General features: G+C 50.0%; 3 protein-coding genes across 9 annotated transcripts; 2 read left to right on the top strand and 1 right to left on the bottom strand.

Moving 5' to 3' along the window:
* The first annotated feature begins 1,275 nt into the window (after positions 1 to 1,275).
* CCR9 (C-C motif chemokine receptor 9) lies at positions 1,276 to 19,288 on the top strand. 3 transcript variants are annotated; one of them, XM_088831622.1, is made up of 3 exons: positions 1,276 to 1,410; positions 8,205 to 8,249; positions 18,038 to 19,288. In XM_088831622.1, the coding sequence occupies exons 2-3, from the start codon at positions 8,229 to 8,231 to the stop codon at positions 19,118 to 19,120; spliced, it is 1,104 nt and encodes a 367-aa protein (XP_088687748.1). In that variant the 5' UTR covers positions 1,276 to 1,410; positions 8,205 to 8,228; the 3' UTR covers positions 19,121 to 19,288. The 3 variants fall into 3 exon arrangements, with proteins under 3 accessions (XP_088687748.1, XP_088687749.1, XP_088687750.1); XM_088831623.1 differs by lacking the exon at positions 1,276 to 1,410 and adding an exon at positions 1,426 to 1,562; XM_088831624.1 differs by lacking the exon at positions 1,276 to 1,410 and adding an exon at positions 1,450 to 1,588.
* Positions 19,289 to 30,451: 11,163 nt separating this feature from the next.
* FYCO1 (FYVE and coiled-coil domain autophagy adaptor 1) lies at positions 30,452 to 113,387 on the bottom strand. Of its 5 annotated transcripts, none has more exons than XM_055413622.2 (18): positions 113,237 to 113,387; positions 102,538 to 102,680; positions 99,416 to 99,522; positions 97,473 to 97,598; positions 94,033 to 94,139; positions 91,113 to 91,256; positions 87,614 to 87,704; positions 84,301 to 86,658; positions 83,204 to 83,296; positions 82,302 to 82,420; positions 79,780 to 79,947; positions 78,195 to 78,344; positions 77,265 to 77,476; positions 73,221 to 73,365; positions 50,152 to 50,247; positions 46,190 to 46,400; positions 36,744 to 36,853; positions 30,452 to 34,717 (listed from the first exon to the last, which is right to left on the bottom strand). In XM_055413622.2, exons 2-18 carry the CDS (start codon positions 102,590 to 102,592, stop codon positions 34,642 to 34,644), a joined length of 4,368 nt encoding a protein of 1,455 aa, XP_055269597.2. In that variant the 5' UTR covers positions 102,593 to 102,680; positions 113,237 to 113,387; the 3' UTR covers positions 30,452 to 34,641. The 5 variants fall into 5 exon arrangements, with proteins under 5 accessions (XP_055269597.2, XP_055269598.2, XP_088687942.1 ...); XM_055413623.2 differs by lacking the exon at positions 113,237 to 113,387 and adding an exon at positions 103,193 to 103,329; XM_088831816.1 differs by lacking the exons at positions 30,452 to 34,717; positions 36,744 to 36,853; positions 46,190 to 46,400; positions 50,152 to 50,247 and adding exons at positions 68,081 to 68,733; positions 70,702 to 70,825.
* Positions 56,315 to 61,622, top strand: CXCR6 (C-X-C motif chemokine receptor 6). The gene is made up of 2 exons (XM_055413626.2): positions 56,315 to 56,450; positions 59,865 to 61,622. Exon 2 carries the CDS (start codon positions 59,886 to 59,888, stop codon positions 60,906 to 60,908), a length of 1,023 nt encoding a protein of 340 aa, XP_055269601.2. The 5' UTR covers positions 56,315 to 56,450; positions 59,865 to 59,885; the 3' UTR covers positions 60,909 to 61,622.
* Positions 113,388 to 115,636: the final 2,249 nt, after the last annotated feature.

Raw genomic sequence — 115,636 nt, forward strand, 5'->3', positions numbered from 1 at the left:
GGGCTCCCTGTTGGCCTTTCCATCTAGATAATAAACCCAGCTGCATCTTCTGCATGGCTTTGTTCTGTAGGAACTGATGGTGGCTGTGATGGATGGGTCCTGTGCCTGGAAGAACACTGCGAGGCTACAGGATGATATACAATATACTGGACAGGTGAACTCGGTCTCACTGCAGTGCTGTGGGGACTTTTCCCCCAGAACAAATCTAAAAAAAAAAGTCTTTGCCATAATGATAACAAAGAATCAACTTGAGTCTTTTCTCTGTTCTGGACATCAGAGGCTGTTGACTGCAGCTTCTCTTTCACAATTATTCCCCAAATGCCCTCAAATGCCAGGGATGGTGCCTGGCCCTGGGACCCAGAGAGGTGCAACTGTATCCTGATTGAAGGCCCCACTGTAGCTGCTATGGCCGGTGAAGACTTGCATGTGTGACTTCGTTAAAAATATAACATCTGTTTGTTTAGGCGTTTTTCAAAATGTCACCTGAACACCCATGATCAGTAAGATGAAATGCATCATCGACGTTGATACATCTCATGGACAGTGGTTACGTCAGAATAAAATCTTACTGTATCTGACCTCAGTTTTAAGGGGTTCCTGGCTCTCCAACACTCCCTGTGTTCCCAGATGTGTCTGTCCCATACATGACCTTGGAAGGTGGCACTACCATCCGATGGAACTTTCAGAGATGATGGGCCTGCTCCTCACCTGTGCCATCCACCACGGTAGCCACGGCCACACACGGCTGTCAAGCACCTGAATTGTGGCTACTGTGACTAAGGAACTAGTCACATTGTAATTAATTTGAATTTAAACAGGCAGACGTGACTAGTAGCTATGGTTCCATAGCAGCCATGGTATTAGCACAGCTGTACGGGTTGAGGTAGATCTAAGGTCTAACGAGTCACACTGTGATGCCCAGGGCAGGGGGTAGGGGTCATAACCACCCCCTCACAGGCCTGTCCAGACAATGAGACCTCATAAAGATACACTTGGGCCAGCCTGATCTCTCTCGATGGGACTCTCCACCTCCCCATACCCTGAAAGGAGCCATGCTGTCTAGGAAAAGAAATGGCTGTCAGACAGTCGGCTCGTCTGAGCGTCTTCAGAGAAGACGGTTTTCCCTTAGCCCAGCACTTCTGGGCTGTTCAGTCCTGGTTGCACATCGCCGACTCTGCTGGTTGCTGGAAGTTGCAGCTGGCGACTCCCTCTCCCCACCCTCCTGGCCACCCCCACAGTGACAACTCAGGCAGGGGTGGCCTGGCTTCCTTTCTGGTGTTTTCTATGGGTAGCAGCCTGCTCAGAGCTCACAGAAGGCTTGCCCCTCGTCCCAGGCAGACAGCAAGCCAGGCCCTTCCCCAGAGCTGGCGGGGCCGCCTCCTCCTGGAGCCTCAATCGCTGCCCTCCCCGGTGAGTGTCGCCTTCCTCCTCCTCCCCATCCTGGGGCACTGGGTCCTCAGCTGTGTGCTGCCACGATGGCTTCTAAAACCCACTAGTTTGCTCAGTGGCCTTGAGCACCAGGTACTTGGCGAGAAGCTGCCAAGGAGGTGGAGGTGAATCAGGTGGGTGCCTTGCCCAGGCTTCCAGGGTGAGTAATAAGACTGCCTCCCACCCACACGTGTGAGGCTCGCGCTCAAGACAGTTTGTTTGGTGATCTGTTCCTTGAAGGAGGGAGAAGCAAGAGTAGGGGACGGGTGACAAGAAGGTGGGCCGGGGCTGGGAAAGTGAAGCCCCGATGAGGTCCCTGGGTCTGAGGGGCTGTCCCAGGGAAAGTGTGTTTTTGGCCGCATTCTCTGTAGCAGCGAAAAACTGGAAACAAGTGAACTCTGCAGCAAGAGGTGACTGGTTAAATGAATCATATAGAATCCAGAGAGTGGAACACTTGGCAGCCACTGAATTTGGTGACATAACTTCACACTGAACTGGCATTAAAAGTGGTCCGTGAGAGGCTGTTAACTAGACAGCAAGACAGAAAATGCTTTGGGTAGTCTGATTTCCTTTACAGGTTATATGTGTTTGTATGTGGGATTGTGTTAGAATGTCTAAAAGACCGCATCTCAGAAGATTAACACTGGCCATACTAGGAAAGGGGTGTTTGGGGGAAATTTTATTTTCTTCATTATATATGCTTGCTTTGGGGGATTATTTTTTCTTCACTGTGAATATAGTCCTTTACAATCAGATAAAAGTAAAGCTGCTCTATTGGAAGTGACTCCTCACTGACTACTGCTTTGTCCTGCCAGCAGCCTTGTCCTCATCATCTCTGAGCTGGCTGTGGCCCCCTGGACCCTCTGTGGGTGGGCAGCTGCTGGGTGCGGGGCTGGGAGGTGGTGCAGCCACCAGTGGGTGAGGCCTGCTCCTCCCTCCCCTCACCCAACAAACCCAAGTTCACCTGCCATTTCAGCATCTGGCGTCTGACAGCCTATTTTTCCGAATATCTGTCCATCTGCTCTGAAGGCCCCTCACATGCCCCTCACTCACAGCCCCGGGGCCGGCACAGTGCCTGCCCAGCGAGGGCCGGACCCCTCACCCAGGCTGGGGGAGCAGACAGCCTGAGGGGCAGCTCAGAGTCCCTGCTGCCGTGCAGCGTGAGAAAGCTGAGCTTCCAAACAAAAACAAAACGCAAGAGGTGACTCAACTTCCGTGCAGCCAGTTGGACAAAGAGCAAAGTCAGGACCTGCCTTCCTGACCCACTTTAGCATCAGGATCCAGTTTACTGGGGCTACGATGAGTAGCTCCACGCGGATCCTCACGCTGACCACCTTGAAGGGCAGCAGAGAAGAGACTAATGACAGATACCGGTGGATTCCAGGCTAACCCTTCTAACAGGCACGTCCCACTCTTAGAGGCAAGCAGCTCCCTGCTTCTCAGGACCCTGCCCATCCTGCTGCTTTCCGGCATTCACACCTCTGTGGATATCTTTGACGTTTCCCTGACCTGGAGTCATGTTTTCTCCCTTCACTGAATGCCATCATGCTCTTCAGCCTACATGTGTGCATGCTAAGTTGCTTCTGTCGTGTCTGACTCTTTGCGACCCCATGGACTGTAGCCCACCAGGTTCCTCTGTCCACAGGATTCTCCAGGCAAGAATACTGGAGAGGGTTGCCATGCCCTCCTCCAGGGCATCTTCCCGAGCCAGGGATCGAACCTAGTTCTCCTGTGTCTTCTGCATTGGCAGGCAGGTTCTCTACCACTAGCACCACCTGGGAAGCCCTCTTCAGCCTACAAGAGCCAGCAAAATTGTTGCCTTCTCAATGAAGCCCTCCTGGATTTTCCCCAGTGCTGGGGACTCGGCTTCCTTCTCCCAACTCCAAAATCATCTCATAGCATTTCCCATTATTGGTATTTGCAGTCATGATGTATCCACTGTACTTGAATGTGAGCTTCCTGAAGACATGGATCATGTCTTGCACAGTATTTAAGCCAAGAAAGTGTATCCGGTGTCCAGGCACATTGTGTAAGTGAGCTGTGGGGTGAAGCCTGCTTTCTCATCATTGCCGAGTTCTCTGCATCCCGCTAAGAGCCTTAATGCACAGCACTGCACTTGACCCTGGAAACAAGCCTTTAGAGTAGGTCGGGTGATCACGTCCATTTTACAGACAAGGAAACCAAGGCTAGGGGAGGGCAGGTCGCACCTTGCTAAGGTCCCACAGGCAGCAAAGGATGGGCCAAGGAGCAGATGGGGGCCGGCATGCTCCCCACCTCACTCCCCTGGGAGGCAACACACAAGCAGGCTTGGTAGATGGGGTGGCTCCCGCACCCCAGCGAGGCTGCATGGAGTGGCGGCGGGGAGACCTGGGGTGATGCTGAGCCCAGCCCCCGTGTTCTCCCAACAGACGGTTGAGAGGTCCCTTGCTTTCAGTGGGTTTTGTCACTTGTGGGTTTCCCCCTTCTGTTTTTCTCTCCTTCTCAGGGGTCAGAAGAAAATGAAAGCAAGCTCTGATACTTCTGCAGTTTGTGGGATAATACAGATGAAAACCACGTGACAAAGGGCAGGAGGAACAGATGAAAAGGCTCGAGGTGGGGTCTTTAGGTGGTGGATCTAGGGAGGAATATTTTTCATTTTCATTTTCACCCCTGGGCCCTCTCCAAGTCTTCTATGAGCCCAAAGCACCTTTATAACGGAAGGAAGATAAACCTTTACAGAGAGCCAGTGTAGGATTCCAAAATCGCCAATAGTAGCCGCAGTGAATTTACTTGCTAGATTTATTCTTCCAGGGTTAGGAGGAGACGAGTTCCTTCTATGGACAACTTTTGCAAACAGGTGTACAGGACGGAAAAGCGCTGGGGCTTCTTTTTTTCTATTTTTAGGCTGACAAGTTATTTTTAAGATAGCCCTTAAAATAAAATGTTGTACACAAAGTAGAATATGTAAATAGGTTACAAAACCTAAAGGAAAAAAATGAAAGTCTCACTTTCCACTGGTCATCCTTGTTTAATCTCTTTCCAGAAAACACTTCAGTACTGACAGCTATCAAGTGTATAACCTTTTATATATTTTTTAAAAGATCATGCATCATAACCTACATTTTGCATGTGTATACCTAAAATACTTGGTGACCTCCTTGTATCAGTGTGAGGTCTAATTTATTCTATTTATTGGCTACATGTCGTTTACTGAATGAGTATATTAGAACATTACCTACTGCTGGATACGTAGGTTGCTTTTAGTTGTTTTGATTCTGGGGGGCTGGGGAAACAAAATATAGGATCTTGTGTGTTAGGTGCTCAGTCGTGTCCGACTCTTTGCGATCCCATAAACTATAGCTGACCAGGCTCCTCTGTCCATGGGATTCTCCAGGCAAGAATATTGGAATGGGTACCCATTCCCTTCTCCAGGGAATCTTCCTGACCCAGAAATCGAACCTGGGTCTCCTGGATTGCAGGTGAACTCTTTACCATCAGAGCCACCAGGGAAGCCCATTCATGTACCTTTATGTTCTTTTGTGTGAGTACTAGGAGGGCGTGTTCCCAGCAGATGAACAGCTGAGTCAGAGCTGCTGTGCTCTGTATGTTTTGACAGACACGGTTTAATCCTCCGAAAAGGTCACACAAATTTACACTCCCCACTGCTGTGTGGAGGCCTTTCCCTCAAACTGTCACCAGCATCATTACCATCAATCCTTATTTTCAACCTATAACTAGCTATAACCAAATCCATTCTTTATTCTTCGTGTGGCCTCCTCCTTTGGGAATTTGTTTTCTCAGATATTATCTGGTTAATATTTAGTCTTTTTATGCAAGTTAAAAGGAGGTGACATGGGATTGCAAAGAGTCTGGGGCTACATAGATACTAGAAATATATGACGTGTTTTCTAACAAATGTCTTAAAAACTATCTCCCTATTCCCCAAGATGTAATTAGATGAGTTGAGATTTTTCTATCTTAACTAGTCAACTTTTTACAAAGATTTGTTTCAGAAGAGAAAAAAGATCATAAAGTCAATGGGGCAATATGTAATTTGGGGGGAGATCCTTTGAGACTAAATAAATTTCTTATCAAATGTTCACCTGCTAATTTCATCATCCATTGGTGATTTTCTAATTACAGTAATCCTCTGTACTTATTAGTTGGCACCATAAGGAGAGCTTAGTTTTCTCATTTGTTTTTCTCAGTATGGATCCACAGATCCTTATTTAATTGGATGTGCTAGAATGACTGCCATCATTATTTAATGTGATGCTCACACTGCCTCAGATTTGGCTAGTGGAACCCTATCAAGTGGGTGCCTCTGTCCTTTGACAAGTCCTCGATGCCATTAAACACTTGCTTTCTGGGTTAAAAATCAGTCCCAAGTTCATCTTACGCTTTCCGTGCCCTAACTCTGGAATCAGGCTTTTCTCCATGGGGTCCTGGTTCCTTGTCAGGAGGAAAGGTATTTAGAAACCAAGATCTGGGCACCCGATGGTCATTATACTGTGTGTCCTTGCTTTTACGTCGTCTCAGCAGACAGAGTCAGGAAATAAGCTAAAATACATAACACCTGTGGCTCAGTGGGTAAAGAATCCATCTGCAATGCAGAAGCAGGAGACGTGGGTTCGATTCCTGGGTCAGGAAGATCCCCTGGAGGAGGAGGAAATGGCAACCCACTCTAGTATTCTTGCCTGCAGAATCCCATAGACAGAGGAGCCTGGTGGGCTACAGTCCACGGGGTAGCAAAAAAGAGTCGGCCACCACCGAAGTGACTGAACAAAACACATCCACACAAACTTATCTGTATCTATTTACCAATCGATTGACTGATCTATCAAACATCATCTGCTTAATCTCTTCTAACCCTAAAAGCCATGAGCTCATACTGAGCCCTCAATTCCCACCGAACAGCCCAAGGCACTTTGGAGGAGCTACTGGCAGGAAGGCTACAAGAAGGAAGTCCTAGGTGTCTTTCCCCCCACTGCTAACGGCTTGATATGACCCTGAAGAGGGACAGAAACAAGAAAGTTTTCATCAGATCTTGCTGTTTTCCCTTTCTTTACTTTAACCACTTTACTGAGATCCAGCTCCCAGCGCTGCAAGTCTGAAGTACAGAAGCCGAGTTCTGACACACGTGTGCCCCCATGAGAACACCGCACTATCGGTTCAGTGAACACGCCGCTCGCCCCAGAGGCTCCTTGGCCTGCTCATGTCCCTTCCTGCCCTCTGCCCTGCCCTGCCCTGCCCTTCTCTCTCTTTCCAGGAAATCACTGATCTGCTTTCTGTCACTATCAATTAGCTCCCATTTCCTAGAATTTTATACAAGTGGAATCACACAGTATGTACTTTTTTTTCAGGTTATTTTGAAATTCATCCACATTGCTGCGTGTAGCAGCAGCTGTTCCAAATTCACTGTATAGATACTCCACGGTGACTTATTCACTGTACTTGAAGGACAGTTGAGCTGTTCCCCGTAGTTGGCTATTACAAACAAAGCTGCCATGAACATTCATATGTCAGTCTTTGTATGGATGTAAGCTTGCATTTTTCTTAGGCAGTCACCACATGATGTGTGTTTCACGGGTTTCCATAGTGGCTATCCCACATGTTTCTTTTTCTTCCTTTTAATTGGAGTATAGTTGCTTTGCGGTATTGTGCTGGTTCCTGCTGTACAGCAAAGTGAATCAGTTAATACATTCACACCCACTCTTTTTAGACTGCCTTCCCATTTAGGTCACCAAAAAAGCATGGAGTAGTCCCCTGCACCACACAGTAGTTCCCGCTAGTTCCTGTCTATTTTATACATAGTCGTGTATATATGCAATCTCAATCTCCCAATTCACATGCTATGTTTTTAAAACGACTACACTCTTAGAAAAGCATGGAGAGTCACGAGGCTGTGTTATGAAAACAAGGATAAAAAAAGCCCAACAGGTTACGTTTGGATGTATAAGGGAGAAATTTCCTTCCAGAAGCTTGGGGTGTGGGCTGAACATGTTTCTTGGAAACACACTCGTTGAAGATGTATAAAAAAAGAAATGCCCCACTTGGGCACAGACCCCTTCCTTGAAAGGAACCAAGCTGTTGTTTGCTTTGGCCACATAGGGGTGGGTTTTGCAGAGATTCAAAACACAAGAAAACAACAGTGGAGATTTATCTCGGTTAGTTTGGAGGCCCTCTGCACGAGACAACTATGTTTTCTTTGGTAAAGAAATGGAGGACTTCCTTTTCCTGCTGAAGTCAAGGTACAGAGCAAACAGGCCCTGAGTTTGTAAACTGAGCATGCAGGGAGGTGCTGGGGCACTGGGCCCTTCCTGGCGAGGGACTCTGATGCTGGCAGAGGCCACCTCACTCTGGGGTTCTGGCCACCTGGTTACTGAGAGGCCCCTCCAGCAGTCAGCTGGAGCATTCTTTTAAGTCTGCTGTCCTGCCGTCTTCAGGGGACACTTGGTGGATAAAATTGGAGTAGCGGCACCTGATAGAGAAGCTGAGTTGTGAAAAAAAGGGTTAAGGTAAAAAGGACGTGCTGGTAAGATGTCAAAACCCCCAAGTGCTCTCAAAGGAGAGGTTTCTTTCAACTCTAGGTTAACAACCTAGATGACTGTGAAATCTAGACTTGACTTGAAATCTATTTAACTCAGCATCAGTAAAACATGGATTCTAACTCTAGCTTGGCAGTTTTTTTTTGTTCACGAGAACAAACAAATTGAATGCTTCATCTCCATCTCTCGGTACTTGCTACTGTTTGGTCAAAGCCAGTCCGCGTTCTGATTTTTGCCCTCTCTTTCTAGAAGCAAGTCTGAGTCTGACCCACCATGGTCCCCACAGAAGCCACAGTGAGTATGGCCACACCCTTGGGCTCCTTGAAATACACTGCATTTGGGGGCCTCTTTTCAGGGAGTGGGAAGGGCTCCATTGTGGAGGGAAGGAGTGCTCTGTGGTTTCCCAGGGCAAGAGTTCTGCTGAGTGGTGCTCCAGACAGGTGGTCAGTGCCCAGCACAGAGGGCTCTGCAGACACGAAGCTCTGGAAGAGCTCTGCAGTGTGTGTGTGTTGGGGGGGCAGAGGAGAAGGCTGGCCAGGTTTTACTCAGAGGTGAGGGTTTTATGATCTTTACAATGTGCTTAGTCCCATGCGTCTGTTCTGAAACTCAGACAAAAGAGGGCAAGGGAGAGTTCATTTGTTTTTAGAAGACCCATGGTGGGCATGTTAGTCATGTTTCTTATCAAACATTATATAATCTTTACAAAAAAGCAAATAATGATATATATTTCCCTGAAAGAGGCTAATAGAAATGAGTGGGTACAGCTATGATCCAGAGAATCATTCATGATTTTATAGCCAAATATAATTAACTATAGAATCAAATAAAATTCCTACGCTTTATGATATTAAATGCTCACAAAAATATCTGGGATTTTAATAGCTCTTTCTCAAAGGGAGAATCTGGGTTTTACATGTACGTATTGAAGGCAAACATTCTTAGTGGAGTTGATAAATGTCCTTCATACTGTAGGTTCCCCCCCCACCTATGGAGAGTGGTGGTTGCCACCACTAATATCAAGTAAGTTATTTATCGTGTGCTGATGATATTTAGCATTGCATATGTCATCATGTTTCCCGTAAGAACACCAACAATAACAAAAGACAATTATCTGGAGCTTGCTGAAGCAACGAGGTGCACATCAAGTCACTTCAGTTGTGTTTGACTCTGAAACCCTGCGGACTGCAGCCTGCCAGGCTCCTCTGTCCATGGAATTCTCCAGGCTAGGGCCTGGGGTTGCCATGCCCTCCTTTAGGTGATCTTCCTGACCCAGGGATCGAACCGAGTCTCCCATGTCTCCTGCACTGGCAGGCAGGTTCTTTACTAGTGCCACCTGGAAAGCTGAAGTAACAAAATAAGTCTCCATTTTTCTGAACAAAATCAGAACCATAGTTTCTCGTGAGACAGAATTTGTTCTTTATCCCTGATTCTGGAAACAGGGCTGATAACGTCAGTCATTCGGTTTTATCATTTGGGATCTTGGAAAAATATCCGAACTTTGCAAGGCAGCCCCAGAAAGGAAGAAAATGCACTCAGATAACGACCTTTTGTGGTCAAGAGGTGTCCAGCGCCACCTACACGGGGAGAAGCTGTGACCTCTGTGGCTATGACCTTGGTCAACAGCCATGACTTTCCTGTGGCCACTCTTCTGAGGACCGGCCGTGTGACAGTCACTACCCAGGTGCTGTGTTCCTCCAGTCTCACAGTAAACGTGGAGCTGTGCTAACAGATGAGGAAACTGAAGCTGGGAGAAGGGACAGGGGTTCAAGGTCAAATGGCTCAAAGGAGGAGGAGGAGGTGGGCGGTCTTGGCCCCAGCTTCCCTGGGTTCCTCCCTGAAGGCAAGTGTCCACACGGCTCACTGGCTGAACATCTCCCCTCCTCAAGGTGGGGACTTGCCCACTCCCACCAGTCCACTCTCCAGGTGCCCAGCCTGGTATAAGGAGCAGGGAAGGATATGGCCTTGGCCCTCCACAATGGCCTTTCCCCAGAGGTGCCTGGAGCTGGGGGAGGGTATCCCAAGACAGGAGTCAGGAGGGAGGCCTTGGAAAGTCGGGGGAAGATGGAGTCCAGGAGCTGTAGTGTCTGCAATGCCTGGGCCGCAGCTTCTGGGCCAAGGGCTCCCGAGGGGAGGAAGACACACCTGCACGGGCTCGGGAGCTGGGACCTGTCAGGTAGAGCCTGGTGGCGGGCACTGGCGGGCAGGCCAGGCCCCTTATCTGCTGTGCACTGAGGCTTGGCCCCAGCAAAAGGCAGTTCCCGGCTGCCCTGGGCAGAAGAAGCCACAGGGCATCCTCTGGTGCCCACAGTCTTTCCGGGATGGGTGGGGGGAGGATGCAGGTGGGGATCTGACAGCCACTCAGCTCAGGTGCTGGGACTCAGACGCTGAGGCTCAGGCTTGGTGTGGCCACTGTGAGCTATGGTTTTTCTGGCAGTCACGTACAGATATGAGCGTTGGACCATAAAGAAGGCTGAGCAACAAAGAAATGACGCTTTTGAATTGTGGTGCTGGAGAAGACTCTTGAGAGAGTCCCTGGGACAGCAAGGAGATAAGACCAGTCCATCCTAAAGGAAATCAACCCTGAATATTCACTGGAAGGACTGAAGCTGAAGCTCCAATACTTTGGCCACCTGATGCAAAAAGTCAACTCATTAGAAAAGACCCTGATGCTGGGAAAGATTGAGGGCAGGAGGAAAAGGGGATGACAGAGGATGAGATGGTTGGATGGCATCACCAACTGGATGGACACCAGTTTGAGAAGACTCCAGGAGACAGTGAAGGACAGAGGAGCCTGGCCAAAGTCAGACACGAATTAGTGACTGAACAACAACAGCACGTAACAGTGACAACATCGAAGGTGGAGCGCAGGTGCCGGATCTGGAGGGGTTACAAGTGCCCCAGCGAGGGGCTGAGGGGCAGCGGGCTGGCTCCAGCCTTGACCACCCCTGGGGGGTGAGGGTTTGGGCCAGAACCTTCTGTTCCTTGGGTCTGTCTTCTCCTCTATAGTGAAAGCCACTCAGTCATGTCCAACTCTTTGCAACCCCATGGACTGTATAGTCCATGGACTTCTCCAGGCCAAAATACTGGAGTGGGTAGCCTTTCCCTTCTCCAGGGGATCGTCCCAATCTAGGGATCGAACCCAGGTCTCCCGTATTGCAGGCAAATTCTTTACCAGTTGAACCACAAGGGAAGCCCAAGAATACTGGTGTGGGTAGCCTATCCTCCAGCGGATCTTCCCCACCCAGGAATCAAACCGGGTCTCCTGCATTGCAGGCGATTCTTTACCAACTGAGCTCTCATGGAAGCCCTCCTCTATAAGATGGTCTCTAACATCTTGTGGATGTGACTGATGCTAGAAGCAAGGTCCGATGCTGTAAAGAGCAATATTGCATAGGAACCTGGAATGTTAGGTCCATGAATCAAGGCAAATTGGAAGTGGTCAAACAGGAGATGGCAAGAGTGAACGTCGACATTCTAGGAATCAGTGAACTAAAATGGACTGGAATGGGTGAATTTAACTCAGATGACCATTATATCTACTACTGTGGGCAGGAATCCCTTAGAAGAAATGGAGTAGCCATCATGGTCAACAAAAGAATCCGAAATGCAGTACTTGGATGCAATCTTAAAAACGACAGAATGATTTCTGTTCGTTTCCAAGGCAAACCATTCAATATTACAGTAATCCAGGCCTATGCCCCAACCAGTAATGCTGAAGAAGCTGAAGTTGAACAGTTCTATGAAGACCTACAAGACATTTTAGAACTAACACCCAAAAAAGATGTCCTTTTCATCATAGGGGACTGGAATGCAAAAGTAGGAAGTCAAGAAACACCTGGAGTAACTGGCAAATTTGGCCTTGGAGCACGAAATGAAGCAGGGCAATGGCTAATAGAGTTTTGTCAAGAGAACGCACTGGTCATAGCAAACACCCACTTCCAACAACACAAGAGAAGACTCTACACATGGACATCACCAGATGGTCAACACCGAAATCATATTGATTATATTCTTCGCAGCCAAAGATGGAGAAGCTCTATACAGTTAGCAAAAACAAGACCAGGAGCTGACTGTGGCTCAGATCATGAACTCCTTATTGCCAAATTCAGACTTAAATTGAAGAAAGTAGGGAAAACCACTAGACCATTCAGATATGACCTCAATCAAATCCCTTATGATTATACAGTGGAAATAAGAAATAGATTTAAGGGTCTAGATCTGATAGATAGAGTGCCTGATGAACTCTGGACGGAGGTTCGTGACATGGTACAGGAGACAGGGACCAAGACCATCCCCATGGAAAAGAAATGCAAAAAAGCAAAATGGCTGTCTGAGGAGGCCTTACAAATAGCTGTGAAAAGAAGAGAAGCGAAAAGTAAAGGAGGAAAGGAAAGATATAAGCATCTGAATGCAGAGTTCCAAAGAATAGCAAGGAGAGATAAGAAAGCCTTCCTCAGCGATCAATGCAAAGAAATAGAGGAAAACAACAGAACAGGAAAAACAAGAGATCTTTTCAAGAAAATTAGAGATATCAAGGGAACATTTCATGCAAAGATGGACTTGATAAAGGACAGAAATGGTATGGACCTAACAGAAGCAGAAGATATTAAGAAGAGGTGGCAAGAATACATAGAACTGTACAAAAAAGATCTACACGACGAAGAGAATCACGATGGCGTGATCACTCACCTGGAACCAGACATCTTGGAATGTGAAGTCAAGTGGGCCTTAGAGAGCATCATGATGAACAAAGCTAGTGGAGATGATGGAATTCCAATTGAGCTATTTCAAATCCTGAAAGATGATGCTGTGAAAGTGCTGCATTCAATATGCCAGCAAATTTGGAAAACTCAGAAATGGCCACAGGACTGGAAAAGGTCAGTCTTCATTCCAATCCCAAAGAAAGGCAATGCCAAAGAATGCTCAAACTACCGCTCAAATTGAACTCATCTCACACGCTAGTAAAGTCATGCTCAAAATTCTCCAAGCTAGGCTTCAGCAATATGTGAATCGTGAACTTCCAGATGTTCAAGCAGGTTTTAGAAAAGGCAGAGGCACCAGAGATCAAATTGCCAACATCTGCTGGATTATGGAGAAAGCAAGAGAGTTCCAGAAAAACATCTATTTCTGCTTCATTGACTATGCCAAGGCCTTTGACTGTGTGGATCACAATAAACTGTGGAACATTCTTAAAGAGATGGGAATCCCAGACCACGTGACCTGCCTCTTGAGAAACCTGTATGCAGGTCAGGAAGCAACAGTTAGAACTGGACATGGAACAACAGACTGGTTCCAAATAGGAAAAGGAGTATGTCAAGTCTGTATATTGTCACCCTGCTTATTTAACTTATATGCAGAGTACATCATGAGGAATGCTGGGCTGGAAGAAGCACAAGCTGGAATCAAGATTGCTGGGAGAAATATCAATAACCTCAGATATGCAGATGACACCATCCTTATGGCAGAAAGTGAAGAGGAACTCAAAGGCCTCTTGATGAAAGCGAAAGAGGAGAGTAAAAAGGTTGGCTTGAAGCTCAACATTCAGAAAACGAAGATCATGGCATCTGGTCCCATCACTTCTTGGGAAATGGATGGAAACAGTGGAAACCATGTCAGACTTTATTTTTTTGGGCTCAAAAATCACTGCGGATGCTGATTGCAGCCATGAAATTAAAAGACGCTTGCTCCTTGGAAGGAAAGTTATGACCAGCCTAGATAGCATATTAAAGAGCAGAGACATTACTTTGCCAACCAAGGTCCGTCTAGTCAAGGCTATGGTTTTTCCAGTGGTCATGTAGGGATGTGAGAGTTGGACTGTGAAGAAAGCTGATCGCCGAAGAATTGATGCTTTTGAACTGTGGTGCTGGAGAAGACTCTTGAGAGTCCCTTGGACTGCAAGGAGATCCAACCAGTCCATTCTAGAGATCAATCCTGGGCGTTCATTGGAAGGACTGATGCTAAATAAAGCTGAAACTCCAATACTTTGGCCACCTCATGCGAAGAGTTGACTCGCTGGAAAAGACTCTGATGCTGGAAGCGATTGGGGGTAGGAGGAGACGGGGACGACAGAGAATGAGATGGCTGGATGGCATCACCGACTCGATGGACATGAGTTTGAGTGAACTCCGAGAGTTGGTGATGGACAGGGAGGCCTGGCGTGCTGTGGTTCATGGGGTCGCTAAGAGTCAGACACGACTGAGCGACTGAACTGAACTGAACATCTGAAAATCATTCTAAAATCTGTTGAGCCTCTGAAAGCTCAGTCCGGGGCAGAAACCCAAGCCTATGTGAGCAGAAGGCAGCCCACGCTGCTGAGTTCCAGGCCAGTCTCCGGGCATGCTGTGAGACAGTCTCTCGTTTACTTAGATCTGTGACTGTAAGGCACTTCTCTTTTTGATCAAAATTCTAAAAATCATCCGAATGATATAAATACTCCAATTAAGTAGCCCCCTGGGAATAACAGAGCCACCCCACGATACTGCCCTGTCTAGGGCACCTCTGTGCTGTGGAGTTCAGGACCCCTCATGCAGGCAGACCACCCTCCCCCCCATTCCATGACAGGTGAGTCAAGGACTTTTCTCATGGTTTGCTCCACTTCTGTTACCATCACTGACAAGAACACTGTCCTCTGGAAGTGGTTTCCTTGCCTGGCATGTAGTCTGTGCTCAGTAAATACTTGCTGAATGAGTGAACAAATCACATTATTTATCGCCAACGAACAAGAAATAAAGAGATGTTTCTCAAGCTTAAGGTGAGCATGGTGACCTCTTAGTCAGTCAAGGAATAAGATGGTGGGATCTTCACATAAACATCATCCATCCTGGCCAGGTCTGAGCCCACCCACCCCCACGGACTGCTGCTCCTCACAGTGGGAGAAGATTCTAGATCTGGCTCAGATCACTGTTCATGGGGGACCACAGACTGTGAGCAGTGGTCTAGTTGGTGAAGATGTCATGTTTTAAAAGGATCTAAGAACAACACAATACTCTGGCCACCTCGTGCGGAGAGTTGACTCACTGGAAAAGACTCTGATGCTGGGAGGGATTGGGGGCGGGAGGAGAAGGGGACAACAGAGAATGAGATGCTGGATGGCATCACAGACTCGATGGACATGAGTTTGAGTGAACTCCGGGAGTTGGTGATGGACAGGGAGGCCTGGCGTGCTGTGATTCATGGGGTTGCAAAGAGTTGGACACGACTGAGCGACTGAACTGAACTGAACTGAACTGAAGAACAACACAGTTTGCGAAGAAATATTTCAAGGGAAACCGTGGGAAAGAGAACTTGTAGACGTTCCAGTGAGACGTGGAAGAGAATGGTCAGCCGCGTCAGAGAGACTGGGCGCTCCCAGCAGGGGTGACACCCTGTCTCACTGTGTCCCCACGGCCCCTGTCATGTTCCAGAAGAGGCATGAGGCAGTTACTGAGCGCGCACAACGGAAGAGAAAGGACACGCACTCAAACAGGGCCAGAGAAGACTGAACAGCGAGAAAAGAGGAAGGGCTAGAACCTGCGTTTCCAGCCTAACACTGAGCTGTTGGGTGCGGGAGCCACAAGGCACGCAGGGCCTGTAAGCACTCGAAATGCGGTCACTCCGACTAAGATGTCCCCTGATTGTCACATGCACTTAGTCCAAAAATAGTCTATGCAACAAAAGGATGTGAAATATCTTGGTAATTTTACACTGCTTGAAAGAAAGAAAGTGAAAGTGAAGTCGCTCAGTTGTGTCCGACTCTTTGCAACCCCTTGGACTGTAGCCTAACCAGGTTCGTCCATTCATGGGATTTTCCACACAAGAATACTCGAGTGGGTTGCCATTTCCTTCTCCAGGAGATCTTTCCGACCCAGGGATTGAACCCGGGTCTCCTGCATTGAAGGCAGGCACTTTACCGTTTGAGCCACCAGGGAAGTCATTGCTTACATAATGAAATAATATTTTAGACATGCTGCTGCTAAGTCACTTCAGTCGTGTCCGACTCTGTGTGACCCCATAGACGGCAGCTCACCAGGCTCCCCCGTCCCTGGGATTCTCCAGGCAAGAACACTGGAGTGGGTTGCCATTTCCTTCTCCAATGTGTGAAAGTGAAAAGTGAAGTCGCTCAGTCATGTCCAACTAGTAGCGACCCTATGGACTGCAGCCTACAGGCTCCTCCGTCCATGCGATCCTCCAGGCAAGAGTACTGGAGTGGCTTGCCATTGCCTTCTCCGATTCCTACGGCAGCACTGGTCAAAGGGTTTTACCTGGTTACTATACTTGGGCTACCAGTTTGACTGAGCCTCCCAATTACAAAGGGAATCCTCATCAGTCACAAAATTTATACAGTTCATGAGTTAAAAAAGACTCTCACTTGTTCTTCAGGAAATATGAAAGCCTTGCTTCACATCTCTTTTATATGTAAATACCAAACGCACGTTCGGTATGTCCACTCATCAAGACCTAGATGAAAGGCCCTTGGAGATGGGGTGCACGGCGAGCTCCTTAGAAGCCAACTCGACACAGTCCCTGGGATAAACTCAGGGCAGCTTGTGGGAAATCACTCAACCCAGTGCTCAGGCCAGGGGGCTCTAGTGCGTGCTCTTGGATGGAAAGTGAGTGGGAAATGAGTGGATTTCAGATGTTTACAGTGATCTCTCTGGGTCTTATTCTGACCCAGACCTTGAGAACAGCCTTTGTGGGTGGCTTCTCCAGCACGAGCAGTGTCTCCATGGCTCAGAGAGCAGAGAGGATGGAAGAAATGGCCGGGCACCTCAGAATTCCTCCTGGAAGCCAGCTGCCCCTCATCTGGAAGAGGGGTCCACCGCCACCTGGAAGGTCCAGGATTAAACACATGCATATCCTGTACCCCACACCAGGTCTGACATGCACTCGGGGCTCTGACAATAGGGAAGCAGATAAGCTGGTAAATAACTGACATTTCTATCTGCAGGGAGATTTTCAGAGGATCCTGTGCTGAGATCCAAAGGATGTTTACACCAGTCATGGACAAAGCTATGAGCATAAGTCTTGACACAGGTGGACAGGTGTGTCCAGGCTTCCCCGAGCCTAGGACATGAACTCTTCCTCTGTCATTGTCACAAGGATGGCTGGCACTCTGATCCTGAAAGGATGATACAGGCTGGCCTTGTGGTCTTGACGAAATTCATTCAATTCCAGGTTTTTTGTGTGTGAATTCAATCACTCTGAAAATATGCCTGGAGAGTCCTTAGCTGTATCAAAGGGTGTGTGTGTGTGTGTGCATGCGTGCTGGTGTGCACATTGTGAGGGTGTGAGCGCGGGTGTCTGATATGTGCATGTATGTGCAGGGGTGTGTACATGTGAATACGTATGTGTATTCGTGTAGGCATGCTCGTGTGCATGTGTGTCTGTAAATGTGAGGGCTTGTGAGGGCTGGCTTCATGGGTGGGTGGCACAGGGCCTCAGGCTTAGAAGTGTTACTTGCTTGATTTAATGCTCTGCTGTCTTGAGATTCGTAACAAATTCTGAACAAGGGACCCTGAAATCATGCAGCCTGTGCTGGTTCCTGTGTGTGTGCATGTACGTGAGGGTGTATACATAAGTGTGTGTGCACACGTGTAAGTGGGGGCGTGTGTGACTGTTGCTGCTCAACAGAGGATCCATAGCGTTCAGAGGATTCAGGGGAATCTGGACGCAGAGAAGTGTGAAAGCCTCTGAGGACCTTTTAGGGAGCGCAGAGTAGACAGGAGAAGGGACAATCAGACTCGTGCACTTAGTTGGATAGGTTCGCCCACCAGGGGCCCTGAGACCCTCTCTCCATCCCGATGGAGCAGTCACGCGGCCTGTGACTGCTCCTTCGCTTGCATGTCTCTTCCCAAAGGAGGAAAGCTCCACAGAGTGGGAGCCACACCTGACTCTTCAGCACCTGCTTAATAAACATTTACTGAATAAACGAATAATTTACAATCTAAGCAGATGCTCTCGGAATTCCTACTTCCTACACACACATTTCTTCTGCCTCCTCACAGCCTTTTGGGGTTGGAAGGTTCAAGGGCTCCGTGCCTCTGCATCAGACAGAACCTCCAAGGGCCAGCCCTTGACCCGGTGTCGCCTGTGTCTCCTTGCAGAGCCTAAGCCCTAGCCTGTTAGATGACTACGGCTACGACGGCACGCCGCCCATGGAGTACGACGGCAATTTCACGGACTACTTCTGCGAGAAAAGCCACGTCAGGCGGTTTGCGGGCCACTTCCTCCCGCCCCTGTACTGGCTCGTGTTCACCGTGGGGGCCGTGGGCAACAGCCTCGTCATCCTGGTCTACTGGCACTGCACGAGAGTAAAGACCATGACCGACGTGTTCCTGCTCAATTTGGCCGTCGCCGACCTCCTCTTCCTCGCCACCCTGCCCTTCTGGGCCATTGCCGCCGCTGACCAGTGGAAATTCCAGACCTCCATGTGCAAGGTGGTCAACAGCATGTACAAGATGAACTTCTACAGCTGCGTGCTGCTCATCATGTGCATCAGCGTGGACAGGTACATCGCCATCGCGCAGGCCATGAGGGCGCAGATGTGGAGGCGGAAAAGGCTCCTGTACAGCAAGATGGTCTGCTTTACCGTCTGGGTGACGGCGGCCGCGCTCTGCCTCCCGGAACTCCTGTACAGCCAAGTCAAGGAGGAACACGGAGCTGCCATCTGCACCATGGTCTACGCCAGTGACGACAGTACCAGACTCAAGTCGGCCGTCTTGACCCTGAAGGTCATCCTGGGCTTCTTCCTCCCCTTTGTGGTCATGGCTTGCTGCTACACCATCATCATCCACACCCTGATCCAGGCCAAGAAGTCCTCCAAGCACAAGGCCCTGAAGGTGACCATCACTGTGCTCACCGTCTTCGTGCTGTCTCAGTTTCCCCACAACTGCGTTCTGCTGGTGCAGACCATCGACGCCTACGCCATGTTCATCTCCAGCTGCGCTCTCTCCGTCAGGATTGACATCTGCTTCCAGGTCACTCAGACCGTGGCCTTTTTCCACAGCTGCCTGAACCCTGTTCTCTACGTCTTTGTGGGCGACAGGTTCCGCCGGGATCTTGTGAAGACCCTGAAGAACCTGGGCTGCATCAGCCAGGCCCAGTGGGTTTCGTTCACGAGGAGAGAGGGAAGCCTGAAGCTGTCATCGATGCTGCTGGAGACGACCTCAGGGGCTCTCTCCTTCTGAGGCGGCTTCTCTGAGGTGGGCGGTCCTTCTGGAAGTGTCCAGAAATTCAGACACAGCTTCCCTTGCTGATAGGCCAGAGGGAAAGTGGAGAAGGAGAAGGAGAAAGGGGAAACAGAAAACTCAGAAAGGGATGAATTTGAATAGCATTATTACTTTTGGTCAGCATTTGCCAAGTTGGACTCTTTAAAACTGACTGGCCATCCCAGGGGACTGCTGCCTGGCTCCTGGTTGCAAAGCCCGTGGTTTCGGAGGAGGGTTAATGAACGACAGACACCGCAGGCCTCCGCGGCTTTGCCATTTGCCTAAGCGTTAATGCAGCTGAGCCCTGGAGGAGGCGCTGGATTTCTCAGAGCCCTGGGAATCGCTGTGGCTTCAGTTCTGAGGCCATCTCTTCCAAAAGAAGACACAGAAGCAACGGCCATCGCCACAGTCCATGAATGAACAAGGCTTCATGAAAGTTTCTGTCTTTGGAGAATCTCTGCTCTGGTTTTGGGGGCTGATACCCATGCCAGGTGTTGATCTAGAATCCTTCCAAACAATCTCAGATCTAATTCTCTTCTGCTCTCCTTGATCTACTTGGGACCAGTGAGGGTCCCTGTTCCTGTTCTGAAACTATCTGCAGCACTGGTCAATGAGTCTTCGGGCAATTAACCGTACAAGCATGTCACCTGAATTCTGTTGGCTTCCAACCCACGCCTTCTGGAGGCTCCGTGATTCCTCATCTGGCTGCCACGCTGATCCGGGCAGGATTCAGCTTGTCCCCTGGTGCCATGGAAGTGGTCTTCACAACCCGTGCAGGGAGATTAAGAACTGCGTTGGTGGGGACCTGGCTCCACTGTGGGCTCACTCAGCTGAGCGGCTGGTGTGACGGTCCACTCTGTCTGCTCCCTATACAATGGACTGGCCCTATCTGCCCTCTTGTTTCTGAGGCCACTGGAAGGATATTTGCCTCTATGCTTCTCTTTTTCATACTGTATAATGCTAATTTTTTTTTTTAAAAGAGCTTTCAACTTAGAGATTAGGCTGTAAAAAAATAATGTAATTTACCTTTGTGTCTCTTTTTACTATTTGGCAAATTATCACATTAAAATTTTTCATTTATTAGAAAAGTGCTTTTTAAGTGACTGTTTACAAATATCCATTACTTTCTACTTTTTTTTTACCCTGTCTCTATATTTTAAATGTGTATAGAGATCAAACAGCCATATTAGAGTATGAAGAGTAAGAGACTGGGATAAGGAAAGAACACCTCCAAAATACCATAGAACCATTTTGGCTGAACAATTTCTAATTTCTTCTCTGGGCAAACTTATCTTCCAAGTTTCTCCAGGTGAGTTCATTGGTATTCCCAAAGAGGACGATCAGAACAGGACCGTGAACGGTCCCGGCTTTGCCACTTGCTTCAGAGAAGGCATCTCATTTTCCCAGTGGGCTGTGAATTGCTGTGGTTTCAGTTCCAAGGCCATCCCTTCCAAAGGGGACACCAAAGCGCTGGACTCTGCAACAGCGTCCTTTTCCCCGCCCACTTCTAAACTATACGTCAGTGAAGAACAAAGTGAGCAGAAAGCAGACAGCAACAAGGGCAAGAGACAAAGCAAAGGCCTTGTCAAGCCCTGAGCGTGGGCAGCTGGTGGCAAACAAGCACTGGCCTGGGACCAGCAGGTCAACATGGGTCCCAGCACGATAAGAACCACCTACAGTCAAGGGGAGGATGACCTTCCCAAGGCAGTCCACGGACAGAGCTGTCCATGTGGCCACCTCTTCCAGAAGACTCAGATATCCTTTGAGGAACCTAGAATAAGCAACAGGAATGGGCCAAACCTAAGTAACCCTGTGCGGTTCACTGGAAGAACTTGACTGGCTTTGGTTTATTCATCCCATGCCCTTTTGATACTGCGATTCCAGTACTATATGTCCTGGGGGCTCCACTGGAGCTGGGGCTTGGGGGAGGGATGGAAGGAGGAGGAGTGAGCCACGACTGTGCTTGTTCAACCTCCTCCAGCCTACAGTCACTTATGGGACAGCATGACGGAGATTAAGAGGCAGTTCAGAGGTAGTTTGAACTCAACTACATGTTAGTTTTGCCAACAAACGTTCACATAGTCAAAGTTATGGTTTTTCCAGGAGTCACATATGGATGTGAGAGTTGGACCATAAAGAAGGCCGAGGACCAAAGAACTGATGCTTTCAAGTTGTGGTGCTGGAGAAGACTCCTGAGAGTCCCTTGGACTATAAGAAGATCAAACCAGTCAACCCTAAAGAAAATCAACCCTGATGACTCATTGGAAGGACTTATGCTAAAGCTCCAATACTTTGGCCACCTGATGCGAAGAGTGGACTCACTGGAAAAGACCCTGAAGCTGCGAAAGATTGAGGGCAGGAGGAGAAGGGGCAATAGAGGATGAGATGGTTGGATGGCATCACTGACTCAGTGGACTTGAGTCTGAGCAAACTACAAGAGATAGTGACGCACAGGGAAGCCTGGCGTGCTGCAGTCCATGGGGTCACAAAGAGTCAGACATGACTGAGCAACTGAACAACAACAGTAAGGCTTTGACCAATGAACATGAGTTGAGAAAAAAATGTCATGGACTCTACTTTTCCCTGCTCTGATTTGGAAAGGAGAGGAATGCCACAGAAACCACGAACCCTGCACTGAGCACAGTGACTGCACTTAGTTCCACGGGCCTCCTTTAGCAGCCGCCAAACTGTCCCAGCCCTACCACAGCTTCAAAGCAGGGTTACAGATACACTGCAGCTGTGTTACGTTTCAAAGATTTTAAGTATCCTTTGTTGGTAAATTGGTTTTTAAATGATTGCATAAATAGGACCATTTTACATTCAAATTAAACCAGGTCTCAGAAGCAGATTTATCCTAAGATAAAAACACTGGAAGAATGAGCAAGGGGACAGTCACCAGGACACCCATTCAACATTTCTAGAAAATATGTGAGTATTTTTCTGAAATAACGATAAAAGAGGATTATAAGATCATTTCATTCTACAGGAATTCTACAGATCAGAAAAATCAGGAAACTGAATGAAATATATAAAAAAAGATACTGCTTTTCCTATTAAAATTTTTTTAAAACTAGTCTCAAGTCAGTGTATCACAATGTGTACATTCAAAGGGGAATGCTGTTTTGATGAGAGATATGGTTGTGAGAGTTGGACTATAAAGAAAGCTGAGTGCTGAAGAACTGATGCTTTGAACTGCGGTGTTGGAGAAGACTCTTCAGAGTCCCTTGGACTTCAAGGAGGTCAAACCAGTCAATCCTAAAGGAAATCAACCCTGGATATTCATTGGAAGGACTGAATACAGCCTGTCTCAAAGTGAGGTCTGGTCAAGGGGTGCTAAAAAACCTTGACAAAAGGGAGATTATCATGCCTCCAGTATCTGCACCTCACACATTCTAGACGCTCCAAAGAAATCTCTGTCTTCATTTGATAAACAGTTACTGATTGTTCACTATGAGTGACTAATATATAGCACGGCTTTAGAATTATCATCGCAACCAAGACATGGTGGTTCTGCAACAGTTCCCTTGGCCCAACTCCATATGGCTCTCCTGTTCCAACTGTGGTCTGAGCCCAGCAACCTCCCAGGACAAGGAATGTCTCTCTAATCAATTCTATATTGTTGTTACAGACAGCCCAAATAGCTAATGTCCCTTTCAACGTCTGTATTATAAAAACCTACGAAAGACAAGCAAGTGTTTCTCTGCAACATGTGACTCTTTGAGAGTTCCCCTCCACTCTTGACGTATTTGGGCTTTCCAGATGGCACAAGTGGTAAAGAACCCTCCTGCCAATGCAGAAGATGTAAGACACACGGGTTCAATCCCTGGGTTGGGAAGATTCCCTGGAGGAGGGCGTGGCAACGCACTCCAGTATTCTTGCCTGGAGAATCCCATGGACGAGGAGCCCGGTGGGCTACAGTCCATGGGGTCACAGACAGTTGGACACGACGGAAGTGACTTAGTATGCACACAGCCTCATGACAGGCTGGCAAGGTTTCTCTGCCCAATCCTATTTCCTCCTACTTCCCTTCACAGTTGGCAATCCCAAATAGACATTTGCCCCCAAGATTCCATCTCAGCATCTGCTTCTAGAGAAGTCAGCTTGCCACAAGCTTTTCATCAGGGGCTAGTAATAGCAAAAATACATTTGAGACCTGTCGGGCAAAGAGCACATCGTACCCAGAACTACAGTGTTCTGCGAGTGTCCATCACAGAACTCATCTCAGGAGGCTGGGGCAGAGGCCTGCCTGATCTTAATTCAACCATCAGCAGAACACTGTGCACACTAACGCCTGCCAGGCCCCGTGGGCACCGGACAGACACGGGCTCTCTTCCGGCTGTCATCTCCTGCTTGCTCGCTTTGTGCCAGGTAGATAATACAGTATGTAACTCAACCATTTTACAGATGAAGGGGCTGAGCGCTTCAGAGATCAGGAACCCACCCAGCATCACACTGTAGCAACCAACAAGGCCAGGACATCCCGGGCACGTCTGGCACTCAAGCCTTGGCTTTTGCCCACCAGGCTGTCCCACCTTGCATGTGTGACACGGTCAGACGGCTTTGAAGGGTTGACCACCACTGTGCCGAGTGCCAGGCTGAGTACCAGGGTCTGCAAAGATGCATGGGCACAGACCGGGCCGGAACTGCTGTAGACAGCACTGCACACACTCTCAACAGTGCATGCAGCAGCTGAGGCCCCGCTGAGCCCTCTGTCGGAAGTGGGCCACGGGACGATGACATCATTCTCACAGCCTCGAGAAGGTTCCCCTCTTCTCCCTCTCACAGGCTCCTCCCCAAACACGTGCAGTTGTGGAGCCTCAAATTCTTCGTGTGGGAGCCATAGATTCCACTGCAGGTCTGAGGATGCGCAGATCCAATGACTCTGCACCCAAACCTGGCCAGAATCCTGGACACCCCCCTGTCCTCCTCACCCCATGCTGTCCCCGCTGGTCTTCCTAGCTCCCTTCTCACAAACAGTCCATCTGCCCGCTGGACGCCACCTCAAAGTGCATCAATACCACAGGAACAGAAGAAGCATCGTGTCAAGCCCTACTGAAACTCCTGACCCATAAAATCATGAGACGCAATAAAATGGTTATTACTGTTTTCAGCCACTGAGTTTGGGGGTAATTTGTTACATAGCAGTTGATAAACAAAATACCGAGGAGCCAACAATTTTGCCATTAGTCTTTCAAATCCAACGCAATAACACGACCAACCTAGGCTGAACCTGCAGGAGCTCATGGCACAGACCAGCGTTACAGAAGAGGCTGGACAAGGCGTCAGACAGTTCACCCCGCAATCCCCTAGGTGACTCTGGCCGGATCTTTCCCAGCCACATGCTTCCTTCGCGACCTCCTTAGGTCTCTGCTTAAACACCACCTTCTCCCCCAGGCCATGCCAGCCCATCCACAGTCCCCTTCCCTGCTCTGCTCTTCTCAGCGCTTGGCACCACCTGACGCTTAATGAGTATAAATTCGGGCAGGGACTGTTCTTCTTTTCTGTTCACTGCTATTTCTCAAGTGCCTACGACAGACCTCACATAGGACAGACACTCAGTAAATGTATGTTAAGTGAATCAACGGCCCCTCCAATTTCAAATATTTGGTTCTGGGAAGTGCACTTACTGTTGTGAAATCCTGTTGTCTTGGGAAAATACAGCAATTGATAACGATATTTTACCAATCTCATTGAACAAAAACTTATGGAGCATTTTCTACGTGTCAGGCGCTGGGCTGAGGTGATGCTAAGAAAAAGCAGACACACACCCAGTGCCCACGGAGCTCACAGTTCACAGATGACAAATGTGTCATCAGACTGTCATGAAGAGAGGGTTTCATGCTAATGAGTGTTTTACAAGAGGCTCTGACCTTCTGTGGGGACGGGAGGCAGGGAAGGTTTCCCCGAGGAAATGGCATTAAGCTGAGAGCTGAAGGATGAGCAGGAATGAGCTACAGGCGGAAGGTGAGGGAGGAGGGTGCACTGGGAGGAGGGTGCACTGGGAGGAGGGGGTAACATGTGTTAAGGCCCTGCGGTGCCCATGTCTGTGCGGCACTGCCAGGCTAGGTGCCCCCGCCACTGAGTTAGTTCAGGTTATCACCACTCATGCTCTTTTCAACATCTTTAAATATGAAAATTAAAAAAAAAAAAAAACACATACAGGGCTTCCCTGGTGGCTCAGCAGTAAAGAACCCTCCTGCCGATGCAGGGGACACGGATTCACTCCCTGATCCCGGAAGATCCCACATGCCTTGGAGCAGCTGAGCCTGTGCACCACAACTACTAAGGCTGTGGTCTAGTCAGGGCCTGGGAACAGCAGCGACTGAGCCCGTGCGCCCTGGAGCCTGTGCTCTATGAAAGCAGCCCGTGCGCTGCAGCTGGAGAGGGGCCCACGCACCGACAACGACTCAGCACGGTCAAAAAAGAAACAGAATTAAATAAAAAAGCACTTACACAAAGGTGGCCAGAGCAGCACAGCGAACCTCCTCACAGCCCTCACTCGGCCCCAGCAGTGGTCAGCACTCTGCCTTCTCCTCCTGCCCGCAGCGCCACTCCTCCTGCTCCCTTTCTCTTCACTCTGCTTCACTCGCCTGCCTTCCTTCATTTGCTCCTCCCCCCCTTTCTTCCTTCACTCCTACTTTTCTCCGTTAGCTCGTCCCTTTGCTACGGTATTTTAAAGCAAACCCAAGACGTCATATACTTCCTCTCAAAAATCATGCTCTTGGGGCTTCCCTGGTGGTCCAGGGGACACGGGTTCCATCCCCGGTCCAGGAAGATCCCACATCCTGTGGGGCAAGAAAGCCTGGCTGCCGCAGCTACTGAAGCCTGAGTGCCTAGAGCCTGTGCTCCGTAACTAGAGGAAGCCTGCGTGCAGCAACAAAGATCCAGCACAGCCAAAATAAATAAAAATAACAATAAAATCATGCTCTTACCCTTACAAAGCTCCAGATATAAGTGAGTGAATGAATATCTGATGGAAACTTCCTGTTTGGCTGGGCCACCTCTTACCAAAGGGACCAAGGGAGGTATAAAGCTAGTTGGGAATGAGTGAGCAGACGCTAAAAGGTCTCACACTGTGGGTGACACTTTCTCAGTGGGACTAACAGTCTAGGGAACTCAGGATATTCTGGCAAGGCTAACAAAGGCAGAGTGAGCCCCAGCACTTTCCCTTGTTCAACTTTTGGAATCCAGAAAACCTAAGGGCCAGAAGAGATCTGATCCACTGAGACAGTGTGGGACTATGAGCTGTAATTCTCAGTACATAACTGATAAACCTCTTGTAGGGAGGATGATGCATTGTAAGGCTTTACAGGTCAAGGGCTGCCACAGCATAGCGTGGTTTATGGAAGGTTTTTTTTTTTTTTTTAATCATTGGAGAATCTATTTTCCAGTGAAATGAGAATGGTTTGGAGAAAACTACTCCCACGTAGTAACATGTTCTCCAAATGGTTCAGACTTACCAGTTTCCCCAGGTCTTCAGTTTCCTCATCTGTAACAGGTGGCTGACTTATGGCAAGAGCCTATTAAATTACTTATGCTGCTATTAATTATGTTATAAATAATAAACCAGCGCTGCAATGAGCTGATCTTTCTCTTCTTTTCCATGAAGACCTGCCAGAACCCAAAGGTCCTTAACCATTTTTTCCCTCATGTACCCCTTTGACAATCTGACAAAGCCTTCTCAGAATGTTTTAGAATGAATAAAATGAATACAATTACAACGGAAACCAATTACACTGAAGCATAATTCTCTATTAAAATAAATTTGTGAACTAGTAACACAGGTCTCTTCATGAACACGGTTAAAAAAAACCTACAGCAGGTCTAACAACAACCTTCATTTCACAGTGAAGATGAGCATAAATGCTATCTAAAGGGTCTGCAACAACTTTTAAGTAACAAGAAAATATATGTCAGTTCCACCAGGGGCAGAGTCACAGGTCTTGCTAATGCATCCTCATGCGGCATGTAGTCTATATTCATAATTGAAGGAAGATCTAAATTTTAGATAGATAGTAGAGGAAAGGTGTCATTTTCCGAAGTTCAAAGACCTTCTGAATTCTGTGTATGGACCACTTTAGGAATCCCTATTTAACCCAGATCCCTTGATACCAAGCTCGTATTTCTTCCTCTAAATCTTAAATTGTGGACATGCATGGAACTACTTCAGGTTTGGGAAAGGGAATGTTTTTTCATTTACAAATGACCGGTTGGGTAACATGCCCCTTGAATAAGAACATAAGCCATAAAAAAATTATGGTTGTAAAAAGGTTTTACCTGTAGGATAGTTTCATACCAGGTGGTTCATTTGGAAATATCTTCCTCTCTAAGAATGACATTTCCATCACTGCATCCCAGTGCTTGGACCAATGAGCTGAGGGAGAGGTCCTGGCTCCAAGATTTGAGGGTCACTGGCAAAGTTGAATTAGGAGACGGATTCATTAGCTGATTTTACCCCCTTCCTCAAGTTCTAACCAAAGCGGTGACAGAGCGGTGATCATCAAGGACTTTCTGGCATGGTCCATGGATCACCTCCACCAATATCATCATCTGGCAGACTTGTGAATGAACTGGACCCAGTGAACCAGAGTTGACATGAGGCGTGCCCATGACTCTGTATTTTACTGTGCCACCAGGTAACCCAAAGAAGAGGACTTTCTTCTAAGAAACTCTCTGCTACTTGCTTTGTATTTACTGACACTTAATAAATGAACAGTTTGACTCTGGAGCAAAATTGAGCCCTGAGTGAGTCTTGGGCTTTTCCTGATAAAACTTGAACCCTTGATAACCAAGAAGCCCGTGCACCTGATCTGGGCCTAATGGGTCCCTGTCCCTCTTCCACAGGTTCATCTTGAGGGCATGAATGTGTGGTCCCTCTGAGAACACACAACAGGTCTGTGGGGGCCCTTGCTGATGCAGAAGGGCTGTCTTTACAAAGACCTCTGGTTTCACACATAGACCCTGTCTGTTGTGCAAAGGCCACTTGAGGGCTGATGCTGTGGCCACTTTGTGAAAGCATGTGGGGCCTTGAAGTCAGCCTCAGAGTCAGAGGAACAAATTGGATTTCTTTCTCCAGCTCTGCAGTCACTGCCTTTGTTGTCTGTTCGGTAAACCTGCCATTCCCCCACCGCTCCTTCCCTCCCACGAGAAAGGTGGCTTCTGCTCACCTGGCCTACGGTGTGGCCCCGGGGAAGGCCCTTCCTGCTGGGGACCCTCCTTTCTTACCCCTCCTTGGCTCTGCTATCCTTTGGGCCTCCCCCAGCCCCCACCTGCTTTCCTTTCTCATGCCAAAGAGAAGACAGCGCCTGCCCCACTGACCTGGCAGACGGATGGGTGACCTCCCAGAAAGGGTGTCCTTCTCTCCTCAGGGCTCAGTGGGAGGTCTCCCTGAAATCGCCTTTCCTTTGAGCATCCTGCCGCAGCCACAGGCCTGAAGCCAAAGGCGCTCTGGAATTGATGCCTTCCCTAGGGAAGGACACTCACGCACCTCAGGTTTGGAGAGGCCTGGCTCCCTTTGTTCATTATGGAGCTAAGACAACTCATTCCAGGCTTCAGATGGGGCTGCCGAGTCTGCGATAAACCTCAGCACGAACCTGCCAGAAGGCGTGAGGAAACCACACCAGCCTCCAGCCTCCCCCCGGAGCTCGAGGGATGGGGGAGGGACGAGGGGACACACATCAAAGACCAGAGATTGGTGATCATACTTCGCTCGGCTTTACAATCTTTCTTCAGAAACCAGCGAGTGTGGGAAAAGTAAAAGGCTGACCTTTCTTTCAACCCTAACCCACTTTGAGCAGCTTTCACAATAGCTCTGCTCTCCCCTGGGTTTTGATGGCTTCAGCTTTAACCGCTCTCTCAATAAAAGTCCGTTTTCTCATTTCAGGCGACAGGTTTCACCATCTATTTGCTCTGCAGATGTGTGTGGGCGGCGGGCTCCACTCGCCTGATTTTTCCCACGCATCTTCAAACCGAGAGGGCTGACCCTGGCTGAAGTGTCCTTCTGAGTCACCCGGGGAATCGGTACATCCTCCGGGCGGAAGAGGCACCGGAGGCAGCGGCACGCGTCTACGGACACCGAGAGGGGCCAGAATTCCCGGAATCGCGTGGGGGCTTGGAAAACCAGGAGCGGAGGTTTGGTTTGCTCACCTTGGGGCGGCTCAGCAGGTGGGGAGAGGTGCACCAGGATTGTGGCACGGAGGCCCCGGAAACCAGCCCAGATAGAGCAGCCTGTATCTGTGTGTCCCGGTCAGTTCTCCTAGGCTCAGTCCACGTGGCCTCTCTGCAGGGCCTTTCCTATGAACACAGAATTCCTTCTGCTGTGCCGTTTCAGGCACTTGGATAGAGCACTCTTCCATTACTGGGCAGGAGAGGCTTGAGGACACAGGCGGCTATACGTGTCCGATCCAGTAACCAGCTCAGCTCCATCCTCCCCAAGTCGCCCCTGTGGGCTTGACCTTTGTCCTTCTCTACCATGGGGGTTTTGGGAGTTAGTCTCTGGCCAAGTTGGCCAAGTTGATGGCCTAGGGCTGACCATGGTGCCCAGTGTCCTCGCTGATTCAGAGGCTGGTGAGCACCGTGCTCTGTGCTCGATGCTGCGGGGTGAGGCAGAGGAGGGAGATGAGGATGAAAGAAACAGGGTCCTGGACCTGCAGGGACAATACACTTACGGAAAGTGCAATCGACGCCTGAGTAACTGATGAAAGAAGAGGCCACAGGAGAATCCGAGGCAGGAGGAAGGCTAGAGGAAGGGAAGTGGAGGGAAGGAGGGCTGGGAAGACCCTGTGGGGCACAGGGCGCTCCAGAGGTGAGTGCGAATGGACTGCCTGGCCCAAGCGCAGTCTGCCCAGGGGAGGAGTGACTGGGACACGGCCCTCGGGGCCCACGTCAGGGTCTTCGCTGCCCTTCTCTGCTGCCTCCTCTAGCAGCTCTGCCTAGATTTGGATCCAGCTTGACTAACCATGGTTTTAGGCTACCCGTGACCTCCTCCCTGACTCCATCATTCTGGTAAATCAGGCTGCTCTTCGTGGTTCAGGGGAGGGCTGGGGAATTTCGCTGAATGCAGAAGCTCTTCTGGCACAGGGCAGTGGGTTGGTGCACTGCATTGGCTGAGGCAGGTCTGAACTTGGACCTCAGCACAGACTGTGGGTCCAGATACCAGGCCAATTTGGCAACCTCTTAGAACAGCTGCTTTTTTTTTCCCTTTTGAAAAGTCATAGGACTTGACATGGCCCAACAGCTTTGCCCCAACTCTGCTGTGTGCAACTTCCTCTCTCACCTTATGTCTCAATGGAATGAAAGGTGACGCCACTCTCAATGTCATAGTGTTTATTTAAATCCTGAGATTAAAAATAAGACATTCCCAAATGGTGCAGCAGATGCTATACGGACTATGTTTTGGGATACAAAAGTTCCTCACCCCCACTGGGCAGGTGGAGACTTGGCATTTGATGTGCTTCTGGTAATTCTTTGGCAGATAAAAAAGAGATGGGTTCCCAGACCCACTACCCGGTAAGGCCGTGAGCATTGAGGATAGGTCAATCAAAGTGCAATTCTGATTTGGAAGCCACCCAACTGAGGCTTCGCTGTTGCTCTGCAGCCATGGGAGGACAGGAGCATCTCTGGACAGCCCTTGTCCTCAGGTTCTGAGGAAGTCTTATCAGAAATGCCTCCCCAAATTTAAAGATGGACTATGTTATTTTGAAAAAGTGCTTGAGAAAGAAAAGGCATTATTAACTTTGTTTCCTTGGAAGCACCACAACAGAGAAAAATTCACCAGGGTTCCACTGAAAAGAACCTTTTGGGTGTTTTGTAAATGCAGATGGCTGACTCCACATTCTCTGTGCTGGGTGACCCTTGGTTTTGAGCATTGCAGAGGGTGGCTCTGCTCTCATTCTCAACACCTCTGAGCTGAGGCTGGGATTCTCCAAGGTGGAGTCACCAAGGTGGGCTTCTAAAACTGAAACTCCTATAAAAACGTATGGTGGACAGCTAACCAGAATGATACAACACAGACTCTGAGATTTCATCCCCAAATGGGGATTTCTATTCAGATGAGTCTGGAATGGCTTCACCACTGAAGGTGAGTGACAACTGAAAATAATTTTTAAAAAACCATCTCTTTATCTCTGAATTATCTAGTGTGGCTTTGCATTCGTACTTTTCAGACCCTATGTAGTGTTTCAGTTCCAGATTCCTGTTGGAGAATTTCCTTGCCTGCTCTTGGTCCAGCAGATGTGGAATAGGTGGGCTCCAGCCAGAAGTGCTCTGCAGGGGCTATGCTCTCTCCCAAACACGCTTGGTAGATGAGGGTGCCTGACAGAGGCCGTGTTCCCAGGCGAGGGTGATCAGTGGCTTCCAAGGCAGTGGTGAGCAAGGCGGCTGGTACTAATCAATACTAAACAGCAACAGTTATTCAGAGAGCTCGGCCAGCCCCCAAAGAGGCTGCTGGGGGATTTTTCTTTCTTTTTTAGATAGTGATCTGGGATCCCAAGAATGTTTCCTAGTTGTTGACTTTTAGTGTTAATTCAGTCTCCTGGCCGGGGCCACCACTTTCAATAGCTGTTTTTCATTATCGTTTGCATTGAAAAGAATACATCAACCCCCAAACTTTAGTAAAGTTGGGAACTTGTTTAAAATAAGAAAGCAGTAGTTTATACAAGCCGTACTTAAATATGCCAAGATGATCTCTAGCTGCACAGCAAACCCGAGCTCCCACAGCAAGGTAACGAGCTCCCACAGCAAGGTAACGAAGAACGAGTCCATTCAGCACACAAAAACAAATGCACTGCAGAGGCAGGGTAGGACAGCAGTGGGCGGCAAGGGCCTTTTTGCACCACTGCCGTCACTGTCTGCAGTGCTGGCACAAGGGGCCCACGAGCTCCTGCAGCAGTGGCTCTGGCTGGCTTCACGAGAGCCACGGGGTCTTCTTAAGCTGCAGTTGGTCCCCTGCGGGGTCAAGTCACAGAGGTTCAGAACAAGCCTCAGATGGAATGGCTCAGGCCTTCCGCAGGAAACACATCAGCTACTCGAGAAATGCTGATTCGAGCTGTAGGTGACGGTGGTGACGTGAGCAGAGGGCCGTCGGCTTGGCCATGTCTCCAGGGTATCCTGGGAAAGCTAAGCACTCAAACTGAGATTCCAGATGCTTCAGGGTCTTTTGTTTCTCTCAAGTGGTGAGCCAGCTACATCTGATTATCCTCTCCAAGGGGGAGATGGATTTAAAGGCAGGGTAGTTTGCTTTCAAGCAGTGTGGCACCCTGCAAGGACAAGCACGAGTCTAGGAAGTCTCTGGGGGCCTGGCCATCTCTGCTTTGGTGCTAAGCACCGTCAGGACCTTGCTCAATGAGACGCTAGAGACTCCTGGGTTTCTGCCACAGGTGGCTGCTCCCAGGAAAGAGAGCACGGGAGGGTCAGCTCTTTTCTGGAAGGTTCTGTTCACCATGTCTCAAGCCCCACTTAAAGTGCCTGGAAGTGCCTGTGTCTCCTGTTTAAATGGAAGTTCTAAGTCTACTGCCAAAGTCATTTCCTCCTGCTTCTGCTGGCGCCTGGCAGGTACGGGGTCTGAATTGAACTTGGCCAAGGATTCTTGACCCATTCGTCAGTTCTCAAAGCCAGTCAGACCAGGCTCGTGAATGACGCGATGAAGCCTCGACGTGGTGTGCCTCGGCTTAGTCACCGGGCCAGCTGAAGGGCCGGCGGGGCACTCAGACCTGCAGTCGCCTTGCCAGGCACCCTCTCCCCCGACCACAGCTAAGGCGGGCTGCTTGGTCAGAGCTCTGCTCACTGCGGAAGGACCTGGGTCCCGACTGCCCTGTGAGCAGGGCACAGGGAGGCCATCAACGGCGAGCTCTCTGTGGCGGGAGAAATGGGCCACCGAGAACAGGAAGATTATCTGCTTCTTGTCCCAGAAAAGAACAGAGGATTCATTTGCTCCCAGGTGTCAGGTGCAGGCCGAGCAGCAGGAAGTGGGCAAAAGGGGTGCAGGGAACCTAGGCAGGTGGGGAGGAGGGACTGAGAGGTGAGCAAAGAGCCGAAGCAGAGACATTACTTTGCCAACCAAGGTCCGTCTAGTCAAGGCTATGGTTTTTCCCGTGGTCATGTATGGATGTGAGAGCTGGACTATGAAGAAGGCTGATTGCTGAAGAATTGATGTTTTTGAACTGTGGTGCTGGAGAAGACTCTTGAGAGTCCCTTGGACTGCAAGGAGATCCAACCAGTCCATTCTAAAGGAGATCAATCCTGGGTGTTCATTGGAAGGACTGATGCTAAAGCTGAAACTGCAATACTTTGGCCACCTCATGAGACGAGTTGATTCACTGGAAAAGACTCTGATGCTGGGAAAGGTTGGGGGCGGGAGGAGAAGGGGACGACAGAGAATGAGATGGCTGGATGGCATCACCGACTCTGTGGACATGAGTTTGGGTGAACTCCGGGAGTTGGTGATGGACAGGGAGGCCTGGCGTGCTGTGATTCATGGGGTCACAAAGAGTCGGACACGATTGAGCGACTGAACTGAACTGAATACTTGAGTTAGCAAAGACTTCTCTTAAGAAGCCCCCGATTTTTAAAAGTGGTTCCTACCCTGAATATGATCATTAGTAAACATATCTGCAGAAGCTCTTGTTAACATGAAGAAAGATAGGCTGAGGAGTGAGCCTCACAGGCTGATGCGTCCAGCCTTTTGGTCATGGTGTGGACGTTACCCACCATTTGGGCTCTGGCCATCCGGACACAGATTGCACTGCAGGCCCCCAGTAGGTGGGTTCTGTTTCCTGGATTAGCTTCACTTCTGATTCTTAGGGTGGTATTTTGAGCTGTTGAGAGGCCCAGCTGAGTGGAGGGCTTTGCTCCAGGACAGACTCGCCCAGATAGAAGGGCCAAGAGAAAAGTGAAGCTGGTGGCCGCTCTGAGCAGTTCTGCACTTCCTGGGCAGGAGGGGCCAGGAGCATGATGGAGGAAGCTGGGTGGGATCTCAGGTGGGCCCCTAGGCGCCCCTAGGCCTCCTTTCCCAGGGAGGACTCGCGGGCCCCACAGGGTCTGGCCAGGCCTTCCAGCTCATGGTCACCCGTGATGCCTGGCTGGGCACAGGAGGGCTGTGTCTCTCCACAGGTAGAAGTCGGGACCCCTCTGACCTGGGAAACTCTTCACAGGAGGCCTGGAGCCAACTGTGCCCCCCTGGAGAGGCCAATGGTCTCCTGAGTGTTTAAACCTTTGGCATAGTGTCCCTCCGGGTGTGAGGACAATGGAAAACATCACTTGAGCCCCTGTGAGCCACAGGGCTAACAGTGACGTTAGCACAGTGCTGAGTACACAGCACTCGGAGCAACGCGGCTCTGATGAGCAGCCAACGGCCTGTCTCCTGAAGTTGCATAGTGGATACTGACAGCTTTAGAGCAGCTATTTTTTGTTTTCTGGGTTTTTTAGGTGCTTTACGTGACAAGTGAGGAGGAGTAGTGTTTCCTGTGGGTAATGTGAAACTAGCAAAATCCAGGTACTTGAGGTTACGGGAAATCACTTCCATCGTAGATCACAGGCCGGTCAACGGTTAAGTGATAAAAGACTTTCTTGGAGACGAATCTGAGGAGACAAATGGGAAAGGAGGGGTTATTCTGAGGGCTGGAAGCCCGAGGGGCAGCAGCTGCAGTGACCTGGCTGGGGTAGGTGCTGGCTGACACGGGAAGCCTCGGTACAAAGATCTCTGCTCCGAGCCTGGGGTCTCTCTCAGACTGCATGGACTCTTCCGGGCCCCCTCACACCTATTTCCTGTTTGTCTAGCAGAGACACCTTCCTGCGAACTGTCAGGGATCTTAGGATACCTTCATGGACTATCCTGGACTTGGGTATAGAAATGCCCATTCAGTCCCACACTGTGAAGCACCCCTCCTTGCCTTGCCGCTCTGCCGGGCCCTGGGGTGGGGGGTGTCTCAGGGGTCTTGGTGGTCTGGGCTGCCCTGGGTAAGGGGGTGGAGCAGGCGTGGGGGGGACCCACACAGTGGAGGCGAGCCGGGATCTCATTCTGACTGGACATCGAGATCTCTCCGCTGTCGTGCTTTGAAAACCTTGACTAGGCCCTGAGATGACGTCAGGGGTGAGGGCCGCAGTGTGTCTCAGCACCACAGCCACTCCTAATGCCAACTGCAGAGCTGGTCTGGGGCTGCCTCTGCCCTCAACACGCTGCTCCCAGCCTCTCCGTCAACCTGTGGTGGGGCTCAGGGAGGTAGTAAAAACGCTGGCTGCCACTGCAGAGGAAACCGGGGTTCCACTAAAACCCAGAGGGCAGAGTAGACCCTGTGCTGGGCTGGCCTCCACCCCGTCTCCTAACCGCTGCCCTGAGGGGCTGAGGCCCACGCCTGGTCTGACCAGCTTTCTGGACATGCAGAGCCCATGCCCAAGAATCCTGCTAATGCAAGGTGTGTTCATGTTCCTGGGGGTGGGTGGGGGAAGGGGAAAGGTGGGGAGCCCATTCTCCCAAGCTCTCCCTTGGTAGATGCCCACGGCCACATGCCCTGGGAGTTCAAGGCTCTGAGGTGGTGAGAGGGTGCACTTCAGCTTTTGCCGACAGGTGGCACTCCAGCTTTTCACCTACTTAATAGCTATTAAGTTACTGTGCTTAAAGCCCAGCAGGCTGGCAAGGGCGCCCATGGGAGGGATGTGGCCACTAGCTCAGGGCCCTGCTCAGAGAGAATGTGGCTGGATGCTGATCAGACAGGTCTTATGAATGAAGCGAGCCCCTACTAAGGGCTTATGCTGAAGCCAGAAGAGGGACAGGTGCCCAGCAGCCTTCACCGTGCCAGTCGCACATCTCCCTGAAGCAGGGCCCTGGCTCGAGGCAGATGCTCTACCAACGTTGGTCCGCTGTCCTAGCTCCTTTCTTGGTCACCCCTCCAGCTTCATCTCCATACACCCCCATCCTCCTGACCCCTCAACCCTGCACTCAGTCCTGGACCTGCACCTGGAGCTCTGAAGTCGTGTTCCCCAGAGATGGTACCTGCTGCTCCACTCCCTGGACAAGGGAGCCCAGAGGCCTCGCCTCATAGCTCCAGTCCTGATTAGCTCTGGGCCTTCATTACTTCACTTCTCTCTCACCCATCCATCCATCCATTCACCCATCCGCCCGATCCTTCCGCTGTATTTGCCGAGCTCTTCTCTGGCCTGGGCAGAGGGCATCAGGACGGCAGAAGCAGAAGAGCACCCCTGGTAAGAGCCTGGAGCCTGGAGCCAGGCCACCTGGGTTCAAAGTCGGCCCCACCACCAGCTGTGACTGGGAGTGCCCCTCTTCTAGGTCCTCAGTCCCTTGGCAGTAAGATGAGGAGAAAGACAGTCCCTACTGCACGGGGCTGCCGTGGGGCTGAAGGGAGTAGTAGTAATAGGAGCAGAGGGCGGAGAGCATGCTTAACCCGTGGTGAGACTCTAAGCATCAGGCTGCGTCGCACACTCTACGACGGACACTGGAACACCAGAAACCAGAGGGTAGGTCTGAAATTAATGAACCACTGACAATCAGGGACTGAAAATTACACAACTGCCTTTAAACGTCCACCTCTGTCCTTGAGGCGGGGCGCCGGGTGGGTTCATCCAGACGCTGACCGAGGCGGCGGCCTACCTGGAAAAGGTGTTGTCGAAGATGAGCAGGTAGATGCCTGGTGTGCGGACCTTGAGCTGGCCCTGGATGTTCTCCTTGTGGGAATTGCAGCGGGTGGTGGGAATCAGCACCTGGGAGAGGAAGCAGAGGGAAAGTGTCACAGAGGCGGAGAGGGCGCCACAGAGCCTCTGGGCAGACTCTTGATCTGGGGGAAGGAAACTGAGGCCCGGGGAGGCTGAATGCCTCGTCTGAGGTGACAGCTGAGCCTCATCAGCCCCCACTTCCGGGGGATGTCCTTCCACATGCCCTGGGTTTGTCGGACTTACAATGGGGCGGGGACCTGTGCAGACATGAGTTTCACCCCACATCACGACAGGTCGGCATCCTAAAAGAAAGATCCCCCCAGCCTCCTCTGACCACGGCCAGTGCCAGAACGCTCTACCGTCCAGAGAAGCAGCTTCTTCCTGGCTTCGGGAGGCAGAGGCTTACTCCAGGTGGAATGCTGCCTGGTCCTCTCCTGTTGGTGCTGGTGCTGCTGCCCGTGGGACTGTCAGAGGACGGCCCAAGCCCTCCATCCACGTCTCTCGGGAGCTCTGTGAAGCTTCTGGGTCTCCCTTCCTCCAGCTGACCACCCCGGCCCCACCCGGGGCTTCTCACTAGGCCCCAGTCAGTCCGCATGTCCCAGAGTCCTTTTATCTCTCCAGGTCTCCAGCTTCCTATCTCCTCTGAGAATGAGAAATCAATCCCAGGAGACACTTATTTTCTGAGAACACTGTTCTCAGGGCCTCACTGTCAGAGACCGAGTCTGAGCAAATGGTGTGAGCTGCCCAGGGCCGGGGCCGGGGTCCTGGGACGGCCAACCTCCTCCCCACGGGCAGGGTCTGCAACCTGCTGGCCAGGTGAGACACTTTAAAGCTGAAGATATAAAAGGAAGTAACACAGATCCAGACAAAATTAAAAACATTTCTGGGAGGGCTTCCTTGCTGGTCCCAGTGGTTAAGTATCCATCTGCCAATGCAGGGGACACGGGTGTGCTCCCTGGTCTGGGAAGATCCCACATGCTGAGGGGCAACTAGGCCCTCGAGCCACAACTACTGAGCCCACGGGCTGTAACTACTGAAGCCTGCATGCCTACAGCCCGTGCTTCACAATAAGAGAAGCCACCGCAGCGAGAAGCCTGCGCACACAAACAGGAACCCCCGCCTGCTGCAACTGGAGAAAGCCTGCATGTGAACGTTTTCAACCTGCATAAAATGACTGAATCCAAAACACAAAGATGTGATTACTTTTTCACCTCAAAGCTGAACACAGCTGCCTATTTCTTGAAATGCTACACAGTGGCCACAAAGTTCCCAAAGTGGAGTAAGTTCCCACAAAAAGCTCTGCCCTTAAGGATCTTGTGGTTTAATGGTGATAGCAGATAAGAAAACATTCAATTATGCTGGGTGAGACTGTCACAATAGGTGTACTGGGGAGGGGTGCCTATACCAGCCTCTCGGTGGGTGGGAGGAGAGGCAGAATCAGGGAAGACTTCCTGGAAGAGGCAGCACTGAGCTAGGACAACTTAGTACAGCCCATGGGGCCTCAAAGAGTCAGACACGACTGAGCACACACACTTCTAACTTATTTCTATCTTTACACTTAAATTTTATTGCTTGTAGGCATGATGGCGTTGGGACTTGCTTTTATCCAACTCGACAATTCCTGCCTTTCAACTGGGATGTTGACTCAACTTACATTTATGCGATTGTCAATAAGGTTAGGTTTGAGTCTCTCATCTTAGTATTTTTCAATTGTTCCATCAGCTGATTGATTGCTCTCTTTTCCTCTCAAAGCAGTAAGTGAGGGCAATTTCAGGGTTCAACTTGTTCTATCAAAGATCACTGTCCATCATCGCCTACTGGACAGTGACTTGAAAACTGTTGATTCTCTTACTTTGCCTGTTTTGGTTATTTCTTGGGAGCGTAAATCTTAGCCATTCTCCTGTGCTTTTGAACATGTTGTCTCCCTGCCTGGTGTGGCCAGTGAATAAAAATAAATAAGTAAGAGACTCAGGTTGGATCCCTGGGTCGGGAAAACATCCTGGAGAAGGGAATAGCAACCCACTCTGGTATTCCTGCCTGAGGAATACCATGGACAGAGGAGCCTAGTGGGCTAGAGTCCATGGGGGTCTCTAGAGTCATATATAACTGAGCAACTGAGTTAAAAGTAAAGGAATGTAAAAAGATATACCATGCTGCTGCTGCCTAGTCACTTCAGTTGTGTCCAACTCTGTGTGACCCTATGGACTACAGCCTGCCAGGCTCTTCTGTCCATGGGATTTTCTAGGCAAGAGTACTAGAGTGGGTTGCCATGCCCTTCTCCAGGTGATCTTCCTGTCCCAGGGATTGAACCTGGGTCTCCTGTACTTCAGACAGATTCTTTACCACTGAGCCACCAGGGAAGCCCCATATCATGCTAACACTGATCAAAAGAAGTCATATTAATATCAAAGTAGATTTTATATCAAAGAACATGGCCAGGGATAGTATCATAAATGATAAAGATGGCAATTCATCAAGGGGACATAACAATCCTAAGCACTATCTATTAACTTGATCTAACTGATATTTATAGGACACTCCACCCAACAACAGCAGAACACACATTCTTTTCCAGTATCAGTTCAGTTCAGTCATTCACTCGTGTCTAACTCTTTGTGACCCCATGGACTGTAGCATGCCAGGTTTCCCTCTCCATCACCAACTCCTGGAGCTTGCTCAAACTCGTGTCCATCGAGTCGGTGATGCCATCCAATCATCTCATCCTCTGTCGTCCCCTTCTCCTCCCGCCTTCAATCTTTCCCAGCATCAGGGTCTTTTCAAATGAGTCAGTTCTTCACATCAGGTGGCCAAATTATTGGAGTTTCAGCTTCAGCATCAGTCCTTCCAATGAATTTTCAGCACTGATTTATTTTAGGATTGACTGGTTTGACCTTTTTGCTTATCCAAGGGACTCTCAAGAGTTTTCTCCAACACCATAGTTCAAAAGCATGAATTCTCAGCACTCAGCTTCCTTTATGGTCTAATATCCATACATGATTACTGGAAAAACCATAGCTTTGACTAGACAGACCTTTGTTGGTAGAGTAATGTCTCTGCTTTTTAATATGCTATTTAGGTTTGTCATAGTTTTTCTTCCAAGGAGCAAGTGGCTTTTAATTTCATGGCTGCAGTCACTGTCCACAGTGATTTTGGAGCCAAAGAAAATAAAGTCTGTCACTATACCAAGTGAACATTTCATGCAAAGATGGGCACAATAAAGGACAGAAATGGTATGGACCTAAGTAGAAGATATTAAAAAGAGGTGGCAAGAATACACAGAAGAACTAGACAAAAAAGATCTTCACAACCCAGACAACCACGATGGCACGATCACTCACCTAGAGCCAGACAGCCTGGAGTGTGAGGTCAAGTGGGCCTACAAAGCATCACTACAAACAAAGCTAGTGGAGGTGATGGAATTCCAGTGGAGCTATTTCAAATCCTAAAAGATGATGTTGTGAAAGTGCAGCACTCAATATGCTAGCAAATTTGGAAAACTCAGCAGTGGTCACAGGACTGGAAAAGATCAGTTTTCATTCCAATCCCAAAGAAAGGCAATGCCAAAGAATGCTCAAAATACCAAACAAATGCACTCATCTCACACACTAGCAAAGTAATGCTCAAAATTCTCCAAGCGAGGCTTCAACAGTACAGGAACCGAGAACTTCGAGTGTTCAAGCTGGATTTAGAAAAGACAGAGGAACCAGAGATCAAATTGCCAACATCCACTGGATCATTGAAAAAGGAAGAGAATTCCAGAAAAACATCTACTTCTGCTTTATTGACCAGCCAAAGCCTTTGACTGTGTGGATCCCAACAAACTGTTCTTCACAGTTTTCACTCTATTCAAGAGATGGGAATAACAGACCACCTTACCTGCCTCCTAAGAAGTCTGTATGCAGGTCAAGAAGCAACAGTTAGAACCGAACATGGAACAGTGGGCTGGTTCCAAACGGGGAAAAGAGTACTTCAAGGCTGTATATTGTCACCCTGCTTATTTAACTTATATGCAGAATACATCATGCAAAATACCGGGCTGGATGAAGCACAAGCTGGAATTAAGATCGCTGGGAGAAATATTAATAACCTCAGATATGCAGATGACACCACCCTAATGGCAGAAAGTGAAGAGGAACTAAAGAGCCTCTTGATGAAAGTGAAAGAGGACAGTGAAAAAGCTGGCTTAAAACTCCACATTAAAAAACTAAGATCACGGCATCTGGTCCCATCACTTTATGGCAAATAGATGGGGAAACAATGGAAACAGTGACAGACTTTTCCAGTATACTTGGAATAATCGCTAGGTAGGCCACATTCTAGGCCATTAAGAAAAACTACATTTAAAAAGATCCAAACTATACAAAGTGTGTTTTCTGATAATGGAGTTAAGTTAGAAAAAAACTGCAGTTGTCTAGAAAATCCCAATATCTGAAACTAAATAGCACATGAGTCAGAGAAAAAGTCAAAAGGGAGACCCCAAAGGCCTGGGAGAGAGACAGCACACAGCAGGCTCCTGACTCCACAGTACACCGGCTCTGACTGCAGGCTGGTGGTGGTGAGGGAGCAGGATGGGCCCAAGACAAGCCTGGAGGGGACTGAGAGGCGTGAGGACCTCCTACGTGTGGGCTTTGTGGCAGCTCCTCTACCAAGTAGAAAATGGTATCTCATCAAGCTCCATTAATGGTTGAGTGGTTGGGTCTATTCCTGTGATCCATAACCTAAAAGTTTTGAGCCTGGCCTGAGATATTTCAGCAAGCACATGTAGGAAGAAGTGCCGGGAGAAAGGCTTGTGGTTTACACAGGGACGCCTGTGTGCCCCGCACCTCAGTGTCCCCACACACTACTTTGATTACAGAGCAAAAGCCAAGAGCTTGTCAAGGCAGGATCCTCTGAAGAGGACATGTAAGATAATACTCTTTATTTCTTTAAAACAGTCTATAGACTTTCTGTTCATTCCAGCTGCTGTTTTTTCCACCACGGTCAAAATTTGTAAGACTTTCTTGCTATTACTTTAAATCAATCAACCAAACCGTCTAGGGGAGATTAACAAAGGCTCTGGTGTAAAACTGGAAAATTCCACAGAGATGGGAATACCAGACCTTACCTCCCCGCTGAGAAACCTATATGCAGGTCAAGAAGCAACAGAACTGGACATGGAAAAACAGACTGGTTCCAAATTGGGAAAGGAGTATGTCAAGGCTGTATGCTGTCACCCTGCTTATTTAACTTATATGCAGAGTACATCATGAGAAACGCTGGGCTGGAAGAAGCACAAGCTGGAATCAAGATTGCCGGGAAAATATCAGGAACCTCGGATATACAGATGATACAATCCTTATGGCAGAAAGCAAAGAGGAACTAAAAAACCTCTTGATGAAAGTGAAAGAGAAGAGTAAAAAAGCTGGCTTACAACTCAATATTCAAAAAGCTAAGATCATGGCATCTGGTCCCATCACTTCATGGCAAAAAAATGGGGAAACAATGGAAACAGTGAGAGACTTTACTTTCTTGGGCTCCAAAATCACTGCGGGTGGTCACTGCAGCCATGAAGTTAAAAGACTCTTGCTCCTTGGAAGAAAAGCTATGACAAGCCTAGACAGCGTATTAAAAAGCAGAAACAAACAAACAAACAAAGTAATAAAATAAAAAACACAAAAAGCAGAGACATCACTTTTCCGACAAAGGTCTGTATAGTCAAAGCTATGATTTTTTTCAGTAGTCATGTATGGATGTAAGAGTTGGACCATAAGGAAGGCTGAGCACCAAAGAATTGATACTTTTGATCTGTGGTGCTGGAGAAGACTATTGAGAGTCCCTTGGACAACAAGGAGATCGAACCAGTCAATCCTAAAGGAAATCACCCCTGAGTTGATTCATTCATTGGAATGACTGATGCTGAAGCTGAAGCTCCAACACTTTGGCCACCTGGTGTGAAGACCCCGCTCACTGGAAAAGACCCTGATGCTGGGAAAGACTGAGGGCAGGAGGAGAAGGGGTCAAAAGAGAATGAGATGGTTGGATGGTATCACGGACTCAAGGGACTTGAGTTTGAGCAAACTCTGGGAGATAGTGAAGAACAGGGAAGCGTGGCATGCTGTATGTAGTTCATGGGGTTGCAAAGAGTCAGACATGACTGAGCAACCGAACAACAATTGGTGTCAAAGCCCATACAGCAGAGGTGACAGGAGATGACTAGGGTCCCATGTAAACCTGAGCAAGACAGGTCTCTGCTGTGTGAGCTCTGGGGTCATCCCGCATCAGCCTCCTGTGCTTGGACAGCTGTGACCTGATTTATACCGCCTGTCAGCAAAACAGTCCAGTTGGTTCTACTGCTCTCTTGTGAGACTCCAGTGGCCTGGGGCCCTGGTACAGAGCCATGATTCTATGCTAAATGGAAAAAGCCAGTCACAAAAGGCCACGTAATGCATGATTCCACTCCTAAGAAATGTCCAGAACAGGAAATTCATAAGGACAGAAGGTAGGTTGGTGGTTGCTGGGAGGAGGTTGTGGAGTGACTGCAAATGGATACAGGTTTCTTTTTGCTTTATGCAGTGATGAAAATGATCTAAAATTAGACAGTGGTGATGGTTATGCAATTCTGTGAATAATACTAAGATAACTGAATTGTCAAGACAACTAATACTGAGATAACTGAACATTTTAAATGGGTGAATTACATGTATGTATTTAAATTATATCTCTTCAAAGTTATTTAAAAAGAAAAAGTCAAGCTCCCTCTCCCAGCTCCTCCCCTGACTCTCAACAGCCCCAGGCAGGCATCTGGCTTCTCTGGACAAAGAGAGAGGCAGGGCCCGGATCTTGGTCCCTGACTCGTCCCAGGCTTCAGGCCAGTGGTCTGCATACGGGTGGCCTCAGGTCCGTGATTTACTGCTTTTTTTGTCAAGTGCTTCCCAAATCACCATCTCTCATCTCAGTGTCCAGGCCCAGCCTTGATGGAGGAGGGCCCTCTGGAGAGAGGCTGGTCCCGGGTAGGGCGTATCTGACGGGACTGGCCTGCCACTCTGTTCCCTCTGCCTGGACGCTTCTCCTGTAACCCGTGCCCCCTCCCACCCCCTCCCAATAGCTTCTCTTGGTTTGGCCCAGGAGTCTCCTGGTCTGCTAACTGCCCCCCAGGCTTGGTTAGGCGCCCTTCTTACTGCTCCCCCACCCCCTGCCCAGTGCCACCCCATCATGACAGTCACTACCTGGAATCGCAGTTGTTTCTGTAATAGGGCCTCTCTCTGATGGCAGTCTGAGCTCCTCAAGGGCAGATCCCAGTGTGGCCCTTCTCTCCTGATCCTCAGTGGGCCCTACAGAGCCCACTATGCCACAGAAGTTCCATGAATGGCTGTGAACTGACTGCAAGGACCTAGCCCAGTTCCTGATGTCTGAACCTCCGTCACCATGGAACCTACGTGCTGCGAGGTGCACCAAGTCCTATTGTTCCCACAAGGTCCAGGTGGTCAGGGCATCACCCGGGGAGTCCACAGGCTAAACGCTAAAGAAGTGAGTCTGGACACAGATTCTCCAGGCTGATGTCTGTCTGGGACCTCAGGCAGATGTAACAGCAACCCCACAGCGGCCTGGGGACAGCAGAGGAGCCCCGTGAGCACCCTCTCACTCACCATGAGCTTCTTCTGCCCCCTGGCGACCACTGTGGGAAAGACAATGGCTGACACACCCTCCAGGCAACCAAGGGAACAGGAGATGAGGACCCTGAACTCCTGAATCCTGGGAGGAACCAACCAGGTCTTCCAGGGCCATGAGGATTAGGCGGGTGAGTGACTGAGCAAGGGGACAGGTGTGGACACAATTTGTCCCCTCCCTCTCTCACCAGACACCCACCTCTGTCTAATCTGGGCAGACGCAGTGCTTAGGCTCTCAGCAGGCCTTGGGAACATGAGGTGAACAGCAAAGGTGCTGGGGTGAGTTCTGGGCAGTGCAGCTGTTTGTTAGTGCAGAGCTGACAAGCCCACTGCTTAAGGTGCTCGACCAACTGCCCAGGCAGGCTGCTCTGCACCTGAGTTTCCTTACTGGCAGACTGGGACTAAGACCTGCCTCATGGACTAAGATGCATGCCCAGGTGGCATGGCTGAGCCTGAAACCACTCTCTGACCACAGGCCCAGGACCTCCCAGGTGGATGTTCAGAACTGCTCAGGAAGGAAGGGTTCCCTACATGTGCGCTGAGGTCATGAGCCACCGAAAGGAAAAGAGGGGCAGGGCAGTTTTTAAATAAGAACGAGTATGAAACTCCGATCAAGAAGGCCAACTCAGGGGACCAGATTTCAATTTTAGGCACAAATCAGAAGAGGAGAGACATGACAAAGCAATCTGTAATGAGCAGGACAGGGAGGGCAGGAGAGCAAACCCAGAGGGACAGACATCTGCCACGTGGGTGCTGGAGCCGGAGTGGGAAGCCTGGTCCTCCTGGGGCTCTGGGCCCTCCCCAGACCACGACTTGAGTCCCTTAGGACACCCCGAGAACTACACGTATGAGGGACTAGTGGATGTCATCACAGACACTTCACAGAAGGCTTCTTTCACACCACTTCAAATTGCTCCTCTCCGGGTTCATTCTTAGAAAATGGAGATGTGTCAACATCTCCATGGATGGGGCCACCCCATCGGCTAGCTCCCGGCTACTCGCGGCCCACCGAGCGCTATCCACTGTCCTGGGCCCTGCTCTCCACCCCAGCCTTTCTCCTCACTTCTTCCCCTCGATCGAGACCAGTGACTCTCAACCTTGGTGCCCACTGGGATCACCCACGGATGCCTGGGTCCCCCTGAGTGATTTTGATTTGGGGGTCTGGGTTATGGACTCAGAAGTGCATTTAAAAACATTTCCCAGGTGTTTCTAAAGTGCAACCAAAATTGAGGACGATGGTGCCACCCAGTAAACGTCACATGCTTAGGATTTCTTAGGAGTTTATGAACTGGTGTCTGCTACCAAGGTTCCCAACCCAACCACCCAACTGACACAAAGGCTATGAGTCTCTTTTGACCTATCTGAAGTGAGATGCTGAATGCCCTAAGCTCAAAACTGGAAGCAGAGATCTTGGTCACCACCTCCCGTGGTGACTCACTCTTGCTCTCCACGACTCTCTTAAAATACGACCCTTAACCTGAGTCACACAACTATATTCCTTTCAGTTTCACCTACCGACCTATCCCGAGGTCTGTCTGAAGCTGACCCAGGAACGGCCTTCAGATGAGGGAGACAGCTCTCAGGCCCTTCCAGCCCCACTGGACAAGCCCAGCTGTGTTGCCTGCTCTGCCTGATGCAGGCCAGTGGGTTTTTCCACCCTGGTTTCCCTCTGTGTCCTTCTCAGAACAGTCCAGGGAAGGGCTGTCCAGGCATCCTGCTGGCAGGGAGCCGGCCTCACCTTACACTGATCCAGCGGCGTGTCCTCGGCCTCCTGGAAGACCACGCTGAAGGAGATACTCTTGGGGTCAGAGGAGAAGACCCAGCTGATGGTGAGGCCTGCCTCGGCCACGGTGATGGGGATGAGGCTGTAGGTACTGGACCTCACGAACAGCTCCCTGCTGCCTTCCCCGAAGTTGGCGATCTCTTCCACTGTGAGGGGTAATTTTATCCTGAAACGTGAATGCAGAGAGGGGCTTAAACACAGCGGGGAAAGCGCCTGAGTCCACTGGCCATGTTGCCTGTAACTCAGAGGTGACTGGAGACAGCTAGAGGCTGCTGAAGGCTGGCCAAGCCTTTGGTCACCATGACTGACATGCTTAATAGTGGGAGAAACCCTAATACGCAGCCCAGGCCATCAGCTATTTCCTGAGCACTTAACTATTAATAGATGCCTAGCATAGCTCGAGGCACTGGGGACACAGGAGTGAAAAATACAGACGACAATCCTTGTCTTCAAGGAGCTGGTGAGGTCCCTGCGAGCTGGCGGGAACTGAGACGCCCGGGCCGCTCTGAGCCCCTCGAGGGCAGGAAGTGTGTGCGAGGCCTCAGCTCCCACAGCGCCCCTGCGGCAGCCCTCTGCCCAGGGGGCCACTCTCTTTCTCCTCCCAGTTCTCCACTCCCCTGCTTCTACCTGCTGTGTACCCGCAGAGTGCACACCGTCACCTCAAACTTCCTGCCCTTTCTGTCGGTGATCTCTCTTTTCAGCAGAAATCCGGGACCTGCCTCGAGATTTCAAGGGGGCACCCTGACATGCATTTCTTAAATGCAAACACCCTAGAGTTGCTAATGCAGGGTAGGATGAGGGCCCTGGGGATAGGTCTCTGGGGGCCGTGTCCCTCTTCTCCCTCTCATTAGCCGGATTAACAGCCAGTTCCAAAAGCTTAAAGGTTTGGGGACAGAGGGCACGGTGCTGGTTCCTGCCACAGGGCTCAGCCTCAGGCTGCAGCCAGGGACGACCACGCCTGCCTCTGGCTGGTGTGAGAATTACATCAGAGAAAAAACCTGCCTGGAAGGGCAAAGTCTCAATCATTAGGGGCCACGCCCCCTGCAGCTCTGCAAATCCCGAGGCAGCAGGTGACCAAGGCCACGAAGGTGGGGCCTCCAGAGAGGAGCTGCAGGTTGGGAGCGGGTGGCCTTCCTCTCCTCTCCTCGCTCCTTCCCAACTCTGCTAGCCAGCTTCGGGTTTATTCTCGTCTACACACGAGGAAGCTAGGGTTCAAAAAGACTCAGAAAGACCATGCTTAGGTCCACACAGGTCTGAGCCAAAGCCACTGCCTTTCCACTAGCCCGGCCTGCCTTTTGTGAAGAAAAATACTACTGCCGCTTTAACACAGGGGTGGAAACCAAAATTCAGGGAGGGTAGGTAACTTGCCTAAGACTGCACAGGGGTGCAAGGGGTGGTGCTAAAGGTTCCAAAGGGGTACAGGTGGCTGGGAATACTGGCCAAGCTTTGCAGATGAGAAGACTAACTGATGATCAAAAATCCAAAATACTCTAAAGAACAGCTCTGATACAGCTCATTCACTCGTGAAAAATTCCATGGACCATTTTTTCATGTGTTAAATTAGCTTTTTGGCTGATTATAGTTAAAAATGGAAAATTCTGGAAGAGATGGGAATACCAGACCACCTAACCTGCCTCCTGAAAAATCTGTATGCAGGTCAGGAAGCAACAGTTAGAACTGGACATGGAACAACAGACTGGTTCCAAATAGGGAAAGGAATATGTATGTCAAGGCTGTATATCGTCACCCTGCTTATTTAACTTCTATGCAGAGTACATCATGAGAAACGCTGGGCTGAATGAAGCACAAGCTGGAATCAAGATTGCTGGGAGAAATACCAATAACCTCAGATATGCAGATGACACCACCCTTATGGCAGAAAGTGAAGAGGAACTAAAGAGCCTCTTGATGAAAGTGAAAGAGGAGAGTGAAAAAGTTGGCTTAAAGCTCAACATTCAGAAAACTAAGATCATGGCATCCGGTCCCATCACTTCATGGCAAATAGATGGAGAAACAGTGGAAACAGTGACAAACTATTTTTTGGGGCTCCAGAATCACTGCAGATCATGACTGCAGCCATGAAGTTAAAAGACACTTACTCCTTGGAAGAGAAATTATAACTACCCTAGACAGCATATTAAAAAGCAGAGACATTACTTTGCCAGCAGAGGTCCTTCTAGTCAAAGCTATGGTTTTTCCAGTGGTCATGTATGGATCTGAGAGTTGGACTATAAAGAAGGCTGAGTGCCAAAGAATTGATGCTTTTGAACTGTGGTGTTGGAGAAGACTCTTGAGAGTCCCTTGGACTGCAAGGAGATCCAACCAGTCTATCCTAAAGGAAATCAGTCCTGAACATTCATTGGAAGGACCGATGCTGAAACTCCAGTACTTTGGCCACCTGATATGAAGAGATGACTCATTTGAAAAGACCCTGATGCTGGGAAAGATTGAGGGTGGGAGGAGACGGGGACGACAGAGGATGAGATGGCTGGATGGCATCACTGACTCAATGGACATGAGTTTGAGTGAACTCTGGGAGTTGGCGATGGACAGGGAGGCCTGGCGTGCTGTGATTCATGGGGTCGCAGAGAGTCGGACACGACTGAGCGACTGAACTGAACTGAACTGATAGTGAGAAGAAAAAGAAGGTCTTGTCCAATATTAACAATTTTCAAGAATCTGAGAGTAGGCAGAGGGGTCTGTTGTGGAGAAGAGGTCTCATAACCTGGAGATCTTGCTGCATCACTCACTCTGACAGGGTGCCCCACTGATGCCGGGTCATTTCATCATTTTACGTTCCAGAATTCTGTCCTTGCATCCAGGGACCTGGATTGTGCCCTTAATCTTTTTTCACTTTCCAGACCTCACCTGCTCCGTGAGAGGACAATGCTCAGTCTCGCCAAGGGAGATGCTAACAAGAAGATGGTAAGGGTTAGCCATCTCTGCTCAAACGTAATCTTAGAAAAGCCTGTTGTCTACAGCACTCACATTACAAACGGAAATTCTGCAGGTCTCCCTACTTCCGTCCCTGCAGAGTCTTTCTTCAGGTGGCAACCAGAGTGACCCTGTTTCTAAAGTCAGTTAGGTTAAGTCATGCTTCTAACCCGAATCTAACAGAAAGCTCTCTCTCCCTCAGATTAAAAGCCCTCACCATGGCCCAGAAGGCCTGGTGTGGCGCAGGCCCTGTCCCCTCTCACCCAGGTTCTGCCCGCTTTCTGCTCCAGTCACACGGCCCTTCCTGGACTCCTTGAATATACACCAGACACCATCCTGCCCCGGGGGCTGTGCGCCGACTGTTCCCTCTGCCTGAATGCGTTCCCTCACATATCTGTATGGCAACGCCTTCTTCTTAACTTCTTACTGCTTTCTATTTAAAACTGAGGGGCCATTTTTTCTTCCACAGTAAGCACCACCTTGTAATATACAGAGGCCACAGAAGTGCAGGAAAAATGACTACAAGAGAACAGGGACGCCTTCCAGGGTGATGGGACTGTTCTATATCTTCACTCTGGTCACATGCGGGGCAGGGGCAGTCATTTTTCTTTTCTGGATCAAGGCTTCCTCTTTGGCAGAACAGGGAGTAGAGCTGGTTGGGCACGGGGGCCTGAGGTTGTATAAGCCTCGGACCAAGCAGGACGTAGGGGCTCCAGATACTCAGTGATCACACTGTATCATCTTTCTAAATCTAAGCACTGTACACTATAACCGGGCAATCTTACTATATATAAATCTTACCAAAAATGCAAAGAGGAAGAAAGGGAAACAGAAAGCCAGTGTGGGTGCCCAGTCCGCACACAGGGGTGTCTCCAGGGGGCACGTGGAAAGGCCAGGCCTCCTCTGGCGTTCCTCCTCTCCTCCCCAACTGTGACCTCCCCCCACCACCACGCCAGCAAGGCCAGCTAGGGCCCACCACTTACATCAGTTCTCCCGACTTCAGCAAGCAGATTTCGGAATCCTGCCCCACGGGCATGTCTTCAGCATCCTCAGGGGTGAGCGAGGTGGACGTGGTATCCCTGAAATGTCACAAACACAGTCGGCTAGCAGTCAGCACATAGGCCTGAAGTCTCACTGGAGTCCAGTAGCCATCCCCAGAACACACGGGGAGCCCTTCCGATCACGGACGCCGGGACAGAGCACGCAGACCCTGTGTCTGGGGAGCCACGGGGGCCAGGCAGGACAGCGAGCTGCGGGAGGACAACAGGGCCGCAGTGACCTCCCAGTGTCTGCCCGGCACAAACGGGCTGCCCTCCTCCCCCACGCCAGCAGTTACAGCCGTGGGGCACGTGCCCAGCACCACGGATGCCGACTTCACAGTGCCTGTGCCTGACTCCACGAGCCTGCTCTGGCCCCTCCCCGAGGAACAAGGACAGGGTGAGGGGCAGGAAGTGGCACGGGTCGAGAGGGAGGTGGCGGGGGCCCCTCGGACAAGGCGGGCAGACCCACGCCACGTCTCCTCTTCCCTCCCACCATGGTCCGCCGTCCGGAGAACCAGCTGCTGGAGCTGCCTGGCAGGAACGAGGTGCCGTGGTACCCAAAGTGTGCTCTGCGGAACACCAGTGCTTGGGGAGGGGCACCCCGGACTCTTCCTCCGAAACTCACAGCGTTCTCACACAGTAAATTCTGAGATGTCCTGCAGTACAGGCACCTCCCGAGTTTTAAATCTAGCGTTCCCACGGACCGTTTTTAAAGCCTCCCGAGTCGCCGCTCCTTGGCGCCTGCTGGTTGTGATGTCAGTGGCCACGGGTCACTGATGGGGACACACAGGCCTCACTGGCTCTCACGCAGCTCTGGGGGCAGGGATGTCTGTGCAACACGCAGTGCACGGCAGTAACCACGGCACACTGGGAGTTTGGGGCGGAGCCCGGTACCTCCCCAAGGGGCTGTGACACACGCGGCAGCCACCGGCTCCCACACCCCGCGCTCCTGCACCGGGGACTCATCCCCACCCCGGTCACAGCCCCGGTCACGCTGGGCCTTGCCCATCTGCAGAGGTCTCATCTCCCCCTGGCCCACAAGATCTTGCAAACAGGGGCTGCGGCGGGACTGTCCCTGCCCCAAAGGACAGGTCACAGCCGTCTGCAGGAATCAAAGCACGTCCATGACACTTGCTGAGAAATATACACGGGGGAGTGAATCGTTAGTGTATAAGTTCAGGATGAGAGGGCAGAGGGAAAGCTGACGAAGTCAAGAGAAGAATCGGGGACAGATCCCAAAGAAGGAAGACTGAGTTGCTCATGGGGTGGCGGGCATGGGTTAGCAGAGCCACGCCTGAGGACAACCCACAGCCCCTTTACCTTGAACGGGATTCTCTTACACACAAAGTGGACTGCAGCCTGCCAACTTACACAGCCTCTCTCTCTGGAGGACAGCCCGGCACAAGAGGGACCTCTGTCTTCTCAGGAAACCTCTGAAGGAGACCTGGCTTCCTTCAGACAGCTGGAGGCCACACCTGCTCCCCACGAGGCTGGGCCGCTGCTTGCCCCATCATATGGCCCCACTTCCCTCCCTGCTCCTGTCTACTGCTGGGGGGCCGAGACCACTGACTGTGACAAGCTGCTCAGGGCGCTGCTGTGAGGGTGCTGGTGGCGGCTGGCATGGAGGGGGCCTCCAGGGCTCCCGAGATAATCAGACACCCAGTAGCGCCCAGGTGTCTGGCCAGGGATGTCCGTGCAGTCTCTCTCAGCCCATGACTGGTGGGAGAGCCTGTCCGCAGACACCCTACCCTCGGGTCTGAGCGCCCTGAGGTGCGAGCAGTGGGCACCCTCTGGCTGGGGCTTGGTGTGGATCTAGAGGGAGTATGGCGCGCGCGTGCGTGTGTGTGTGTGTGTGTGTGGTGCGCGCATGTGTATGGCGCGCACACGTGTGTGTGTGTGTGTGTGTGTGTGTGTCACGCAGGCGGAAGGGGTGGGCATCACTCCAAGGTGGGTCCAGTCTTGGCTTTATGACTAACTGTGACTCTTGGCGAGCCACTTCCTTCTCCATGTTCTCCTCTCTAAAAGGGAGGAGATGGAATCAGCTGGACTCCAGTTCTGCTGCCTTACAAAGGCTGTAAGTTTTAAAGGATTTGGAGAAGGCATTCCACTGGCCGGAAGGAGCCGGGCTCGCTCTGGCGGGCACTGTTCCCAGGGAAGGTGCAGCAAGAATGTGTCCTGAAGTGCCTGCTGCCACCAAGGGCAGGTCTGTCACTCCTTCTCCTCCTCGGCCCAGCCCACCTCTGACCTCCTCCCTGTCCAACACCTCCTTCCTGTTCATCTTTCAACCGCTGGCTTCCAGATTCCCACACTGCCATCACAGAATGTTAGTGCGGGAAGCAGCTCAAAGAATCCTCCCATCCAACCTCCGCTTAATAGCTGGGGAAGCAGGGGGACAGGGCAGAGGAGCGGGGAGTCCCAGGGCCAGTCAGCCTGTCTCGTTTCATTTGCTCTCAACCTTGTCCAAAGTGCAAGTGCCATAAATGAGAGAGATAAATAACACGCAAAACGAATGCTGAAAAATGTGGTTCCTTCTCTCAGTTTTCTTGCATTAAGAATAAAGGACATCAGGGGACTTCCCAGAGGGGCTAAGACTTCACCTTCTGATGCAGTAGGCATGGGTTCAATCCCTAATTGGGGAACTAAGATCCCACACGCCATGTGATAATGGTGCTAGAAAACAATCTGAATACCTCTATGCAAAAGGGCAGTGACAACAACTGATCATACTTTGCACCATATACAAGAGATTAACTCAGAAATGGATCACAGACCTAAATGTAAACATGAAAAAAGAATTTTTAAAAAAGAAAAGCCAAACGATTAAAAAAATAATAATAATTAAAAAAAGATGCTGGGACTTCCCTGGTGGTCCAGTGGTAGCGACTCTCTGCTCCCACTGTAGGAGGCACAGGTTCAATCCCTGGTTGGGGAACTAAGATCCCACAAGCCGTGGGGTGCGATAAAAAAAAGAAGTACTAATCTACTATTTCTTCTCCTCCTCCATCTCCTCAACTCTCTGACCATCATGACACAGACAACCTGATTACCTGCAAGTATTACCAGAGTAGGTCCCACGACCGTTGCCAGTTCTGGCTGAGGCCCCGTGTCAGGGAGCTCTGTGACGGGTGGGTGGAGGGCGGTGGGGGAGGGGGAAGTGTGCATGGGTGGGTGATGCAGCCTCAAAGGCGATGATTAGGGACACAGACTGTCCTTTCAATGGCTCTTCAAACTGTGGGTTACAACCCAATCAGTGAATTGTGAAACAGCTGAGTAAGTTGTGATGCATATTAAAAATAAAATAGAAGATGTCAACACATTTTTGCATCACGTTGCATGTGGTAAGGATAAGCACTGTTTTTAAGAAGCTCTTGTCTGAGTTTATGTCTACACACATACACACCTGGGTAGTCATGTAAATTTCTGCCTGTGGGACGCAGCAGAAAACGTTCAAGCAACTCTGCTGGAAGATGTCAAGGGATTTTGAAGTTTGAGGACAGGGGACAAATGCAAGGCCACTAGGGGGCACCCTCTCTCCTTTTGTTGCCACTGAGATGTTTCAGAAAAGCTCACTGTCCACAAGTGACTTTCCTCCTCCCCTTGCTCTGGCTGTGGGAGCCGACTGCTAGCTATGGTGGCCTTCTGTGGCTGATGGCACGTCACCCCTTCCTGTCCATCTGAGTTTCCGTTCCTGAGCCTGTGGTCAGTCAAGTGGAACCTGTACTGAGGCGCGTATATCTGTCACCTTGCACTCTTGGGGGTGGTCGTCTTGGCCACCCCTGCCACATTTGGCCTGGGCACCTGCCCTGCACACAGCCAACGTGGTTTTCTGTCTGTAATGTCCTCAAGGACATGAGCAAGGCTTGCTCCGCTTCAGAAGCAAGCAAGAATAAGCTGATGACCACAGGCAAGGATGGTGAGGAAGTCCCCAGCAAGGTGGTCCAGGGACCAGGCCTGCCTGGACGAGGGGTCACAGTGGGGCTCTCTCCAGCTTAGTATCTGCAGCTGGAATCTACAGTATTTTCCTGTCACAAATCAAAACGCCTCAGCTACTTGCTTCTTTAACTTCAATCCTGCCAAGTGCCCGAGGAGCAGACTCCTGGCAGCTTAGGTTGTCTGAGGAAGGCATGGAGCCTAGAGATCCTCCTGGCCTGCATGTCCTGCTGACAGCCTTCCTCAGAGGCCCCACCCACCCCTCCGCCAGGCCAGGTCAGCAGTTAGGAGTGCTTCTCTGACTGTTACACGGGGCCTCCTGTGAACTGGGGAGGTCTCTGCTTTACAACTGTGCTGCCCAGTACTGTACAGTACCACTGGCCTCATGTGGCTGCTTAAATTCATCAGAATTAAAACAAAACTCAAAGCTTGGCTCCATGGTTGCAGTGGCCACACTCCAAGTGCCTGATACCTACACTTGCCTGTTGGACACGCGGACACTGGGCACGCCCAGCATTCCAGAAGGTTCTGCTGAACAGCTCGGGTCTGGAAGGAGAGGCTAAGCCACACGGTGGGCCACGGTGACTGTGGGGCTTGGGTGCATCTTTTTACTTGACTTTTAAACTCTTACCAGTTTTTCTTTTGGCTTTGGCTTCCTTCCTGCTGACAAACCGAGTGAAGAAGGGCGCTTCTGGTTTGCAGTCTGATTGCTTGGTAGCCATGGGCTGATCGAAACACAAAGATCCACAACCCTTTCCTCACCGCGGACCTGCCACTGCTGCCCGCTGGTTCGGCTGCTTTCCTGAGGGTCCTTCCACTCATCTTCCACAGCCCCTACCACCCACCACCGCCTGGCAGTTACTCCTCTCCCAGCAGCCACTGCCCCATCCCTGGTCCCGGAGTTGCCGCCAGAACCAAGGCTCTGGCTCCAGAATGTCAGGCGTTCAGGAAAAGGGAATGGGTCAAGAGTCTGACCCCAAGAGAGCCTGTGGTGGGCACAGCTGCCACGGCCCTTTCATTCTTCCCTGATTCTGTTCAGGAACTGTTTGCATGTTCTGGGGGAAAACCCAAGACATATGATTGGGTACTTGCCGTCAAGAAGTTCAGTTTTGTTTCAAAGAAAAGCAACTGACACTCCAAATTGGATGACAACAGAAATAAAATTCTGGCCCTCAAACTGGGAGGGGCTCTAATTTAGTTGTGAGTTTTCTACTGGAGAACTCTCCACTGGAGAATGCTTATGACAAGTACAGTCACGCTCTCTATGAGATACACATCTCTCGTCCCTCCCAAGCATGTACGCACTCACGGAGGGCACCGGGCTGTTTCTCCCCAGGGAGGACATGCTGAGGGGCACAAGCACAGCCAAGTCAGCGTGTTTGACCAGGTTCAGGCCCTTCTGTCATCACCCTGTGAACTGGGCCTAAGTGACACGGTTGGCTTGTTGCTGGGAGGAAGTCTTCTCTCAAAGCTCAAAGACTCCAAAATGTGAGGCTGGCTCCCTGTGAAGGGGTGTCTTGTTGAGACAGACAGGTCCTTCAGGATCTGGTTCAGCCTGTTCACTGGTGATCCTAGCCATGAGAAGCAGGGCAGTGAGCACCACCCGAGTGGGGTGGGTTTAGGAGGCAGGGCTTCATCAGGCCCTCTGGCAGACCCATCGCTAGAAGCCATCTGGCCCACTGGCCTGGCGATGAAAGACACCTGGGCTTGCAGCCTGGAAGTGGCAGTTATTGGCTTGGAGTCCGTGAGGGCTATTCTCTGGCTATGGTCCTCTGTATTCCCAACTATAAAATAGGATAATACCTACTTGCAGGGTTGCTATGGGGATCAGGGCTGTTACATATGTTGGAGGTGCCCACACACAGAACCCAGGCCATAGCATCAACTTTGCATTGGTTCAGACCCAAACTGCTCCAAAGGAACCTACGACTAGTGAACGAAATAATTTTAGGGTATAAATGCCACCATCTTCAGTGGACTACCAGGGCCAGACCTGCGCATGGCTCCCCTTCAGTTTACAAATTAAAACCCTCTCAGATCCTGGTAAAATGGTAAGACCCCAGCTAGGATGCGGGGGTTGTGCAGCATCAGAGCCACTGCTTCGTCTCTTTGACCCCAAAATTACACGGCTGCAGGCTGGGTCATGTGGATTCTGACCTGCAAGATGGGGAAGGGCTGGGTGTCCTATCATCACCAACTGAGGACTCTTCACAATTACTCAACGGAAACCCGGACCACATCAGAGACGAAGGCAGACCTTGCTGCTGTGAGCAACCTTGTCTGATTAACAAACTGAAAGAGCAGCTCCACCGGTGAGTCATTTACCTTTTTCTTTATAGTTAAAAGAGGGGCTAACCCTACGTTTTGGGGGGATTCTGAGTCCTGCCTGCAGTGTGGTACAGTGTCAAGCGCCCGGGTTTTCAAGTTCAACTGCTCTTGGCTCAAACTCCAGCTCAGCCACTTGCTGCCAGGGGGCTAGAGGACTGTGACTTCATCTGTTTCTGTAATGTGATGCTGCTAACATGATGTGCCTGCAGTGTGGGAGACCTCGGTTTGATCCTTGGGTCGGGGAGATCCTCTGGAGAAGGAAATGGCTACCTACTCCGGTACTCTTGCCTGGAGAATCCCATGGACAGAGGAGCCTGGTAGCCTACAGTCCAGGGGGTCGCAAAGAGTCAGACACGACTGAGGAACTAAACTAAAAAACTAAGCAAGATGCTGATAGGAATGGCATAATCACACCTTCCCTAGGAGATAAGAAGAGGCTAGCTACCCATGTTTGTTCATTGACTAATCTCTTTTTCCCTTTTTTTTGTTTCTTTCCCATTTTATAGGACCGTTGTTATCTTAGCTTTTGGTTTACTTTCTTTTCTCTACGTTCATCAATACACAACTGTAACAGCTTTTGAAAATACAAAAATATTTTAAATGAGGAAGGGAAATAAGTCACTACTAATTCTACCAGTCAGGGGTGAACTGCTGATAAAATGTAATTTTTGTTCGTTTTAAAAAACATTTTGTGAAAACCACAGAGCTTATCATAGGTTCTTAAATAAGGTCCATGGAATATGGAACAGAGGGATTTAGAGTTCACGAATCCCTGCAATTGCAGGCATGTATGTACATCATAACTGCACGATGTGCAGCTTTTATGAGAGTCTCAAAGGGGTTTCTGATCAAAGAAGGTTGAGATCATGATCGATTTCACATTCACTTTGTCATCTATTCATTGTAATAGTAACAGCCAACAGTATTTACATACCTACTTTGTGCTTACATTGTTTTGAGCAATTTAAATATATGTTGGGGGGCAGAAATTGGGAGACAGGGGTTGATATATACACACTACTATATAGCACAGGGAATTCTACTCAATGCCCTGTAATGGCCTATGAGGGAAAAGAATCTAAAAACAGAGTGGACATATGTACATGTGTAACTGGCTCACTCTGCCGTACAGCTGAGACTAACACAGCACAGTGAATCAGCTATGCTCCAATAAAAAAATTTAATGCACTGTGTTTTCCAAAGTCAAGGGTGCTTCCTAAACGTTTCAGTCATATTCTATTTTATGCCTAGATTATATTTTGTTTATTCATTATCAAATATTTACTATTTCCAAAGTTGGATATATTATTATTTTTAAAATTTTCACAAACCAACCTAGGACTCTGGTTAGAGAAAATAAAGAAATGAGTGCTTTTAATATTTCTAGAAGGGAAAGTCATTTTTAATACTCCATCTGCACACAACCATGCAGTCCCAATCTGTTAAATACTGTTTAAGTTTACCAACTGTTACAAATGAATTTGCATGGGTCCTCTGAGGAAACTGCAATGGCAGTGTAATGCATTTTTTAAAGGGAAGAGTAAGTCAAGCAATAAAGGAGATGTGACATTACTTTCAACGTCACATTCTAAATGATAAATGTTTTTGCCCCTGTGTGAAGCAGTAATACAGACACATCATTGCGGGACCCACTTAACCTACAGCCCAGAGACGGTGGGGCACAACGCCTCCCCCTGGCCTTTCGCTCTTAGAGCCAATGGTTTGTGGTCCAGGAGGAGGGACTTAGCACTGAGCAGTCCTAGCCCAAAGGCAAGGTCCTGTCTTGGAGCAAGAGGGTGCTTTGACCCCACGAACAACCAATGTGGTAGCTCTAAGGTGGACATCCCTTCCAGTCAGGACCCAGCATGGGGAAAAGTCAAGTCTCTGAGGAGACCAAAAGGAGAATCATCTCTCTCGCACCCTCTTATCTGGCCGGTTGATATTCTGCCTTTGCTGGACGAAGGCCTGTTCTTAAATTTCTCCTTGAGGTACCAGTGGGTTATGGCACTAGTCACTGCAAGAGCCTCTGCGTGCTGAGTGTCTGCGGGTCACTGACCTGGCCCACCAGGGGGCTGACCTGGCCCCCCAAGGCTGATGCTGCCGCAGCTGCCCCTGCTCCCACCCCAGACTACATCACCCCTGGGGCTGGTCCACGGTCCCCAGCGGGGTCACAGGGCCCAGAGCAGGGTCACAGGGGGTGATAATCTTGAAGGGCGAGGAACCCCAGGCAAGAAAGACAGCTATTCGGTCTCTGCTATAAGCAGCCCCACTGCAAGGCTGCCCACCGGCCCTGTTGGTGGCAGCCCACCGCCAGTCACCCCATTTCCATCAGCTCTTCTGTTTGTTAAAGGAGACCCCTCAGCCCCACACTGTTGGCTGTGAAAGCTACAGCAAGGTTCCCTTCTCAGGTAATCCACCCTGAAGAGATTCCCGAAGATCAAAGAGGCCCTGAGGGTGCAATATCATACACAAGGAAAGGACAAGGAAATGGAAGGCTGGGGTTGGGAGTACCGCCCAGTTCCCTGGGCAGGAAGCCACTCGGCCAAAGCACTGGGCAGCCTGGGCTCTTCCCCGACCCGTCTCCCCATCACAGGAAGATGAGGCAGGATGAACGGGCCACCTGGGGCAGAAAGGACCAAACTCCTCTTGGTTTCCAGGCCCATCAAGGTGGACCCCCCTCTAAGGGGGATACTGCCATAGCTTTCACCATTCCAGGTCCAGGGGTCAACCTCATAAAATGTGAGGCTGAGGCTGGGTGGGCACCTGCTGTGAGGCCCAGGCAGATGAAGACAGCCTTCCCACTGAAGACCGGCGCAGTCCTTCCAAAAGGACGTGGTCCCCATTTCACCATGTGACGACCTCTGCTTCTGAGGCCATTCAGCACAGGATTTTCTGGAATGTGGGTGGGGTCCCGAGAACTTTACCGCAAGTTAAGGGTCCCTGGCTGAGCAGTTTCCTCTCAGAACAGGTTGTCCCCAGTATCCTGGGCTGTTACCAAGCAGAACAGTGGAAGCGTTTAGAAGCTGACTATTCACCCCCTACATGTGGGCAACAGGGCAGTGGGAAGACAGGAGGGGGCTTCCTAGGAGGCACTAGTGGTAAAGAGCCCGTCTGCCAATGTAGGAGACTTAAGAGATGCAGGTTCGATCCCCAGGTGGGGAAGATACCCTGGAGAAGGAAATGGCAACCCACTCTAGTATTCTTGCCTAGAGAATTCCACGGACAGAGGAGCCTGGTGGGCTACAGTCCATGGGGTTGCAAAGTGTCGGACACGACTGAAGTGACTTAGCATACATACATGCACATTTGCCCCCTGAATGTGGGCAGTGGGACAGTGGGAAGACAGGAGGGGTCACCCGCAACCCAAACGCATATAATCCCTGTGGTCTGACTCCCAGGGGCCCGGCAGAACAGACGACATGGCTGAGTTCGACTACGAAGACTCCGGGCTCTTCAACAGCTCCCATGACAGCAGCCAGGGGCACGAAGACTTCCTGCGGTTCCGCAGGTCCTTCCTGCCGTGCGTGTACGTGGTGGTGTTCATCTGCGGCCTGGTGGGAAACTCCCTGGTGCTGGTCATCTACGTCTTCTACCAGAAGCTGAAGAGCCTGACGGACGTGTTCCTGATGAACCTGCCCCTGGCTGACCTGGTGTTTGTCTGCACTCTGCCCTTCTGGGCCTACGCAGGCATCCACGAGTGGGCCTTTGGCAACATCATGTGCAAAGCCCTGCTGGGCATCTACACGCTGAACTTCTACACGTCCATGCTCATGCTCACCTGCATCACCGTGGACCGCTTCGTCGCAGTGGTGCAGGCCACCAAGGCCTACAACCAGCAGGCCAAGCGCAAGGCCTGGGGTAAGGCCATCTGCTCATTCATCTGGGTGGTTTCCCTGCTGGTTTCCTTGCCGCAGATCATCTACGGCAACGTCCTTTACCACGACAAGCCCGTCTGCGGTTATCACAAGGAGATTTCCAGCATGCTGCTGGCCATCCAGATGACCCTGGGCTTCTTCCTGCCACTGCTTGCCATGATTGGCTGCTACTCGGTCATCATCAAGACCCTGCTTCAGGCTCGAGGCTTCCGGAAGCACAAGTCTCTGAAGATCATCTTCCTGGTGGTGGCGGTGTTCCTGCTGACCCAGACGCCCTTCAACCTCGTGAAGCTCATCCGCAGCACGAGCTGGGAGCACGACACCATGACCAGCTTCCACTATGCCGTCATGGTGACAGAGGCCATCGCCTACCTGCGTGCCTGCCTTAACCCTGTACTCTATGCCTTTGTTGGCCTCAAGTTTCGAAAGAATTTCTGGAAGCTTGTGAAAGACGCAGGCTGCCTCCCTTACCTGGGTGTCTCAGGCCAACACACGTGTTCGGAGGACACTTCCAGGAGTGCTTCAGCCTCTCACAACGTGGAGGCCACCAGCATGTTCCACCTGTAGAGCTCGGGGAGGCTCCCAGATGTCACGGGAGCACGGCTGTGTCTTCCGGATTAGGCAGGCTTTGTGTATAGCGTGCGGGTTCTCACGGAGAGGTTACCCAATGCTGCAGCTGGGGCGGGCTGCTGCTTCTCAGGCATGAACAGATCTGCTTTTTCACAGCCCAGCCTAAGCTCAAAGGGGAGTCTGAAAGCTGCGAGGGCTTTCCTTCCTCCACCCCAACAATACTGATACCAGGAAATGACGTGATTCTCAAGACCCCAGGTTCTCCTTCACTGGGAATGGGACTGGGACAAAAGAGTTGAAGAGGGGGACGTGGCCAACAAAGGTCTTGAAGGCAGGTAAGAGTCTGGGTTTCCAAGTTCCGAAAACTTTCCTGACAGCTGGTAAGCAGGAGCCACGAAAACCAGCGCTGATCTTGGTGTCTTAGACCTTCATCGCCAGGTGCCTGACAGAAATGAGCTCAGGTTCTGTCACACCTTCGGGGTTTCGTTTTTATAGAGATAGCTGGTTAATCCTGCTATCTTTGCTTGATCCTGGAAGGGCTAGCACTGGGAAACACGAATGGGCCAAAGCAAAGTAGGGTCGGCTGAAGATTCCAGTGGGCCACAGAAGGCTAGGAAAACGTGCAAAGCTGGGTGAAGACTGTCAGGAGTCTAAGCAGCACTTCTGAGATGGATCCTCAGTGGGTTTGTTCTTAAAATCTGACTTACTCAATGCCTCACATACAAATCATGTATAAATGTATATGTTATACACACACATGCATATCAAATAGCATATGATTTTCATGACTGAGAAATAAAACTTTTTAAAATGTCTGCAAACTACTTCTACCCTCAGGCACATTCTACCTTAATGCAGTATTCCTGAATAAAACAAAGGTGATCACTGGTGGGCTCAGAGCACAGGAAATAAGTTTACGACTGTCAACTTTGAGGGTACTGCTCTATCAAAACACCAATGGTAACAAACCAGCTTCTTCACTGTGGGTTCTAACCTCCTGCCAAGAACAAGAGGAGCATTTCTTACCTCTGAAGTGTGGTCAAGGATGAGACAGAGTTTTAAATGTCAGTCACTTGTCTGTGTATGTTTATTAGACCCAGCATGGGCTCAACAGGCTTAAAGTGGCCTTTCTGACTCACATGTTGCAAAACCACCCACTGAAACATGGAGAATACTCTGACGACAGCTAGAGAGAGACCTTGGGGAGGGGTCAGAACAGGCTGAACGGTGAGGTTTTGAGGCTTGGGCAGACCTGAGTCACAGGCTGGTAAGACCAGTTGCATGCTGCTCGGTCACTTCAGTGGTGTCCAACTCTTTGCAACCCCATGGACCAAAGCCCACCAGGCTCCTCTGTGCATGGGTATTTCCTGCAAGACTACTAGAGGGGGTTACCAGGCCTTCCTCCAGGAGATCTTCCTGACCCAGGGATTGAACCTGTGTCTCCCGCATTGACAGGTAGATTCAATTCTTTGCCACTGAGCCACAGGTTGGTGATGTCTCAGCACTTCCGCTTTGGCGCAGTGTGTACCGTAACAGTATCGCCTCTTAGGCCGGGCTTGCAGAGGGCTGGAGGGGACACACATCAAACACTGAGCACTCTTTGCATTTGTGGGAGGAAGCGCCCCCGAGATGGTGGCAGTGAACTGCTGAGGCGTGGGAGGGTTGGCTTCGTGCCTTCCAGAGGTGCAGGGCATGGCCTAGCTGTGTAAAGGCTGGGCTTGCAGGGCCCAAAGGGCCCCACCAACTGTTTCATAAACAAGCTAAATGCACCCATGGGGAGAGCTGCTTTACAGAGAGGGCAGGAGAGCAGAGAGCTCTGCTCAGGCCACGGAGACCATCTAGTGCTCCGTAAACACCAAAATCTGACCTTTTCACCGTGACAAGGCTGACCTTTTACCTGTTTATGTTGGCTCCAGAGAGGTGCAGGTTGGTCACCCCCCTCTATGCAGTCACCTTAATGCCAAGCACTTATGCTAGACAGGCCACGAGCCCCTGGTCTCTCCAATAATACCCCAGAACAAGAGGCAGAAGCCCTAACTGGGAAGGAATGGGTGAAGTGTCTGGCCCACTTTAGGGCCTCTAACCACACAGAGGAAAGCAGTGTGGTATGAGGGGAAAGGCAGGGCTCTGGGGTGACTCAGACCCAAGTTCAAGGACAGCTTCATGACTGTGCACCCCAGGACAAGGCAGGACCCCCCCCCCAGCCCAAGCCTGTTTCACCACCCGTACCCCTGGCTGATGACGCCCTCCGTCCAGGAGCGCTGGGAGGCGGTGACCACCTGCTCCAAGCCATGCTGGGGGCGGCTGCTCAGGCAACGGAGGGGTAGCCGCTGGGACCACTGGGTCCTCCCCTCCCAGGTGCCGGCCTGGCTGAGTCAAACGAGACCTCAGGCCTCAGGCCACGCTCCACCCCAGGCCTGTTATGTGCCCTCTGTCCAGGCTCCCTGCAAAAAGGTTCTGCACTGGCCCTTCCACAGCTGAGAAGTACCTGCCTGCCTGTCCTGAGGAAAAGCACGGCCGCTCCATCTTTTCCCACTCCTCTGCCTCCCCAGGCACTGGTTGGGCCCACACTCTGGCCTTACTTGCTGCCCTTGGGAGCAGAGATCACTTCCCCAACCTCCTCCTGGGCGCACACACTCCAGGCAGCAGACACTGCAGGCAGCAGACCCTGGCACAGCCCACGCAGCTTCCTGAGGGTCTTCACTCTGACCTTCACTCGTCCACAGGACAGTCCTGTGGAGCACAAGCTCCCTTATCTCAGAGCTGCCCTTCCCCTGTACCACTCACCTCTGCTCACACCCACTGCTTGACCTAAGCGGCCTGGGGTGCAACTGTGGGAGGAGGGGTGGGCTGCAGCTGCCGGCAGAGTCCAGCCTGCCTTGGGTGAGGCCTCAGGGTCTCCCCCTCCACTAAGCTTCCTGTACTTGCAGCCCAGGGGCAGGGCGGGGCCACACTACCCAAGATGCGGAGAACACAGGCTGACCCTGATTCCAGGGGCTACTTGGAGCCGGAAGCCCAGGATTCTCAGTGAGAGTCCTGCAATGAGGAAATGGTGATGTGGAAGAGAAAAAACAGAAGCTGCCTGCCCTGGAGGGGCAGAGGCGGAGCGGAGAGCACTGGCCGAGGAGCAGACGGGACGCTGGCTCTCCTTGTCCTCTTGGGGCAGTGCCCCTTCCATGCACCACTCCTTCGTGGCCCGTGGTACCCAATGCCCTTTGTTAGGAGGTTCGGTACTACCCCATTTTCCAGATGAGGAAACAAGTTCAGAGAGATAACTACCTCACAAAGCACACACAGCAGAGCTGGGGCTAAAACCCTGGTGAGAAATCTCTTTTCTTCCCTCAAATGTTGGCTAAGATGGACCAGGGAACCTGAAAACTCTGTACGCATCTGAAGGCGGAGATGCTAGGTTAACCCAAGTGCAGTAAGGCTTTCTGGAAAAGGTCAGCTTTCACTCCAATCCCAAAGAAGGTCAATGGCAAAGGTGTCCAAAAAGGTTTCATAAAGACCACAGTACCACACAATTGTGCTCATTTCACATACTAGCAAAGTGATGCTCAAAATCCCTCAAGCTAGGCTTCAACAGTATGTGAACTGAGAACTTCCACATGTACAAGTTGGATTTAGAAAAGGCAGAAGAACCAGAGATCAAATTGCCAACATCTATTGGATCAAAAAAAGCAGGAGTTCCAGAAAAACATCTACTTCTGCTTCACTGACTATGCTAAAGTCTCTGACTGTGTGGATCAAAACAGATGGTGGAAAATTCTTAAAGAGATGAGAATACCAGACCACACTACTTGCCTCCTGAGAAAGCTGTATGGAGGTCAAGAAGCAACAGTTAGAACTGGACATGGAACAACTGACTGATTCAAGTTGGGAAAGGAGTACCTCAAGGCTGTATGTTGTCACCCTGTTTATTGAACTTCTATGCAGAGCACATCATGTGAAACGCTGGGCTGGATGAAGCATAAGCTTGAGTTGAGATTGCCAGGAGAAATATCAATAACCTCAGATATGCAGATGATACCACCCTAATGGCAAAAAAGTGAAGAGGAACTAAAGAGCCTCTTGATGAAAGTGAAAGAGGAGAGTGAAAACGCTGGCTTAAAACTCCACATTCAAAAAACGAAGATCATGGCATCCGGTCCCATCACTTCATGGGAAATAGATGGGATAAAAATGGAAACAGTGACAGACTATTTTCTTGGGCTCCAAAAACATGCGGATGTTTACTGCAGCCATGAAGTTACAAGACGCTTGCTCCTTGGAAAAAAAGCTACGACAAACCTAGATAGTGTATTAAAAAGCAGAGATATCCATAGGAGCGTGGGTTTATCTCTGGGCTTTCTATTTTGTTCCATTGATCTATATTTCTGTCTTTATGCCAGTACCATACTGTCTTGATGACTGTGGCTTTGTAATAGAGCCTGAAGTCCGGCAGGTTAATTCCCCCAGTTCCATTCTTCTTCCTCAAAATTGCTTTGGCTATTCGAGGTTTTTTGTATTTCCATACAAATTGTGAGATTATTTGTTCTAGTTCTGTGAAAAATATTGTTGGTAGCTTGATAGGGATTGCATTGAATGTATAAATTACTTTGGGTAGTATACTCATTTTTACAATATTTATTCTTCCAGTCCACGAACACGGTATATTTCTCCATCTATTAGTGTCCTCTTTGATTACTTTCACTAGTGTTTTATAGTTTTCTATGTACAAGTCTTTTGTTTCCTTAGGTAGATATATTCCTAAGTATTTAATTGTTTTCGTTGCAACAGTGAATGGAATAGTTTCCTTAACTTCTCTTTCTATTTTCTCATTATTAGTGTATAGGAATGCAAGGGATTTCTGTGTGTTGATTTTATATCCTGCAACTTTACTGTAATCATTGATTAGCTCTAGTAGTTTTCTGGTAGAGTCTTTAGGGTTTTCTGTGTAGAGGATCATGTCATCAGCGAACAGTGAAAGCTTTACTTCTTCTTTTCCAATTTGTATTCCTTTTATGTCTTTTTCTGCTCTGATTGCTGTGGCCAAAACTTCCAGAACTATGTTGAATAGTAGTGGTGAGAGTGGGCACCCTTGTCTTGTTCCTGACTTTAGGGGAAATGCTTTCAGTTTTTCACCATTGAGGATAATGTTTGCTGTGGGTTTGTCATATATAGCTTTTATTATGTTGAGGTATGTCCCTTCAATTCCCACTTTCTGGAGGGTTTTTATCAAAAATGGATGTTGAATTTTGTCGAAGGCTTTCTCTGCATCTATTGAGATAATCATATGATTTTTATTTTTCAGTTTGTTAATGTGGTGTATTACGTTGATTGATTTGCGGATATTGAAGAATCCTTGCATTCCTGGGATAAAGCCCACTTGGTCATGATGTATGATCTTCTTAATGTGTTGTTGGATTCTGATTGCTAGAATTTTGTTAAGGATTTTTGCATCTATGTTCATCAGTGATATTGGCCTATAGTTTTCTTTTTTTGTGGGGTCTTTACCAGGTTTTGGGATTAGGGTGATGGTGGCCTCATAGAATCAGTTTGGAAGTTTCCCTTCCTCAGCTATTTTCTGGAAGAGTTTGAGTAGAATAGGTGTTAGCTCTTCTCTAAATTTTTGGTAGAATTCAGCTGTGAAGCCGTCTGGACCTGGGCTTTTGTTTGCTGGGAGATTTTTGATTACAGTTTCAATTTCCGTGCTTGTGATGGGTTTGTTCAGATTTTCCATTTCTTCCTGGTTCAGTTTTGGAAAGTTGTACTTTTCTAGGAATTTGTCCATTTCTTCCAGGTTATTCATTTTATTGCCATATAATTGCTGATAGTATTCTCTAATAATCCTTTGTATTTCTGTGTTGTCAGTTGTGATCTCTCCATTTTCATTTCTAATTTTATTGATTTGGTTCTTCTCCCTTTGTTTCTTGATGAGTCTGGCTAGTGGTTTGTCAATTTTATTCACCTTCTCAAAGAACCAGCTTTTGGCTTTGTTGATTTTTGCTATGGTCTCTTGTTTCTTTTGCATTATCTTCGACAAAGGAGGCAAGAATATAAAATGGAGAAAAGACAGTCTCTTTAACAAGTGGTGCTGGGAAAACTGGTCAGCCACTTGTAAAAGAACGAAACTAGAACACTTCCTAACACCATACACCAAAATAAACTCAAAATGGATTAAAGATCTAAATGTAAGACCAGAAACTATAAAACTCCTAGAGGAGAACGTAGGCAAAACACTCTCCGACATAAATCACAGCAGGATCCTCCAAGACCCACCTCCCAGAATATTGGAAATAAAAGCAAAAATAAACAAATGGGACCTAATTAAAATCAAAAGCTTCTGCACAGCAAAGGAAACTCTAAGCAAGGTGAAAAGACAGCCTTCAGAATGGGAGAAAATAATAGCAAATGAAGCAACTGATAAAGGATTAATCTCCAAATTATACAAGCAGCTCCTGCAGCTCAGTTCCAGAAAACTAAGTGACCCAATCAAAAAATGGGCCAAAGAACTAAACAGACATTTCTCCAAAGAAGACATAAAGATGGCTAACAAACACATGAAAAAATGCTCAACATCCCTCATCATCAGAGAAATGCAAATCAAAACCACAATGAGATACCATTTCACACCAGTCAGAATGGCTACTATCCAAAAGTCTACATGCAATAAATGCTGGAGAGGGTGTGGAGAGAAGGGAACCCTCTTACACTGTTGGTGGGAATGCAAACTAGTACAGCCACTATGGAGAACAGTGTGGAGATTCCTCAGAAAACTGGAAATAGAACTGCCATATGATCCAGCGATCGCACTCCTGGGCATACACACCGAGGAAACCAGAATTGAAAGAGACACATGTACTCCAATGTTCATTGCAGCACTGTTTATAATAGCCAGGACATGGAAGCAACCTAGATGTCCATCTGCAGATGAATGGATAAGAAAGCTTTGGTACATATACACAATGGAGTATTTCTCAGCCATCAAAAAGAATGCATTTGAATCAGTTTTAATGAGGTGGATGAAATTGGAGCCAATTATACAGAGTGAAGTAAGCCAGAAAGAAGAACATCAATACTGTATATTAACGCATATATATGGAATTTAGAAAAATGGTAACCTGAACCCTGTATAAGAGACTGCAAAAGAGACATAGGCATTTAGAACAGTCTTTGGGACTCTGTGGGAGAGGGTGAAGGTGGAATGATTGGGGAGAATGGAATTGTAGCATGTATATTATCATAAGTGACCAGTCCAGGTTCGACGCATAAATTTTCCTCTGTTCATTTCTTTGCATTTGTGCTTTTTTAATAAAAATACTTTTAACTGTAAAGAAAAAAAAAAAAAACAAAAACCCTACACTGGACCTATCTTGAAGCTATTACAGAGAAAATAATTTTGGGTGAAAGGGAGAAAGACAGGTAATGACAAAGATGTCCATTGATGGCTGGGTAACCTCTGAGAGATCCTCTAGTAAATAGAGGTGGCAATCTAAGATAAGAACTCATGATTTGAAATAATGCTGAAAAGTTAAGAAGTGAACTCGTTCAGAATGCAAAGGGCCCTGAAAAACCACGCTGAGGAGTTGCCCCGACTTGATCCTTTAAGACAACAGGGACTCTGGGCTGAAAATCCACATGAGAATATCATTCAAAAACTGAAAAATCCAGGAGTGGCATGTAGGAGGGAAGGGATGCAGATGGCAAGGAGACAAGTAAATAGATCAGTACAATCATCATTTTCTCTATTATAAATGTAGCATTTATTGTTTGTTTTAATGTAAATACACCCAGAACCAGAACACCTGGTCAGAAAGAGGCCAGAAACTTCTGTGATCCTCTGTAAAAAAAAATAAAATAAAAAGCAGAGATATTACTTTACCAACAAAGGTCCTTCTAGTCAAAGCTATGGTTTTTCTGGTAGTCATGTACGGATGTGAAAGTTGCACCATAAAGAAGGCAGAGCACCAAAGATTTGATGCTTTTGAACTGTGGTGTTGGAGAAGACTCTTAAGAGTCCCCTGGACAGCGAGGAGATCAAACCAGTCAATCCTAAAGGAAATCAACCCTGAATATTCATTGGAAGGACTGATGCTAAAGCTGAAGCTCCAATACTTTGGCCCCCTGATGTGAAGGGATCCTGATTCTGGGCAAGACTGAGGGCAGGAGGAGAATGGGGCAACAGAGGATGAGATGGTGGGTTAGCATCACCCATTCAATGGATATAAGTCTGCGCAAACTCCGGGAGACAGTGAAGGACAGGGAAGCTTGGCATGCTGTAGTCCCTGAGGTCAGACACGACCGAGCGAAAGAACAACAACAAAAAGTGGCTTTCTAACCTTAACCATGTTCACCATGTTCTGTTCTCGTTTTGTTTGAAATACCAGGCACTGGATCTCCGGGTTGGTGATAAACCCACAACAGTTCCCCGAAGCACTGACCACAGAGCACCCATTCTAAAGTAGGTGCTGGCTAAGATACTCTGTGGGTTGGCGCAGTCTCTAGAGCTTGAATTCAGTAATCCTGGGCAAAGGGCAGGATGTTCTTTGGTGAAGACACCTGAGTTACGAGGTGCAGCGAACCAGAGCCCGTGCAGTAGACACCACAGCATGGCCCTTGACCTCACAGCTCAGGGAAAACAAGGCAAAAACAAGGCACCTCCGTGGAAGGCTCCCCACACAGTACACATCTGACCCTCTTAACACTGTGCGAGTGGGTGCTGGCCCCATCTTGTATGTATCAGGGAGGAAGTTGAGCTCAGGGGCCTGCGGTGAACCTAGAGGCAGCAAAACAGGACCTGACCAAGAGCATCTGACTCGGGAGCTCAAGCTCTTCACTGACACGGTCTGCTCAAGAAGGGGAGATAGGCCTGGGGGAGGCCAAGGACTCGAGGCCAAGCCCTGCTGTGGGCGAAAGGAGCTCTCTTTCCTTCTCAGCCTGCTTCAGGCCTGAGAACAGCCGGGCCTCTGTCAGGGAGACAGCTGAAGGTGGGCATGGATGGCCATGGGGAAGGGTGTGCATGTCCGTGGGGTCTGGAAACGTCACCTTCCCACCTGGTGAGGCCTGTGCCCTGGGGCCATGTGCCGGGGCTGCTGGGAGGCTGCTGAGGGATCAGCGGCGTCCGGCCAGCTCTTGCTCAGCGCCTGGGCTCTGGGACCTCTTCCTGTCCTGTCACAGCCAGGGGCCAGGGCAGACAACCATGTTTGTCCTGAGGACCTTGTGAGGAGGGGGCAGTGGATGAAGGGTGACAGCTTTTTTATGGGAAGATGGGGACACGGGGCCAGGAGACGGAGGCAGGACGCTGCAAAATGCATCTCGTGCCTGTGACTAGAGGGAGGGGTTCTGGGTACAAAGCTTAGTTCTGACAGTTGCAACCCCCTGACCTGGAGCAAGCTGCCTGGCCTCCTGAGCTTCAGTGCCTCGATACATGAAACAGGGACCATAACCCCTACTCTGCGGAGGGCTGGGCGGGGACTAAGTGAGGGCACGCGCAGATGCAGCTCCTGAGGGAAAAAGCTAACAGAGGGCTTTTCAGCGACAGGACCTCCGGGGGCCTCCGTTCTCCATATTAGCACTTTTGCAGTGTATCCCCTCCGGACCACTTCTTACTTTGGACTGGCTGATTTCTTTCTCTAAATCTCTTGGCAGGGATGACAAACCCAGGCTCTGTACCACCCCTCTCCCCATCGCTACTTTCTCAGACTCCTGGTGGTTTTAAACCTAAGAAAAAAATGCAGGAGACACCTCCAGTTAATGTGCAAGCAAGGTGTGAGACGGGGCAGGCCCTGAACTGACTCGGAGGGCTTACCCTTCATCCAAACAGACTCAGCACAGGACCGCAGATCCATCCATTAGCCCTGGATCTGCCTGGGAGGCCGAGGCCAGCATGCTGGCAGTTTCCTTTCCCTGGAACGCTTCCTGATTTCCCACGACTGAAACACACACGTTTGGCAGTGGTCAGAGACCTTCTGCTTTTGTTCCTACTAGGAAAGGGGAAGATGAGGGGTGAAGTGAGGGGGAGTTGAAGGGGTACTTTCTCACGCACCGGTGAGCCTGAGACCATCTCCAAGGCCCCGAGGTTCTGGTCTGGCTCACCTGACCCCTAACACACCTGGCCAGGAGTCAAGGCACAGTCAGTGAAGAGTTGCCAGGCGAGAAAAGAAAAGGGTGGCTTAGTGCAAACCCAACAGAACGTGCCCTAGGGGGCACTCCATGGGGATCGGGGGAACACTGCAGGCTCACACAGTCAGGCAAGGCTTCAAGGTGGGGCTTTCAGCAGGAAAAGCAGAGGCCCACGATCACAGTGAGCACCTTAGGTTGGGTGATGGGGCTGGCTGTATCCTTAATGCGAGCTCAGTCACCCTCAAGCATGAGAATAACCGAGTATAGGGACACACGCTGGAGCCTAAAATCTACTGAGCTGAGAGCCTCCCAAGATTAACCGCATCTCCCATGCAGCAGAAATCCCAGATGATAAATCTGACAGATTGGTGCCAGCCCTCCTCTGAACTCTGGGCATGAAGAGAGGAATAGAGATCTCAACATGAGTGGGCAAAACTATCATGAAGCTCCCTACCTGGATGGAAAGTAGGTCAAGGAATGTCTGGACACAAGAACCCTGTTAATTCTCCCTCGAGCATCTGAGCAGGCAGTGCTTTGCAGAAGAAACTGCATTTCAGCCGGACCCCTGGGGCTGAGAAATACCAAGTGAGGCTGCCAGTACGGTGACACTTTAGTACGGTGGCACTTGATGCAGTTATTTCATTTATTTAGAAATTAACCCTTGCACAACTCTCCTCGCAAGCTTTGTTGGAAAACAGCTGGCCCAGAAAAATTGGGGAGGCCAATGGAGAGCTGGCACTGAAGGATGGATGGCCCGTGCTGGTTGCTGTCCATCTACAGCAGTGGGAAGGTTTGGAGTGTCCGGGTCATGGTGATGGGACAGGGCCCAGGCTAGTTGGGAGAAAGTCCCTCGGTTCCACAGAGTGCTGGGTAACAGACTTGTCCGTATTTTTTATTGCTTTTAGAACTCCAGGGCTCGAAGAGGCCTTAGCTGAAGCAAGAGGAACTTCTGAGAGAAACCTCTTAAGAGAACTGAAATTAATCTGAGCTTCCTTTCTTGTGGCACCATTACCAGGCCTGATGAGTAGTTCTATGACGTGGTTTTTAAAGAGCAGTGTGTTGTTCTGAGCATGGCTGCGGCAGCCCAGGAAGGGCTGCTCTTCTGAATCATCCAGCAGAAGTCATCCCGGATCTCTGCTGCACGCGAGCACGTGCACTTTAGTCCCCATGCTGATGTCCTAACCCCCAGCGCCTTAGGACGTGGCTGCTTTTGGAGATAAGACCATTAAAAGTGACAAGTCGCTCAGGCGGGTCCGACTCTTTGTGATCCCATGGGATTCTCCAGGCAAGAATACTTGAGTGGGTTGCCATTTCCTCCTCCAGGGGATCTTCCCAACCCAGGGGTCAAACCTAGATCTCCCACATTGAAGGAGGATTCTTTACCATCTGAGCCACCAGGGAAGCCCAAGACCATTAAAGAAGTTAGTTAAAATGAGGCCAATAAGGTGGGCCCTAATCCAATCTGACTGCTGTCCTTGTAAGAAGAGAAGATTAGGACCCAGAGAGACAAGGGTGCACATGCCCAGGGTCGGGGCCGACCACATGAAGAGACAGGAAGAGAGCGGCCATCTGCAAGCCAAGGGGAGGCCTCAGGAAACTAAACCTGCTGGTACCTTGGCCTGCAACTTCCACAACTTGACAAATTAGATTTCTGTTGGTGAAGTCATCTGGTGTATAGCATTCTGTCATGTCAGCCTAAGTGGATTAATATAGTTGCCCAAGACAAAAAAGGCTTCATGGAGTTGCTGAAATCAGAAGGACTACTGACAGAAACGCCCAGAAACTCTCTGACAAGGCTCAACCCTGACCACTCCCCGAGTCCTGGTGCTGTTCAAGGACCACCTGCCCTGAGCACTGTTCTCAGGCACCTTCCCTTAATAAAAGACAGGCGATCCTGCTTCTGAGCTTTCCTAATCCTCTGATGAGAAAGCACGAGGCCAGGGACTTCCCTGGTGGTCCAGTGGCTGAGACTCAAGCTCCATTACAGGGGGCCTGGCTTCAATCCCTGGTTAGGAACTAGATCTCACACGCAACTAAGAGTTCGCATGCCACAACTAAAGATCCTGCATGATGCAACGAAGTCTGAAGATCCTGAGTGCTGCAACCAAGACCCCGTGCACCCAAATGAGTATTTTTAAAAAAGAAAGAAGGCGCAATACCAGGCTCTTAATGAGAACTCAGGAAAGGAAGGTGATGTCTACTCACTGTTCGGCCACATTCGGGTCAAGAGGATCAGTCTCAGTAGGTGTTTCAGGCAAGGAGGAGCCGGACTCCTGTATCTGGCACAACTCCTCATCTGTGATGATGTCAAACACGGCATCATCCGGCGGCCGGCAGTCGGTGTTTGCACCTGGGGCGAGATGCAAGCAGGGAGAGAAGAGAAACGCATGGTCATGCACGGGACGGGGCGGGAGTGCAGCTACGCAGGACGAACCGGGAGGACGCACCCTGCAGTGCTCACTCAACCGACAGCGACTCTGTCCAGATGGAAACAAATGGCTGTTGGGATGTTTCAGAAAAGCAGATGAGGGGACTACAGGTGAAACTGAACAAAGTAAGTGTTTTCTCTGAAGTCCCTTAGGCAGGGGCGTGGGCATGGAGGGGTTTTAAGCTCTAACATGTTCTCTGAGCCCCTTAGTTCAGTTCAGTTCAGTCGCTCAGTCGTGTCCGACTCTTAGCGACCCCGTGAACCACAACACGAAAGGCCTCCCTGTCCATCACCAACTCCCGGAGTTCACTCAAACTCATGTCCATCGAGTCGGTGATGCCATTCAGCCACCTCATTCTCTGTCTTCTCCGTCTCCTCCTACCCCCAATCGCTCCCAGCATCAGAGTCTTTTCCAGTGAGTCAACTCGTTGCATGAGGTGGCCAAAGCATTGGAGTTTCAGCTTTAGCATAAGTCCTTCCAATGAACACCCAGGATTGATCTCCTCTAGAATGGACTGGTTGGATCTCCTTGCAGTCCAAGGGACTCTCAAGAGTCTTCTCCAGCACCACAGTTCAAAAGCATCAATTATTCGGCGATCACCACGGGAAAAACCATAGCCTTGACTAGACGGACCTTGGTTGGCAAAGTAATGTCTCTGCTTTTCAATATGCTATCTAGGCTGGTCATAACTTTCCTTCCAAGGAGTAAGCGTCTTTTAATTTCATGGCTGCAGTCAGCATCTGCAGTGATTTTGGAGCCCCCAAAAAATAAAGTCTGACACGGTTTCCACTGTTTCCCCATCTATTTCCCGAGAAGTGATGGGACCAGATGCCATGATCTTCGTTTTCTGAATGTTGAGCTTCAAGCCAACCTTTTTACTCTCCTCTTTCACTTTCATCAAGAGGCCTTTGAGTTCCTCTTCACTTTCTGCCATAAGGGTGGTGTCACCTGCATATCTGAGGTTATTGATATTTCTCCCAGCAATCTTGATTCCAGCTTGTGCTTCTTCCAGCCCAGCATTCCTCATGATGTACTCTGCATATAAGTTAAATAAGCAAGGTGACAATATACAACCTTGACGTACTCCTTTTCCTATTTGGAATCAGTCTGTTGTTCCATGTCCAGTTCTAACTGTTGCTTCCTGACCTGCATACAGGTTTCTCAAGAGGCAGGTCAGGTGGCCTGGGATTCCCATCTCTTTCAGAATGTTCCACAGTTTATTGTGATCCACACAGTCAAAGGTCTTGGCATAGTCAATGAAGAAGAAATAGATGTTTTTCTGGAACTCTCTTGCTTTCTCCATGATCCAGCAGATGTTGGCAATTTGATCTCTGGTGCCTCTGCCTTTTCTAAAACCTGCTTGAACATCTGGAAGTTCATGATTCACATATTGCTGAAGCCTAGCTTGGAGAATTTTGAGCATGACCTTACTAGAGTCCGTTACTTAGAAGGAAAAAACTTATCAAAACCTTATCAGGAAAGAACCCAACAAAAAGATAAACTTATTTCCCTGTTGCTGAATCCTTGCTCCAGCAGACACACACCTCATGCATGCCTCTTTGAGGGCAGGAGTCTGTGTGACCTGCATTTCCGTCTCAGTCCACTAGGGGGTGGAAAAGACCTGCCCCCCCTCCCCCCCTCCCCGCCACCCAACCCCACCAACCCCTGAAGCTCGACAGACTCGTGCCCAACCCTGCAGAGCACCGGGTAGGAAGGACGCTGTGTGGATGCTGCTGTTCTAGTCACCCCCAGCCCACCAACAAGCACCCTCCTGCATGTGATGGAAGCTGTGATGGCAGGCCTGAGGTGAAAGAAGAAAAGGCAAGTAAGGTAGAAAGAAAGACAGGCAGGGGAGGAGGCAGGAAATATCAGAAATCAAAACAAGCAACCTCAGCACGCTGGCACCATGCCACCCTGTGTTGTCACTGAAACACCCAGAATGAGCCAGTCAGCAAGAAGAAGAGTTCATGTGGGCTGCAAGTTCCCAGCGGGCCCTGCCTCATGGCTCGTGGACGGGCCAGGCTTTAGGAGGGACGTTCTTCCTCTGGTCTAAAGTCTGCATAATGGAGGGTGGCTTGAGGCACAGGCTGAAAAAGGGGGAACAGGGACTGGCTCTTTTCCATAGGACCAGCCACATTCCTGAACCCGCCTTTCGAGGCTGGCGGGGGAAGGGGGAAGGAAGAGGAGGGAAGGGAAAATGAGCAACAGGGACCCAAAATGATGCCCACCGAGAGAAACCAAAGGAGCCCTAAACAGAGTGCTCGGCCGCGTGTGGACTGAACTCTGTTACTTTGGCAATTCTCCTCAGACTGCTGTAGCAGAGACTCAACGCAATCCCAGCCACAATGCCACCAGGATGCTTTTGTAGAAATTGACGAGTTAATTCTAAAATTTATGTGAAAAAGCATACAACCTAGAATAGCTAAACTTTAATAAAGAAGAAAATTGGAGGACTCACTCTGCCCGATTTTAAGACTTATTATAAAATTACGGCAGTCATAACAGTGTGGCATTGGTGAAAGAAAGGCATGTTGGTAAATGGAGTGGAACAGAAAGCCCAGATACTGAAACATATATAAAGGAAACTGATTTTTGAGAAAAGCACAAAAGCAATTCTATGGGAATAAACCTTTCAACCAAATGGTGTTGGAATAACTGGACAACCATATACAAAAAATGAATTTTTCGGCAAAGCTTGCATTATATAAAAAAATTACCTCAAAATGAACCGTAGACCTAAATGTGAATCTAAAACTATAAAACTTTTAGGAGAAAACAAAAGAAGACCTTTGAGTTCTTGAGTTAAACAAAGAGAGATATGATATTAAAAGAACAGGAAAAAATTGACCCATAAGGGGAAAAAACTGATAGACTGGACTTTATCCAAATTATGCTCATCAAAAGAAAATTTAAAAAGACAGGATATAGGTTGGGAAAAGACATTTGTAAAACACATATATGATAAATAAATCATACTCAGGATATATAAAAGGCTTTCAAAATTCAGTAACTTTTAAATAACACACTAATGCTGTGCAAAGTACACTTCCCCATCCCTGAGCAGTTGTTTGTATCTGGTATAAATAATGGAGTTGGCCAACCTCCTTGATGATCCATTTAAACAAAAGAGGAGCTAACAGTGTCTCTGAAGGCTGGCTGGCCTCGATCCGGACTGAGGCCAAGGAGGGGCGCAGGGCTCTGGCTGCAGGAGGCAGGGCCGTCTGAGCAGAGATGCCGCTCACCGCCGCCCGAGTCACTGCCGCTCTGTCCCCTCGTGCTCTACACCACAGTCCAGCCCTGAGCGGAGGCCTGGGCTGGGGCCTGCGAGGCTGTGCTCGGAGCAGAAGCAGCAGGGGCCAAATCCCGCTTCCTTTTACTGAGTTGAGAGAGAGGAGGTGAAGGACAACGTGCCCTTCTCCACCACTGAGTGAGAACACGAGCCAATGGGAAGACAGGGAGGATGCGCTCATTTCCAGATTCCACGCCTGGCCTTCGGGGGTCCCGAGACAGAAGTTCAGGACTGGGGCCTGGGAGACAGCATCTTCTAAAGCGCGGGCTGGTGTTCCACTGGTGGCACATGAGTTAAGAGGCACACAGACCTCACGTTAAATAATAATGCTGAGTCATACCAGGAGAAAGTCAGTCCCTTTTCAATTCACTTTCCATCCTAATTACAGCAAAGAGGAAGCCTCAGACTGGTGGCACTACTTTCTCAGTGGCTCACTTTGGAAGTACTGAACTAGGCGTGGCTCAGCTAGGCAGCCACGGTCGGGCGGTGGGGAGGGTGGCCCCAGAGAACAGAGGCAGTGGGGGAGCTGACCTTGGCCTCCGGTGGCCCGGGGTGCGGCCTGGGCGGGGGATCGCGCGGGGCTGGGCTCCCCCTGGCTGGTGCCCGAGCTGCTGCTGTCGGGGGACCCGGGGCTCTCGCTCAGCTTCCGGAAGCAGGCTCGGCAGCAGCGCTCCTTCTTGCCGCTGTGCTTGCTCACGGCATAGTTGTTGCAGCAGTAGTAACAGAAGATACGGCCGCATATCCTGGGGACGACACGGGCACGGGCTATGAGGACGCCGCACAGGGGTCGCGAGTGCCCTGCTCGGCGCCGGAACTGGGCTCTGGGCGCCACACGGCTCATCACACACGGCTCTGCCCCCTCTGGACCATGGCCTCAAGGCCCATTTCCTAAGACTCCAAGAAAGCCACCTGGGTGACACCTGATGGGAGGAAGTTTTACTTCCTAGGGTCCTAGCAGCAGGCCGAGCCCCCTCCCTGACACTACGATGCAGGTGGGCATCCCACGCCTGGGGGCTGGGCTCTAAAACTAAGGACGATTCTCCACGCCCCCATCCCAACTTGAAATTCATTCCTGCCTGCCCATCTTCGGGTCCTGGGGGCAGGGAGGTCCGCTCTATCTTCCTCTGGTGAAGCCTCGGCCCCTGCTCTCTCCGTGGTCCATTTCCCCTCTGATCCCCACAGGCCAAGTGAGCACCGAGCCTTGGGTCCCTGGGTGCCCACACCCCTGGGGGTCCCCTCCCTTCTGCCCACATGCCCTGTATTCAACTCTCTTCCCTTTCAGGGATCCTTGAGTGTCCTGCTGGGACCCTGTCTAACACCCCCTCCTCAACTGGTTCCCTCAAAACTGAAAGACAACATGCTCTTCCTAGACAAGTGGCCACCATGCCAACGCCTGCCCTAACTCCCTGTATGGAGCCCTCTGCTCTGGCTCTGGGCCCTGCCCGCGAGCTGCCCGCTGACCTGCAGTGGTGCCTCCGCACCATCCAGCTGAACTCCCGCTTGCAGTCGAGGCAGTGGTTTGGCTCCGTGTCCCCGGGCCACCTCTCCTCAGCGCTGAGCTTCTGCTGGAATTCCAGGGCATCTGACTTCTGCCAGAGAGCATCCTTGTCCCTGGACAGAGCCACATTAGAAAAACAGAAGAAAGAGTTCATGAAAATGACAGAACTACTTCTGGATTCACTTCATAAGACTGCTTCTGAATTTTGCAAGACAGGAGGGGAATTCACTTCTATTGATACCGAGGTCATCGGTCACCCCACAGCATCAGGGTTGAGAACCTCTGCTCTGGTTCTAACTATTAATTTATGGGCTACACAGAAGAGATGGAATACAGATGGAATCAGCAAAGCCCAGGCTACAGGAAACTCTACCAGATAAATGACCTGCTTTCCTTAAAAGTAAACTGCAAAGGAAAAGAGGAGAAATGGTGGGGAAACCATGCCTAAGTAACAGAGATCCAAGAAAGGCGTCACCACACAGCACACAGATCTAATTTAGACTCTGACTCGAAAAAATTATAAAGCAATTGGAAAATGACTAGATACTTGATGACACTGGGAATTAGTAAATTTTTAAGCACAGTAATGATATTGTGGTTGTTTAAAATAGAGTCCCAGTGTTAGGAAGGCACGTACCAAAATACTTGTGGATGAAATGACAGGAAGTTTGGGATTTGCTTCAGAACAGTCTGAGGAGGTGGCAGAAACGGACAGGACTCCAGGAAAAACAAGACTTGGTCATGAGCATAATGTTGAGGCTGGGTGACAGGTACAGAGGGGTGCATTCTGCTATCTACTTTTGTATCTTTGAAAATTTCTGGGACTTCCCTGGAGGTCTAGTGGTTAAGACTCTGGGTTTCCACTGCAGGGGCCACAGGTTTGATACCTGGTCAGGGAATTAAGAACCCACAAGCCACAGGGTGCAGCCAAAAGAGAAAGAAGATTCCTATACAAAAAGCTTTAAAATTTTTTTAGAATGACTTGCCAACACTTAAAACTTAGGCTTAGGCCAATTTCACATAAAAGTCCAGACTTTGACCTTCTCTGAAGAAGTAAGGTGACCTGGCAGGAGCAACGCAGCCATGTCCTCTGGTTTCTCAGAGCCCCTCCAGCCCAGGTCACACATTTACATCACTGTCTGCTACCTGAGGCACTGGAGTTTGGGGCCCCAGGTGCTGGGGAGAGTCAGATGGAGGAGAAGGAGAAAAGGACTCATGAGAGAGGGGCAAGGGAATGGAGAAGGCCTGAGGATATTAAACATCTTTGACCGTCACTCTGTGTCTGAGTACACGGAGATTTTGAAAACAATTAACACAGCAATATGAAAACACAAACCAGACGCACACTAGTGGGAACAATGAAATCCTGTCTTTTAAGGCTGCCAAGGGCCTGAGTAGACCCTGTTCACGTGTGTGTGCCCTTACGACGGAACACAAGCAGACAGGGGCCCACTTCCCTGTGAGAGTCCCTTCAAGCAGAGGCACACTTCTTTAAAGAAAAGCCAAGCTCAGGGGAAGCCCCCGGCCCCGGTCTGTCCCGACACTCACCTGAGCAGCTCTATCAGCCGCTCCTCCAGGTACTTCTTGGTTCTGGTCAGGTCATCCAGGTCAGCGAGCATCTTCTGGTCATTCTTCTCCCTGTCTGCCGCCTCCTGGCAGAGTCTGCTGTAATATTCCTGGGCCTTTGCGGTGGCTCTTTCAAGTTCCTTCTGGGTCCTGGTGGAGGAGTGATAAGTAGTCCTGATCACCCACTATTTCCAGCTTCCCCCTTCCATGCAGGCTAACCCCAGCCTCTAATAAGCAGTCCTGCTGCCCTACCAGCCTTTGTCTTGGGGGAGCCCCCTGGCACTGTTCCACTCACAGGGTGTATATTCAAACCTTAAGCCTTCAAATCTCCTCTCACACACCCAAACTCTTCACACACTGCTACCCCCCACAACAAATACAAGGGACACTCGGGGGAGGAGGATGACCTCAGGTCACTAGGAGCACCCCAGGTGGGTCAAACTCCGCACCACTTTTCTTGGGAGAAAGTGAGGTTGTGAGAGGAGCCCAAAGGGTGGGGTGCATGTGTCGGTGATGGGGGTGGATATGCAGAGGAAAAAGGAGTCAGCACAGGAAGAACTGAGGCGCAGCTTCCTGGAGGTGACCAGGCAGAGGAGCATCTGTCCCCCACGTTTCCCTGGGACTCTACACATGAGGTGTGGCTCTGGGCACAGAGCAGGCACTAACTCTGCATGGCCAGGAGTTCAACCTGAGGCCTCGAGGCCGATGGAATCCTGCTCTGGGTACTGCAGAGTCTCCGGCTGTGAGAGGGGCTGCCTGAACCACAGTCTGCCCATCCTTGCCCACTTCTCATTCAGCTCATCAGTCCCCTGAGGCAGTGATTTTCCAAGGATGGTTTATGAACCAAGGCATTCACAAAAGCTCCTGAAAACCAGAGGGCTGCGCCTGACTAATCAATTTGTATCTATTCCAGCCTTGCCATGTCAAGTAAAAAGTTGCCAGCAAGCTGTTTACTAGACACTGTCCACCGAAGTGATCTAGGGGACACAGTTATAGCATTAAAAACAATACCACCAACTTAGGAGGTTCTTTTTAAGTTGTCACATGAACACGACCTGGCTCTCAGGGCAGCCAGAGTACTGCAGGAACTGAACTCTGAAAGGAGAGTCAGGTGAGAGGAAATACACATCCAGGCTACTAAGCGCCCAGTGTGGTCTGGATCTCCCGCTGAGCCTGGGCCAGGCCTGGCAGCAGGAGGTAGGAGGTGGGTGGGAAAGCTAAGGCCTCGGGGAAGTTTGGTGTGTCTGCTTCTGCTGAGAGCACACATGCAGTCCGGCGCCAGGATCCCCTGCAGGACGAGCCTGGCCCCGTCGCTGGATGGTGGGCTGATGATGCACACAACTCAGGGGGCTGCCAGGCCTGAAGACGTGGCAGCCGTGGGGCTGGACACAGGGAGGGCCATATTTTAAGATTAAAAGAAACAATGATGAAAGGGTGACGGCAAGATGTGCTCTCCGCAGACACAGCACTGGAGAGTCTGCAGGAAGACAAGCCAAACCTGCTCCCCGGCTGGCTCACTCACTCCTGGATGAGCTGGGAGAACCTCACACTTAACCCCGCAGCCTGTCATGTCACTGATGAAGAACTCAGGTCAAAACTCATATTGGGGGAAACATGCACACACATAACTCACAAATCAGTTCCCTAAAACAAAACAAAATACAATAAAACACAAATAATACATCTATGTATTTTTTAGAGCTCAGTTCAGTTCAGTTCATTCGCTCAGTCATGTCCGACTCTTTGCGACCCCATGAATCACAGCACGCCAGGCCTCCCTGTCCATCACCAACCCCCAGAGTTCACTCAAACTCACGTCCATCGAGTCGGTGATGCCATCTAGCCATCTCATTCTCTGTCGTCCCCTTCTCCTCCTGCCCCCAATCCCTCCCAGCATCAGAGTCTTTTCCAGTGAGTCAACTCTTCGTGTGAGGTGGTCAATACTAGTTGCTCAGAAAAAGACTCTGGTGCCAAATGTTCTACGTTCTAGTCCTGCCATCACCACTTACACACTGTGTGACCCTGGGAAAGTGACTTCACTCTTCCGAGCCGCGTTTTTCTCTACTATAAAATGGGATAAGTAATACTACCATCCTCACAGGACCGCTGGGAGGATTAACTAGGCAAGGAAATATCAAGTATTTAAAATGGTACCTGCCACATTTTAGGCTTAGAGGTTTGCTGTTGTTAGTACCATGACACTTGCCCAATTTTTATCTCTTTATTTTTACCAAAGCATGAAGTTCCTGAAGTGAAAGATGCCCCCCAGAGATGACAATGGATTAAGAGAAAGGGTCCCTGCAGCTTCTACAGGCTTATGACAGGCAGATTGCCAAGGGTCTCTGTGGTATGCTTCCAACATAAGCACTTCCTAGGTTTACAGCTTTTCCTGCAAAAGGACTTTTTAAAGCTGAGTGAGGGGCGGACCTTCTAAGCGACTGGACCAAACCGCCCCTCCCACGAGGACCCTCCCACTGGCCCCGCGGGCAGACCGCGTCACTGACCTGTCCAAGTCTCGGCGCAGGGCGGCCCCCTCTTCGTCCTTGCTCAGCATGGCGGCCTGGCACTCGGCAAGGTGCTTGCTGGTGCTGCTCAGTTTCTCCTGCACGTCCGCCTGGGTGGCCTGGCACAGGACAGCAGGGAGAAGACGCCTGGCTGCAGAAGCCGTGCAAGATGCCACCCAGTGACTGGCTCGCTCCACCCCATCTGGCCGGCGCGCTTCCAATGGAAGGGGCTTTCGTTTAAGCTTAAGAGGCCAAGAACTAGTACGTGTGTGGAGTGGGACAGACTCCCGTTTGTAACTATGTCCCTTGAGCATCAACTAGAGCCAGTTGTGGTGGGTGGAGGGGCTCCAGGGTAGGGGTGGAGGTGTGGCTGCAGGGTGTGGGGGTTTCTGAAAACCGTCACAGCCCTGAAGACATGTTTCAGCACCACCCCTGGTCCAGCTCAAGTCAGACTCACTGACTTGGAGAACATGTGCGGGTGTGTGTGCATTAGTCGTTCAGTCATGTCTGACTCTTTGCGGCCCCATGGACCGTAGCCCGCCAGGCTCCTCTGTCCATGGGATTTCCCAGGCAAGAATACTGGAGTGGGTTGCCATTTCCTTCTCCAAAGACATGGCGGGGGGTGGTGTGAAAAAACACACTTGGCAGCTCCAGCCAGGTGTCCAGGGAGTGGCAGGGCCGTGACATAGACTCTGGGTGTCTACAAAGGTGAGCTGACGGCAGCTTCAGTGGGGGCACTGGGTCTCCTGCAGGGAGGCCTCTTGATGGTTCAGTGAGAGACAAGCAAGATTCCCTCCCTGACAGGCCCACAGCCCGGGAGCAGAATGACCAGGCAGATGATGGGCTGGCCCCTGCTCAGGCAGGCAGGAGCACCTCCCCTGGGCCCCAGGGCTCGGGCCTACCTTCAGCTTCCTCTCGGCCTCCTTGGCGGCCTGCAGCTGCCGACCCTGCTCCTCCATCTGGCCCCTGAGGTTCCTGCATTCTTCACTGGAGGTCTGAGAGGATGCGAAAGGGATCAGAAAAGTGGGGACCTTGTTCTGAGACTCTTTCGGCCCCACTCACCTAAGTGGATAAAAATAAGCCACTTCTCTTTCTCCCAAACTCAGTAAGCTTTGGGCTTCACTGGTAATACAATCCTGTCAAGCTAAGAGATTTAGCTTGGGCTCTGAGCTTAGCATTTCATTTCTGCGAGGGAAGGGTGGAGCATGAGCTGCATGGAGCTGCAGAGGACAGAGTGACAGGGTGGGAGGCACATCTGTGGAACGGCGGCAGCTGCCTGAGCGAGAGGAGTGGTCTGAGGGAGCAGACCCAGAAGCAAGACACGTGACGAGCATCACAGGCCAAAGCCCCGGCTGGCTGCCTGTGTCCTCACTCTTAACCCTTCTCCCAGGTGCAGTCTAAGAGCACACATAAGCTCGTCTATCCCAAGGGTCTTGTGAAAATGAATTGAGTTGGTTCATTACAATTGCACTGTTATCAGAAGGCAGCTGAAGGGACAGAGAATCCAGGGACAGGATTTGAGGCAGCCAGGAACTCACAAGCCCAAAGGGCTTGGACAAGCAAGTACATAAACGAGGGTAAGGAAAATACCAGCGGCCTCAAGTTTCCTTAAAGCAGGCAGTCCCCACCCTGCTCCTGCTGACTGCTGCCATGCAGGAATGAGGGCACAGGTTTACACGCCTCCTAAGATTTCAAAAGAAGCCCCCCAACTAAATCTACAAAGAACTTGCTCTTAAAACGTCAGCTGCTAATTACAAAAAATAATTCTGTGTAGGCCAAACTTGTCTGCAATGGCATTAGATGTCTGAATGAAGGCATCCCTCCCTCGTGCTGGGTCCCTGATAGGTTCTTGCAGGACAAGGACGCTGTGAGCTATGACAACAGGACATTCCCGGGCCCTCACGGGCCACACGGCCCAAGGTGCCTCCCCTCACTCGGGGACCCACCAGGCCCTGCTGCAGGAGGTGGGTACAGCTCAGATGGCTGGGGGGAGGGTTACCTTCAGTCTTCTCTGGTAGTCCATGAGCTCGGTGCTCAGCTGGAACTTGACGGTGTCGAGCTCCTGGCGTGAGGTCTCCTGGAGGCTCTGAGCATGCTGTTCAGCTTGGGCCAGCTGGGCTTGCAGGCCAGGCAGTGAGCCGGCTGTCTCCTCGGCTGCCCTCAGCTGCTCCTGCAGGCTCTCCTTCTCTCGCCGCAGCCCTGCCACTTGGCACTCCAGGCCCTCCCGCTCCCTGGAGGCTGCCTCTTTGGCCTCCTGCAGCTCCTGAATGGTGTGGGCCAGCGCCCCCTCCACCCGCTCTTTCTCGGCAGTCAGCGCACAGACCTGGATGCCGAGCTCCGCAGTGTCTGTGTTGGCGCGGTGCAGCTGCTCCTGCAGCTCGGCGTGCTCCAGATGGGCCTCCTCAGAGCTGCACCTGGCCCGGGACAGCTCCTCCCGCAGGATCTGGAGCTCCTCTTCCCTCTGCTCTGCCTCTCCGGCCCTCTCCTCCCTCAGCGCCCCTTCGCGTTCTGAGCACTGCAGCAGCTCCTGGACGTGGGCCCTGTTGAGGGCCTCGTTCTGCTCCTTCAGTCGCTGCACGAGGGCCTTGTGCTCTGCCAGAGCAGCCTCAGCCACGCTTAGCTGGCTCTTCACCTTCTCCTGGTCCCCCAGGGCGGCCTGTAGCTTGGCCTGGATCTCCACCAACGCGGCCTGCAGTCGCTGGGCCTCCCCCTGATGGATCTCCAGCTGCGCCTGAGACAGGGCCAGCTGGGCAGCCAGCTCCTGCGGCGCGTGGTCTTCAGGTGGGCTGAGACCCTGTTGGCCTCCGTCTGCCCTGAGGGTCTCAATCAGCTGGGACTGCTGCTGGCACTGGCCCTCAAGAGCTCGGAGCTCCCCGTCCCGGGCCTCAGCGAGCTGCCGGCCCTGTTCTACCTGCTCCCGCAGTCGCCGGCACTCAGCCTCCTTGCTCTGCAGAGCAGCCTCCTTCTCTGCCACGTGGGCCCGCAGGCTTGCCTCTGTCTGCTCTGACTCCAGAGAGGCCTGGGAGCCCTGGTTGGCTGCCTCCCGCTGCTGCAGCGCTTGGTAATCAGCCTGCAGGGCCTGAAGTTTCTCCTCCAGAATGCGGTTGCGCTCAGCCACATTCTGCAGCTCCTTCTCCAGCTCCCTGTGGGCCTGCTGGAGCTGGTCCTCTGGGCCGGACCTGGGATCATCTGTCTGTCCCTCCCACAGGCCCTGCTGTTCCTCCTCTGGTGTCTCGCAGGCCTGCTGTGGGGCAGAGTTCGGAGCCTCACGCATCTCAGCTGCACCGGGCAGACCTGGGCCTGGCTGTGCAGCAAGTCGCTCCAGCGTCCCCACCTTCTGGCTGAGGTGGTCCCTGTCCTGGATGAGCTGCTTCTTCTGCTCCTCCAGGTCACTCACGTGCTGGCTCACCTGGGCCAGCTGGGTCTCCAGGAGCTGCAGCTGCCGTGTCAGTGAGCGGGCCTCCTGCTCCAGCAGCTCCTTCTCCCCCTGCCGCCGCTGTGCCTCACTCCTCGCCTCCGTGAGCTCCTCCTCCAGGGAGCCCAAGTGGCCCAGCGACTCCTGAAGCTGGCGCCGGAGCTGGGCTGCCTCCTGCCCCTGGCGGGACAGGTCTTCCCGCAGCAGGGCCGTCTCCTCCACCAGGCGCTCCAGGCAGGCCCGGGCCTCCTCCTTCAGCTGCAGTTCTCCGGCCAGCTTCTCCAGCTGCGCTGCCTGGTGCCTGCTGCGCTCCTGGACACAGGTGTTCTCAGTTTCCAGGACTTGGAGCCTCACCGACAGCTCCTGGGTCTCCAGGGCTGAGTCACTAGGGACGCGCTCTTCCTGCTCCTTTGCATCCAGAGCCGTAGCAGCCGTCTGCTCGGCTGTGGCCGGCTGCTCCGGGACATTGGCCGCGGGGATGTCCTGGTTCCTCCTGTGCGGGGAGTCACGGGTGGTCTCGAGCTCCCGAGCCAGGGGCTTCAACAGGGACTCCAGCCGCCGCAAGGCCGAGCGGTAACCCTCCTCCTCCTCCGCAGCCCCCAGCTCCAGGGCCTGCAGGCACATGTGCAGCTCCACCACGGTGTTCTGCGTGGCCTGGGTGATTTCCCACTGCTTCTGGAGCGCGGCCACCGTGTCTGCGAGGCGACGGTTGTCCTCGGCGGTGGCGCGGCCCCTCTCCCTCTCCACCTGCAGCTGCTCTCCCTGCAAGCTGATGGCCGCCTTCAGCTCCTGGTTCTCTCTGTCCAGCTGCTGCATCCGCTCCTGCAGCTGCTTCTCCCGCACCTCCAGCTGGTCCAGCTCCAGCCGCATCTCGTCGAAGCCCTCCAGGGACTCGCTGTTTAAGGGGTTGCTCAGGTCCAGGCTGGAGGCCATCTCCTGAGTCTGGGCGGAAACACGGAAAATAAGTGGCTTGGGGATGAAGCTACCCAGCTGTTTGGTCAAGCTTTAGAATTTAATGAGAACAGAAGGAAAAATACAGCCAATTAGGTGACCTAAAGTCTATGGAGCTATTCGAAGGACTGGAACCCCTTTGCTCAAAGCAGCTCCCAGAGAAGGTCAGCAGCACATCCTAAAACCATGATGCAATGCCACACGCGCGAGTTCCCCAGAATCGACGTTTCCCATCCCGCCCCCACTAGTGTTGGTAACACAGTGGATGTTCGCGCTCAGAGAAATTAAATTATATCTAAACAACTGCTCACCCACTGCACTGTACCCACAATTCCTGCTGCGATTATATCACAAAATGGGGTAAAAATGTTACTCTGAATGCTTCTTGTATTGATTACTCTTTATTTTGCTTTGCTGAATAATTTCAGTGTTCTTTCCCATTAAACTATATGGTACATTCCATTCACACAGATAACAAAATTAACCAAACTGGCCTCACCCACCAGCATTCACCGAGCACTAGGCTTGCGCTAAGCCCTCAAGTGCACTGTGCGCTCACCCTTGTCTACTCCCTACAACCAATCTAAGAGCTGGGATAACTGTTATGATCCCATTGTACAGATGAGACAGCTTGAGTTTCGAGAAGCTAAGTCACCTTCCCAGAATCACACAGGTGGTGAGTGACAGTCAGTATATGATCTTGCCACTTTTAACCACAGTGCTAAATCACTTCTTCTAAAACACTTCAGAAAGTTTTAAAAAATAACTTACTTTTTGAAAGGTCTAAATTCCTTTTGGTTGTAAAAACCTGGACTCTAGGAAACAGCGGGTAGGACTGAGGGGTTATGTGGCTTGAGGCAGGAACACCAGGTGTCTGAAAACATCCCCTGAGTTGGGCAGGGCAAGGACATGACAGACAGGAAGGCCCCAGCCTTTCCGGCATTACCTGCAGGTAGCTGCTCACCAAACTGCTCATGCTTGAGCTTCGGCTGGGTGGTCTCCACAGGTAAGCGGAAGAGCTGGTGGCCAGGGTCCTCCTGTGGGGCCGCAGAACAGACATGCCTGTATTAGGGCAGGAAACACACACACACACACACTTGGGGAGGCCTTGGTTGTCAACTGACAACCCGGTGGCAGGGGTGATGCCCACCCAGGTACAGTAAGGAGACAAAGTCCAATAATTTCCACCAAAACACACATTCAGGTTGGTCATGGCAGCTGGACTCCACTGTTGAAGTCTAAGCGTGGTGGCTTTGCTCCCACTGTCAAAAAGGAATGATATACTATTTTCCCAGTTTGGGGTTTAAGCTTTCCCAGAAACTTCGGTGCCAGCCATTACTTGTCTGCCAGTGAGGAATCAGCAGCAATCAGTCTGGTAAACAGAGGTCACGCTGTGCTTTGGGCCTTGAGGTCACCGCTTTATATTACGTTACACGGGTGATGTGGCGGGAAGACCTCTTCTGGTTCATGTGACCGCACCAGACACTTTCCTCACTGAGGAAAGTTCTACTTGATGACACTAGTCACTGCAGACGAAATGTACTTTCACTTAACCAGAATCTGTCCCTCAACCTACAATCACCGCATTTGGCACCTTGTTAGTCTCCACAACCCAGCGACTGCACTTGTCAGCAGCTACCCGGAAGACAGTCACGCACGTGTGTGAGGTGACATGGGGGTGCTCTTGGCAGTGCATCGTGGTGGAGAAAGCAGAACTGGTCTGACTCTGTGTCACTGGAGGGACAGAGAGCCTCTTCACTCACGCGGAGGAACACTACGCCACGCACTGGCCATCTATTTTTTACGTGCCAGGAAGTGAATATTTTTGGTGTGTAAGCCTTATGGGCTCTGTCACAACAACTCAACTCTGCCACCGTAGCCTGAAAGCAGACCCATTCAGTTCAGTTCAGTTCAGTCGCTCAGTCGTGTCCGACTCTTTGTGACCCCATGAATCACGTAGCACGCCAGGGCTCCCTGCCCATCACCAACTCCCGGAGTTCACTCAAACTCATGTCCATCAAGTCAGTGATGCCATCCAGCCATCTCATCCTCTGTCGTCCCCTTCTCCTCCTGCCCCCAATCCCTCCCAGCATCAGAGTCTTTTCCAGAAAGCAGACCCATAGACGGTGGGTAAACAAAGGTGTGTGACACACTGCCCTGTGGGCCATGGTTTGCCAGTCCCATTCCACATCTGTGGAACTCCCTGTGCAAATAGCTAAAAATCTCAAAAACAAAGTGGAATGAAAAAGGCGAGTTGCAAAAGAATAGCTACTTCATGATTCAATGTATTCAAATGCAAAAAAAAAATATATATATATATAAAATAAAACTATATATATATTTATGAGAACACATGGTAAAACACAAAAATACCTGGGAACGACACTCATAAACTACATGGTTGTAATTACTTCTAGAAAGGGAGAAATCAGAAAGGATGGCCATGGGATGGGGCTTTATTTGAATCTATATTTTATTTCCTAAAAAAAAAGGTATCGGAACCAGCTTGAAGGGACTTTGACTGGCCAAATATGAGATTACTTGAGCTTTAAAATTATTACAGTGACGAATATAACCTACTGAATAAAAGAAGAATCCACAAGTCAATACTGCTGTAAATAAGCAAATGAATAAACAGATGGAGAAGAAAAGACCTTCCTTACAAACAGAACGCCAACTACTAACGCAGAAGGAGAAACGGACTCCGAGAATCACGGATAACCATGGCGGCAATCGATTCAGAAAAGACCGACCAAGGGACGCCAACAGGAGAGAGATTTAAGAAACAGGATAAAAGAAAAAAAAAAAACCTAGTCTCAAAATGTCTTCCAATAAGATACATATTAATAACAGAGAAGCAAAACTTCAGGAGAAAGCTGGCTAACACCAGCATAACCAAATGATGATGGTTAACCTCACGAGTAATGAAACAAATCAACATCCTGTGCCTCTGGACATAATGCGCCGAGAGGGACACAACACCCAGGGTATCTCTCCCAAAATGCTTAACCTGAACACAATAATGGGAACATACACTAGACAGAGTCAAATCAAGGAACAATTTACAAAATAACTGGCCTCTACTGCTCACAAATGTCTATGCTATAAATAACAAAGAGGAGAAACGATCCCAAACGAACAAGGACTAGAGACCCCTGACAATTCACTGGCGTGATCCTGGACTGGCTCAAAGACGTGTCTGGCATAATTCTTAAAATGTGAGCATGTTCTGTAGATTGGATAGCAGTACTGCATCAATGTCAATTCCCTGATTTTAATAATTGTACTGAAGTTGTATAAGAGGATGCCCCTGATTTAAGGAAATACACAATGAAATACTTAGGAGCAAAGGGCAATGAGGGCTGTAACATATTCTCAAATGAGAATGTAAACAAGCCACATTTACATAAGGAGAAAAAGCGATACGGAATTCCCTGACGGTCTAGTGGTTAATACTCCATGCTTCTGCTGCAAAGGTGCAGGTTGATCCCTGGTTGGAGAACTAAGAATCCCCAAGCCATGAGGTGCAGCCAAAAAATTAAAAAAGAAGAGAGTGACAAAAACAGCTGTAGTAAAATACTGATAACTAGAGAACTAAGGTGAAGGACAGATGAGTACTGCGTACTGTTTTTACAACTTTTCCGCAACTCTGGAATGATTTTAAAGCTGAACTGTTCTAAAAAGGACATGTGAAGTAAATACGGCAAAAATGTTGGCTCTGAAGTCCCACTAGTTGGCACATGGGTTCCATTACAGTCAGTACTTTTTCCTCCACAGAAAGAAGTACCTAATAAGAAATACAAAAAATTGGAATTAAAAACAAAACACCCCTTTTTTAAAGAAAGCAAAAACAAAACACGAAGAGTGCTGGGCTTGAGTTGAACTCGAGTCTGGTGCCCTGGCCCTGCTCGTGCCAGCTGTGTGGTGCTGGGCATGTCCCTCCACTCTCTGGGCCTGTTTCCTCAGCGCCTCACTCCTGAAATGGGTGTTGTGTGAGTGCAGTTGTGTGGGCGCTGTACTGGTGTAGGAAAAGAAAACACAGCAAAGCCAACTTTCCAACAACCCTTATGCGACGAGCTTTCTATCCCTATCTATCTTTCTATCCCCTGGTGTCTATGATAATAACCATAGCTACGAGAACACAACTGGGGAAAGCCCACTGGCTTCCACTTTGCTCCCACACTGAGTTCCTTAGCACATCTGAAAACCCTGGGCTTTGCATACGCATCTCCACTGACTCATACCGCCTAACCAACTAGGTTCGTTTAAAGCTGGGGCCTTCAGATGTTATCACTCGTCATGAGGCAACCAGGTCTGTAAAATTAGCAAGCATAAGGTAATTCACTGCATTAGCAAAAGTGCTTTGAGTGGACTGACGGCAAGGTTCAAAACCTCAAACACCTCCTTCTCCTCTTTCCAACCAAGCAGTTAATCCCTCAGAGTACCTGGCAAACGTTGGCCAGGCAGCATCCAGGTCATAGCCCCTCGATGCCAGGTCAAACTGGACGTCAGTCAGCTCGTACAGTTGGCCCACGATGTCAGAGCTCAGCTTTGGCTTCAGAAAGGGGCTCCTTGCGTAGTACCAGTCACTGCAGAAAAACACGGAAAGGGGTCAAGTACAGCAATAATAAAGATACTGGGAGAGTGCATTTAGTCAGTCCTCCTAGCACGGCTTTGCCTCATCAAACTGCAACTCAGGGTACTAAATTAATTAAAGACAGACCAAAATATACATATCCCAATGTGATTTTCACCACTGAAGTATGTAACTCTTAAACTCACTCTTCTTCAAGGAAACTACTGAAATGAACTAGACGTTTATTTGTTTATTATTTATATCCTATCTATTCCCCCAAAGAATGTGAGAAACCTTAAATTTGAATTACCATCCAGGAAAGGGCAGTTGTAAGGGAAAGAACACTTCCTTTTCAAAAGAAAATCTTGTCTTCTATTCCTTCTGGAGAACGCAATACCAGACATTGAACTCACTGCTAATTTCTGTCCAGACATGAATTAAATAGTCAAAGAACAAAATATCTCCACTTTGAGGTGGTGGCTGTTTTACTTCAAGTGAAACCGTAAGAATTGAAGAGACAACATTGATGAGTTTAATGAGCTACTTGGATGAGTTCTGGGAACTGGGAGACACTGTCAGTCAGTTTATGACAGCTGTCACTAAACATCACAACAAAACCACCTTCAAAACAAACGTGCAGAGGTTCTCACCTCACAAGAGTTCACAAAGCTTAGCACATACAAGAGAAATATGCACTTACACAAATCTTAAAGGCGACACAAAACAAAACGAAATCTCTCTCCCCCAGTAGTTTTTCTTTAATTCAGAAGTATCTCTTTGATTAACTGGAAGAAGTTCTAGAGGGAGAAGGGCGGCAGAGGTGGAAAGGGCAGCCGGGCCAGCCACAGAGGTTCAGCCACCAGGCTCCTAATCTGATATCCTCTCCCGGCTCCAGTCCTGCTCTCCATCCTGTCCTCCTCCCCCCGCTGAGGGGGTGGAAGGGGCACGAGGGGCACAAAGGTCCCCCATCTGGTTGCTGTCACAAGCCCCAGGGAGCCCAGACCAACGGGGCCGGCACTGACTCAGTGTCTCTGGCGAGGCCCCAGGCTCGCTGGTGTTAAAAGATTCCACAGGTGGTTCTGTGGAGAGGCATGCCTGCCAGCACCAAGGACATGCCACCCACCAGGGGCAACCACCTGCATTAGGAGCTCCGAGACCTGAGCCCCAGTTTCTGCTTCCCATCTCTGCATCTGCAGGGCTCAGACAAAGGCACCTGACCTCCCGAGGCCTCTGTCTCCTCACCTGTGACAGCTCAGGGCTACTTGCCCTGTATGCGCCAAGGACTGTGGCCAGGAAGGGGAGGAGAGGGTGACAGGTGGAGGCCTCTGCTTGTGCCAGGATGTGACAAAGACAGGCACTGCCGCTGCGGCTGGCATTATTGCTATTATAATCTTTTAGTTTATCACCCTTGTTTGAGGGCTCCTGAACTTGTTTCAGAGGCCTCATACACTTTAATGCCTGGTGAAAAGTGTTGAAAAAAATCGTTTATTGCAAAAACAATAATTTAAAAAGAAAAAAACTACATATTCCTACCTTTTATTTATCACATCATATTCTCATATACTTTCTAATCCTTTTATATGTTATTTTTGCAATTTCTTCATTGTTGTCATTGGGACAGATAAGATTTGCATTCTTTTTCCTTGATCATTATATTGTTATTTTCATTGTTGCTATATAGTCTTCCTTATTAGAATTTTAAATGTTTCGTGCTATGCCATTTAAGCTAATTTGCTATAATTTTACAGCCCTCCATTAATGGATATTGATGGCTTCCACTTTGTGTATTATATAGCATTACTATTTTTTTGATAGCTGATTTACAGTATTGTGTTTCACGAGTACAGTAAAGCGATTTGGTTACACACATAAATGTATGTGAAATTAAAAGACGTTTGCTCCTTGGAAGACAAGCTATGACAAACCTAGACAGCATATTAAAAAGCAGAGACATCACTTAGACGACAAAGGTCTGTATACTCAAAGCTACGGTTTTTCCAGTAGTCATGTATGGATGTGACAGTTGGACCATAAAGAAGGCTGAGCACCAAAGAATCGATGCTTTCGAACTGTGGTGTTGGAGAAGACTCTTGAGTGTTCCTTGCACTGCAAGGAGATCCAACCAGTCAATCCTAAAGGATATCAACCCTGGATATTCTTTGGAAGGACTGATGCTGAAGCTGAAACTCCAATATTTTGGCCACCTGATACAAAGAGCCGACCTACTAGAAAAGACCCTGATACTGGGAAAGCTTGAAGACCAAAGGAGAAGGGGGCAACAGAGGATGAGATGGTTGGATGGCCTCACCAACTCAATGGACATAAGTTTGAGCAAGCTCCGGGAGACACTGAAGGACAGGGAAGCCTGGTGTGCTTTAGTAGACGGGGTCACAAAGAGTTGGACATAACTTAGTGATTGAACAGCAACAATATATGTACATGTCTGTATTTTAAAAATTCTTTACCATTATAGCTTATACAAGATACTGAATATAGTTCCCTGTACTATACAGTAAATCTTTGTTGTTCAGTTTATATATAGTACTGTGTATCTGTTAACCCCATACTCTCAAATACCCCTCCCCCAGAAATTTGTTGTCTATGTCTGTGAGTCTGTTTTAATAGTTTCATAAATAAGTTCATTCATACTGGTTTTTAGACTCCACATAAGAGATATTTGGTATTTGTCTTTCTCTGTCCAATGTAAGCAGTATCATTACTATTCAAGAGGGGCTTTCAGGTCATTTCTGAATCCCATGGGGTAAAGCCCAGATCTGTCATGTATTTACCTGGTCACTTTGGTGTTCATGAAGCACTGCTGTAAGGTGTCGGCTAACCTCTGGTGCACCAAGGAGTAGCGAATAAATGCTCTTCCTTTCCCAAGAGATGTTCGGAGCTGGAAAAAGTAGATAAAATAGAAACAAAGAGCTGTTAGCCTAATTCCAAACACAGGCCTCCAAGGATGGTTGGCAAAAACAGAAATGGGGTGGAAAATGCCACCCAGTTCCACCCTACACATAAGCTTCACTCAAGTCCCTCACAGAACACAGAACATCTGAGAACGTCACCTTTGAGAAAAAGGCCTGAAGTGCGTGGACGTCTTGCAGGCCTTTATCTGAGAATAATCTGTGGACTCCAGCAAACGTGCCATGGAAGACACAGTCATGAGAGGCTCAAACATCTACTGTGGATTCTATTGGAAGGTCATTCTTCCTCCTCTGCTCCCTCAGATTCCCTGGGTTTAGAGTCAGAGATGAAAATGGTCTGGTTTAATCTGTAATCTTTAGAAAACAAGCCAGAGATAAATGGAGGGCTCCGCATAGCAGAAGTACCCTCGAGGAACAAGAGATGGTCTCTGTTTAGCAAATGTCTGGGCTGGGTTTCGAAGTGCTGGGAGAAGAGAGGCAGCAGAAAAGGCAAGGAGGCTTGGCTGGAGCCCGAGTGGAAGGGGGAGAGAGAGGAGGGCAAAAGGCAGAGGAGTGTCAGGGGGTCCGTGATGGAGATAACTGCCTCCTCTGTGTCCTCATGGAACCATCAGTAAAATCCACACATCTGCCAGTGCTTTCCTGGTGGGATCTCTTTTCAGCTATGCCAACTCATTGGGTTTAGTCAGAAGGTACCCAGGGGGTGAGGGCAGGGGAGTTTCCAAGCGGCCCAGTCACACTGAGGTAATGAAAAATGGGTGCAGATCTGTTTCAATAACCCTGAGGTGGATAGACGGTCCGGGTGCAGGCCTGCCTTCACAACCTCTCCCCACAGTGACAAAACACGGCTTCCAAAGAGGTTTCTGGCTTACTGTGATAGAGGTGGGGTAAGCTGGTCAGAAAGCCTGGCCCCAGCAAGATACTTGAGATCAGTATGAAAATCAGGGTTCATGCTCCCAATGTTCCAGACCCAGAAGCTCAGGATAAACAGGCAGGAGCTCAAAACCTGCCAACTTACCACATGTACCTGTTCTGTCAGGCACTGGCTCTGACCGGGGTAAGCCAAGACTCATTCCCTCCTCATCTCTTCAAAGGCCAGAAACGTTTACCTTGGTGGCTGGGGGAAGGGTGGCAGTGGTCTGACCAAAAGACGGTCCTAACACTTCACTCTTAAGAGTTCCTTGGACAGTAAGGAGGTCCAACCAGTCAATCCTAAAGGAAATCAACCCCGAATATTCATTGGAAAGACTGATACTGAAGCTGAAACTCCAACACTTTGGCCACCTGTCGTGAAGAGCCAACTCACTGGGAAAGACCCTGATGCTGGGAAAGACAGAGGGCAAGAGGAGAAGGGGACGACAGAGGATGAGACGGTTGGATGGCAGCACTGACTCAATGGATATGAGTTTGAGCAAGCTCCGGGAGATGGTGAAAGACAGGGAAGCCTGGCGTGCTGCGGTCCATGGGGTCGCAAAGAGTCGGACGTGACTTGGTGAACAATGACAACAACCCTCCATCCTACTAAGAAGCTAACATGGCACTGGACTGAGACAGGAAACACGAGGTATGGCCTCCAGCACCAGCGTGTTCACGACGCTGTAAACATCCCGGTTCCTAGCACCTTTAAGCTCAGGGCTCTGTACCTTCTCATTGCTGACGTGAGGAAATGGTACCACAATATAAAGGAGTTATAAAAAATGAGAAGGTGTGAAACCTCATAAGACATTTCTGTCAGAGTCTGTAAGACACTTCTCTGTGTGAGTTTTGTGGATCTGGGTTACAGCCAGGGGGTTTGGAAATGAAGGTGGTAGCAGCAGCCCCTGACCCACTGGCTTTATAAAATCCATCATGGCATGTCCACAGGGAGTGGATCCTGACAGATGCTCGGGGAGAATGACATCCCCACGTCCAAATGCTTTTCCACTTATGAGTGAGGTAAGAACAAAGTGCTCAGCGGTGACAACCACAAACCCAGGCAGCTGAGAACAGCTGAGCAAGGCAATCATGAAGTGAAGCGTATCGGTCACACACACACACATCCACACCCAGGTCCCGATGAATCTAAAAAAAAAAAACCCCACATAACAGCTCATGTCTATAAGCTCCCAAGGAAGGGGCCTGTCCTTATTAATAAAATGGCCATAGTAACAGCACTTTGAACATTTAATTTTTTAAAGGCAAACATTTGAGGCTACATTTTAAGTCAGGCCTATTAACTGAATCCATTACATGTGTGAAAGGAGTTATATTAAAAGGTCTTTTTAAACATCCTTTGGGGAAGGGAACAACAATAGTTCCTATGTATAGCAAAGATATTGCATAGCCTTTTTTAAAGAACTTTTTGAGATCATGGGGCCACTTTCATCATTCAATTCCTTATGTTTTGTCAGCATCTGATCAAAACTCACTGCACTACACAGAGAAGCAACACAACACGTAATCATGTACCTGAGTGGCCCCCAGGCACGATCTCACAAGACCTGTCTGTACATCTGGACATGAAACTAATTCCTCTGAGCCAGGATCTTCCCTCATTTTCTCAGCTGTCAGAAGGTACAGCTGGTGGAAAATGCCCAGCCCTCAGTGTCCACATGTCTAACGCTGTCATTCTCTATAAGAAGAAACCTACCCGGCTCCAGGTGGCACGGCTAGGGAGTCCTTCCCAGAGTACATGACCCTGTGGCCTCTGTGGGAGGCCAGCCAAGGAGCATGTGCTCTGATTTTAAAGGGACCTTAGGCTTACTGATGAGATACTGAAAAGAAAGATGAAACGTACAAACCTCCTGTCTCAAATCTAGGCGGATTCCCTAACGTGCAGAGTTATTCACTAACAGATGGACCAGACTGACGAGACAGAGAATGTGTGCTGCTGTTGATATAGAGTTTCGTAAAACAGCAAAGCAATGGCATTCTGCTGCTGGGGGGCTTAGAACTTAACGTGGCAAGTTGCTTACTGCTGACATTTTAAGAAATGTCTCTCGAGATCCCACTTCACTCTCTTCATCTCAAATCCAAGTTTTCTGGGCATAGGGAAAGTAGCCTAGCAAACTGCAAGGATTTTCTTTAAGAAACCGATTCTTCAAAAAAAAGGTGACAGTGTCCTGTGCTGTCCATCTCTTTGGGGGTACCACGGGCAGACTGCAACGTGCGCAGCCCACCCTGTGAGGTGAAGTGTGGGCCGGGGCCTCACACACAGTCTGGACTCAGCCACTCTTCAGCGTGGTAAACGCTCACCTGGCAGGCTTCTGTGAGAGAGGCTTAAGCCGGAGAGGGCAAGAGGTGAGATCACTGGTTGTTTCGCTCACCTCTGAGATGGACCTGACGAATCGGATCCCATCGTTTGCACCCTTCACCTTGGCTAGGCAGGCACAGAAGTAATCCCAGTAGTCCTTCTTGTTACCCAGGAGGGTGGCCTTCTCTTTCTGATCGAACTGGGCAGAGAAAGGAGAGAGAGGACGTTCAAACACACTGCTGTTCATCCCACCATTTAAATGATGGGTAATAACAACAGCTTTTAGTTGCCTGGCACTGAGTGTGGCTCTTTATTGGCATTATTTTTACTTACTGGTGAATGAGGGTGTTTTAGTCCCCAGTTTATAGGTGAGGAAACCGGCTAGGAGAGGTTAAGCAACTAGCTCAAGGTCACACGACTAGTGAGATTCAGGAATAACGGGCCCCCAAAGTGGCCTCTGAGCACAGAGCTGGGTGGAAGACACCAAAGGAGCTATTAAGACACGGAAGAGAAATGCGAGAGAGAAGTTCCAGGGCAACATGAAGAGTTACTCACAATGTCTCGATACAGGGAAGTGTGTTAGCGACACCTTACCCCAGTCACACAATTCAAGTTTCAGTACTGTTTTAATACACATAGAATAAATCCAAATAAATGTCAGCCATGAGTCATTTCAAAACCCAAACCAAAATGGGTGAATTAAGGGGGAAAAAAAAAGCCCATTAACACTTCCACAGTGTAAAACAAGAGACCCAGCTGAAAAGGCACGTGAAAGGTGAGACTTCAACATGCGGCGACACCTCCTCCCTTGGGCTCTCATGCCATACGCTCTGGTGGGAAGTAACACTGCACACTTACGGTGTTCAAATGATAGAGGGCATCTTCCTATAACCTGACGTTCTATGGCACTTTTTCTGATTATAAAACATGTGCATACATTGTTAGGAGGTCTGGATAAAACAAACTAAAATAGAAAAGAAAAAATTATAATGCCTAATACCATATTGGTCCATTTCCTTCCTACCTATTGTAGTTGCCTATATTTTTCCACAGCTGCAGGTTCTCTAGATCTGTGCTTCTTGAACCGAGCAGATATAAACTGAGTTATGTGGTAGATGTGTTAAAAGAAAGCTTCCTGGGCTGACCTCAGAGATCCTGATTCAGCAGGTCAAGGTGGGAACCAAGAGGGCACTTCTGCCATGCTCCCAGGTGACACAGATGCTTCTGGTCTATGACCACACTTTGAGGAGCAAGGCTCTAAAATGGGGACTTCTGGATAGTCTTCAGAGGGCCCAGAGCCTCCTGGAAAATGTGTGACCAGGTACGTATGACTATGTTTGGGGAGACATTCCATAGCTTTCACTGGGATGCCAAAGGGGTATGGGATTGCCCCAAAGTGAAGATCCCTGCTATACAGAGACCTTGTGACCTGCATTGCTGCTGCTGCTGCTGCTGCTAAGTCATTTCAGTCGTGTCCGACTCTGTGTGACCCCATAGACAGAAGCCCACCAGGCTGCCCCGTCCCTGGGATTCTCCAGGCAAGAACACTGGAGTGGGTTGCCATTTCCTTCTCTGAAGTGAAGCAATAGTCGCTCAGTCGTGTCTGACTCTTTATGGCCCCATGGACTGTAGCCTGTCAGACTCCTCTGTCCATGGAATTCTCCAGGCCAGAATACTGGAGTGGGTAGCCGTTCCCTTCTGCAGGGGATCTTCCTGACCCAGGAATCTAACTGGTGTTTCCTGCATTGTAGGTGGATTCCTCACCAGCTGAGCCACCAGGGAAGCCAAAATCTCTGAAGAATGCTCTCAGTTCCCAACACCATCCTGAGAGGCAACAATCTGATTCTCCAGAGGATCATACTTGGAGGCTGGGGACGGCTCTGACCTGCACTCTAACCAAGAGGGCTCAACAGCTCCATTGAACTTTCGGAGCTGTGTCCTGTGTATTGATGAGGCAGACAAGAGCAAGACAAGAGACAACAGAGCAGAAAGCAACACACGACGGGAGTCACTTACTTGGAGGAGGTACTCAAGTTTATAAGAAAACTTATGCAAGTTGGTGCTGTCATCTGTGATGGGTTCCCCTGCTTCCTTAGACTCTCTGCTTAGTTCTGTCACAGCATCTTTAAGACAACAAACAGGAACATGTAACCAGATGGAGGCTGGCCTCAGAGAGAGCAGCAGCATGACCTGGGGCAGCAGGAGGAGTAAGCGGTCCACGATGGCAAAGCACCGTGCACACGTGGGGTGCTGCGTAAACATCTGTGGGCTGGAACTCCGAGTCAGAAGGCACTAGGCTGTCCTGAGAGCCCACAGTACTTTACGACAGCTCACTGACATGGCACCTTTCTCGGTCAGCCCTGTAAGCCCACCAAGAAGGCCTCATAATTTGCAAGCAGTATTCAGACAAAAACATCCGCTGCATGGACGAATCCTACAGTAGTCCTTAGTACAGACTTCCTGAGGGCTTTATCCTCTGCCCCACCATGCTTCTTGTTTCTCACTATAACCCCACTGCTCAGTGCAGGTGGACCCAGGCTTCCTGAGGACCCAGAATGTGCAAACTGTGGTCGTGACGACAATGGCAAGAGCGACACCACCATCTGCTTCTGCCAACTGAGTGCCACTTAGGGGCAGGCCTCTGTGTGTCTTCCGTATTCAACACAGCGCTGCAAGGCAGGAATTGCTTTATCTCAACAAATCTAGGATGCGACTGATTTTAACATGAGCCCAATTTCATAGCTGTTAAAATGTGAAAAAAAAAATGGTACAAGGTAGAATTGACAAAGGTGGGCGTTTTCATCCCCACTTTACAGACAAGGAACTCACAGAGAGGTCAGAACACTTGGTCAAAGGCTAAGGGTGGCAAATGGCAGAGCTGGAATAAGAACCCTGCTTCTCTCAAGAGAATCCTGGTTCTGACCCCAGAGGTCCTCTCTTAACTTCTAAGACGATTTACCTCCCAATGCAGAAAAAGAGGAGAAATCCCTCTGACACTCACAAACCTTCTGTGGGGCAGAGGGACTGTCAGAAGGTGGGTCTGGTTTAGACCCTGAGAAAAACATCCCCAGCTGAGATGGTTTGGGATCAGTTCAGTTCAGTTCAGTTGCTCAGTCGTGTCCGACTCTCCGCGACCCCATGAATCACAGCACGCCAGGCCTCCCTGTCCATGGGATACGCAGGACAAAACTGCCTTCACTGATGATTCTTGAAAGAAAAGGAGCCCTGGGCCCAAACAGCATGGTTAGAAAGCAGATGTGCCCAGGACTGAAGCTGGGCCTGAGCTGTTAAAAGTTAACCAACTCTGACCCCTCAGGCAAAGGGAGCCAGCAGCAAAGACAGGTTCTTTGGGATTGAGTCTCACAACAAGTGACCAACGTCTGGTGTGCCCAACGAGAAGCACGTGCTGTGGGGGCTCTGAGGGCCAGGGACCGGGAAGGACACATAGCCTTCCTCCTCCACCCTCAGGCAGGGGCAAAGCTCACAACCTGACCTGGGAACTCCTGAAATGCAGAAAGGAGGAGGCTTGGATATGGAATATGAAATTTCCTGCTCTAAACTCTGACTGTTACCAACAGACGAAAGGCAAGGGCCTGGAGAAAGTGTGATGCCTTTTGAAACTTCCCACTGAGGTGCTCTGAGCGCTGAGCACGGGACTGAGATGACCTGGTTCGTGGGGGCGACAGACAAGGACAGCTCGCGGGGTGGAGAGGGCAACTGAACAAAAGCCGACGCCTGTCCTCTTCCCTGCATCCTGCGCCTGCCCCGGGCTCCCCTCCTCTCTCTTCCCTCCAATGAGGACCCCCAGGTCCCCGTCATCCCCGAGAACCGCAGACTGACACACAGAGCAGACGGTCTGCTTCGTGGAGAAGGCTCTGAAGACCAGGCAAACTCGGGTTTGCAGGGGCTGTCACTGTGCTTTCTGTGTGTGTGCATATGTGTGTGTGCACACGTGTATCAATTTAAATAGAAAAGCGGCATCTCACACTGCAGCTGGACGCAGACTGGTGTGGCTCAGAGCACAGACCGTGGCAGCAGCTGTGTGTGCAAACCCAGCTCTCTCTGACGGGACGTGTGACCTTAGGCAGGCCACTGAACCTGTGTCTCTACATCTGCAAAATGGGAATGAAAGGCTTCCTGCCTCACAGGCCCGAACGTGAGGACGCACTGAGTTACGATCTATGAGACTCGTGCCTGGCACAGTGAAACGCCACGTAATCATCAGCTGGTAGAGGCCCAAAGCTCTACATAAATAGGAGACAAGCCTGAGAAAGTGATTTTTATCTCTTCCAGTTTTGACCCTCCCAATGAACGCTCCTGCGGCCTCCACTAGCCTGGGGCGACTGCAGTTGGTTATCATAGGTCTGAGCAGTTAGGAACCTGGGCCTTGAGTTTGTCAGGAGAGTGTCACCAGGGCCCCCGTGACGCGGAAGAAGGGGGTACAGCACACATGCCCATGCTCCAGAGAAGCTCACAAGTCCTGCCCTGGTGATCCACGAGGGATGGAAAACTCGCTGTAACTCTGACCCCTGGGACGGCACCTACAAGGGTGGACTTGGGCCCTGGACTCCGTGGTCAGTAGAGAACACAGCCCGTTCCTCCAAGCCTGCTCTCCTCACACACACCCTCGCCCGCTCTCCCTCTGTCCTGCCGAGGCCCACGAGCCGGTCTCTCTCTGGGCAACACTGAGCTCAGGTAAGTCTGGGAGGCAGCAAGCCCAACTGGAGTGACTTCACCCAGGACCAGGTGGAAGAGCAAAACAAGAAAGGCAGGTATGTCATCTTCCTACTCAGAGGGCGGGCGAATACTCCTTCACAGAGAAACCAACTTCAGCATTGCCCAACGGCGCGTGCACACACACACACAGACACACATACACTATAATCAGACACTAAAAGGGGCATCTGATTTTGTCTGCACACTGACTCTACAGTGTCTGAGAGGAGGGCCAGGCAAGTTCTTCCAGCCTCACACGGGGTAGACATCTGAGCCCCAAATATTTCAGTGATGTGTGCCAAGGGCTCCGATCACCATCGGTGTAAACACAGATCACAGGGTTGAAAGTCAGCCGGCCCCGGCAAAGCACAGCCACAGCTCCCTCAGCGCCAAGCTCGGGGCTCCCCGCGGCCAGGCCATACCTTGTAAATCGCGGATGATTCTCTGCAGCTGGCTCTCCACGCTGGTAGACGCCATGGTGACCGTGACCGTCTGGGGCCACCTTTCCTGGCTGCACGCTTCCTGCCCAGGGCCGCTCAGCAGCGGTCAGACTCCATGGTGGCACCTGCAGGGGGAGGAGGCCATGGAGAAAGGGGTCACAGACACGACTTAAAGTCAGCGGGAGAGGGACGCTGCTCTGGGAGCAAAGTCACCCTGTCTGGGCGTCTCCTCTGAATGGGAAGGGCTAGACCCTTCTGCGTAAGCCTTGCTCTGATATACTTACCTTCTCTGATACACTTACATTCAGACACAATGACCTGGTTTGGGGCTTCAGAAGAAACGAGATCAACTAAATAGCACCACCTATTCTTTCCGAGCTCCCCTCCGAGGCCGCCCTCTTAGGCAGGTCTGCCTCACTTTCCACCTTTAAAAACCTCCCAGCGGCTCCCCTCACCCCGCCACACCGAGGCCAGAACTAGTCCAGCCCCCCACTCACTGCAGCTAGGCCTAAGGTGAGGCCATACCAGCTCCATCTCCTCCATGCCCGGCCCCACGCCCTCCCAGGGTGCTTTCAGAGAAATGGTTGGTAACCTCTGGAGAGCAGCAGCTGTGGAGGGAGAGGCTGAGGACACATACCCTCAGGGCTTCTGGACCAAGGCGAGCCTGGCTTGCCTCTCAGGGAGGTCTGTGGCCTCCAGCCGCCCAGCGTCCGGCTCAGTTGGGGAGGGTAGACACCAAGGGCTACCGGGGGCCTGCACAGCGAAGGGACGTGTCTATTTTAAGTGTAGCTACAGTCCTCTCATGGCTGGTGAGTCCCAAGTTACCAGTGCTACTTGGGCAGCTGCTGAAGGGATGCAAGGACACAGTGGTGACAGGAGACCAAAAAAGAGGAGGCGATACGAGCAGCAGCGGAAGGAGGAGTGGACATGCACGTGGACACCAACGTATCCTCCTTTCAGAACCTCTAAGCCTTGCCTTAGATGGCCAGTGCAGAGGCGCAATGTTTGCTGGCAAATCGGCTGGTAAGACGAGAGGTGGCCAGAGTAGCCACCTGGGCACTGGGCCCGCGAGGTGCTTCACACTCAGTCACTTTAATCCTCAGCAGTGCCCTGGTGTCGGGGGAGGGGCAGACCATGTACAAGGGAGAACCCGAGGTTCAGAGACGCTGTGTAACTCGTCTATGGCCCGGGCCAGTAGGGAGGGGACCCTGGTCAGTCTGAACTCAACCCCTTCAGCTCTATAACGGAGCCACTGTCACCACAGCAAATGTTACCACTTCCACTGGCTTCGGGCAGCTGCGCTGAACGCCGGTGCCTCTCAAGTGTGCCAGCAGCCTGAGTGTTTCACACACGAGCTGGCCACACGCTCCCACCACCCTTACTACTCCAGGAGACAAGGCAGGAGGAAAAATGGCTGAGAACTTCAAGTTGCCAAATATTTACAAAAGCATTCCAGGTCAGCCTGGGGCCCAGGGAGGGGCTGTCATGGCGCCGATATCCCGAGGCCTATTTTTAACTCACAAGCCAGTGTGGCTGTGACTCAGGGAAAACAAAGCCCAAAGAGGGCTTCTCCTGCCTAGGAGGAACTAGACAGGCACACACCAGCACCACACCCCCAGGAATTTCAGACACAGAGCCCAGAGGGTCACAGGATCCACGGAGACTCTGCCAAAGTCCCCAGTAAAAGTGCTGGCACCCCACCATCAAAGTGAGGGTAGGCTGATTTACCGGAATCCAGCCCTGCCCTTCCCTGGGCAGCTCTCTGGGTCCCTGCTGAACACAAAGTCCAAGCAGGGACCAGCCAGGGCCCTAGAGAGTAGCAGCCCAGGATGGGTCAGACTTGCGCAGTGGCCCTGCTGCCTGGGAGACACTTGGCTCCTCCCAGGAGAAGGAGATGGTCAACGACCACCACTGTCAAAAGCACAGCTGCCCAGCACCGCCCTGTCAAGTTCAGTCTGGGGTTTCAGGGCACACAGGCACCATCCAGCCCCGGAGGAGCTTGGCTGTGCGCTGACAAGACAGACAGGAAAGCGTTTAGATGTGCAGATAAGGCAGAAGAGGTCCACGCAGAGATACAAATAAAAAGTTATGAATACTCAGTTAGGGGAGGGAATGAACCAGGGATACACACAACACATGATGTTTGCCAAGTGAAAGAAGCCAGACTGAAAGTCATCTGCTTTACAATTCTATCTGCATGCTATTCTTACAAAGGGGAAACACTGGGGAGAAATCAGATCTACGGCTGCCAAGGACTGATGGGAAAGGGAGGGTCTGACCACAAGAGAACACGCAGAAATCTGGGGAGCAATTCTGTTCTGTCTTGATTATGGTAGTGGGTACGTGACTGCATACATTTGACAAACGTATGTCTCAAACCTCACTTACTGTGCATTTTATCTCAACAAAAGAATCAGCAGCACTGGGATGAATTTAACGAGATGCAATGGGACCTGAGGAAGGGAACGGTCATTTCACTTGGGGAAGGGAGAGTGTGGTGGACACTCTGTGAAGCTGGGTTGGGCAAGGCCTGAAAAATGAACAGGAGGTCATCAAAGAGACCCGAGGAGTTAAGGGAGGGACAGGTGTCGAGGCCACGTCTGTACCTGCGCGCCTCTTATTCGATTATGGTCATCAGAGAGCCTGGGAGCTCTGGGGCAAATGCCTTGAAAGAAGATGACCTGGAGAGCCCACTGGGTCTGCGCGCACACTGAGAGCTGGGGGGACCCGAACGTGAGGGCAGGGCGGGGCCTGGAAAGGAAGTCCTGACAGCCACACGCTCTGAGTCACCTCATCCGGGCTCTGACTGGGACATCGCACGGACCATACAACCAACCTCGATTTCCTAGGAACCAGCCCTCTTTGGAGCTTGGCACGAGGGCAACAGTGTCCGTAAACCTAACTGGCATCTTGGCATGATGAGCCCGAACAGAGAGAAACATGCTCCTTCTGGTCTCCTGGTGCTTCGCTGAAGCTGCAGGTGTCAGCCCGAGCCCAGGAGGCCTTCTCTGCCTGAACCCTGGCGTGCCCCCCTCTGCCAAGGCCAAGCTCCCACCTCATGGGGTGAGCTGTGCCCAAGCACTGATTATACAAGCTGGTTTTCCCAAGAGCCTGCATCACCACCAAGGTAAAAGTCCTGAGAAACTGTTGCTGGGTCTGTAGATCACAGCAGGTTTCCCCACACGGCTGTGGTCACCACCTCCCAGGGTTTCAGGAAGCAAATGGTCACCATAGGAATGCTAGTTTCATGGATTTGAAAGAATGACTCTCGGTATTCTGGCCTTACTTTTCCTGATCCTGGGGTTATTATTGAACTTCAAAAGACAGAATGGGGGCAGTCTCCCTCCACTCTATTTGATGAGCTTGCCCTTTGGTTTAGGGATGAGCTATTTTTACACCTAACACTTCAGACACCAAATGTGTGGCTTTTTCCCCATACCAGTATCTAGTTGTCACCACTGGGTGTCCTGCAATTCAATTCAATTGGTATTTTGTCCATGCCACATGGCTTATGGGATCTTAGTTCCCTGATCAGGGATCAAACCCAGGCCCTCAGCACTGAAAACTCGGAGTCCTAATCACTGGACCACCAGGGAAGTCCCTCAATTCAATTCTAACTCTAACTAACTCTAATTCTAACTCTGGAGTCAGTGCAGACCCCACAGGTTAAGGGTTCAGTCCACAAGACTGCCCCGGCTTCAGACACCAGTCACAAGTCCCAGTACCTGTCACTACCTGTACTTCTGACCAACCAGTTATCAATCAGGGCTCCCACAATCCCCCTCTCAGGTTTGACAATTTGCTAGAACAACTTACAAAACATGGGGAAGCATGTTACTATTACCGGTTTATTTTAAAGGACACAATCCAGCAACAGCCAAATGGAAGAGAAGCACAGATAAGTTGGGGGTGGGGCGGGGTGGAGTTTCCATGACATCAGGGCTCCACACCCTCTAGCACGTTAATGTGTTCCTCAGCACAGAATTTCTCAGAATCCTGTCATTTCTAGGTTTTTCAGTTCAGTTGCTCAATTGTGTCCAACTCTTTGGGACCTCGTGGACTGCAGCACACCAGACCTCCCGGTCCATCACCAACTCCTGGAGCTTGCTCAAACTCATGTCCATCGAGTTGGTGATGCCATCCTCTGTCGTCCCCTTCTCCTCCCACTTTTAATCTTTCCCAGCATTAAGGTCTTTTCCAGTGAGTCAGTTCTTCACATCAGGTGGCCAAAGTATTGAAGCTTCAGCTTCAGCATCAGTTCTTCCAATGAATATTCACCACTGATTTCCTTTAGGATGGACTGGTTTGATCTGCTTGCAGACCAAGGGACTCTCAGGAGTCTTCTCCAACACCATAATTCAAAAGCATCAGTTCTTAGTGCTCAGCTTTCTTTACGGTCCAACTCTCACATCCATACATGACTACTGGAAAAACCATAGCTTTGACTAGATGCACCTTTGTCAGCAAGTAATGTCTCTGCTTTTTAATATGCTGTCTAGGTTGGTCATAACTTTTCTTCCAAGGAGCAAGCATCTTTTAATTTCATGGCTGCAGTCACCATCTGCAGTGATTTTGGAGCCCAGAAAATAAAGTCTGCCACTGTTCCCCCATCTATTTGCCATGAAATGCTGGGACCAGATGCCATGATCTTTGTTTTTTGAATGTTTAGTTTTAAGCCAGGTTTTTCACTTTCCCCTTTCACTCTTATCAAGAGGCTCTTCAGTTCCTCTTCGCTTTCTGCCATAAGGGTGGTGTCATCTGCATATCTGAGGTTATTGGTATTTCTCCCGGCAATCTCAATTCCAGCTTGTGCTTCATCTAGCCCAGCGTTTCTCATGATGTACTCTGCATAGAAGTTAAATAAGCAGGGTGATAATATACAGCCTTGACATACTCCTTTCCCTATTTGGAACCAGTCTGTTGTTCCATATCCAGTTCTAACTGTTGCTTCCTGACCTGCATACAGATTTCTCAGGAGGCAGGTAAGCTGGTCTAGTATTCTCATCTCTTTCAGAATTTTCCACAGTTTGTTGTGATCCACATAGTCAAAGGCTTTGGTGTAGTCAATAAGGCAGAAGTAGATGTTTTTCTGGAACTCTCTTGCTTTTTCTATGATCCAATGGATGTTGGCAATTTGATCTCTGGTTCCTCTGCCTTTTCTAAATCCAGCTTGAACATCTGGAAGTTCTCGGTTCACGTACTGTTGAAGCCTCGTTTGGAAAATTTTGAGCATTTCATTACATAATGTACGGCTGACGAAATCACTGGCCACTGGTGATTAACTCCACCTTCAGCCATTCTGAAGGGGGGTCTAAGGATGGGGCTAAAAGTCCTCTAGCAACCAGCCCTTACCAAGACACCACCTATCCAGGGGCCCAGGAAGAGTCAACCTTACTAGCATAAACTGCCTGTGTGGTTGAAAGGGTTTTGTTTTGAATAACAAAGGACACTCCTATTACTCAGGAAATTGCAAGAGTATTAGAAGTTCTGTGCCAGGAACCAGGGACAGACAGCAAATATGTATTTCCCATTATATCACGGCGATCCCAGGCTTCTGGCATGAGCCTGCATGATCCTGACCTCTACAACCCACTGCAAACTGCTCTCCTAACTCGGGAGACACTCAGAGATTGCTCTGTCCACACTGCCATGGGCTCCAGGCCGCCAGCACCTTGCAAGGCCCCCATGGTGCAAATCACCTCCAGGAACCCAGGGTCCTTGTTGATGACATTGTAAACACCTCCTTCACTTATCTCTGGCAAGCTCTTTCAAATACCAGAGAAATTTATTTTATAACAGTGGAGTCTCTTGCCAACAACACAAAATTATGTTTAAGCTTATCCAGAATGTCCGAAAGCATCCAATCTTCTGATAAAGACGAAAAGGGACTAAACACATTTTTAAAAATTCTTATTTATTACCTGGGACTACTGCCTGGCTTCCAAGTCACAACCGAGGTATGATTTTAGAGGTGAAGGACCTTCCTCGACCTCCAAATTCCTCCCATACCTGCCCAGTTGCCCTAAATGCCTTAAACAACAGAGACAGCAGTTCAACCTCAAATTAAGATACAAAGACGCTGACTCATATAAACTTCTTCACACTATGGTACAAATGACTAATACTCCTAATGTTGCCCAGAAGCTGACTCCGGCAGGAACAACACCGTGCCAACGTGAAGTGGGCACTTGCCATCTGCCTCTGCGAGGATGAAGCCACTCCAGCCACTGCAGGCACTGACCTTCCCCACACTCTGACTGGCGTTCAGGATGGAGATCAGGAGAGAGGCACTCTGCACTCCGGGAAACTAGCAGAGCAGGCCGTCAGACAGGTATCGACAGATACTTCCAGGAGAAGATTTCGTGAGCCCAAATCCTTACATCTTCTCTGATCCAGAAAAGCACTGGGTCCTTCACAGTGGCATCTGCTGCTCACGACTAGCAGCAAGCCTTTGCCAAAATGCGTGCAGCCCCCTTTCACTAAAATCATATATAGTACTGACCTTAGCCGCCACCTCTGTGGAGCAGCTCTTCAGAGCTGCCTCAGATGCCTGAGATGTTGTCTCCCAGGCTAAACTTATTTTGCCCCAGATAAAACTCAACTCGTAACTCTCACGCTGTGCATATTGTTTTAGGCGACAACAGCATCTGAGTAGCCACGTCGGGAAAGACAGATGAGCAAGGGAGGAGAAGGTGTGGGCACAGAAGACCACCTTGCCCGGCCTGCCAGATCTGTTGTACTTGCTCCCAACACAACAGCTAAGACGTGGCCCAGACAGGGCACTATAGAGCGGGCTCCCCACTGACTCCTGGACGAGGTGGAGCGTACCAGCTGTCAATTCCACCCTGACCTGGAAAGAACGTGAACAAGGACAGTTCGGGCCAGTCAAAAGCAGAAAACTCCTTCTGAAGAGTCCACTGCCTTGACCGGGTTCAGCACACCCAACAGCGTCTATCCAGTTACCACCTATGGGAAGGGGCGCACTTGGCTGGTACCTGCGGCTGTGAAGGCCTGGAGGTCTTGGGGTCAGTCAGCGCTGAAGCAGTCAGTGGGCAGGCAAGTTGCCCTCCCCAGGACTTCAAGACAGTGCCTAGGAGAGTGCTGGAGAGCCCGTCAGAGGCTGATGCTTCAACACACGTGAACAAAGCCTCATCAGGTGACCCAATTATATGTGAAGACCTACAGTTAAAGCACTGACTAACTGTGGGCCTGGGTCATCTCGCCCAAACACTCATTCCTCATAGTCATCTCTTCTTTCTTACAGGGAATGAAGACTTGAGCCTTGGCCATCACTTCTTGCACCCTTTCTTGGCCCCCTCCCTCCCACCAACAATTTCAGATTTCTTGGTCACTCCCCCTGGAATAAAACTGGCCCCAATTCCAGTTGGCTGACCCAGAAGAACAGGGTCAAGAGGGACTTGGGGTGTGAGGTGCTGCTTCTGGGCTTGGAGAAAGCAGTGTTTTTTAGGAAGGTGGGCAGTTGTTCAGGAAGGAGCCATACATCCATATTTGGGGGTGCAGGGCCAATGTCTTGCCACTGGAAATCCCAGAGGAAACATCCAGAACCCTATTAGGCAGCTAGAATCAGGTTCATCTTGTGAAATGTCCTTTCCCTATCGTGTACCAAATCATGCAGTAAAGATCATGCCATGACTGTGGGAAACCCATGGCACATTTGGTTCAAACTATTTTGAGGCAATTTTAGCCTATGTATCTTCGGGAAGTTTTCTGACCTCTTCCTACGTGTGTGTGTGTGTGTGTTTTCATGTGCAGTGTGGACAGGTGTTACCCTTTACCTTCCTCCACAGAGAAGACGGGCAAGGAGAAGAACAGACATTCTCAGCGGCTACCTTTGGTTGAGGCTTCTAAGCCCTGCTCTTGACCCAGGCTGCAGATGCCCTGGAAAAAGCATGTGGGGCTACAGTTCTTTCCAGCTCCACATGAAGCCACCACCTCTGATTTAGCTTCCAGCCCACCCTGGACCTCTCACAGGGATTCTCCTCTTGGCCTGTCCCTCTGCAGACCAATGTCTTGCTTGGAATGCTTTTTCCCTTCAGTTTTTCCTTTGGATTCCAAGGGTTCCCCTAACCTGGTTTTCTGCCCCAGGCCAAGGGTGTAGTACTCCAGTACCTGCCCTTGGGCCCTGGAACCAGCCACAGGGCCACAGATTCTGCTGAAGTTTGTCCTTGGAAACACACTGACGCACACATCCTCATCCCTGCAGGGGATCTGGCCCAGCTAGAAACAGGCACCTGGGTTCTTTCAAATGCCACAGAGACATGTGTGGACAGGAAGGACCATTGGGAGCCACTGAAACCAACAGGAGAACTGGCTCCAGAGTGAGGAGGAGGGGAGACCAGCTTCCACCCCACACAGCACGGCTCTGTCAGCCTGATTCTCTGACAGTCAGGGAGCCCACGTGTGCCGAGGCTGAAGCTCTGAAGGGGAGAGTATACTGACACCTCTAAAAACAGCAGGATAAACACAGAACCTTGGAAACAGTTCAAAACTCACCCTACTGATTTAGTTATTCAAACAGATGCTATTAAACCAAGAGCTTTAAAAACAAACAAAAACAGAAAGCTGGCATTGAGATCACAAATGGAAAATACTGTTTATCTTTTGAGCAACACAGTAACACTCAGCAGATGAGCAGGATCAGTCGGTGAGCAGATGCTGGCAAGGCCAAACTCCATCTCTGCTCACAGGAGGCTCCTGGGTAATGAAACCTACCTGCTCTGCTGCCTGGGCCTGCTCTAGTGAGTGTGGCTCCAGCCAGAGTTCCATCAGTGATTTTCACCATGGCACCACAGCTAGACAACATGCTGCCTCTGCCTCAGGATTAGACACTCTGGTTTTGAGCCACCAAAATTGTCCTTGGAATCACCAGAAAACACGGGTTACTCATTATCCAAGCCTCCCCTCTAGAGGGAACAGGGGGCCTGCCATTTCTTCAGTGCCTACTGCATGTTCCAGAGGTAGCAGCCCACAGCCTCAGTGATCAACACGGGAAAAAATCACCAGCTGCTCTGATCTTGTGCTGTTTTGGGTGGTTCCTCTCATAACACACATCTGTGGGGTCCATCTCACCCCCCAAAGGACCAGGTTAAAAGTGTGGCTTCTGAATCCATCTGGTATCCCCAAACCAGACGGCAAAGAGCAAAGACCATCCAAAGAGCAACTAGAGGACTGGCTTTAGAGCAATACAGCAATAATCAGAGTAAAATATGAATTGTAGAATCAAACAGGTGAGTAGGCATTCACTGCACGATTTTTTCAATGATTCTGTGTGTTTATTTTCCTAACAAAGTGACTGAAAAGAAAAACTAAATGAAGCACTACACAAAGAACACTTTTAACAGAAGCAGGAAATATTTGTCCTAAAGCCGTTTCAGATTCTTTTAATCAAAGAAGACCACGTCCCATCACTGAGACAATTACCTCTGATTTCCAGGGTAACAACAGCAGAGGCTCAGACCTGGTACAGGACACTCAACAATTTGTGGACATAACTCTCCTGGGAGGGAGGGTCAAGTGCAACTTACTCAGTATGGGCCCACTTCAGAGGGCAGGGGCCACTGAGAGCAGAAAACCTCAGCGTGACAGCTCTTCCCTCAACCCCCTGACAATACCCAGCAGCCCGCATTAGGCAGATGGCAGAGTTAAGCTTGTACAGAGGCGACCATAAGGCTGGAAGTGGCAGGAGAGCAGCGAGCAGATTAAGGCCTGATCCTCTGCCCTCAAAGAGCCCCTGACCCACTTCTCTGTTTGGAAAGGAAACTGCTGTGGTAAGACAAGTACAGGAGCTGAGAGGCTGTGGCCAACCCAGGTAGCGCTGAATTTTTTTTGCGGACGGGACAGCGGATGGAACTGAGAAGAGTGACAAAGGGCATCAGATGATACAAACGCACGGATAGCCACGTGGTTAAAGTGTCAACCATACACGCTTTTCTCACAAAAATAAAACCCAGACTTCCCGCCTAGGTTCTTAACAACATGGACTCTAGCCTGAGTCCGGTGCAGCCACCCCACTACTCATAAATCCACAGGTGTTTCAGGAACAATCACCTAGGGGTCACCGTGAAACCCTGCACCAGAACACAAGCCGCTGAGGGTCAACAGGCTAGGCCGTGGCCTGGGATGGCCCAGGATAAATAAACCGTCCGCTGACAGACGGGAGGAGTGGAGAGACCGGGGCAAAAGTTAACTTTTGGAGTCTTGCAAAGTTAAAGGGTGGGCTGTCCCGGCCCAGCTGAGGCAGGAAGTACGCTTCTTAAGGTCAGCGGCCTCTTCGACGAGGCAGGCAGAAACTCGGGACCTGTCCTCCTCTGCTTACAGCCTCCAAGACTCGTTCTGAGACCACACATGGTGGGCTCCCTGGCCACCCCATGGCCGTGGGGAGTCTTGGTACTGGCGCTCAGAGAGGGCGGAGGGTGTCTGTCTTTCTAACTGATGACCAGAGGAGGCCTGGGTTCTAGCGTCAGATCCATCGGCCCGAGGTGCTTCCTAAGCCCGCTGGGCAAGGGTTCGGGGCTCCGACAGGGTCTGTGGAAGACTCGGGATGGGAGGAGACGTTAAGGGCAACAGGTGACAAGTCGCGCCCGGAGAGAAGGTCTCCGCTCCGGAGACGACAGCAGCTAGACGTGCCCCCTGAGTCTGGCCGGCCCTCTGCAGCACTTACTCGCTCGTGGGTCCAAGGCGTGACAGAACCGAAACTTTCTGCGGCCAAGCGGAAGAGTTCGAGATCTCAGCGTAGGCGGCCATGATAGGCTGACCCCTCCGCAGAAAGGCGCGGACTACAACTCCCGGCGTGCTCCACAGGGCCGCAAGTCTACAACTCCCATTGAACTCCGTGGGCAGACGAGCGCGAACTACAACTCCCAGCATGCCCCGCAGAGTTGCTGTTTACTCCTCACAGGTCCCACCCGGGCAGCCGGCCTTAAATTTTAACTCTTGGAATCTCTGGGGCATGCAGGTCTGTAAACATATCCCTGGGATCCTGTAGGCAGTGCTGTCCGTACTTGGCTTTTAAGAACTTGAATTGTGACTAGCTGAACTGTACATGTGCTGTTAAGTACAAAATACACCTGAGTTCCAAAAAAGTGTAACATAGCTCACATTTTTATATTAATTCCATGTTGAAATAATAACTTTTAAAAAATGTATTGGGCTAAATAAAAAGCATTATATACTGCTGGGCCTAATGATCTGTCATTTCATCCCCTTTGGCACTTAACACAGGGACCTGCTTAAAAGCAGTGCTCAAAAACTGTTAATGAATGAACTAGCTCCCCCAACTTCTCCGTGCTCTCCGCCCAATTTCTATTCATAAGTTATATTTTTCTATTGGTAAGTTGTGAAGCACTCTGAGTCTACACTCAATAGAACAAAATGCATTCATTAGTAACGACTAGGCACGAGAGAGGAGAGCAGCAGTGCATGGAGTACTTGAGCCTGTGGCTGTCCTCCATTCCTTGGCCCTGGCAGCACCATCCCTTTCTCCTGGCCCGTTCTCACCATTTCCTCTAGAAACACTTTTCTGCCCCACAGGATTTAGCCGCCCTCTTCTCTAATCCCTGCAACCATCCAGTTCCACCTGCCCATCTTTTGCCCATGTGTTGTCTCTGATGCTCAAGGCTAATTTGCTGAAAATGATAACGTCAAGGAGCCAGGCCACCTTTGTCATCCTTTGGTCCTTCCAGCCACACTCTTCTGTGGAGGGGATGGCATGGTCGGGGGGCGGTTTGCGACAACCTCACACCTAAGATCAGGGATGACCCCAAGGTGAAGAGGGGACTGTGCTCAGAATAACTTGGTGAGGATTTAGGATAACTTTCTTCCCCTTACCAAATGTCTCTCCAAATCTGTCAAATATATCCTACCAAGTTTTCAGGATGGCTGAAATTCCCAGCATTCCTTCTGATTGGAGTGTTGAGCTCTGGTAGGTCCCTGTTCAAGTTCAGTGGGTCCTGAGACACACTGAAGATGCAAAACCCAAGTGCTAGGCCAGGGGAGAGATAGGGAGGGACAGAAAACTGAGGCTAGGAGCATTCAAAACAAATTTGGCCTCCTGGGCAATGTCACCTAAGGCCTGAGTGGAGTCAATTCCCTACCATCCTGACCCATACAGAGCTTGTTTCATGCTTTATATCTAGTCCTCCTTCTGTATCACGCCATTCACCCAAGAACCTAACCCAGATCCCTCATAAACAGAGAGCTTTTAAAAATCTTAAATAATGGTATTTCCCTGGTAATCAGTGACTATAAGTCCATGCTCCCAGTGCAGGGGGCCCAGGCTCGATCTCTGGCCAGGGAACTAGATCCCACATGCCACACTAAGAGTTCGTGTGCTGTACCTAAAGGTTCTGATTGCTGAAATGAAGATCGAAGAGCCTGAGTGCCACAACTAAGATCCAGCACAGCCAAACAAGTAAATAATAAAAGAATCTTAAATAATGATCTTGGGTAGAAATGAGGGGAACATAAACAGCCCAAGGTAAGTCAGTACATGCTAGTCTTTTATTTGCGTACATGATACAGTGATGGTGTCTGTATTTTATGAGAGGATTTTTAAGAGTAATTCACATTTGTCCTGTCACAGGCAGGTTTCACAAATGACAGCCATGCGTTCAACAAACCAGGCACTGTCTGGGCTGGTGAGCCCAAGAGAAGAGTTCATGGGAAGCTCATTGGGTAGTTCCTGTTGTTGAGTGGAAGATGTAATGTAAGCAAGTGTAGGAAGAAGAAACAGAAGTGGAAAAAAGCTGAAAACATGATCTCCTATCCACTTCAGTTCAGTTCAGTTCAGTCGCTCAGTCGTGTCCGACTCTTTGTGACCCCATGAATCACAGCACGCCAGGCCTCCCTGTCCATCACCAACTCCCGGAGTTCACTCAAACTCATGTCCATCGAGTCGGTGATGCCATCCAGCCATCTCATTCTCTGTCGTCCCCTTCTCCTCCCGCCCTCAATCCTTCCCAGAGTCTTTTCCAGTGAGTCAACTCGTTCCATGAGGTGGCCAAAGTATTGGAGTTTCAGCTTTAGCATCAGTCCTTCTAATGAACACCCAGGATTGATCTCC

The sequence above is a fragment of the Moschus berezovskii genome, chromosome 24, assembly GCF_049115385.1.
Source record: "Moschus berezovskii isolate FMDL1 chromosome 24, NW_MosBer_1.0, whole genome shotgun sequence".
In the NCBI taxonomy this organism is placed as follows: Eukaryota; Metazoa; Chordata; class Mammalia; order Artiodactyla; family Moschidae; genus Moschus; species Moschus berezovskii.

What these genes read in the sequence shown, in the direction of transcription:
- CCR9 (XM_088831622.1), top strand. Translation starts at nt 8,229, where the DNA reads ATGGTCCCCACAGAAGCCACA. An exon ending in TGGTCCCCACAGAAGCCACA is followed by an intron (nt 8,250 to 18,037) that starts GTGAGTATGGCC and finishes GTCTCCTTGCAG; the next exon opens with AGCCTAAGCCCTAGCCTGTT.
- FYCO1 (XM_055413622.2), bottom strand. Translation starts at nt 102,592, where the DNA reads ATGGCGTCTACCAGCGTGGAGAGCCAGCTGCAGAGAATCATCCGCGAT. An exon ending in AACTTGAGTACCTCCTCCAA is followed by an intron (nt 97,599 to 99,415) that starts GTAAGTGACTCC and finishes TTCTCTGCCCAG; the next exon opens with TTCGATCAGAAAGAGAAGGC. An exon ending in TGGTGAGCAGCTACCTGCAG is followed by an intron (nt 86,659 to 87,613) that starts GTAATGCCGGAA and finishes GTTTCCGCCCAG; the next exon opens with ACTCAGGAGATGGCCTCCAG.
- CXCR6 (XM_055413626.2), top strand. Translation starts at nt 59,886, where the DNA reads ATGGCTGAGTTCGACTACGAAGACTCCGGGCTCTTCAACAGCTCCCAT.